This window comes from Spinacia oleracea, chromosome 5, assembly GCF_020520425.1.
Source record: "Spinacia oleracea cultivar Varoflay chromosome 5, BTI_SOV_V1, whole genome shotgun sequence".
In the NCBI taxonomy this organism is placed as follows: domain Eukaryota; kingdom Viridiplantae; phylum Streptophyta; class Magnoliopsida; order Caryophyllales; family Amaranthaceae; genus Spinacia; species Spinacia oleracea.
In genome coordinates, this window is record NC_079491.1 from 6,992,307 (window position 1) to 7,113,921 (window position 121,615).

Sequence of the window (121,615 nt, forward strand, 5' to 3'; positions counted from 1 at the left end):
CATTCCGTATAAAAATTAAGATGATAAATTTTGAGTTCGTAATTCAACATATATCATGCAGAGCGACTATGATGTTAAAAATCATAAAACCAACAACTAAAAATTGACAATGATACCGAACGGGACATAAAGTGTTTCAGTGATACATATACATACGTATTACTCCGTATAATTTTGTTTGGGATATACTCCCTCCGTCCCGGAATACTTGACCTGTTTTCCTTATCGGGCCGTCCCTTAATACTTGACCTGTTTCTAAAAATGAAAATATTCTAACAATATTATATTATTTCTCACTCCACCCCTATTAACCCACCTATCACCTACTCCATACAAAAAATAATTAAAAATTCAACCCCTACTCTCCCCCAACCCCACCTCTTAACCCACCTACCACTAACTACATTAAAATAATACCCCACTATCAACTACTACCTATTAAATTAAATAAGTGAATTCAAGTTCCTTAAACTCTGTGCCGGTCAAACCGGGTCGAGTATTCTGGGACGGAGGGAGTATATATAGTTGCACTGCTTGTGGTGGTTTAATTGTCAAACATATTAATACTTGCACCGTTTTGATTGGACACGATTGTCAATGCACAACTTTGATCACCAATATCTTTAACTACATATTATAAAAACTTATAAAAATATTAATATTTTGAAAATACATATTAAGATGAAGCCAGCAATATAATATACACTAACATTTATTTGCATATACTATAAATAAAATAGGTTCAAAATAAATTATGTAAATAGTGCAAAAAGTCAAGACGGTGTGAATATTAAGGGACAGAGAGAGTACAGTTTAAGCGGCATTTTGCGTATCGCTCAACCAATAATTAGGGAGTTACTCGTATAATCAGATTCACCTAAATAGTCGTATATACATACATAGTACGGAGTATATCCTAGCTTAAACACTTAAAGCGGCATTTTGCATATGATAAAGCGATCTTCTTTGCATGTATATATAGTTGCATTCCTTAGTTATTAATTATTTAATTAATTAACATAATATACCCCTAATTTTGTTTTTCTCTCTTTTTGTTACCCATCTTTTCAAGTTTGTAATTTGTTAAAAAGTGCGTCAAATTTTATGTAGATCATTAACAAAAGAAAAGATAAAAGTGAAATTGTAAAAGAGGTCCCGAATTGTAAAATTTTGAAAATAATTCTGTCTTATACTTCGTATATTATGCAAATGTAATTTACCAAAGATATTTTAAGTTAGTAAAAGACATCTATCGTCATGAGATCAAAAGAAGGAAAAGGACATTTGATGTAAAGAAAGTTAGATTATGATTTATGAGTAGCTTCTTAATGACATTACATATATCCGTTTATAATCAGACTTATTTTCAATAAAAATTAACTTTTTACAGAGGTCTCTGCATTTTAGTCGGTAAAATATGCTCCTAGATTGCTTGTTGGGAAAGTAATATTCTTTCAAGCACAAATATACATGCAGTCAATATATGTCCTTATGATATCTAAACTATTGAGCCTGTTTTTTTCAACTTATTTTAGATAATTTAATAAAAGTTTGATAAATTTAACAAAATAAGTTTTACAATTTTACACACTAAAATAAAATCATATAAATTCAAGTAAATTCGATTAAGTTCATAGTTAATTTTAGTCAACTCGATCAGTTGAACCAAACAAATGCTCACATCATAGTACTTACATGCATGTACGTTGGTGATGATAATGGATTTATTTAATTGATCAGGCATTAGAAGATATTGTATCATAACACATTATGTCAGTATGCAAACAAATGAGTGATCTCTACCGTCTTACGCATAAATCTATACAAATGTATAATTAGAGACATTTAAATAATACCGATGAGGTTTGAGGTTAGCGAGGCGGCTACCGGTTATGTATAGCAAAAATATAACACTCACTAAATGACAAAATAAAAAAGGGTGGTAGGAGGAAAAGACAAAAAAGATAAAAGTACATTTCAATACCATTTCAGTACCATTTTGTTAAAAAAAGTAACATTTTAATACCATTTTTCAGTACCATTTTGTTTAAAAAAGTATCATTTCGTTTAAAAAAATATCATTTCGTTAAAAAGAGTATCATTTCTTCAAAACAAAGAGTACAATTTCATTATATCATTTCTTTTTAAAAAATACTATTTCTTTTTTAAAAAAAATACCATTGTTCCATTACTTGTCGTTTACCTCTTTTGTCGGCTAGCTCACTTATGTATTTGCTCATACGTCACCGTTAGCCGCACATACTTCCCCAATGAGGTCTTGACCTATTGAAAAAGAGTGAGGACATGTGTTGATACGTTTTAACTTTGAATCTTCCTCCCTCATTGTAATTTATATTACCCTTGGCCTTGTAGCTCATTTGCATAAACAAAAAAAAGACCCACTAAACCAACACCTAATACTAGTCACCTGTCCATCTATTCAAATCTATGTTTGACAGTTTGAGCCACTTCCATTGGTGAACTGCAATTTCTTGTATGAATTAATACTCTGTAATTAGCTAAAACAAATTCAATGAGAACGAAAAGCAAATGACTGAAGTGAGCAACAATAATGTAATAATCTCTATGCAGTGCGTCTTTTGTGTGACCAACCACACCATCAATTTGATGATGTGACGCGCATGCGCAACTCTCTCGCGCGGACGCATCTACTACGGAGAAGGTTATTGAATGGTGCAGTGTTACATGACTTTTTATGTTGATGTTACTTATACATTGTATTCAATCGTTGTTACTTTTCTTGTTTTACTACGGTTTATTCAATTTCATGTTATAGATTCCTTGTATAGACTGGTGTTACTCGACTTTCTATAATGGTGTTACTTATACATTGTATCCGTGTTACTTTTCTTGTTTTATTGCAGTTTTATGTTAGCTAGATGTTCCTTGTATAGACTAGTGTTACTTTATTTTGTATGCTGGTGCATGTTACTTTTAGATTTCTTTAACCAACGCGCTAGATTTAAAACGCGTTAGGCTTATTTATAAATATGAATACGCTACACCATCAAGTTAATGATGTGGCTGGCCGGTCACATATAAGAGTTAGAGGTTCTTCATGATGACGTAATAATGCAAACTACAATAATATGGAGTAGTCAGTGTTAGGATCAATTAATCCTCAAAGAAATGTTGAGTAGCTACCAATTTGGTCGTATATGCAATATGGATACCACGTGTACACCAAGAAAATTCCATAAATACTGCTGGCATGCTGCTGCTAGTATAAAAGGAGTTGCTTTGCATTTGGATTTTGGATTTCACACACTACAGTAGTACAGTGTACAGTACTATACTACAGTTGAAGAATGAACTCGCGCTCTTTATGCACCATTCTTTTGTTGTCTTTATAAACGGGACCCTTTTGGTGGGCCCAGGGCCCAACACTCTCTTACAACGGAGGCCCACTTGCTAGTGCAAATGTGCAATACTAGTGGCTTAGATAACTTGGACTGTATGTATCGTCCTCGGTTTGTAGGACAGGTGTGATTAACAAGCTACCCATGCATCAAAGAATGTGCGTCTACACACAATTATTTGCGTGAATTCAAGATACCTTTCTTCTACTTTAAGAACCATTCCATTAATCCTACTATGGTTAAATTTTTAATTTTTTTTTTGATTCTTAGATAAGTTATTAGGAGCACGCAATTTTGAGAGAAGGCTATTCTAATTGGTGTGCCTTTTCTTTTCAAGAAAGAAGAACCATTTAATGAATTCCGATGACCGATTGTTTCAAGTATTACTTGTACATGACATCAAACTGTTAATCAATAGGATTCAACATGAAAAAAGTACGACAATATATGATATACGAGGTATATAGGCGTGCAAGCGTGTAACAAGACACGCAAAATTAAGTCGTTTTCACACAAAGTATTGCAACTTATTTGAAAAATAGATAAGATATGTATCTTTTTCATTATCTAGCAAATTAAGCTAGGGCACTAGTAACAATGGAATTGTAAGGCCGAATCTTAAATGTGGCCTACAATGTAAGTGTTAAAGTTTTTCTTGTTATAGTAAAAAAACTCAAAATTACTTAATTTCAATTTCTTACAGCCCCTTATGCATGTCTTTTTTTAAAACATCGCAACAAAATTGGCCGACTGTCAAAAACACGACAAATTGACACGTGAGCTCAAACCATAATTTTTTTCGTTTGAAATGTCACGTTAGTGACTAGTATTTTGGAAGTGGGTCCAACCTAAACAGATACAAATATGGGTGCTCGACATGAGGCACAATCCAAAGCTATCTTTGGATGAAAGTATGTAATGTTATAATATACAGATATATTTCTTTCGCTTCTTTCTAATCAACACATTTTTACTTACGCTATAGTTTATATAGTCTATTGTGACTATATGTGATGATTTTATTGGAGTAATAAACATAGCCATAATTATCTGAAACTTTATTAGTTACTCCTAACTAATTAACTTCATGTAAAAAAATAGTACTTCCTCTGTGTTTTTATATTATTGCACCATTTGAAGTTTTACGCTTGTCAATGCAAAACTTGGCCTTTAATTTCTCTTTGCATGCATTAGCTAAAATTATACTTAAGTTGATATGTTGAAAATGTATATCAAGACAAATCTAACAAGACCACACATGACTATATAATTCTTTATGTATAAAACACTAAAAGTTGATAAAGAGAGAGAATGTGAATAGCTTAAAATTGCAAACAGTGCAATAATTACAAAAACGGAGAAAGTGTATTTTTATATCGTTCTAGTTTAATTTTACACTTCATTTTAGACAGGGACGATCCTAGTAGTATATCAACTACTCACAAGGATCACCTCCAAGACAATCAACCAAAAATATATCTCCAATACACCACAAATAATCCACCAAACAAATAACCTAGCAATCAACTAATAAAGGACAACAACAAATAATCAAATGCGGAAGAACAAAATGCAATCAACACATACGTGGAAAAACCCTTCGATGTGAAAAGTAAAAACCACAGGATTTGTGAGGAGTTCACCCTTATCAACTTCTCTTATTATGATATGAGGGAAAAATAACCCAAATCAGTCATACAAAGGATCAGAATCCACCAACACATCCATACATAAGAGATCTACAATTAAGAGACAAGAGATGAGGAATATCACCCAAAAACGCAGGTTCTGTCCAGCAGCTATCAAGGACAAACCAGAGTTCAAACGACGATCCAACCGTTCAAAATGAGGCCCTATGTATCCTCAACAAGCTGACAAAAAATCAGCACGATCCGACCGTTGAAACTCCGACAAACAATATTTTTCTGATGACTGTCCTGAAGGCTACTAACACCTCTTTTCTCTTTATCTCCTCTCCTCTCCCTTTTGTGTGTGTGTTTTCTGATTTTCTCACACTCCTTTGCTGTCACTCAAGTCAGCCAAAGGTTACCCTAAAGAAGGTTCAATATAACCCAACATTGGGCCACAACAATAAGTGGAATATTGCGCTTCCACTTAAAACACACGCACAAGTATTAACATAACTTATGCACAAAAGTGGACTAGACCCACAACATATATGCAACTACTCCATTTCAACATTAGACATACCGAGGGCGGTGTGCCCCATTTCAGATATGGATTTATACTTCCTCCCAAAGTACTAGTACAAATGTATATTTTTGTAAGGTAAGGAGAATTCTCTTAAAAGAAGGATCCTTCTTGTAAGGAGTGAGAATCGAACCCCTATCACAGGGGTGGAAGGAGGCTTTACAACCACTGCACCAACCTTGATCCTCTTGGATTGTGTTGAACCTTCTTTGGGAAGGTTAAGGTAACATTTGGCTGACTTGAGAGGCAACAAAGGAGTGAGAATCGAACCCCTGTTACAGGGGTGGAAGGAGGCCTTACAACCACTAGACCTTGATCCTTTTTAATTGTGTTGAATTTTTTTTGGAAAGTTTAGGATAACCTTTAGCTAAATCGAGAGGCAACAAAAGAGTGTGAGAAAATCAAGTAGTACAAATGTATATATCCCAGCTTGAATCAAAGAATTTTAACTCTTCTTGTCAAAATAAAAATAAAAATAAAAATAAAACCTTGTGTTTTAACAAAAACGTTCCATACTTCCGCGCATACGTGAATAAAATCCATTTCTTCGGCATAAAAAAAAAAAAAAAACATTTCTAAAGAAAACCACTGTGGAAAACGAGCAACACTTTCACATTTTGTGTTAGATTTTCAGCAACACTAGAAGTCTAGAACCCTCTCTAAACCCTTTCAATGAGTTTCCCGCCATTACTCTCTCCTCCAGTTCTTCCTTAGCAAAGTGCTTTCGTACTCTTCTTCCCTCAATCGCCACTGGTGCGATGAAGACAACAGTTAGTTCAAGGGATATACAGGAGATCGTCACCAAGCTATCTTCCGATAAAGTGAAAATTCGAGAAGTATGGAAAAACTAACTATTATCTGAATTTCATTATTTTATTGTTTGATTAAGCTTTCAATCAACTATTATTTGCTTTCAATTTGACTATATATGTATTTATTTTTGATTATCGGATGATTTTAGGATGGAATGAAATTGTTGAATACATGGTTAGGAGGTGAAAGGTCGATAAATCTCTGTCAATTTCTCAATCGTAAGACTGCAATGCTTAAACCAGATGAAATTCCTGGATGTAAGATTCAATTTTTGTTAATTTAGTTTGTGTTTTATCGGATTTTTGAAATTTAAGGGGGTTTTAAGCGGTTATGGATATCGTTGTTGTATACGCAGCTGAAACTTGGCCGTTTCTTGTCTCTTTGCTGATTGATTGCACAAATAAGGAGATATCGGCAAGTAAGAGGCGGTTGCCGAAGTTGATGTTTGCTAAAACTCTTCGGATTGTGGTGCAAAGGGCCCAGGATAGCAAGGGTTATGGTAAGATTATGGATACAAGTTCAATTGTTGTCATGCATTAAGTCAGAAAAGTGATGAGTTTACGATCATGTTTATTTTACTCATTGCGGTTTTAGGAATAAAAGATGGATGGCTTTTGGAATTGCATTTGGTCACCCTTTACTTAGTAGCGTAGTAGCGTACTTATTATGTTTTGTTTCCGAATGCTAGAGCAACAATGGGCCTTGACATGGTACACAGAAGAGAGGCAATCTCTTCGGTTATTTGGTTGTGTTTATTTGTGGATTCCGTGCAGGTATCTAAAAGTTAATGCACCAACAAATGAAGTGTTGCTCACATTAGCAGTCTTTTAGAAATTTGGCAGAGTAAACATATAGCTGTACTGTGACTGTCACACTCGTGAGTCGTGAGGGTTTACATAATTTGACTCTTTTCTCTCTCTCCCTCGCTACTTTGTCCTCTGTAAGTAATACTGTAATTATGCATCCATCGTGGGAAATTGCCTCAAGATTTTGAGGATTTCTTGGTCTGATTGTAGCTAAGTGTTATAATACTTTTACTCTCATATGAATGAGGTACCTGTTGCAAGTTAAGAATAATGCCATAATAGGAGTGTCGGAGCAAATGTCATCATGCCATCGGGCTGCAGCCCCCATGTATCAATATATCCGCAAAGTCAAGTAAAGACGAGTACCATTCTAACTCTAGACTTTGCTCCAACCATTCAGTCCCATAGAGGAGACATTTGAGGAACCATTCTCATGCTATTTTTCTGCTTTATGATTTCCTTTTCTTTTTCCCCTCTCTAGCTTGTTACCATTAATTTTTGTGGGCATTAGTTGATTCCTCTTTTATCAAATTAATTGATACAAGTCTCTCGATTTTTTGTACTATGAATATATGGGTTCATAGAAGAAAAAAATCAGTGATTATTTCCCAATAAGGTTTCCTAGTAGCGAATAATTGTTCCAGAAGGACCCAGTCCTCGGGCTTGCACCTAAGTTATTCTATGTTAGTTGGCAAAATTGTCTCCATTATGTTGTGTTTTGTGGTGGAAGTAAAGTTGTGGACTTGTTCAACACCTTAAAGATCTTAAAGATTTTAGTTAGTTGTTCTTCGGGAGGGACACTAATTGAGTTTTCAGTGCGTAACTTAAGTAGCAGGCATTGAATGTTGAAGACTTTTAAAGAAGTTTGTTCATGGTGAGTGGTGATTATGTGGGTGGGTGGATGAAGAGGAATACTTTCTCCGTTCTTTGTTACTTGCACCATTTGGAGTTTCAAACTTACCAACACATAACTTGTTCCGTCAATGTCTTCAATTAGCTCTTAGTAAAAATTATAAAAAGTTAATATCTTGAAAGTATAAATCGAGACAAATCTAACAAGATTCCATATGACTATATTTTTCCTTATGTATAAATCACAAAATTCAGTCAAAAGAGAGCATGTGAATAGTATACAAATCTAAATGGTGCAAGTAAAAAAGAACGGAGGAAGTATTATTAATACAGTTTTAAAATGTGTCTCTTTTCTGATTCTGCTTGTAGTGTCTAGTATCCGTGTTTTTACTTTTACTTGGGCTTTGTTGAGTAATTGGTTTCACTGGTATACCTTTGCAGTTTGATTTTCACTCTATTGCATGATTGGTTCACTATATTTCCATTGTATTTCCCCTTGTAACGAAATTCCGTATCTTGTTTTATTAGTAAAGGTTGCAGTGCCTATGATGAATATTGATAACTCTAGGATGTAATACATTTTTCTTCTCTAACCCGTATGTCTTCTGTAAACATGTGGGTTTCCACCTGAAAGAAAGAAAAGAGAAAAAAAGAGGTTGTAGTCTAATTTAATGTTCTTTTTCCCTTATCATAAAGACACGTGATTAAATTTTTTTGCCGCTTCTTGTCTAACCCTGCTAGGGAACAATCTTCCGCTTATTGCGGTTGTGAAGGCTCTCTTTAATCACATTTGGGATGTTTTAAAAGATGTTCCAAGCTTTCACTCTGAATACTCTATTATCCTGCGGCATATTCTGGGAGTCCAAGATTATTGTTTTCACATGAGAAATCGCGTCTATTCTGGTGAGTTGCTTTGTATCTTATTTGACATCTATTCCTACTTTAAAAAAGATGTGGCCTATTTGCTCTTGTGTATCTATCTTTTGTTTTTTGATGTCTTTTTGGAAGGACTTGTGCGTCTGTACATGGAAAAAGTTGAACCAAGTGTAATGGAGGAGGATTCTTGTCACTCTAATCATCCGAAAGAAGAGGTCTTCCGCTGTGTTTTGACACTACATTCTCTAATTGAAAATCCTCCAGGGGATTTTCCTGATCATCTAAGAGAAACAGTAGTTGTGTTCTTTATTGAGATCTTTAAATCTATGAGGTGCACCCGTTAACCCTTCAATACTGCTTCATATATGATTTTATTTGTTGCTGCTTTATCTTAATTGGTCAATGTTTCTCAGAATCTGTAGTTCTTTATCCTCATCGAAATTTGCAGGGAGGTTGGGAGGATTTCGCGCAAGCTAACTGAGTGTCTAAATTCGTACTTGTTAAAAGATGGTCCAAATCTGGGACGTCAGTCCTTGGATGTTTATAAATCTGTGAAGCGGTTTGTATTTGATAATTGGCATATTGCTGATCGTGAGCTCAAGGTCTCAAACTAAATAACTAATGCCCAATGCAACATTTACTTGCTCTTTCCTTACAACTGTCGTTTCAACTAATAGAGTTTGTACTTTTTTAGGAGGGTTTCATTTTGTATATGAAGTTACAGCTAAATTTAATGAGAGTGAATGAAGATGAAGAGGAAGACAAAGATAAAGACGGTATCCCTTTAGTGGAACAACTTCTGGAGGTACTTAGTAAGGAGCTAGATCAATACAGTATGCCCAGCATTGCTGCATCACGGTGAGATTTATGTCATTTCTGTCTCCTATTTCTAGTTGCTTTAGTAATTTTAGGTAAATGCAAGTGGTTGTTAGAGAGTTAGTGGAAGATTTTCTTGGCTCTAAGAGGTGACTGGATTTCTGAGTTGAGCATAATATCTAAATTTGCTAGACACAAAAAGCTCCAAGAAATATCCTGGCTAGATACGCCCTGGATGTCACTAACAAAGTACAAATTTATACTTACAATATAAAATAAGGTTTTGACGTCACTTGATGGTTTCTCCATGTTTCCTTGTCGCCGAAGGAATGAAGTTTTTTCACCACCTTGGAAGTGACACCTACTCAAGAACTTATGCTTTATTACTAAAAATGATATTGGAATAGAGGAAAAGATGTTTGCTTCGATTGTTTTGTTATTTAAAATGGAAGTAATGAACTGATCTTCTGTCAGCTAACCACAAAAGGATTACTGAATTAGGAATAAAATAATATGAACCCTTTGTCCCTCTCAGGCCTGACACATCAAAAGAGGAAAAGTTCGGTATGTTGGCATGTACTCATCGCAGTCTACTGGAGCTAGCAGCACTTGTTTTCTATCGGGTTAGTTTTCCTGCAGCTCCTCTTTACGTAATACTACCTCCGTACTATGGTTGTCACTTTTCTTGTTCAAATAAATACCATTGAGGTAACATTTTTTTTCTTCCAGATGAGGTAGTATGTATGATGAACTCCACTTGTTATGTGTGAGGATGCGTTATTGCTTTCTTTCTCTTCCCCTTTGCGGAGTGAGATAGTTTGATATTTGCCCTTCCTCATTCATAATTGTGTTACTCTGCTGTTCCTCTCGCTCTCTCTCTCTCGATCTCTTTCTCTTTCTCTTTCTCTCGGTGGAGGAGAGGTGTGATGATTATGGCTCTTTGTTCAATTTCTTTCTGTAGGTAGTAAACATGAAATAGTTTTATGATAAAAGCAAGAATTAGGTGGAGGGGTGCGTGATAAACAACATAAACCAAAGTGCTGCCAGCTCCATTCCATTTTGCTTAGTCTAGTCGATGAGCATTAGTGAGACCTGTGAGAGATGAACCTTTGAAATTATTAATAGTTACACTAATATAGAAATTGTATTAGGGTGAACGATACCGTAGAGGACAAGTTGTTCTCTTAAGTGAATTTAGTTTAAAAATAACCAACTACGCAAGACATCAACTGAAAAAATCCCTCACCAAGGGTAAGTACGTTAAACTACTTTATCCTGCAAAATTCACACCTTGTTCATACGGAAAGTCAATCTTATTTTGCTGAAGTCACAAATTCAAAGCGTAGCTGAACATGCTGGTCTCCAAAGAAACTCACTTGTACTTCCTTTCATAAACCTAGGTAGGCAACCAGCAAATGAACCAAATTAGAAGGTAAATAAACCCATCAAACCCCCATGTTTCTAAACAGCTTGTTCTATACAAGCAGCCTCTCACAATTTAGGTAAAAATGGATGGTTGCCTTCATGACACGATAAGTATAACACAAACACATTAAGGAAAATACACTTATTTGGCTGTGGAATTTGCAGATTGTCATTGTTGTTGATCCTAGCTAGACATGTACTCCTCCTATAAGCTTGTAACCTCTTCAGCACCTGGAAATCCACATAGAGGTGGATAATTAAAATATAGAGAACTACGAGAATAGAAATATTTTTCATTAAAAAACACCAGATGATTCCCCAGTTTCCCACCCACTGTTGTATACAGAGAATTTGAGGCAGGGAAGTTTGTGATGCTCTCAGTAAAACAGTAACTTGCCTAATACATTTTCATTCTAATCACTTTTTAGGTTGTTGCTTTGTGGTCTATCCATGGTTTTATCTATTCACTCTAATGCCTCAAGATCCTCTTGTAAAAGGCCTTGGTGGAATAATGGAGATGTCTTTACCATGTCATTTTTGGTTGTTGCCCAACAGGACAATGCCAATGCCTCTAGATCAGTAATGATACTTTTCCTTCTCATCTCATGAATTAAATAAAGTACTTAATCAAAGTCCTTTTTAGCCTGTATCACGTTTTTCGTTTGAGATCATGGTTTAGGCTGTTTTTGTTGTATCCCTCCCATGCAGCCAAAAACAAGAGGAAAACGAAAGAACAACACATCAAAAAACCAGTATGGAATCGGATCTTCAGGCGAACACATTTGTCCAACTCTGTAGCTCCTATCTTAACTTGTCTTGAGAGTAAAAATTCTGCCTAAAAGAGATTTAAAAGAAAAGTAATCCAAAGAAAAGTAGTGAAGTAAAACGTAATCAAACAATTTAAAAGTAGAAACAATAGAGGTGAGGGACTAGTAGAAATTTTCATCCTTCTGTTTACCATCAAATATTTACTTCGAGAGAGGTTTGTTTTCATGCCGATTTTCTCATACTGTTTGCTCAAAGAAAGTTTTTTTCCCCTTTAGCTTCTAACATGATAGTATGATGCTCCTTGCAGGCATGTACTGGTGTGATTAAAAGACCAGTAGCTGAAAAACGAGCTAGGAGGGAAAATGCTGCTGCCTACTTGCAAGAACAGTTGACAAGAGGAAAATGGTTGTGGTAAGCTAGAATGCTATTTATCTTATGCCTTCCTGTGCTACAGTTTTATACTTCTATTATGCAAATTGATGGTGCCATTTGGGGATATATGTACATTATCTTTTTTGCGGGGTTATGATGTTGGCTATTTGACATGTAAGTTGGTAGCTTAAAGCATTGCGATATAGAGGAATTGACTGCTGTTTCCTCCTTCAGAACAACACCCCCTGTTCTGGAAATGGTATTTAAGTAATTAATGTCAGTAGACTGAAGTCATCACTTATCTGAATACTCAGATGTTTGTTTCTTGGTTATGCTTTTGCAGTCTCTTGAGGATTTTAAGAGTGTGTTAAGCACTTGAGCTTCTTAAAAGTTTCTTTCCACAGTCCAGGAAAATTAAGTAATCTACCTCAGCTTGCATTTATTTATTAAACTTGTGCACAAACAGTGTGACTATGATAGTTATGACTCTTATGTGCCTACAGCCACTCAAGTGACACAACGTGTTTGTCACTGTATTTAAAGTGATGACTGTCATGTTGTCAGTCTTCTACAACTTAACTTGCACATAATTTTTTCATTTATTTTTCCCCCTATGTTGTGATTTGTTGATACAGGTTTAGTTCAAGCAATACCTTTAGCATAGGACCATCTATTTCATGATTTTCTTGACGACCTAAGTGATTTTGTTGCAATATGATTTCTAAGATTTATTTGCTTTGTCTGTCTCGAATTCTCGATTGGATTTAGTCACATGTTTTGCAGTTGTGATTAAAAGTAATCAATACTTTCCTGTTAGTCATATAGAACTTTACTATGATTTATTATTTTTGTGGTTAAATTTATGTACTAGTATATATTTTTGAATTGACTTTTAGTAACTAAAATTTGGCCTCTTACATTTAATAGGAAGACTCGTTTATGAATCAAGAAAAAATGCCTCAAGGTTTATATAACTTAAAGGGTGATTTTAATATGGGAGTTTATGACTCCCAAGGTCAGGGTTTAACACATTTCAGCTCATAACCTGATTCAACTGGACCCATGCCAATAACATGGATCCAAAGATGACTAAATCTGAATCTAACATGACCAACCCGATTGATAGGTCCAGCTGTGGTTATTATTAGTCAAGGGGGGTGGAAATTTAATGAATGAATCTAATCAATTTCAAGGATTTAAAGGAATAGGATGATTTTGTAACTTATCTTTGTTGTGATGAGGTAATTTCTAATGTATGCGTATGATGTTTGGTCTTATGAGGAACATGTTGACATTCTTGTATTCTGAGTTAACAGTCTGGATTGTATAAAGTTCATATATCTAATGGGGATGTACAACAGGCACGCTGTCTTTTGTCATCTATGTCATAGCTATCAAACTCGCTTACCTGAGGATCTTTTTGCATACTGGTTTGATGGCATATGCTCCAGTTTGGAGAGGTATATTTTTCTCAAATCTCTCTCTTGCTCTTTATTTATACCTTCCTCACCCCCCATAACCTTCAATTCAAAGGTTATGAAATGTAACCCTCTCTCCCCTCTAGAAATGTTCGAATATTTTTAAAAAACGGAAGATTGTCCGCGTATGCATTCTACCCTCAAACCCGTTTTTCTTCCTGCCAACCCGACCGCAACCATGACTCTGATGTGGAACTTTGGCTACTGTCAGCCACTGTAATTGTTCCTGTTAGCTGGCAAACCCCCTGCTGATTTCACTAGGTGATACGTCATGACTCCTCCTTTCACTTGCGTAAGCCACTTTCAGACTCTAAATCAAAAGCTCAACTTTGATAATTTTATTGGTAGAGATACCGAGGCTGTGTGCTTCATTTATGTGAGGAGGTAACATAACTCATCTTGTTCTTAGGTATCATGTAATAACTTTGGTCATAAAATCAAGAGAAGAAAAGTGTAATTTAGAGTTAAAGTGCTCTATCTGTAATAATTGTGTATAGATCGTCTCCTACTATTATAACTTTAGTGATTAAATTTCGTACAAGCTTGGTCTGTGATATTTAGTGTTTTGAAACATACGGCTCTAAGTAGTTCATGACTTACTGAATTTAGGGGGTTGTGTTTCAACATCTTTAGGTGTCACAGCTATATTTGCGAAAGTAACTTTCCCTTCTCAAGTAAAATGTTGAAGGATAGTAAAATAGTCCTATGATAATGTTACTTGGTTCATGGGCTGGACCCCAGACCTTGTTACGGATTGCTGCAGTGATTCTAGTGAATCACAGGTCCAACGTGAACCTAACTTGCTGAAGGCCACGGCTCAGTTCATTAACTCAGATGATCCACACTGTCTCTTCCTTGGTGACTTACAATCCATTCAATTGAATCTTTCTCATGACTCAACGGCGGAAATCTAGAAAGACAGTCGAGGAGGGAATTTGTGGTCCTAGCCTGTGATTCAAGTTTAGTTTTTTTTATTCTTTTATTCTTGATTCTATTACAGGTGCATGATTTGTTGCAATGCAGTAATGTGATTCCTTTTTGTAGTTTCTGATGGTTTAGAGTGAAGTGGTTCCATTTGACTTGATTTGCTTAAGTGACCTTCTTATGGTGCTCTCAAGGACAACGACATTGACTTGATTTTAGGTCAATAGTGGGTTTCCAGCTGCTGTGTTGATAGAAGTGTTAAACTAAATCTCAAAGTGCGCCAAAAAGAATGTTTTTTAACCTTAAGTATAAACATACAATTTTCTGACATCTTAAAGTTTGATGTGTCGCGGTAAGCTGACTGCCTTGATCCTGACTCCTGAGCACCATTTTTGTCAGGGACTTCAGCAAGTTCAATGTTCTTTTTTAAATATTTTTTTATCTCTTGAGCTTTTTTGTCTATGAGGGTTAGCCCAGTTAGCTGTGTACAGGTGTACTTCTCCCGACTCTTGTTTGTTCAATCTTCTGAATTGCCTGAGTGTACCTTTTTTCTTTCGGAACAATTTATCTCCCCCCCCACCCCCTATCAGAGTTTTATGGTACAGGGGTGTAAGTCAGTAACTCGGTATAAGCTTTTCTCATGTCATTATTACGTAGCATCATTATAATATATTTTACTGCACTTTTAGTTTCATTTTTGGGTTTGTTGGTTAGAGGTAAAACTGTATTTACTTGACCTGCACAGATCCTGCCAATGGAATAAATGTATACATGCTTGAGTTGTTGCTGTTTTTTTTTATTTTAAAGACGAGGAAACAAAAAGCAGGCCTTCCTATCTCTGGAATAAACTAGAGCTGTTGCTGTTGTCAATGGCTTCTTAAACTTCTTTTTTTGTTTAGCAATTTCAATTTTGCCGATTCTTTGTTTTTATGGTCACTGTTACATCTGTTATTCTGTAGAATCCTGTTTGATGCCAATGTGGATCATTCTTATGACGGTCTGCTGTGGACACTACGGTATGCAGTACATATAAGTATCTCTTAATTCTTGAATCTTCTAAAACTTCTGCTTAGATTTATTTCTGCAACATATCTTCTTAATTTGTTTGGTTCCGACTTCTATTTTTTTCTCCCTGCATGAAGGAGCTTACATCAACTCTCGATGTTGCTTGTGCCCCTAGTGACTGTAGAGAAGGGCTCGCTGAAGTCACCTTCAATCTCAAACAAGGTATACTATTAGAAAGAAAACAATTCCTCTTCCAGGTATAGTCAACTGGTTCAGCATCATATAATTTTCTAAATTTTTTCCTCTTTTTTGAAAGAGATTTTCTTTCATGAAGGTTTCACTACTGTGTCAAAATGCTCAACAATGATCCGTGTTATAACTTGCAAGTTTTCTTTAGCAATAAAACTGGAATAGGAATCAAACCGCTGATAATGAGCTTACGGTCAGGGTTCCTCTTATGAGAGGTGAATTAGACCGCTGATTATGAGCTTATGGTTGGGGTTCCTCTAATGAGAGGTTTTCTTAATAGGTATTCATATACATACTTTTTATTAGGTGCCTGATGTGAGGAATTCTTGTCTTTTGGTTGTATATCTTCTTCTTTGCTATACAACATCAATTGTTTTCCAAAAGGAGAAAAGGCGCAAGTCAAGATGTATGCAGCCTTATAGCCCTTACCTACGAGTCAAAACTAGCAGAAAGAGTGTTTCTGTTATCTGTTTCTGTGACGTGATAAAAATATTTGAGTTTTGAATTCTTTAAGACACAACGATTTTGGAATTTTCTGAACAAAACTTTAGTTTGGTCCCTAATCTTATTTCACTTTAATTTTCTGTCAATCGTTGGTGACAATGGATGCATTCAATTTGCAGATTGTCCGGAGTTGGCAAACAGTGTGGAGCTGCCTTGTACATGGTTTCCCGAAGTTCAGCAACATCTCTTCTGTTGTAAGTATTATTAGGAAATGTAACAGACTACTTTACTAGTTAACTCTAATTCTATGGTTAGAATTAATTATAAAACAAATTATTAGGAAGGATACATGCCTTACTGTCAATATAAGATAATGTGGAAGGAGGTGAGTTTGTAAGGCATCTGGTAATAGGATGAGTCAATGCGCATATTCACTAGTGCAGTTCTCTGAACTGAATATTCTGGTATCTAATTATTGATGCTAAAAGAACAGTTACCAAATGCATGATGAGGAAACAAATTTCTTTTTCTTTTTGTTTTTAGTTTTAATTTTTTTTTCCTTTGTATACTTGAGTAGTTTTAAATGTTCACTACAAAAGATAAAGTGCAGCTGTCAAAACTCAGAAGTCCAGGGGAGGTTACTAAACTAACTGTATTATAAAACTAGTGTTTGGCCCGGCGATGTCTCGGGCTACTACTTTGAATATCATATTTTGGTGTGTACTACTCCCTATGTGATAAGTTAGTATTGAATATGCACTTATGTTCCAAGTTATATATATTTATATGGAATAAAGAGCATATCAAATGGTTGACTAAGATGGTAAGACATCAGGTTTACATGTCAGAGTCTCATTTTCGAAGTTTATTGTGAGGTGTTGAGTTTCTCTTAAACGTTGATGCAAACATTGGATTTTTATTAGTATCGTTCACTGTTACCCAAAAAAGTTGCCCTTTTTTCTAACACAATCTGGACTGACTTTGATGATGTGCAGGCAGATGCTGCTTTCAGATTGCTTGGATATTTGGTCTCACATGTGTGTTTGAATTCGTATTACCTTTAAATTACTTTTGAGACTCAGCAATAGACCTGGTTATCGGGCGGGGCGGGTCAGGGTCGGTGCGGGTCAAAATAGGGTCGGGTATTGAAAGGGTCATTTTTAGCGGGTCGATAATGGGCGGGTCAAAAGCGGGTCGCGGGTCAATAGCGGGTCATTAGTGGGCGGGTCAATAAACGAGCAATGAAAAATGAAAAACAAAAGAGCCATGTGCAAGTACAAGTAAATACGAAGCTATACACGTAATTTTTTGTATCATTACTATTTTAATTTTCAAAATAATTGTAGTATAAGTTTGACCCTATAATGACCCTGTCCAATAAAGGCCCTGTCCAATAAGAGCCCTGTCCAATAAAAGCCCTATTAACTTGACCCTAACCCTATGTCCATTGGACTACCCTGTCCAATAACCAGGTCTACTCAGCAATGTGTTATTGGTTGTTAATAGAGATTTGATAATCTCAGCTATTAAAGTAAGCAGATAATTTTCTTTTTCCCAGGACATACTGAATATGACAGAAGTACCTCAGGATGTTTGGGACCTTCAATGTTTCAGACGTATCTCATCTCCGTAAGCTTTCGTACTTTTTTTGAATACTGCTATCCTCAACATTTTGATTCCTCAATATTTGTTTGTTTATTTATAAATTTATTTATTATTTCTCTGCTGTGAATGTGATGTTGCCTGTATCACTATATTTTTCTACAGCTTGTTGTCCTCTGTTGACGTGTATATCTTTCTAACTATTGCTGCTGTTCTATTTTATTCCGTAAGATAAATTAATGAAGGCTAGCTTGTAAATTTTTTCATATTGGTAGGAAGTAAAATATGAATATATTAATGCTTTACAATGGGAAGAAGGTTCAAATGGGAGACGGAGGAGTTTTTGGAACAATGAAGTTGGCCTTCACAAAAAAGGAACCATACGTCCATACAGTCCTTTGTAAATGACTAAACTGGTAGCTAAGTGGTAAACCTTGTTCAGAATGACTGATTTTGAAAGTGCTGGATTTTTTAATATCATTTCCACCCTTGTGAAGTACACCTAAAGCTAGTCTGAGGAGTTTTGTGGTGGAGTTGTTAGGGGTAGTTGTTCTTAATGCTTTAAAAGTAAAGAAAGAGAATTTTCTTTGGTTTGAACTTTAGTCATTGAGCATCGACCCATAAAGTGAGAAACTCAAGTTTATCATCTTGCTGCCCCCCCCCCCCCCCCGCCTCTCATCTACACAACCTTAACTGCTGCGTCCCTCTCATTTTTGAATTTTTATTTTATTTTCCCTACAGGTCTGCTCTGTACTTCATTTCATGTTATTTCTCCAGAAAAGGTTCCCAAGTAAGCTTGTTGTCCAACAACCTCCATGCGTTAACTTTTTTAACTGTTTCATGTGTTACTTTCTGTGCATCATTGCTATGCATTTCTCAGTAACTGGTGTATTGTGCTCTTTTTCCTGCCCCTGCTCTTTCCCCCCTGGGGTTGGGAGGTGGGTGCGACTGGGAGTAGAAGACAATTGTTGCTTGATGGGCACATGTTCTGCTATTTTTCTTTTCCCTTTTCTATCTGTCAGCAGACTTCAATATTGTCATTGCTTAACAGGGGCCTGAATTCTATTGCAAACCCAGAAATATATACAGTGTCGGCCAATGGTTACAGCATTTATAACATTGTAGTTATATGATATTTATTTCATTTTCTGGGATATGTTATACCCTGGATAGTTCTGTGTAAAATGAGGCGACATGCTCTTCTTTTAGTTGTTAAACAAGTGAAATGCTTGCATATCCTGGGTGTTATTACCTATTTAGATATGGATTTTCATTGGTTACTAGTTATTATATGTGCTTAAATGAGCTTCACAAGAACTGTAAATTGCTTTGGTGGTAACTAGGCTCTTCTTGAGCATGTTTAAATGCATCCATCTTGTTCTGCAGGGTGATTTACGCGACAACTTGTATCTTAGACAAAATATACTGAGAGGAGTTATGAGTATTGTCAACACAAGGGTAAGTCACATCCTGGGTTCCCTTACTTAAATGAATCTGAAAATTTCGAATCATTTGTATTAAGCATTCTGATTAGTTTCTTGAGAACATAGTGTTGAGTTAAACACTTATCCATATAAACTTATTGGGTACTTCTGCTAAGAAGTATTAATTTATCTTGAGCTGCAGGAGACTCTCATGTTGGATGAGCATGTGGTTGTACTGTTCCCAGCAGCCATTTACGCAATATGTGTGGGACTTTCTATTATTAAAGATCATTTTGGAGGGTTTTCATCTTATTGCAACGTAGATGCTGCTGGAAAGGAAGCCGACTGGCTTAGAGTAATCTATGTAAGTGTATATCCACAAACAGATATTGACTGTATTTTTTATACAGTCAATATCTATATTTCTATATTTATCTTCTCAAAATACTAAATGCAACACGCAAACTCATTTTTTAAGAAGTTGCTCTTGGTTGGGTATGTTATAAAATTTTGAGGCTTAGAGCTACGAGATAGCACATTCGATTTTCTTTCCTGGTGGCTTTCATTTGTAACTGGAATGAAACATTATTCAAAGTTTCTTCGTTTAGGGCAATTAATTCCTCTTAAATGCTATGATGGACCCCATATCTACTTGAGGTCAAGTACTTAATCTGAACTATTGGATTGATTCCTTTGGTGCTGGTCATTCGTGTAGGGAGATCAGCAGAAGCAAGAGGAATCTGATGAACATTTTGATTGTTTTGTCCATGTCCTTGCAGAAATCAATTTCGATAACCAGAACAAGGTACCTGAATATTTCTGTAACTACTATTAGAGTTCTCTCTTTGTAAATGATTATGCTGTTATGTACGCATTGTTCTCTAGGATGTTGTCACTATTTGTTACAGATAGGGGATTTCCCACAAAATGCAACTAAGTATCATTTGGTTTGACTGAACACCAACAGTGGGAACTGTACAATACAGGTCCCATTTATGAGCTGAAAGACTAATTTGGAAATTAAGAAACTTCCTAGAATAATCCATGTAATACCACGAAACAATTTTTTTTATGCAATGTTAACACCTCTTATTTCGCCTATTATAATTACTACCTCCGTCTCATAAAGATCTTTACAGTTACTGTTTGCATAAATGTTAAGACAAAAGTAGAAAAGTTGGTTGAATATAATAAAATATGGATACAGTAAGAGAATTGTTTAAAAGGATGGGTGGGTGTAAGAAAAAAATGAATAAAGTAAGAGAAAGTTAGTGAGAAAATGTAAATATTGTGGGGTAAGAAGGGTAAGGTAGTAAATTTACATGTCCAAAAATAGAATAAAGCAAAGTGTAAAGAACATTAAACGGACTAAAACGGTAAGTGTAAAGATCATTTTGAAACGGAGGTAATACTACAGAAGATAAAGTGAAGGGAGGTCCTGGGTCCACTGTTTTGTTACTAGAAGATTTTGAATTTCAAATTCCACGGCAGATAAACTCTATTATCTAGTTTCAGGAAATTGTGCTCCTCTCGTGTGATGTTCCAAGTGTCATTACAGACAAGTATTCTGAATGGAGACTCTTCTATTTATTGGATCAAATTGAAGAAGTAGAGAACTTTATAAAGCTGTTAGAATAAGGATTCCTAAAAGAGGCCAGAATTTCACAAACGGCCAACTAGGGCTGTTTGAAGGGATGGGCCAAGAAGGGTTGGTACAATAGGGAATCTTGAAAAATTGCTAACATGATTTTCTTTATTAGACCTACAGGGCTTTATCTCATATCATTACCAAATGAACTAAACATACAGGGGGCTGCTGGTAGAATCATTGATAAGGGGGTAGTATCTGTATTACCCTTTTGGAGATTTATAATCTGTTCTAAAGGCTATTGTTCTTTAATTTCACTTTGCTTCATTTTTAGGTGCCATTATCTGGTAACGCTCGAGGTGTGCGTCTCCCACGCCAGCTAAGGGATTCATTGCTGAATGAGATGGAGAACTGCATTCTTCATGATTTGCTGGACAGAAAGACAGAAAAGAACCTGTCCGACATCTTTCTTCGTTGTGCACTTTTGTCTAATTTCCTTTATGGCTCTGTTTTAACAAGGTCAGTCTATTTCGTACAAGTTACTCTTTGCACCCCTTTTTCTACGACTGCCATTTCTGTATAGGAGACTAGGAGCTATTTTAAGAGCTCGAGTGCTTGACTACCACTCTGCAGGTTAGTGAAATACATGTAGTCAAGATGTTGAAGAACAGCTTGTTTGCTTTATCTTGACTAAAATATTTTTGGTTGATACTTATTGTGGTTCCAGCTATTTTAGTTCAGCTACTTTATGCAAATTCAGTTTCTCAGTTGGCGGGTATGCATTGTTTCAATTATATTGGTGAATAATGAAGAGCGGATGCTGGGACCACTAACTTTTGGGTTTCCACTTTCCACCCTTAGTCACGTACTTGTACGTATGAAATTAGAAAGAACGAAAGCCTTTCATTGACATTTTTATGAACCTATTCAAGAAAATAACCATGATTGTACAGATGGTCAAGTTAGTCGGTCCCTGCACCTGTCTGTGTACTGGTAGAAAATTTGTTAGCTAATCTTTAAGTGTAACTTCAGGTTGGATGTTTCTGGGCGTTCCTGATGATTAATATAAATAGACCAAGATATAACTGTGACTGCAGCTTTATTGAGATGCAAAACCAAAAGCCTATTAGGTTGCTTCTGTAACTAGATAAAATAAAACTATATTTACTCAGGAAACATACAACGCCATGACTTTTACCTTCATTTTTCGTTATTTATCATTGACTCCAAAGTAATTCATGAAAAACACCCATGCTTTGGCACCTTGTGCTTCAATTTCAGATGCAATGTGTACTAGTTTTTTTGGGGGTGGGTGGTGTGGTGTTCATTTAGTAGTAGTGGATGGAAAAGTAGCATTTTAACCCATGCCATTATTGACCACATACTAATTGGTCCACCACTATATGCAATTACGCACTGTTGAGAGCTTTTAGTGACCTTGTTAAGTTTCTAGTTAGGTGTGTTCTCTTCGCGGGATGAAACTTGAACTTATCTGAACTTATTGGTACTGAATAAACCTGATTGACAAGTAGAACCTTATCAAACCTGATTGTAAGAGAATAAACCGGAGAGAGTAAACTTATAGAATCTGATTGGAACTTATTAGTTATTTTTTGAAGGTGAATAGAACGCACCCTTAGAGGGGACCTGGCCCACTTGCAACAAGTTTTCAGGTGTCGTTCATGTTAATTTTGTAGTTAGAGGGCTGCTTTAACTTTTTCGTTGCACTTTAAAAAAAATGAAAGTTCCAATGTCAAGAATATGTAAGTTATCCTATAATTTCATGAAGGATTTCTAGACAAGAAGGTTTAAGGCATAGCACATGAATTATTTTGGACCATACAAGGCGGCTTAGGACTCTAGGAGTTTGAAATATAAGTATGGGTGGATTTCATTGAAAAGAAAGATTATTTTACATATCTTTGGTTGATAATTCAAGCTACCAAGGTAAGTGAAGATGTTGTACATCGTAATCTAGTGGAATGTTTTCGGAGTCTTGAATGATTAGAAAGTAGCTGTGAAGCTCAAAGGGAAGGTTGTTAAGTGACTATTATGTCTGGCCCATCACCATGGAAAATAAGATGAGTTAATTTTATAGGCACGGGGTGGATCAGAAGGATCATCGTGTATGTTTGGATTTAGTGTTTCATCTGAAGTCAGAGGGGTGGGTCGATTGGGGACTTGGGGTTTCGAAGGGTGATTTCAATACTTTTTTTTTTGTTTCCGTGGGTAAGTGGTGGTGGAGTTTTCCTCTTGAACACTGTTCTCTGCTTAATATCTTCCAGATTGTCAAACTGGATAAGATGATGAAGAATTTAGGATACTCTTCGGGAGACTCACACTTGACCTGGATTTTTTTTTTCTGCTGGTTTCATCTCTAGTTAATTCATTGGTGAGGTTCAAGATATAGAATGGTAAGCATTATTTTCTTTCTCGATGATGTTTGGAAAGGCGACACTCTGTAGTTTATACCCGTTAGTCCTGCTTACTAGTCTTCATTATGCTCCAGTGTAGGGGTTCAATTGTTGCAACGCAAGGGGCTTACATTTGAGGAGGCCACCCCCATGACAAATACTTAGAGGAGCTCACTTATATAGTTATATGTGTGAGCTTTTGGATGTTCAGTTAATGGATTTGGAGGATTCAAGAGGATTCTTCATAGAACCCCTACGCGTTTCTTTAAGCATACACTTCATCATATAGAACTATATGTTCATAATCTTTGTATTATACATCATCTCTTCTTTAAAGCTTGCAACAACTTGACTCTTGCACCATACAAACTTTCACATTATTTTTTACTAAGATATGAAAAACATATGTTGTTTTTGTAAAATATATTTGGATTTGTCTCAATGTATATTTTATATTATCAAAATTTCATAATGTTTTAGTAAATTAAAAATATCGGATTTTTCATGAAATGACTCCGAGGGCCCGAGGTTTGCGTTAATGCACCAAATACCCCTAATGTTTCCCGAATGCACCAAATACTCCCGACGTTTTAAAAAATAATATAAAATGCCCTTAATGAGCATTTTCCGTCCATTCCGTTAACTCTTTAACTCTAATTTTTTTTTCTTTTTCTTTTATCTTTTCCATGGCAGTCACTTCTTCTTCTTCTTCTTCTCCTTCTATGGCTTCTCTACCCCACTCTGCCCTCACCCTCCTACCTCCACGACCACCCCAAGCCCCCTTCTCTCCCCGCCGCACCTCTCTCTTGGCACATTTCCCTCTCTTCCTCACTGCTCCACCGGTAGTTCCACCACCATCCAAACCCGCAGCCGCCGCAACCAGCCAATACCGCCGCCCAATCCTACTACCGTCCAACTCCGTTCCTCGCTGAAGGACCTGCTAACACCAATCCAATTCCATTCCTTAATTTAATAACGAATCAGATCCAAAAAAGACCAAGCAAGTCCTTCAGAGGAGAGGAGCTAACACCATTTATCTCCCCACCCAATTAAATCCCAACCTCCCCTCCTCCAATCTGAACCCGAATCACGAAAATAAAAAATTTACTCGACCTGGCATTAAATGGAGACCACGGGAAGGTGATGGTGGAAGAAAATGGTGGAGACTACGCCGCCCAATCGTCACCGGAATTTTCTCCTCTCTTTCAAATCGAGACCACCATTGTTGCAGCTTTAGGAGAGAGAAAATGGTAGGTTTTTTTTGGGAGGGATGAAGGAATTGAAGGACATAAGGTTTTAATTAGGGATGATAATGGTGGAAGAAGAAGAAGATTGATGCGTGAAGGGAGAAGAAGAAGAAAATGAAAATGATGATGAAAATTAATTAGGGTTTTAATTAGGGGCTATTTTTTAAATATTAGTAGTTAATTAAATTTTTTTGGGGTTTAATTAGTATAATTAAGTGTTAATATTAAGATAAGTAGAGAAAATGGTTGAGTAAGGGCAATAAAGTAAATTCACACTAACGGAAGACTTAACGGAATGGACGGAAAATGCTCATTAAGGGCATTTTGTGTTATTTTTTAAAACGTCAGGGGTATTTGGTGCATTCGGGAAACATTAGGGGTATTTGGTGCATTAACGCAAACCTCGGGGTCATTTCATGAAAAATCCCTAAAAAAATTGATGGTAAAAGCTATCCTTGTAGAAGTATAAAAGTATAATGTTGCAAGCTTGAAAGAATGGATCATTTTTGTTCTGACCCCTTGCATATCTTTCAGTTATGCCTACTTGTCCTTTCATCATACCTACAGAATGTACATTCAAATTCTTTGAACTATATGTTTTGTATTTATACTGCTCATATTCTGAACCTTTGCATAATTTTTCAGTGTGACTACACTTTTATTTATTTATAATACCTCTATGTTCATAATCTTTGAACTATATGTTTATGCGTGACCGGGATTATGTATTTCAATTGAATTTTGTCGTTCCATACTTCCACATTCTCAGTATTCTTTGACAACCCAAACATTTTTAGTAAAATTTACCCTTTATGTAAAAAAAAAAGAAAAATCCATGTATTTCTAGGAATCAGTTATTTATTTCTCTCTGGTGTTATTGTAAGAAGGCATAGTTCTCGGGTTTCATATTCTTCTTTCTTCTCAATTTCTTTCAAGATATTCGTTTTCTACCGATTCTGTTGTTGAATTTTGTCATTCTTTGTTGCTGGCTACTATTTCCCTGAATGTATCCGAAATGTTTTCTTCCATGGTAAATTTGGTATTTATTACTGCAGGTTGAAAGACGAGATATCGCCTTTCCGTGCAAAACTTGGCAACTGCTTGTCAGATTTAGTTGATTCCACTGTTTCAACAGTTCAAGGATCAGTAAGAGACGTCAAAGCTCATACATTCTGGGGTTCAAACCCCATCTTTGACGGAACTTACTCTGTTGTTGTCTGCTTCAAGAGCTTTCTCAGTTGTCCGATTTTCATCGATGATGGAAAAGAAGATACTATCGACCCTGGGCTACGTAGATCAATTGTTCTTTGTATTGAGAGGCTACTAAAGGCGTTTTCTAGTTTGTACCTAGAATTTTCTAATTGTGACCGAAACCTACAAAGTGAGACTGTCAACTCGGAGGTTTCAGGTTATAGCTCTTCAGATGATAAGCCCTTCTCATTGGGGGGAAGCAAAAGCAAGTTAATAGACATGGATTTAGATGTGGCTGCTGATTCTAGTGATGTTATTGATGGGACAACCGGGGCTGGAAATTTTCTTTCTGGCTCAAGGTTAAAAGTGGACACATTATCACTAATTGCAGGCTGTTTCTCAGTTTTGCCTATTGCCACATGGGATATTTTGTTTGATATTCTAAGTACTGAAAATGATTACAAGGTATCTTGTTTTCTACAAATTATTCAATTCAAATCCTGTGGAATCTCCTCAACACTTAACAATTATGTCAAATTTATTCTCCTGCTATTCTGTATGTTATGGGCAGGTATGTGAAAATATTTTGCACAGACTTTGCCAGAATCCTCACTGGTCTTCTCCAATGAAGCTGACTAATTTGGTAATCTATCCTCCTTACTATTATTATTTATTAATGTAACAATACATTGTAAAAGAGAGATTGTATATATCTTTATTGCTTAGTCCTCTGAATAAAAAATATCACTCGTAAATGGTATATTATTTCCTGGAAAATATTAGTGCAGTACTCGTAGATAACAGCAAAAGTGTTTATGAATGTGGAGTCAAATTTTGGATAATGACTGGAAGAAGTGCAACCTGTATCTCGAGAGAGAGGGATCACTAACTGTTCTTTGCAAATTTCATTGGGTCAGGTTGTTTTGGTGGATGAAATTCTTGAGCTTAAAGTGAGCCTAAGGCTTCCTTGCGTTGATGTCCTAACTACAGTATGTTGCTTATTAGCAACGTTGCGTTGCAACGGGAAAGATGAAGACGGGTTTCTGTCTTTGAAGGAAAGATCTGATGAGAAGGTACTCATAATTTTTTATCTTTTGCCAGTAAACAAATTTTGGATACATCATTATTAGAATTCTCTCTGGCTTGATTACATGATTGTCTTTGTCCCGAGCCCTTCTTTTTGGTACAATTACTTGCTTGCGTAATGCTTTCTTTAGCCCCACCCCCTTCCCCATGCGGAATATAATCTCCCCCCCCCCCCCCATCTCCGTCTCTGTACTCCCTCTTTCCCCCATTAAACTCCCCATTTTTCACAAAATATTTGTCCCCCAAAACTTCCCGTCTCACAAAATATTTTTCCCTATTGAAGTTCTCATTTCTTACAATGTATTTGTTTACAAAATAAAATATTAACTTCACCCGCTACCTTTTTTTGTTCGTCTTTTATGAACAAAAACCCACTACAATTCCTCATCTAATGCCCAAGAGAAATGGGAAGTTTAACTAGGGATAGAGGGAGTAGTTCTTATCACTTATAAAAAGTTCTTTTGTTATAGGATATTAATGCGTTGCTTGCTCTCTTGATTGAATGGCATTGTACTCCTCAGGGACTTTGTTAGAGCGTTTTGATGACTGGAGTTGTCTAAACTGCCGTTCTGTGTCTTCTTGCTTTCATCAGTTTTAATGTTTTCAAAGGTGTTTTGTCCTCCATGTATTTTCTAAATCTCTTTTTGAGATTCCTGGTTAATGATTGTAGTATAGTCTTTATAACGATTGTTTTTTAGATATAACATTCTTGGACTATGATTGCAGAGCTTGATGCCCCTTGGAGATTTGATGAACAAAGTGGCCGAGTGTAACTTACTTGATTGGCTTGGACGTCGAAAGCTGGTTGATTGTATTTGTGATATAATTTGTTTAAATCCTCTGATTGGCCAGGTAATTAACATTATCATGAAATTCATCCATATAATTGATTCAAGGAAGATTTTTTTTTTGAGGGAAGATTGAGTATTTATATTGTGTAGAATTCAGTGCCATGTATGATTTATTTATACGTGTTTTCTTTTAAAAGTGATGGTCAGTTGACTTTGGAAGGGAAAGCTAAGTGTTTATACTAGGGAACATATATGTGTCTGGGTCCTTTACTGCACTTGGCTGACTCTAGCGTACATCTTGTGTTTTTGTTTCAACAGACAATGATCCAACGGTTATTTACATTGTTGAAGGATCCTGATTATCGAGTGAGGTTTATTTTAGCTAGAAGAATTGGTATACTTTTTCTCACATGGGATGGACATGATGTGCTTTTTCAGGATATCTGGTGGGTTGATTTCTTGTTTCTGGGTTGACTACTATTTTAAACATCTTGCTTTAAAAAAAAAAAATGTTTTTGTCTAGTTTCTTTAGTTGCGAGGTTGCCCGATTATGTGCATTTGATGTAGCAGTGTAGTAAAGAAATTTAGGCACTGAGTCTTTCTTACAATGGAGTTTAGTAAGTTTATGTTAGTAAAGCAAACTATATCTACGATAGTGGTGATAGAAAGTGTATTCAACTATTAGCTATTGCTTGCGTCATAGAAAAAATGCACGGTTTTACTTTTCACAAACTGTAAGAAACTTCACTGTCGTATACCGGAATATATTTTTTTATGCGTCCTATCAAAAGTATTTGCGTTTTATTTAGAATTGTATGCTTTTGATTTAATCATGTGTCAAATTAATCTTTTGAGGTAAAATCATGGTCAATTGGCCAATACAGGAAATTGAATAAATAACAACATTCATTTTTGAACTTCTTTTCAGTTATTGTAAGTTGGTGTAGTTACTACTTCCTAGTATAAGATCATCCCAAACTGAAAATGTAGATATTTTGGCTGGGGATTATACTTATACCGTGATAGTTATGAATTTACTGATAATGATTAATGAATCAGCTTTTTTGTTTGAGGTAACTGTCACCTTAGTACCTTACTAACTTTGCTATCACTTGACTTTGTGGTCTTCTGTTCTGTTATCTTGGCAAGTATATTCTCCTCTAGGAAGAGTGTATATAAGTAGTAAGTTGGTTAAGTTATGCCATGTCCGCATACTCATCTAATCCCTTCTGAAGTCTGCCATATAGTCAACCTGGCTTGTAACAATCACTTACCTTTCAGAATATCTACTTCTGGATACTGAAAATATATATAGCAGTTTCCAGTAGGGAAAGCCTAAACACAAATGGGTCAATCACACTTGTTAGCTGTCCTTGTTGTTACAGTTTTAATTTTATTTCTTCTACCTTTGGTAAATGCTTCAGCCACATGCTTTTTTGATGGGCTTGCTATGTCATCTTCTTTCTTGGTTTCCTTACAGCTCCAACTTTGGTCCAAAATTGATAATGTTTTCAAAAGAGAAAGTTGTTACTGAAAAGGAGATCCGGCGTGATGATTATTCTTCTCATCCAATTATGGAAACCATCGTCATCACTCTCATGCATGCTGCCTTTCATAGTGAGAAAGTGGAATCAGAGGTACTTGCTGTTCTAAAGTTATGTACTTATGTATGATTCTTTAGAATATCTTTCTTCTTTTTATATTATGCGAAAAGTGTAACAATGGTAAATGCAGGCTGTTTTCATGATATGTGTGATTTCTGCAATCGGTTGTTGTCAAAGGTAGTTACTGCTACCTTCTTAGGTTCACATGCAAGTTTAATTGGTCAGCTTTATGACTTTAATTTTTGTTCAGGCAATTGGTAAAAACAGTGCTAGATAATCTTGCAAGCAGACTCCATTATACATGTCGGTCGAAGGTAATGAATCTGTTTGCCATATTAGTCATTTCTGCAAGCGAATTTGTTTTTCTTGTGTTGGTATGAATGCATTCTTGTAATTATGAATTAATTTTCCCTTATCAATGTTTTGTTAGTAATATGCTTGGAAAACTTATTATGAATAGGCTGCAATTGAGCTCGGTTCTTCCTTTTTTCTATTGCATTTCATAGAACAATTTCCGCTTTCTTGCAGTACCTGGAAGAATTAATGGGTCATATCCTGTTTGGTTGGGTTGCCTGTGGCATGAGCTTATTTGCATTTGTACAGGTAAATGTTAAACTTTTATCTTACTCAGCCAACTCAGTATGCCAATGGTTATATGTCAGATGTAGCACTTTCCTGAGTATCTATATAGGTCATCTCAAACTCATCCACACAAAGAAAATAAGGAAAATCGATGATAGTAAAAAGAAAACTGGTAACCACAAAGGGTTTTTCTATTTTACCACAGTCATCTGCTTCAAGTGGGTTGTGCGCAGTTACCTAACCTTGTCATTATTTTATCTTCGCAGATAATGGATCTTTTTGGTTTAGATGTTGAGCAAAATCATTTTCTGCTCTATTGTTGTCCATGGCTTCTACCTGCCCTTGTCCTGCATGGCGATAGCGCCAACCTTCAACGCTTAGCCGAGGTAACTAATCTTTCCATAACCCTTTTCCTGTGCTGCACAGTCCTCGTCAGTTCATCTAGAGTGTGTATATGCTGAATTCATTTTGAAGGGGGGAAGGGATGGAGAGAGGGTTCTGGCGTGGGGGTATGTCAAGGGGTTCCTCCTCCTCTTCCAAAAGCTTTAGGACAATCATGATGAGACTTGCCTTTGAGCATCTGACGCTTTCCTTCTATTCCCCTAGTTTTGTAGTCTGTGAAGATGATTTATCTTTATTATGATTCTTGCGGATGTCTTTTTCCGATTAGATCATAATTTGTTAACATAAATTTCTTCATGCAAGCAGCTTACCAGGCAATCTGTACCTGTCCTGGTTAGAAGTCACTTTGTCCCAGTCTTTTCCATCTGTATGGTGTTGTATTGTAGCAAAACAGCTGGCTGGGAAAAGGGATCAGCTGCACTTCAGAGCAAAATTCTGCACTTTGCTGAGATCTCTGAGGATGAAAGGGATAAGCTTATAAAGAAACACATGGTTTGAATTTTTCTTTTGCAAGTTTGCTTATCTTGGCTTTTTAGTATTTGAATATTTCATACTTGTAGTTTTTATCAATGAATTAGAAGTTGCTCCTAGGTTTTCGGAGATTTTCTGGGCATTACCAACTTATATTTCTGTTATGAAATGCGTGAACCAGTCACGCTGAACATCATATAAATAAATCCCATGAAAGCTTAAGAATCAGAAAAGGTCATCTAGCCTATAAAGAAGTCCTTTTCTTAATAAAACCTTGATCGGTAACTTTTATCTTGGGACAAGCATCCATTTCTCTCAAGCCATAAAACCTGATAAGTGATAACTAGCCATAATTTAGGAAATTTTGTGGAGAACTACCTATTATATGCCGACTTTTGGAAAACTACCTAATAAACAACTTTTCGTTGAGTAGCACTCTGTCAATGGAAGCCGTCTCATTTTTCTGTCAGTCGGGCCCATATTTTCATTTTCCTCCCTGAATTGCCGTACAAAATGTCTTTTTCACCCCTAATTTCCCTGACCTCCAAGTCTCCATCCGATAAACTAGTACTTATACCCTAACCCCCCAAATTGAAAACAATAATTCAAGAATGGAACCCTGAATCCCCAAATTCAACACCCAATTTGAGATTTAAACAACTATCCAAGATAATTATAAACCCTAAATCCCTAATTACACATTATGACATCAATGATTATACACGCATGTTATTAGCATAAGGAATTGGCAATTTAGAACTTTAGAAGTCTAGAAGTTTGCAACTCTAATCATCTAATGTTTAATAGGTGGGAATTTTGAGCAAATCATGTTTATGAACTCAAAGTTAAAGTGGGGCCTATTAATGGATAATAGCAGCAGTGTCCCTTAATTGGTAGTACTAAAACAAAAGTTGTTTATAGGGTGCTTTTTTTTTTCTAAGGAAATTTGGTATTTTCTCCAACAGTCAACATATAACAGTTAGTTCCTTTCAGAATTCCCCAGAAGTTATGATTATTTAAAGTAACTCTGTTTTTCACTATTGGATATGATTATATCCTCTGTTCTAGGCTTAACATCTGATAAAATTATGGGTGCCCAATATACCACGGAGTAGTACTTATCTTGGGTATCCATTATTTTAAGGCTGCATTACTAATAAAATCTTCGGTTCCCCATTGTGATATTTATTCCTGAGCAGACTGGGGTATCCTCATTTAAGGCTTAATTGCTGATATGATCTTGGGTTTCCCATTCTAATACTTACGCCAGAGAAAACTGTGATATCCTCTATACAATAATTATGTATTAAAGCACACATGTCTTGAGATTCAATGGAATGGGATTTCTTTGAAATATTTTTGTTATTGATTTGAGGATATCTCCTCCTGCTTTCAACACTTATTCTTCTAAATCTTATTTTAAATATATTTTCCTGTACTTTGTTTTTCCGGTAAAGTCGGTAATGTGATATGAGTAATAGTAATGGAAATAGATGAACCTGTTGATATATTTTTGTGCTCCTGAACTTATCTCTACAGGTTACTATAGTCTGTCAAATCCTCAGTCTTGCTTCCTCTGCATCAGACACTATGGTTCCTTTGTTTTCGAGAAAGATTGTTGACCTTGCAGTACGGACAGTAGTTGATGGTTTTATGGAGCTGTAAGCGCCCTATCTGAGTTGGTTATGTGCATTCATTGTTTTTGTTTACTTCTTTACTAAGTGATATTTTATCTGGGTCATTGCAGTGACACTCATCCTTCAGGCGAGGGTGTTGTTGACAAGATAAATATTTTTCGTCCCGATAGAGTATTCATGGTAATCCGTCTTTCCTTTTCTATTTTGAAAATTTTGATTGTATGAGATGCATACATTGGTTAATATTTACTAATACACTTCAGACAATCACAAAATATCCAAGTAACATGGCTTTTCTGTTTGACTGCTATTGCGAAACTTGCAGCTTTTGGTAGAGTTGCATTACAAAATAACTGCGGCAGTTCATGAAAGACATAGGTCACACCGCTTAGCTGGAATTGAGGTGCTCATTAGTATCCTTGGCCATAGAGTAGCAGTTCCGAGCACTTCTTGGCAAGTTCTTATGGAATATTTCATTTTTTTTATAATCAATTACATTCAGAAATCAGAATCCTGATGTTGCGTCTTGGGGTTAATGTTTGATTTTTTTTGTTATTGGTCTTAATTTTTCAGTTACCTGTTCAATTTGGTTGGTCAATTAATCAGTTCTCAGGCTTTGCAAGACCAATGTTGTCGTATGATTTCCATTTTGCTCAAAATGTTCAAGACTAATCCTTCCAGAGAGACAACTCACATTCTTGGTGAACAGTTGCAGGTTCCCATCATTCTTCATATAATTGCGTTTGGCTTGTTTCCGGGATCTAGTAGCTTTTCACTATATTACACGGACTCGGGTAGCCATGTTGGACACCTTTTAAATAAAAAAAAAATCATCCTTAGAACAATTGAATTTTAACATATTCATGTTGGTAAGATATTTGATCTTAAAACTGAAATGAACTTCCTCACTAGTCTCTTTGTCAAACATTGTGCTTTCAAAGTTTGTAAAGCTCGAGTTATTTTGATGTAAAAAATCATTTTATTTTGGATGTCTGCTTTGCAGAAGCTTGTTAGAGTTGATGTCGTCAGTTCCAGGGGTATTGTGGTGTCCATGTGTTTTAGGTTGTGCTGGGGTGGTGCCTTAACTTGTCTGTGCATGTTTTGTCCATGGATTAAAATGGTCGGAGAATCTTGTTTCTTCCATATTGAAGTGCAACAGATTTAGGAGGCTACTTTGACAGCTACCACTTATGCATTATGGGCTGGTTAGCTGAAATTAATGTTGGAATATTTGAAATTGAAGGGAGGAGTAGCCGTGTAGGGCCTTTAGAGAGTATCTCCAAGGAAAAGAAATATGTATTCTGGAAATTGTAAGAAAGTACATCTGTACGTCACATGAGGACAAGGAATCCTGTGGTAACTAATGGAAAAAACTGTGTGCCAATCACACTATCTATCCAATAAAGGCAATTCCAGAACTTCCGTTGACTAAATGAAGGTGAAAAGAATTCCAAGTTAGAAGGCTTGAAGAGTGGCAAAAAGTGATGGAATTGTAAGGGGTAGAGGAAGGCCTAAGTAGACTTGGAAGAGGGTGATTGAGTTTGATATGACTTTATTGGGGATTGAGGAAGGTATGACTCTGGATAGGGCGGAGCGGAGGGAGAGAATTCATGCAAATGAAACGATATGACTTTTATGTTTTTGCAAACTTCTCACCCCTTTAGTTTGTTTTATTATACCCACTTTCTTAAAATTTTGTCAAACTTTTACATTGGGTTCTTCACTTTTTTCTTCGCCTTTTATTTTTATTTTTTAAAATGATTTCAAATTGTGTTTTTATATCCTTATGTTTCTTCTTTGAACCAACACTGATTTCGTGTCCCTTGTTTTTTTTCCTTTCTCTATTTTCTTTCTTGTGTTTACTTTCTTACAATAACCTTTACTTTTCGTGATTCACGTTTTGGATGATTCCCTATGACGGTTCATGTTAGCCGGCCCCAAATTATTTTTGGACTTAGGCATTGTTGTTGTTGCATTATCTTCTATGCATTTAATCTCATTTCTTAGTAAAAAGTCTATTGGTATCTGAAGATAATATAGCTTGATGCATCTCTTGCTTCTATGCATTTTATCTGATTTCTTAGTAAAAAGTCTATTGGTATCTGAAGATGATATAGCTTGATGCATCTCTTGCTTGCCTGCAGTTTCTGGTGTCAAAACTGGTTGCGTGTTGCATACCCTTGGGATCTAATTCAGATAATTCATGCAGTCCTTCATCCCAAGTTTTGTCATTGCTTCACCTCCTGACTGTGGATTCTGATCCATCTCTCCATGATTACATCAGAGTAAGCGTTTTTTTCAACAATGTAGCTTCATTTAGTGTTTTCTTTCTTTATCTTTTGGTTTTTTTTTTATGTGTGTTTTTTTTGTATGCGTGTGTGGGTGGGGAGGGTACTTTGATAGTCTGGTGTCTAATGGGGGCGCCAATCAATAGATGATATTTTTGACCTTTTGCGGTTTGCTAGACTGTTTTGATTTTGGGAAGAGAATAAAACTTGAAGAATGTTTTGGCAGATTCATGTCTTTGTACGAAGGAGTAAGGGATGCACAATATGTGTCTCTTGTAGGCTTCTTTTTCATTGCATGTTTTCGCTCTCAGCTTCTTTATGTTTCAATAGAGGACACATGCCTGCCAGAAGGCAGGGAGGGAGGAAACGCATCGTTTCTTTATCTTTCAATAGAAGACACATGCCTGCCAGAAGGCAGGGAGAGGAAAAGCACATGTCTGCACCATGTATGACTATGTGCCACCGTTTTATATCTACTGCTAGATTTTCCTACCAACTCCTTGCTTCCATATTTTGTATTATGGAGTATGATTTATGAGGACTTCATAGCGTTGCCAAGTACTGATAAAAATATTTTGTATTTAGAATTTCATGTTCTACATAATTTCTCTATTTCTATTTTTTCATAATTAAACATAAACTCAGACTGAACCCTGTTTTTTTTTTTGGTTCCCCACTCCCCTCCCTTTATGGTCTTTCTAGGAATTTGAACCATTCCCCGAGCTAGAGATCTTTGACAGGATAAGGATTTTTCATCTTGAGTTATGCAAAGATTACTCAGCAAGAGATCACTTTCTGAAGGTACAGTCAATCTGCCTTTGATTCTTTAACTGTGTCGGCTACGTTGATTTTTTTCATAGTTCTTAAGCATTCAACTTCTTTCTTTATTTGCTGATGTGACAAATTTTATTGCAGTTTGTAAAGAGATCTTGCCATCTCCCGCCAAGATTACTTCTATGGAGGTATACTTTAACTTATACAGAATGTCTTTTCTTCGGTTAGTAGGCAAGGATAAATTATTATTTTTTTGGTCTTTTTTCTTTTTACAGTGGAGGGTGTAATGTTAAGAGTGTGTGAAATGTAGAAGTATTTGATAAGACACCAAGTAGATAGAACCTTTCTGTAAAAGGAGGGAAGAATGGGAAGTAATACACCCCCACTATATCACGTACAGTTGACCTAAAGCCAAGTACCTTCCAGAACTTAACACTTAATACGACTATATACATTCCGTACCTTGCTAAAAAACCGATCCTTATTTACGTCAAGTAGAACCGGGTTGCGCTGCCTGATGCTCCGATCCCCGTCGCACCCGTCTTCAGGACGATCTAGTCACAGGGATCAATTCATCTCTCCAGATTCTTTGCCTGACGCCTGCCCAGTGCCGGAAGGTCAAGGAAGCGCTGAAAGCTTCTATAGTAGAACTCATTCGAGAAGGCAAGCTCTAGTAGCTGCTCTACCCTAAAAATTCCACTCTTTTTTTTTTGTTGTTTCTCGCTTGCACCAACGGAACCATCTACTAACCTTCAGTGTTCCAGCCTTTCTTCATCCTCCTTTTCCATTCCATTATAGCATCTTAGCTGAATGAGGTTGATCCTAAATTATCCCAAACTTAGCTGTAAGGATAAGTGCCAAAATGACCTCTCCAATTGAAATAATAAGCAGAAAATGTGGAAGAGATACAACTCAAGGACTCAAAATTAAGAGAAGATAAACATTGTCTTTCTTTTGACAAATGCTGAAACAGCGTACAGCAATAAATTTCCTGTTCAGTATATCTTTTGTTGGAAGTCGAGACCTTCTGTGTGACAGCTGTCTATTCCATAAAAAATATTCTTTAACACAGTAAAATTGAGAAGGGGAAAAATGAAAATCAGTTAAGACAGAGGAGGAACTGAGGAAGGGAATACAAGGAGAGGGTACGTGTCCAAGGTCCAACTCGGAGTTGAAAATTTTCCAAGAATATGGCCCAAGTGAGTTGTCAAGTGTTTATAATCTTGTATGAGTGTCTAGGATCCGACGCTGGTACTTGAGATGAAATGAAAAGTCCGAGTAACATGGTAGATTATCCAATAATTTTTTTATACCCCTACAATTTTTAGAAATAAGAAAAACAATCCTCAAGAAGATTCTTTAAAAAAATAAATTTCTTTATTTAAAAAATTGGATTTGCAGAAACTCGTAAAAAAAATTGCTTGCATGTAAGAATCGAGTGTAAAGGAGAACCCATGAGTAAACCCTCTCAAATAGAACTTTAAGTTTGCTTTTTCTCTTCTTTTTCTGAGAGAAGCCATTTCGCACGGTTCGGGGGACACTTGAGTTAGCCGCCAGAGCCCTACCGTGTCTTAACCTCTATCCAATTTTGAGACATAGGTACTAGGCAAGCTCTAAAAAAGAGTCCTTGTCAACAATGCTCCTTTAATTCAAATACATTCATTTGTGAGAAGGAAAAGAGTGAAAAAGCCAGTCAATGATTCCGAAGGAAGCACCCAAAGGTTGCATGTCCCCAGCATAATGAAGAGATGTCTCTTACTCTCTTAGGGCATCACGTTACATTGAACTTGTCCATGTCGTGCATTTTAAACTTCGGGGGTAGCCTAACATTGGGGAACACACCCGAAAGAGGATGTGCCCACAATGTTCTTCCTTATTATGTTAAGGAAAATTCCCGAGGAGTAACATCTTAAACTTTTACACTACATATGACGATATGTGATGGTATGGAACAACTTTAAAAAGCATACTCGTATGAAAATTCTTCAGATGCTGGAAATTTATTTTAAAGCACTGCAGCTATTTTTAGAGTAAGATAGTTTTAAGCACTTCGAGTATTTTGTTTGAATACTGAGGTTGGTGATATGAAGTGCAAATTCATGAGGCTCTGTTATATATGCATATGGAAAACTTTGTATTTATTTTCCACTAAAGTTCCAGAAAAAAACATGCACATGATGCAGTATTTTGTTCTAAATTTCTAATACTCCTGATATTTTTTCATAGTGTTACTAAATATCATGAAAAGAATCAAGTCCAGAGAATAAATCGTAAAATTGTGTTTGAAATAATCAGTCTAGAGTACAACCAAGTATGAAACCCTTGTGGATGATTATAAATATTTAGTATATGCTGCTTTACTAAGATCAATGGTGGACTGGGAGGTAAGGGAACTATCAACAAAGTTACTTTATGTGCGCTAACTCCAAAATGCTTTGAATGCTTGTAGTCTCCAAGCATTTCACAGGAAGCTACTTGGTGGGGAGAGTTTCTGTGTTGAGGAGAATGCTGCTGGAAGCAATTCTACGGATAATAGCTGGCAATCTGACCTGGAGATAGTACAAGCTGTCTGGTCACTTGTTCGAATATGCGGCTCCCAGGATGCAGACGCTCGGGCATTGGTGTCCGATCTCATTTCTAAGGTATTGTTGTTGATGTAGCTTCGTGCTGTTTTATAGGATTCTCTGACTTAATATATCTGTTTCCTTGATGGTAGGTTGGAATTGGGGATCCACGTTCAGTGGTTTTCCATCTACCTGGTAATTCAGGCCACATGCATGTTTGCGGAGCATCAGATGGAAACTATGCGTCTGAAAATAAATTTGACTTGGATGCTGTCACATCTGAAGAACTGTTGATTTCGCTAATAAGGAATTTGAAGAAATATTTGATGGATGATTCTGTGAAAATAGTTGATTTATCATCGAGAACTCTTCGTGTAAGTTTATCACTTTATCAGTTATCTCTTGGTTGACTTTATTCTTACTTGTATATAGTTTTTTGTCTTCATCTTTTTCACTTACCCTCCACGATTTTATCTGGAGAGTCAACAGTTTACAAAATACAAAGTATATTGTTTGTCCATTTAAATTTCTAACTTTATTTATGTGCTTTTAAATCTTTTCTTATTATCTCTATTTTTTATTTTTTTATCAGGGTTTACTGTCGACTGAAAGAGGCAGTACAATTTTAGGATCTTTTGATTCGTACGAAAAGTCTCTTATTGAGGTTGGTGCAGTGCTAAAAGTTGTTGGATCTGATGCCTGTTAACATTTGTTCTAGTTTGTATTTGGCCTCTGTCATAAGCTGAATTTCTGATTGGAGTCTCTTATCTTTCATCGATTTCTCTTGTCAAATAATCATATCACAAAGCTTACACTTCGTTTACTATTATTATTTCGGGTTGTAGGTTCATTCAAAGGGAGTCAATATGCAGCTGGTTGATAATATTTTATTGGATCTGCAAAAGAAGTTCAGTGGTAGTCTTTTGATCTATTTCTGCCTCTGAAACATATACTGTATATCATCAAATTGTACGTTCTAAATGAATGCATATATTAGATAGTGCTAAAAAATTTGGTTGATTTCTGATACATTTAAATATTACCCAAGCAAAACCGTCATTATTTTTTCTGTTTGCGTGGTTGCATGTCCTTTAGTCTACTGTCTCATACTGTTCATTGTTATATCTGTGGATCGTATAATATTTTTTTATTATTTTCTTTTTGGGATGAGAAAATAGAATATACTATCAGCTGAAAAAAGGAAAGAAAAATCAGAAAACTAGCAATCGAGTAACTGTTGAAATCAGAAAACTTAATAACAGATTTCCTAGTTTCTTTTAACCTAGCAATCAAGTAACTATTGAAATCCCAAGCCTCCTAGCCCATATCGAAGCTAGGTAAGTTACCTTGTCTAACATCAAATCAGAAGTTAAGGAAGCTCCGGAAAAGACATGGGTGTTGATTCTAATCACACACAGTACATGATTGCCATAAAAACATTTCTCGGCAATTTTTTCTTTTCCTTATCCTTATCCTTATCAAAGCCCACAAAATGAATATGTAGCCAATCCACAACTTATATGGAAAGCTCAAGATTCCTCATGCAAATTATTTACCTTGTCCTCTCCCTTTTTTTTTCTTCACGCCTCTTAAAACTAAGAGTGCATCAAGAGAGTCATTGCTTAGAGCTTCTTTTCGAGCTTCCTTCAACAATGGCATTTAGATTTCCAAAAAGGGATGTCTGAAGGCTGTGTTAGGCGTGTGATCTACACCGAGTGTGTGTCTCACTGCTATGTTATTTGGACTCTTCATTTCACCTTATAAAGTCGACTCTCCGACATGGTTATGATCCCTGTGGACACTTTGAGTTCTTCATTTTTGGCTAAAATCGTGATTTTTTTTCATAAAATAGCCGAGTCAACAGTTGGACACGCACCCATATGTTGGTGTCTACACAGTAACCGACATGAGTACCCGAGGCCAAGTAACATAGGATGAAATGGGATTTTTCCTTGAACAAAGCAGGAACATTTCGTAGACACATAGGCTAAGCTATGCATGAATGCCTATGCCTCTATGTTCTGAAAAAGAAGCACTAACTTGTTGCCGCTGAGAGGTTCCATTTGCTATTTATTTGCTGATGTGGTGTTGCAGATTTTTAGAATTTGGAAGATGACAGTGAGGCACCATAATTTATTTATTTTTCCATTTTTTTCTTAATTATAACGAAATTGTGTTTATCGATCTGATTAAGAATTTCTCCTGCATGTTTATCCTGCGTAATCTGATAAGACTGATGCGAAAAATCATGCTTTCATGTAGTCAACCATCAAACTTTAAAGTTTGTTTGTTACTTATGTGAAATTACCAGCTGAAGGAAAATCGTTAGAAGAGGCATCTCTGTGGAATACATGTGACAAAACGTTTGAGTCCTGGATATGTCCGCTTGTTTACTCGCTGGTTGGGCACTGCAGTGATATCACCCTTAGGTAATTGTCTGCTTTTTTTTAATTAACCCACAGCATTGATGTACACGGCTGTATATTTGGCTTTAAATTATTTAATTTGAGTTCATTGTTTTCAGGTTATGTCAAGATATTGTATTACTGAAGGCTGAAATTGCTGAACTTTTACTGCCAAGTATTATGATTAATCTGGCTGGAAGAAAGGATTTGGCAACTGATTTTGGCCATCTAATCTCTGTCAAGGTTTCCTATTCATTTACTAAAACACTGCTAGTTCTTGATGTTCAGATACTCTGTTGTTTGTGATTGGTCATAATATAAATGATTAGATCATCTTAACGTGTGTTTGTGCACTCTACAAGGCCACTTCTATGCCAGCAGGGCTTGGCCTCTCTGATTTCCGTAGTTTGTTCAAACTATAATAAGTCTCCCATTGAACATGCAGGTAGAGCAGCATATACTTGTAGAGACGAATAAGCTGACGAAGTCTATTCAGGTGATGTTGGATGTGCTAAATGAACTGCGACTGTGCAATGTAATGGAGAGAGCCGGTTCGGGTCCACTGTCTAATAAAAAGGAAATTGTGAAGGTGAACTTTGACTTCTTCAATTGTTTGTTTATTTAACTTAATTTTCTTTCTCCCTCTTTCTTGTGGACAAAAGATAGCCAATTAGAAAAAGGTAACCAAAGGTATACTATTGTTAGTTATTCACAAAGGAGCACATGGGTGAATGTATAAGATTGACATCTTCATATGGCAAGTATTTGATGAATGAAGCGTTAAAAGATTTTGGTTGATCTTGCAGGCTTCTCGGTCTTCTTCCGGGCAAGGTGCAAAATCTCGGGCATCTTTGAAGGCCCGAGGATCAGCCACTGCACATAGTACCTTGTTAATCTCCACTCTGTTGTGGGATAAGGTATGGCATACATGTATCTGAAATACATGCTCTTAAGAAATTTGTGTTGCCCATATTGTTTGTTTTAAGTTTTAAGTTTTAACCTTAACTTTTTTTTGTTTTTGCTTATGTTATTTTAAATTTTCAATGTATGGGAAGATGCACAAGTCCTTTGGTTTATGGACCTTGACTTTGTGAGTCATTAGATTTTGCTTTATCCAAGAGTTTGGTAGGAAATACCAGCAAAAAATTAAAGTGAAGTTCTCTTTTCTGCTGCATTGAAATGATTGAATGATCAAAAGGAAACTTATAATCCTTTGTGTAGAAAGGAGAGGTCGAGGGAAGGAGCTTCGTTAGAAGATTGAATTTGTTTGGCCGCCCTTTGGATCCCATTGGTTTTGATAGAAGTGTCTGAATTTCTGCAATAGAAACATGAATCAAGAAAGTCTTATGGGTTATCCATTACATACCTTTGGTGCCATTCTTTGAGGGCGTTTCAACCACTACCACGTAAAATGGATCCTTCTTATGACAGGGTTTGGGAAGGGTCTGATGTACCCAGCATCACCCCTGAATGAACCACTAGTGAAATTTGAACTAGCAGTCTAGCACTTTTGCAGACTTTCTTTTTAGTACAAAATCTTTTAAACTGCGGTAAGGGCCATAATTTCAGTAGCAGATTCCCAATTGGAAATATGTACTTTATTTTTGTATCTCATGAAGAGGTTACAGTTGACCACCTGACATGTATGTTTTTTTCATCAGTATTGTGGTTTATATGAGCTTGTATCAGCTTCTTATGGCTCCTATTGACTCTCTGTTAACTGATACATAATGGCCTTTTAGTACTTGGACAAAATGAAATTGGTAATTTGAAGAACTCATATATATCTGCCTGCCTACACTGTGTACTTATGTAATTTTCCTGATTAGTAGTTCAGATAATAGTACTGTAGTCCGCGGTTATTTGCGTGATTTTGTCTTTATTCTGATAGCCTTTGATTCCATGGTGTTTATCTTCATTTTGGTAGGTTTACTGGCTCAATATTGATTACCTTACTGTGGCAAAGTCGGCAATTGTGAGTACAGATACATCAATATGCCTTCGTCTTTGACTTTCTTTCTTATAGCTTTCACTGCTAGCTAATATTGCTGTTAAAAACAGTTCTGTGGGTCATATTTTACTGCTATGCTGTATGTTGAGTACTGGTGTGAAGACCATTTCAATAACCTTACACTTGGAAAGCCTGATTTTTCTCATGTTGAAACGGTTAGTGAAGGTTCATTCGTTTTGAGATACTGCTTTCAGCTTTGTTGTGAAATGTCGTTCGACAAACAAACAGATCCAACCCTTTTCCCTTTTCAGAAAGTAGAAAAAGTATGAAGGAGGAACTCGAAATAGATCTAATGCTCACCCTTTGGTATTTTGACTTGCAGTTGCCAAAACATATTGAGTTACTGCTCTCAGCTCTCACACGGATAAATGAGCCTGATGGTTTATATGGGATTATTCAATCCCACAAGGTCTGTCAACTAACATTGATTGGTTGCTTAAACCTCATTGTCTTTAAAGTTCTTCTTGATTTGATGGCAGCGCAACATGCTGTAGTCGTTAATACTTCTTTTTGGAAACTGTTATACCTTTCTTATCAGATTTGAGTTGCAAATAATCTAGTCTTTTGTCTAGGGGATTGTTAGTTAGTTAAATAGCCTGACCTGCATGGGGAGCATCAGTATCATGCTTGTTCATGTACAAATCCTTAGAGGCAATCAGGCAACTGAATTTTCCAGAAGTGTAATTTTATGATATATGTCTAGTGCCTCATATCCTTATTGTATTGGTATATATTATTGCTCATACATACATAAAGGCATGCTATAGGCTATTCCTTCTGTTCAGATATAAGCCCATGTTCTCTTCTCCTGATTTTTGGTGTGAAATAAATTTTACTGATTATTGCCTGATAAAACCGACTTCTGCTGATTAAATATTTATACCTGATTTTCCCTTATTACTCATATACAGTTTACTGGTTTTTACTGAATTAAAACCGACTTTTTCTGATCAAAAATATTTATTTCTAATCATAATACCAAATTGATTTTGGCAATTTTGCGGTGTGCGTGATTGGAGCGGAATGGTTGTATTTTTAATGGTATTGATGTCCCACGTGATCTATTGTGGGATGAAGTAACTTTATTAGCTTCTTTAGGGGCAAAGTTGGTGGAGGATTTCCCACATTACTCCATTAGAGATATTTGAAGGATTTGGGCTAACTTGTAGTCTGATTTTCGGTTTCTTCATGAGGACACCTTGTCCTCATGGTATATTTATTATTTCGATTATTTTCAATAATAATTTCCTTCTTATCAAAAAATATCAAATTGATTTTAACTGATTAAAATTAACTTTACTAATTGAAAATAATATTTACTGCAATTATAGTTTTAAGTTGAAGAGAACAAAGATAAGTATTGTTTTAGTCTTTTTCTATTAATAGAAGGAAAATGAAATATAAGAAGCAAAAAATTGGCATTAATTCCTAAACTAATTCCAATTTGAGAAATACATTTAATGCTTATTTACAACCCTAACTCACCCCACTTTTTTTTTTTTTTTTTTAACGATATTTGCATGACTTTTTTAATCTCAAACACAATCAGATTTTTATTTCCCCCAACAAAACTTGTTTGATTAAGGGAATTTTTTTTCCATATATTTCTTAATTAGGTCAATAATGCTAAAACTGCACTTATATAGTTATATTCAAACGGGAGGGAATATATTCTTGTGCAATCTGCATTTTGTTCTAGATTTCTGAAGAAGATTAAAAAGAGACTAGAAGAGTGCCGTTCCCTTAGAAGACTTCCCTGTCTCAAAACTTCTCCTTCCCTTCTACCCAAGAAATATAACAGTAGAAGTAGAAGGAATTGTATCGTGAAATGCTTTTGTTATCTGAAAAATTATTCAGCATATGAAAATGAATTCTACTTGAATGTCTGCTTTTAAAGGTAATTATGAACTGAGTGCAATTCGCTTATTTTTAGAACTGATTTGTTTCATCTTGCCTGTCTTGCGCTCCTTGTGAAGTTGACCTCTCAAATTTTGACCTTTGAACATGAGGGCAACTGGAGCAAGGCTCTCAAATATTATGATTTACAAGTGAGGTTAGAGACATTGGAGAATTATCAAAAGTACTCAACTGATGAAAGCTCCCGAGCAGCTTCTTGTGCGTCCTTATCGGAAACAGACCTAGCGGTGAAACTAAGAAATCCTTACAAAGGGGTCATTAGATCTCTGCAACAAATCGGTTGTTCCCATATCCTTGATCTGTATTGTCAAGGATTGGCTTCTTGTAGAGGGGAGTTCCAACATGATTTAGAGTTTGTAGAACTGCAGGTACGGCTGATTAGATGAATGAACTTGTTGAGCTTTGAGAATAAACACAGTTTGCTCGTCGTTCTTATTAATGCTAATCCTTCTGTTTACCTTGCTGCTTTAAACTGTATGTAGTATGAGGCCGCTTGGCGTTCTGGCAATTGGGACTTCTCTATGTTTAACATAGGAGACACTTCTATAGCTGCAAACCAGTTTACAAGAAGTGACCGTTTCAATCAAAACCTGCATAGGTAACTCTTTGCCAAACCTTAAAAAGGAATTCAAAGATACTTGAATACTTCTATTTTGCATGGTAGCTCTCTAGTTTTACTTATAATTGGTAACCGAAAAGAAAATACTTTGTGGTTCCCTTGAGAATTGGGCTTCACTATTTCAGTACTCCTGCTGTTATTAAATCGGTTAGCTACGTGGCAACTATGTGAAGTAGATTTTTTAGAATTTAGAGGGACTTTTATGTCATTTTAGAGTAATGAACTCATCTCACATACTTGCAAGTTGCAACTAATTAACGGAAAATTGACAGTGGGCTTACTGACATTGTGAAGCTCAGTTTGGAGGGGTACCATGTGAAAAATGCATTCCTATATGGTTGGAAATTGAATTGTCAAAATCCGTATATGATAAATTTAATTTTGGGTTCATGGAGTCCTCTAGGCTGCCCTCTCTCAGAGCACAACCTAGTGGCCCCTGTATAAGCATGTATTTTGTCATTGATAGAGTTTTTATGTATAAATATTTTATCTAAAGACTTTTTACTTTATATCTTCCTGCCTAAAAAAAATTAATAAAAATTCTAAAATGGTCCTTTTTGCTACATGATTCATGTTTTTTCAATCTTTTTGCTCACAAAATCATGCCAGTTGGTTTCCTCTCATTGATAAATCCAGGTGTTTCATCCACCCACACATGCACCAGCACCAACACATGCTCATCATGCAGGCACACACCCATCACTAATTCACTACTACAAACAAGGCGAATGTTATTTTCAACATGCCTAGGCACTTAAGCAGCAAAATTGTTATTTCTATATACATTTTGTGTGTTTGCTTCCTACTGTAGCAGAAATCCTACCCAATGGACTCTCTAGTGTCTAGAGTGTAAGATTTTAACAGCCGTATCCTATATGTACTGATGCGGTTCCCTGACTTGCATATATAGAGTACTGTTTGGCGCCCACATCTTTGAATTTAAGGGTAAAGAGTACTGTTTTATTTTGGTTGATTGTCTTCACTTTATATTATCAGTTGTTTGAGGGCATTGCAAGAAGGAGATTCCCGTGAGTATTATAAAGAATTGAAGGATTCCAAGCAGGTGACATTTATGGCAGATTTTCTGTAATAGCAGGTAGCGTATTATGTGATATAAGGCCATTGCCCATAGGCTTACTTACTATTCATTTGTTTAGGATCTTGCATTGTCTCTTTATCATGCAAGTGAGGAGAGCACAGAGTGCATCTACTCAACCATAGTTAAACTACAGGTATGTATATTCTGGTATAAGAACAGCAGTTAGTATACATACCTTAGTTATTGGATGCTCAATATTGTGATTTCTTCCCAACACAATTCCTTCCCTCGCCCAATATTGTGCTTGACGATTTAACCTGATAATCTTTGTGAACCTTCAACGATTTTGTACGTGCCACAGAGTTAAAATAACACATCTTTTGGATCAGTAAAGTAGTTGACGTGTATAACTGAATTGACCCTAACATGCAGATCCTTGATCATCTTGGTATGACATGGGATTTGAGATGGAGACCATTGAGCAGAAGTACAAGTTCGTTGCGAGAAAAGCGTAGTGTGCTTTCTGAACCCGCTATTCCAGCCTTGGAAGAGGTAACTTGAGGCTATCTTATTCTTCTTTTTTGGATTTATTTCTTATTCACTAAAGTCTAATGTGTGTGTGTCCCAAAACACCATCACCGCTTGTAGTACTCCCTCGTCCAATCATCCCTATTTAAATGTTCCGTTTCTCTAATATGCGTGTATTTAGGAGAGCAATTATTGTAGGGTTTGGTTAATTGTAGGTGAATAAAGAAAAATAGTGGATGTATTTTAATGTTTTTAGTAGAGGTAAGAGCAAGTGGAGACCCATCCAAAGGAATGAAATGAAGAATAAATAAATGAAATCAAAACAAAACAATTGCAAAGAATATTTAATTGCGTGGTCGCCACTCTAAGGAGAAATGAGAACTTTAAATAGGGACAAGATTTGGGAGAAACGAGACCTTTAAATAGGGGCAGAGGGAGTAGGATGTTCCAGATAAAATTGGCGAGCTTTTGGCTTAAATATGATTTACTTTTCTTTCAAATAGTACTATTAAATACTTTAGAATTATGAATTAAAGAATTCATATGGGTGTCAGTGTATCATGTTCTCTCATTCTCGCATAACATATTATCCAAGAATTATAAATGATGTTTTTCCCAAGTCTATCGACTAGTTTCTTTGTCTTCTATACCCAATCAGACTGCCAAGGAACCATCCATCACACTTCTGAGACAGTCTGAGCAACAAACACCAATCCTTGACGCTACCCAGATAATTACATGGTAAGTGCCAAGGAGAGAACCCAAGATTTACGAGGACAAGGTGATCCACAGATTCTTCCTCCTCGTGACATTAGCTACAATGACATGCAAGTCCAAAATGGCTTGTTTTCTGGGAATCCTCTGTGACAAACGAGCATGTTTTTGGAGGAGCCTTTTAACTTCCAAATAGCCTTTGCAAGAAAGTGGATTTTTTTTCTACTGGACTGTAGTTCATTTACAAATGGTTTTAAACTGGTAAAGGTGGTAATCCCATTATTCTTTCCTGTGATGCAGTTGTCGAGCTTGAATACACAATGGAATTACATCGTGAAGCAGACACAACTACACATGAACTTGTTAGAGCCGTTTGTGGCGTTCCGGAAAGTCTTGCTTCACATTTTGGGTTGTAAGGACTGTACAGTCCAGCATCTTCTGCGATCTTCATCTGTTCTTCGCAAGGTTTTACTACTTTTACTCTTAATCCTCAAGACTATATGTGCTTGCAGAATTTATTAACAGTGTCTTTATTAATGATTTATTTGTTGACAGGGTACCATGTTCTCTCAAGCTGCTGCATCTTTACATGAATTCAAATTTATGTGCATCGAGTTGGGTGGCCAAAATACAAGTTTGTACTGGCATGGCAGGGTAAATGTTTTTTTACTCTTTGTTAAACTGGAAAGTGTGATTGAAGGGAAGAATAGAAGAAACATCATCTTAGTGCTGGAAATGGAATAACAAAAAGGGACGGGGGGAGGGGGGGGGGGGGGGGGGGGGGGGGAGAGAGCATGTTGATCGTTGATTAGTGGTAATAACATTCACTCCTTCAACAGTATTTATGTAGGCTGGGTTTCTTGTAGTTAGGATTTGCTTGCCTAATCTAGAGCTCAATATATCCGCTTGAATTTTGAAATATAGGTACATTGATTACCAGGCAACAACAAAAGGCCTTGTTCTTATCAATTGAAATATATTTTGTTGCGATATAGACCTCTGCCTCACCTCTCTCACTGGCCCATCATCTCTGATGAGCAGCATGCATCCTTCAGTCTACCACGTGAATGTGATTGTCCTAATAATGCAGTGCTCATCAGCCTATAGAGATATAGTATGGTAAAATGGTAATCCTATGATTGATGTTATAACTTATAACTGAATAAACATTGTAACTCTGTGTGTTATTAACACTGCCCCCTGTGAGAATTTACCAGAGATGGCCTTAAAGTGAGGGACAAAGGGTCGTGGGGAATCAACGGATATGGAACAGGTTAAGAAAGTACCCCCCCTCCCCTTATCCTAATGTCCTCCTGCTCGTTCCTGTCCACCTAGGTTCTCCTCTCTGTTATTTCTCTATATCTCTCCCTCGCTGTAACAGAGATGTGCAAATGTAAAAGCATGAATGATGAAGACAGCTGTCTAACATGCTATAAGAATATAGTAAATAATGGGCCAAAGTAAGCATTAGTTTCTTTTGTAACAATTCGTAGTGTGATTTACGTCTAACTTGGATTATCGTAGCATTATGTTACAGAGTTCAACTCGTAAAAAATGTGGAGTCTAATACAGAAATTCAAAGTGTCTTTGAAACCTAAAAGATTGTTAGCTTCAATCGTGTTTTTGAATTATATTTGCAGCTTGAAGAGGCCAAACTTCTGAGAGCACAAGGTCGGCAAGAGATGGCCATCAACCTTGCAAAATATATTGCTGAAGAGAACCAATCAAATGAAGATGCATCAGATGTACATCGTTTGGTTGGCAAGTGGCTTGCAGAAACTCGTTCTAGCAAGTCAGTCATCAAATCCATACATGTATTTCTTGCATATGACCATGTTTGATCCTATAGGTGTCTTATATTTAACTGGATGCAGCTCGAGGACAATATTGGAGAAATACTTGAAGCGTGCTGTGACCTTTGCCGAGGAACTCAAAGCTGTCAACAGGAAATCTGTGGACAAGAAGTGCCAGACACATTTCCATCTTGCACATTATGCGGATGCTCTATTTAGAAGTCATGAAGAAAGGCTAAATTCCAGCGAATGGCAAGCTGCTTTGCGTTTGAGGAAACACAAGGTACTAATTAATCTTGTTAGGAAGCAATATGCCAAACAAAATAGATTTTTTCATGAAAGTTCTTCAATGCAGAAACTGGAAATGGAAGCTCTCGTAAAGAGATTCAGGAGTTCAACAAAGGCAAGTTGGCACTCTTTTGAGGGTCTATTGGCTTTTACCTTCTTTCCTCATCCTCTGCCCCAACAGTCCAACACTTTCTTTTCCTGCTATATAGGGGGAGAAAACAGATTATTCACTAAAAATACAGGAGCTGCAAAGGCAACTTACTTTAGACACTGAGGTGGCTGAAAAATTACAGGTATCTTTTTGTAACTGGAAACTTTCAGTTTCTCGTTTCTTCTTTTATTAATCGTCACTAACTACTTTATGCAGTCATATCTTGTGCATGCTCACATTATGATTGAGATGCATTGTAGTATTTTCTGCATCGTTATTAATAGTCAAAGCAAGGATATATTAAGTGAGTATTGAGTGACAACTCACTTGAACTTATAAAATGCTCCGTAAAGTTCGATTATTGTGATTTTAAGTAGGCAGGGAAAGTGGATGTATTGACAATAGCAATGAGATAAAAGGAATTCCATAAACAGGACTTGAAGTATTCGACCATTTTTCTTACAATTGTAGAAAGTTTGTTTTACTGGTGTACGTTATCAGGCATATAACAGGTGGCTTTAACTATGTATTCGACCATTTTTCTTTCTACAATAGATTTGTTTCTCCCTTTTCAAATATAAACTTCTTCATATCAAGTATGATTCTAACATAATCTCTGTCGTCTAAGGCATTTCATTTTATGTTTCAGGATGATAGAGACAATTTTCTTAACCTGGCACTGGATGGGTATAAACATTGCCTCGTCTTAGGGGAGAAGTATGATGTCAGAGTGGTCAGTTCTCCATTTATCTTGTTCTGATGCTTACCTTTCTATTTTTTGTCTTCTTTTTGTAGTAAACATATAACATACCCCTGTTAACCTCTCAGGCATTTTCCTATGCTGGAGGTTCCAGCTTACTGTCAGATGCATCTTTTCTGTTAGTTTTAGTTGGAAAGAGAGAGCAGGAAAGGGGGTGGAACCGCGGATGGAAAAAAAATGAATATTTGTGATGCTTTTTTGAGATTTTGTTGATGAGAGAGCTGTGAAAAGATAAAATTTTTCTTATATATTCGTGAAAAGATATGGTCTAAGTTTATGAACGTTGACTGTGAAAGAGTCTATGTAGCAATTTCTTTTTTGACAAGGAGAATATTACTTATTACTCCATATAATCATATGATTTTTCTTGGTTTAAATAAAAACAAATTTTCTTAAATGTTTTCTAGGTCATTTTAAGAATCAAATGTAAGTCAATTACATTTTGTGGTGTTTTTATTTTTATACTATTTGAATGTTTGATCAGGTTACTTTTATTTAAATTTGTAAATTAAAGTATATCACAAATGAATCTGGTTTCAAAATACCTTCCAAATGAATCTAACGGTATATGTCACAAAAGTAATGTTTGATTACATCACTTACACGAATTTAAAGAAAAGTAATTTTATTGTGACCCTAACTCTAGTTATATCTTACCTCTTCTTATTGAATTTTATTTGAATAGTTGCTTACATGATTTGAAAAGTCGTTCACTTTAATGTTTCCATGTATGTTTGGTTGACTCCTATTTCAGCGTTGTTTTTATTAAGTTCTATCATTGTTTCAGGTATTCCGACTTGTTTCAATCTGGTTTGGCCTCTCTTCTAGGCAAAATGTTATCAAGGCAATGGCTAACACTGTTAATGAGGTATGTAAATATTTTGCACAGAAATTTTTGTGTGTTTAGTCGTATGTCAAAAATCAGAAGCTCAATCTCATACAAGAAAATGCTTTAGTGACTGCTTAGAAATAAGTCTAGATCCCTTATGATTGCCCTATATGCAGGCAGAAGTAATGATTAGATGTCAAACAGTAAAACATGATTAGTCATTTGTAAATTTAATCTATCGCAATTTTATGAGGTGATAGCTTTTGTTTTTTCTTGAAATAAATGTTTGTAGGTGCAGTCGTACAAGTTTATACCGCTTGTCTACCAGATTGCATCTAGGATGGGCAGCACAAAAGAGGTTCAAGGCCCTCATAGCTTTCAGGTATACCAGAATGCATAGGTGTTTTTTTTTCTTTTGCAGAGAATTTTATTTGGATGATGCAAAAACGTCCAGGCGACACCTGTGATGCTTTGGATATTTGACACTAGATTTTTGTTTAGAGATTGGACACTTCAATTTTAGACCAAAGAGGAAATGGATAGGAAGCCTAGATACTTCTTGAGTTCTTAATTGACGACAAAGGCATGAGGAATAGCGGTGAAGTGCTCTTATAAATACAGGGAATTGTGGTGAAGTGCTCTTATATATATAGGAATAGCGGTTATTTGCTTATTTGGTGTTCAATTCCCAACACATTGGACCCTTTGTTTTTATTTCAATAAATAATGGATAAGAGTGATAGTTTTTTCAATTAGAAGAAGAGAGAAAACAGAGGCGAGTACAGAGAGAGAGAGAGAGGAGGCGATGGTGGAGGTGTTTTAATACACACTGCCGTTATGCTTTCATTTCCATAAAGTAGGTTTATAGTAGATTTTCTCTACACTTACGTACGCTTTCCGCATAGTGCTATCCAAAATTAGAACAGTCTTCTTGTTCAAGTAAGTCTAAGTTTATGCTTATATTCGACACCCAAATACGATTCAGGTGAATAAATCCCAAATATAATGGAACTTGTAATTGACTCACTACCTAATAAACCATGCAGTTCGCTTTGGCTTCTCTTGTGAAGAAAATGGCCATTGAGCACCCGTATCACACCATACTGCAGGTATATTGACAGCTATATTTCTCTGAATATTATATATGTATATATGTACCACCTCTGCATTTTGGTCTACTAATACACACTTTCTGTTTTGGGTTGGTTTTTTTGTCTACTCTCTTTTACTTAATTGATTTTATTCCTTTTTTGGAAAACCCTCTTTACTATTACCCCACATTATTTACACCTTTCCACTCATTTTCTCTTACTTGATCACTTTTTTCTAACACCTATCCACCTTTTTACCCCTCTCTCTTAATTAATCGACAGTTTTCTTACACCCACTCACCTATTATAATTCTTAAATTATGTATCTATGGTAACGGAGTCGAACAAAAAAAAAACTTCCCTGAAGTAGTATGTATAAAGTTACGGTAAGGGAGTGGGGTTTTGTATTTTCCACTTGAGATCCCTTGTATTTTTTTTCTTGACTTTATTACTTTTTCTCTTTGAACCAGCTCCTGGCTCTTGCCAATGGTGACCGAATAAAGGACAAACAACGCAGTAGAAATTCATATGTGGTTGATATAGATAAAAAGGTTGCTGCTGAAAATCTTTTGAAAGAATTACAAGCACATCATGGGAACATTATTAGACAGGTAACACATGTACTATTGGTAGAATTTAACTAGTGTAAGCGACCAATTTTGGTGTGTTGCTTGTCATGTAGATCCCATTCAACTTGCCATTTTGGCATGAGTTCCAAGGTTTGATTAAAGTGCAAATATGTTGATGGTCCTTAGACGAAGGGGTTCCCTAATATTCACATGTTAAATGATTTACGGGTTATTCATGTGTCACCTAGATGAAACAACTGGTGGAGATCTATATTAGACTTGCAGAGTTAGAGACAAAGAGAGAGGTTAGTGCGTGCATTTTTCTTCATTGATTTTCTGGATTTTACACTTCCGTCTTTGAACCGCTTGGATTTTTTGAGTTCTCTAACAATCTGAAAATGATTTATTGGTGATGTTTAGCTTTCTGAAAGATTGCTAAAGCTTTTCTTTTTTTACAGGATACCAACAAGAAGGTTAGCCTTCCAAGAGATATTCGAAGTGTTCGGGAACTCGAACTTGTAAGTTTCACACCATAATCCTTGACTGTGTACATTAAATCACATAGTGTGTTAGCACTGTATGTGACTACATAAGGTTGCTTAAGAATAAAATTGCTTCGCTGAATTTCAGGTACCGGTATTGACGTCCAATATCTCTGTCGACCGTAGTTGTCAATACAGTGAAGGGACGTTTCCTCACTTCAAAGGATTGGGTGATTCTGTTGTGTATGTTCAATAAACTTGAAATGTCAAATTCGTTAGGCCTTCTACTTCTGATCAGCATTTGAGCAATGTGTCTAATCATTGAGTTAATGAACTTGCCTTGTGTAGAGTGATGAATGGTATTAATGCTCCAAAAGTGGTTGAGTGCTACGGTTCTGATGGTAAAACATATAGGCAATTGGCAAAATCTGGAAATGATGATCTAAGACAAGATGCGGTATTCTGTTGAACCGAGAGTTTCAGTTATCTATTTCCTTTTTTTCATTCATCTGTCACTCATTATTTTCTGTTATCAGTGTCATCTGCATCTTCTCATATCTATATAATTTTATGTTTCGCAACTATTTGGATATGTGATGATGCCATGTTCATCTAATCTGACATCTAATTATCATTTGACTCTGTTGTTGAGACCAATCACCAATGCTTCTTTCTCTTTACTGTCATTATTGCTTTTTTCATATCATTTAGGCTTCTTTCTCAAAAAATATTTTGGCATAGATTTGTTCAGATGAAGATACAGTTGGATAAAAGAATCTTTAGTTTTCAGTTTTCTTGAGAAAATCATACTCCCTCCGTTTTCTTTTAATCTACACACTTTGCCTTTTACCACTATTCACATACTCCACTTCTATCAATGTTGGTAATTTTTACATAAGAAAAAGCATAGTCGTATGGGATGTTGTTAGAGTTCTCTCAATTTATAACTTCCTAATATCAAATTTTTATAATTTTAAGTATCGGTAATAAGAGATATTTGTAGTCAAAGTTTCGTGTCGGCAAGCGTAAAAGTCAGTTGTGTAGCTTAAAATCTTAAATAAAATCGAGGTAGTTGTTTGGTAATTTTCTGACTTCACAAAATGGTTATGACAAGGAGGATATAAATAACTTCCTATGAAAACAAAGTATTTAAATAAATTTTCATCATTTAATCTCTCCTCTTCAATGTTACAAGTTGAATAAAAACAAACTTGTTTCACACTACTGAAGCATAGTTTAATCAGGGGCATTTTGTCAATAAAAGTGTGTCAGTCACCAGAAACATATTTATTGGCAAACCTTAGCTGAATCAAATCATTGACACTTATCATGCAACAAAACATAATCGAAAGTTACCTCTGCGGACATCATATTTATTCCAATTCTTATTCCTGTATTTATTATAGTAATTTTTTTGATTTTATTGTTAGACATCTCTTCCTCTGTGGCTAACAGGTTATGGAGCAATTTTTTGGCTTGGTTAACACATTTTTACACAATAATCAAGACACATGGAAAAGAAAATTAGGAGTACGCACATATAAGGTATGTACCTTTCGTTTTGAGGTATTCTGAGGTTATTTCTTTTTCTGAAATCAATTATACTGGAGTTTGTCTTTCCATGAAGGAGAGTTAAATTCATGAAATGAATAAAAGTGGACTGTGGGTTGCAAAGCATTTGTCTTACGCACTGGTCAGTGCAAATGTTTAAGATGGGAATCTCTTGAACTAATTCAAAAATTGTGCTGTAGGTTGTCCCTTTTACTCCTAGTGCTGGTATTCTTGAGTGGGTAGATGGTACTCTTCCCCTGGGTGAATATCTTATAGGAAGGTCAGTTTGATTTGCAATAGATTATCTTACTCCATACTATGTTTTGAGTAATAATAGATCTCGAACGTTTTCTTGCCTGTCAGCTCGCGCAATGGAGGATTACATGGGCGCTATGGTGCAGGAGATTGGTCATTTTCTAAATGCCGGGAGCATATGATGAATGTATGTCTTCTTTGCATCCTATTTTCTTTTCTTTTTTGAGATAATGTCTTTTCCTCCCTTTTTAGTAAAACATCCAGTTTTCCAGTGTCAAGTTAACCTCTTGATACATTGATATGATTCTTATAGGTGAAAGACAAACGCAAGGCATTTCAGGATGTCTCTGAAAACTTCAGGTACCAGCTACATTCAGATATGAGTTTGCACTTAGAAATTGACCTCTATCTGGCTGACAGCCTGACATGATGAACCTTGCAGGCCTGTCATGCATTTCTTCTTCCTTGAAAGATTTTTGCAGCCAGCTGATTGGTTTGAGAAAAGGTTGGCTTACACTCGAAGTGTCGCAGCCAGCTCAATGGTGAGGATTCTTAGCTCTCCTTTTGACATTGCTTAATTGAACCGAAGTTAAGCCATCTTACCTACTTCTTCACCGTTAACTGAAATGACCTAGAGATTAGCATCAAGATAATCACGTAATTACCTACTTATCTAGTTATGAATTTTTTATTTTTTTGAAATTTTAATTCACCATAATAAGTTTATGTTTAACAACATACTTTCAAGGAAAAATGTCCACCAGACCAATTCGAAGATTGGGAAGATTTTTCCTTTTCAAGTTTCAAGTGCTCCAGTACACCTTACATTTTCTCTTCATTTATCTATCAATTACTGGAATGTCTTGCTACGCATCTAGCATGCTAATGTCGTCAGCTTTTAACTTTTATGTTTTATCTTCTAGAGGGGTCCTAGTAGTTACAAAATTCTCCCTTTAACAGGTAGGCTACATTGTTGGACTGGGAGATCGACATTCTATGAACATCTTAATTGATCAGGTTACTGCAGAAGTTGTTCATATTGATCTTGGTGTAGCTTTTGAACAAGGCTTGATGCTTAAAACACCAGAGCGGGTTTGTCTATAGACTTGTTACTTTTGCATTATTATGGTGTAGTCATGTCGTTTTGTTTGATTATATGAGTTCAACCACTTTTTCCAGGTACCATTCAGACTTACCCGAGACATAATAGATGGGATGGGCGTGACCGGAGTTGAAGGTGTTTTCAGAAGATGTTGTGAGGAAACACTTGCCGTGATGCGGACAAATAAAGAAGCTCTCCTGACTATTATTGAAGTATTGCCAACTCACTAAGTCCTCACCTATCTTAATAAACAATTTTACTATTTGGTAATTTACCTTCGTATTGCCATGCAGGTATTCATCCACGACCCTCTTTATAAATGGGCTCTATCTCCACTTAAGGCATTACAGAGGCAAAAGGTAAACTTAGTTCATATGCCTTCAGCAATCTATAACTAAAACAGCGTTCATTACCTGAGATTGTGTCTTGGGTGTTCTTGTTGGGATTTATCCCAGATACCGAGTGGACATGAGGCAAACTGGCTGCTAGTGCTAGTCTAGCTGGTGCTCGCACAGATACCACTTGTAACATCAGAAGTTCTTATCTTTTGTGATCCTTGTTCTTAACCTATTGTGTAGCAGAAATCATTTGTACTTCGTATAATATAGGCTCTATTCTAGTCAATTTACTTTCACGTATTTAAAAAAAATAAGTTCGCATAAGTTAAGCTTTAGGGAAATTTTTACATAAATTCAGTTCAGGAACAATAAGGTTCAGGGATAAAAATTGAGTTGTCCGAGTTCAATTCACAATAGTTCAGATAAATTAATATTGGGAAAAGGTCAGGTATATTTAGTTGAAATTTAGGAAAACAAGTTCAGATAAGTTGATCAGGTGAATAGAACAGACTCATAATCTTAAATTCACTACTCTCTTCTGCGCGTGTATGCATTCATTACTAACTCTTATGTATATATTTTCCCACAGTGCATAACTGCATACACATGCTGAAGGGTTGGTAATGCATTTGACATTCAGTGTATACAATGTTGTAAATGCTGCTCATCCATATTTTCCTTTGACAGGAAACAGAGGATGATTTAGAGACTAGCTGGGAAGACTCGCAAGATGAATGTGAGGGGAATAAGGATGCTGCACGTGCACTGATGCGTGTTAAACAGAAACTAGATGGATATGAGGATGGTGAAATGAGAAGTGTTCATGGACAGGTAAATTTACTTGGTATCAATTGGCACAGTTGATCAAGTTGATTTTTTTTAATCCATAAACTTTCCAGTTTGACCTTTACTGTCTGCTCTTTGTCCATTTGCTTCAGTTTTCCTTTTTGTGAAGAGACATTAATCAAAATATGAGAACACTGTCAAATTTCTTTATTATCTTATTGTTCAGTGTCAAGTTTGTATTTTACTTCCTGCTGAACCACCAGCATCAAATTATATGCAAATACAAGAACGGCCATCTCTATTAAGGATTCTGCAGAGCCGGGTTTTTGTTTTTGAATTTTTTTTCCAAGTATAAAACCATCTTCAGTTTTTAAATGTAAACATTTGTGAGCCAAGAAATAGAGCTTCACAAGTTCATTGAACAAAATATGCTAAATTGGTAAGAGTTCGTTAGAACCCCAAGTTAGATTGCATCATGCTTTATGCTCATGCCTTGGTAAATCTAAAATTATTCGATCAACAAATAGATGTGGTACATGCTCAAGCAAAATCCTATATCTATGAGTTATCACATTTTACTGATCGAATATGTTCAGAAACCGGCATGCTTAACAGAAATCGAAAGATAATCTAATGTTAGGAGTTGGTTACATTGGTGGTTATACCTCGGTTAGGAATCTTAACAACCTATCTTTGTTGTAGGTTCAACAGCTGATCCAAGATGCAATTGACCCAGAGAGGCTATGCCACATGTTCCCCGGGTGGGGTGCATGGATGTGAATACACAAGTAATTAGCCCTCAAATTTCTTTGTATAGTTCTGTATATCTTTTTAGTGAGTAAATCAGTAAATGTGACCATATTGATTATTGAGGCTGTATATGTATTCAAAGGTGCTGATCTAACGAGTTAGAGAAACGTACAGTGAGGTTCATTCTTTTTTGGGTACGAACCTTGTATTTATGATGTAAACGAATCTCATTGTAATCAAAGTAAACGTTGTCCTCGGCCTCTTGCCTTGAGATACCCTCGGTTCTAGTCAATCCTGCAATGTTTTTCATTAAGCAATGAGTCACTAAAATTAAGAAACTTAAACTTTGTTGCACATTCAGATTTAGTACTATTAAAAAGACCAAGAAAAGAGTGTAGTACTTAATCTTAAAATTTGCCAGAAACTTGTTCACCAAAAAGAAAATGTGCCACAAACCTCAATTATGTTGGGGTAAAGTGATAAGTGGTAACCAAGGTCTTCGATTTAAGTGGGCCAAAGGACCTTGGTATCCACCTTAGTTGGCTATTGTCCAATTTCATGGAAAAACACATTTGGTAACATCAGTTGATAAATGTATCAATCTCATTTTTTGTTTTGGCAAAGGACTCTTGTAAACTTTGAGTAGTTGGCAAATTCAGTGGTTATTTTTAGTTTTTCATGGTAACTAATTCAATGGTATTATAATGGTCAATCATTAAGCAATCTTATTTTGTCAGTTATTCCATAAAAAATCATATTTTTATCCCTTTAATTTTACCAATATACTATAAAACTAAAGGAAGACTTTTCAATGGCTACCATAAAATGGTAGCCACCATAATATATTGAATCTCAACCTTTTATTATTGTTGACTCATATAAACCATTGATTATGATGACTTTTTATTAATAAAAATAACAAAAAAAATAAAAATAACAAAAAAATAGAAAAATAGAAAATCACCAAATTATCTTCCCACGTTCACTTTTATTTTACTTTTTTGGTATTTTCTTATTCTTGGAGATCATGAAATTCCTGATAAACGCCCATTGTCTCATCCTTTACCAAAAACATCAACGAATACTCCATACATCTATTTCCAGTTTTTTTCATCTAACTCAAAACCATATACTTAGCAAATTAAAATCTGAATATTCGTTGGAAATTTAAAATTTCAAGTAAATTGAAATATGAATCTCTTTGGGAATTCGAAATTAAAATAAGTCCTTAAATCAGAGGTAAGATAAGAGGTGAGAATTCAGTTATTTAAATTAGAGGAGAAAGAATTAGGGTTGATCGAATAAAATGGTAATTGTGACGTCGTTTAGATACTTAAAGCACTGATTGGCAAATATTAGCAACTGTGAAGAGCATAAAAAGGGCACAAATTCTTATTTACAATGGGTGTACAATAAATATTGTACACCGAAGTAAAAGTTGACTCAAAATGCTTAAAAGTTACATTTATATATGTAAAAGTTATCTATTTTTTAATGATTAATTTTTTCATTTGAATAAATATTATTTCTTCAAAATCACTAATAATGTATAAATTAATCATTTAACCCTTTAAAATGTTTATCTATCAACCTTTTTATTTTATAATATAAAAGTTACAGAAAAATAGGTTAAAGTTACGAAAAACTGCATAAAAGTTATCTTGGTGTACAATAAATTTATTGTACACCTTGTACGCGCAAGACCTTTTGTAAAAAGGGATGACAATGGGGAAAAAAAGTAGCGGACAAGTAGGGATTTTATTTTTAGATAGAAACTGCTCTAAGATCGTGGGTGAAAGAAAGTAGGGTATATTTAATGTATTTATTTTATTGAAAAATAATTTAAATTAATTATAATAGTTTATAATAAATTAAAAGTCAGCCTAATTAATGGTTTAGATGGGTCAACTTTTTTCAATGGTTCAGATTAAATACATTATGATGGCTACCATTTTAATGTAGCTATTGTAAAATCTTCTAAAACTAAATACATAGTATCTATAATGAAACTTTTTTTGTTTTGTTTGTACCAATTATATTACTTTATATTTTGTCAGTTATTCTTTTAAAAAATACTTCGTACTACGTTTAACTTAATCGCTTTACATTTTTGTGTGTATATTAGTTTTCTATATTTTCAGTGCCCCATGCATTAGCACGGACACACACTTATTGAGAAAAATGAAAGTTTGGAGTTGTAACCTATAAAGTGTTAAATCTATTTGGTTATATTTGACAAAATTTCCTATTAATTATGAAGTTTGTACTCCGTATAAATTAAAAAGATCATGATAATTTTAGTTTTTCTCCATATGTTCGAGACATGTTTTTAATTAATCGATCAACCCTTCTCGTGAGCGTTATTAATTTTCAGAAAAAAAAAAAAAAAAAAGTTGGTGTTAACATGCTGATGTGTAACGTTTTTTTAAGGGGGCATGCGATATATATGTAACTACGTAGTATTACTTATCACTATTGCTACAAAATTGAACTGACTCATGTTCTAATGTTATTTATCAAATTTTTTATGCAATTATGTTCATTTATTATAATATTATGCGCAATTTAGAAGGTGGACCATGGTGCACCTTAAGAATATTATGTCTTTTTACATGTGAAATTATGTTCCTTTGTGCCCAGTGATCGAAAATCATACACATATGTCTATAATCTAATTTGTGAAATAAGTGTTCACTCGCTAATTTCCTAGTTTTCGTATTCGATGATATACATTTTCCGTTTTTCACCCTAATACCCCTAACACAATAATACAACCATTTTATTACAAGTACTACCATTGACATTAATTAAATTACCTATTCATTTATTTGCTGACTGATATTCGTGAACCGTGAGTTTGACGTACGAAATAACATCTAAAAAAATGTGAATGTTCCGTAGATAAAAAGGAAGATTCTAGATGGTTGGAGCTGCAACATTCTTGGAGAATAAGATACTTGAATAATAATAATAATGGAGTGATGATTATACATATAGTTTTGCAAAAGAAATGCAAAAAGGAGGTTTTGGAATAATTTTGGATGAAAACTGATGGAAGTAAGAAACACCTTAATGGTGAAGTATCCATGTCACTATATACCATTGAATATAGTATATTAGACCAATAAATAATAAAAATTATTATGTTATAAAGAAAAAGTCTATGAGCATAAATTAATGTCTAAAGAAACAAATACACACAAACATTAAAAAAATTAAAAGGGATGAAGATTTAGTGTTCCTTTATTATTCCTTTCTCCGTAAATTCGACTTTTGGTAAAGTCTATTTTGGAACTCTTCCAATCCTAAGAATCCAACAATGACCACATTTGGTAATAGGTTTGCCTATAATTAATGTTCGCGTATAATTTACAAGCTTTTGAAATTTGTTACTTCCTCCGTCCCTAAATAGTTGCACTATTTTTACTTTTAACACTATTCACATATTTTTCTTTGACCTCAATTTTCTACTAATAAATAAAATTAAAAATTATTATACAAAGTATTAATAGGTTTGTCTTAATATACATTTTAAATATATCAACTTTTTATAATTTTTACCAATACATAATTATAAGTATTGATGGTCAAAGTTATGCGTTGACAAACATGAAAATCAAAACGATGCAACTATTTAGGAACGGAGGAATTATTAATTTGTATATCTTTCTAGTAATTTGGCGGTCTACAGATTGATATAGGTGGTGATAAATTACGGAAATTAAGGATGATGAGTTTATGTGTAATTTTAAAAGAAATGATATCATAAAAATTTGTCTTTCAATAGTTGACTATGTATATCATATGTTATAGATTTCGAACCTTAGACCTCTCATTTGAGAGATGAATATTTTAACCACTATGTCACAATTCATTTTGTAGTTACTTATACGTTCAAAATTATATTAAGTCAATATATAAATTCAATATAATTAGAAACATAATCTGATCCATTTCTTAATAGCCTCACATCACTAATTAGTCATTACTTTTACGAGTAAGGTTGTGTTCTATTCACCTGATTTTCACTTATTTTTCCTGAACTTATCTTATCTGAACTTATCTGAACTTAACTGAACTTATCTGAACTTATCTGAACTTATCTGAACTTATTAGAACTTATCAAAACTTATTTTAGTTATAAATTGTACTTGGTCAACCCTTATTTTTCCTGAACTTATCTTATCTGAACTTATCTGAACTTATCTGAACTTATCTGAACTTATTTTTCCTAAAATAGGTGGAAATAAGGTGAACAGAACAGGGCCATATAAAATTTATTAAAGCATATATACTCAAAGCCATATATATAGTAATGTAATAAATTAAATTAGCAAGATAATAATCTAATTGATCCATTTTCTACTATTCAGAGCATTGCCCGAATGCCCGGAACACTAACTAGTTATATTAAAAATATCAAGTTTTTCGATTGTAATGAAAATTCACGAAGAACAAATTGATATACTAAGAGAAAGAATCATCATTATTGAATCGAGATGGAGTATGTAGCTTTAAGTAAGCTTGACTTAGAATCTGTGAGTCAATTTGACATTATATCCTTCTTCTACATTCTCTTACTAATATTGTTTAGTTACCTTATGTCAAAAAAAAAAAAAAAAAAAACTTGCTAAGTGGTTAGAAAGTAACATTCATCCAATCAGATTAAAAGATAGAAAAAGTAACATTTATCATTGCATGTTAGACCTTTTAAGACCACTCAACAATTGTTTTAGTTGCGATGCGAAATCAACCCATCTAAATCAAGAGAAAATATTAAAGATTTACACATATCATTGCATTTTGGACCTAAACTTCACTAATTAGTAATTACCAATGTAACTGAAGAAAGATTCAAAGAGTTTTGCTGCTAAAATGTAGTGGTTTCTTCACCAGAAATTCTGGTGTTTTGTGTTTTGTATTTCTATATTTTGTGAGGTCTCAAAACGGCACAAAAGGCCTGCCTTCACCTTATATACAAAGGTCTATGCACAACCCTAAATTACATGTGTACAAGAGGCCAAAACAAAGCTGGCAAGATCCACCTAGGATCACTACAAAACAGACTACCTAGGAAGAGTAAAAGAACAAACCAGAAAACATATGCATGTGACTATCCTAGGTGTAGAATTTACTATAAATAGCATGATGTTCTCAATACACCCCCCTCAAGTTGGAGCTGAGGGAGTGATGCCCAACTTGAAAGAGAGATGATTATGCTGTTGCTCACTGAGAGACTTAGTCATTAAGTCAGCTAACTAGAGAAAGGATCGAACATGAAGAACGTTTAGCAGCCCATCCAGGATGTGATCTCTCACATAATGACAATCCACATTCAAGTGTTTTGTTCTTTCATGGAAAACAGGGTTATGTGCAAGATGAATTGCTGACTTGTTGTCACAGAATAAATCAATAGGCTTAGGTACAGTGAACCCCAGGTCTTCTAGTACCCCATTCAACCAAACAATCTCACTTGTTGTTTGTGACATACATCTATATTCTGCTTCTGTTGATGACTTTGACACAGTCTTTTGCTTCTTTGTTTTCCAAGACACTAGTGATTTTCCTAAGAAAACACAGTATCCAGTGAGAGATCTTGAACTAAAGGCACAGTTTCCCCAATCTGAATCACAGAATGAGCTTAGCTTTACTTCAGAATCAGCAGGGTAGTATAAACCCCAATCAATTGTACCAGCCAAGTACTTTACCACATGGATAGCAGCCTGCAAGTGTGGTTTTCTTGGCTCACACATAAACTGACTCAACTGCTGCACACTATAGGAAATATCAGGTCTTGTCAGATTCAATTACAACAACCTTCCAATGATTCTTCTATATATTTCAGGATCTTCTAGTAGTTCACCTTGATCAACTGATAATTTGATCCCTTTGGGAAAGGGGAACTTTGCAGGTTTACAGTCCTCAGTCCCTGTTGATTTCAGTATGTCAAGAATGAACTTTCTTTGATTTAACATGGTTCCTTTTGGACTTCTTGAAACTTCTATCCCAAGAAAATATCTCATCTCTCCAAGATCCTTCATAGTGAAGGCATTGTCAAGTTCTGTTTTGAGCTTTTTCATCTCATTTGTGTCATCTCCAGTGACAAGAAGATCATCAACATAAACTAGCACAATTGTCTGCTTTCCATTTTCAATTTTAGAGAACATTGAATAATCTCTTTTGGATTGTGTATAGCCATGCTCAATGAAGAACTTGGTCAGTTCTAGATTCCATTGCCTAGAAGCTTGCTTCAGACCATATAAGCTTCTTTTCAGCCTACATACTTGCCCCTCCTTTCCTCCAGTGTAACCTTTTGGTGGTTTCATGTACACTTCTTCATCCAGGAACCCATGCAAGAAGGCATTGTTGATATCAAGTTGTTCCAACTTCCAATTCATGGCTGTTGCCAAGGCTATCCGAGTTCTCACAGTAGTAAACTTAGCTACTGGTGAGAAAGTATGTTTGTAATCTTTACCTTTGATCTGTTTATCACCTCTTGCCACTAATCTAGCTTTGAGTTTCTCTATGTTCCCATCTCTGTCAAACTTGATTCTATATACCCATTTAGAATCTATTGCCTTCTTTCCTTCTGGTAAATCTGTCATTTCCCATGTTTCATTCTTATCAAGAGCATTCAGCTCTTCCTTCATTGCTTCCATCCACCCTTGATCTTCTGATGCTTCTCCATAGTGAATTGGCTCTCTTTCTCTCAAAACATTGTTCAGAGATGCTAAGTATTCCTCTGAATAGTATTCTGAATCCATGAGCCTTGCTATGATCAAGTTAGCTGTATGTGTTGCAGCTCTTTTTCCTGGGATATCAAAGACAAAATCTTTGAACTTTGCTGGTATTGTTCTGTCCCTCTCTGATCTTCTCACAGTTTCTTGAGTGTTTGTTTCCACATTGGTGACATCAAGGTCAGTCTGACCTTGTTCTACCACCATAGTGTCTTCTTGAATCATTTCTTCTTGCATCTCCTCCAATTCTGGTTCTATTTGATCAATATCCTGCTCAAACTCTTCAGTGAAGATATTAGAGAAATCAATATCATTTTCAGTTTCTGTACTTGACAAATTGTTCCTCAAACAAGTTGCAAAATCATTGTTTCCTTGTTTAAGAAGAAAAGGAAATATCCTTTCTTTGAACACCACATCTCTGCTCACAAAAAAATTTCTAGTTTCCAGATCCATAAGCTTATACCCTTTCTGACAATAAGGGTATCCAATCATGATACACCTTATTCCTCTTGCTGCAAATTTATCAGTAGGCTTCTTGTGAGGACTTGCATAGCACAGGCTTCCTATGACCCTCAAATGATCATAGTCAGGTTCTTTCTTCATCATTCTCTTATATGGAGTTTCCCAACCAATCACTGCACTAGGCAATAAATTGATTAAGTGAGTTGCAGCCAAAATACACTCACCCCATAAATATGCAGGCAGTCCTGCATGGATCTTCAGGGCTCTTGCTGTCTCAAGCAGGAACCTGTGCTTCCTCTCAACTCTTGCATTCTGTTGAGGTACACCTGGCACACTTCTTTGGTGTGTAATGCCCTTTTGAGCAAAGATTTGTGCACATTCATTCTGAAAAATTTCTGTTCCATTGTCACTTCTCAGGGTTTTAACAGTGGTGTTAAAATGATTTTCTATATGAGCAAGGAAACCAACCAGGATTCCCTTAACCTCTTCCTTGTTTGACAACAAATGTGTCCAAGTCACTCTACTATAGTCATCAACTATAGTTAGGAAATAACTTGCACCTGTAATACTCTTAGTCCTGTAAGGACCCCATAAATCAACATGAATCAATTCAAAAACATTTCCAGCAATAGATTTACTTGGAGAGAAAGGTAACTTGTGATGTTTAGCAACAGAACAAGTGTCACAGAAATAGCTCTTTAATTCTTTACATTTGCAAAAATCCAAATGTTCCATCTTAGAAATAGAAACATGCCCTAGTCTAGCATGAATTAAATCTAGTTTCTCTACTTTATTACAGCTCTTTGATTCTTTTCCTTCTTCCTTCACCAAGCAAACCTCCTCCCTTCCTTTTCTCCTTCTTGTCAGCTTACTTTCAAAGTTGATCAGCTTGTACAGATCACTTTCATTCTCTCCAAACACTACATTATCTTCAGTGGAAAGGCCCTGAAGAGAACACCCATGTTTATCAAATAAAAGCTTCAGGTCATCTTTGTGAACCAATTTGCTCACTGACAGCAAGTTGTGTTTGAAATCACTTACATATAACACATCAAAAAGAGTCACATTATCATTCAATTTCACATCTCCTATTTCTTTAACTGTTTTGACATTTCCATCAGGTAATCCTACCCTTATCTGCTTGTCTAATGTTCTCATGTTAGTAAGAACACTTTTGTTTCCTGTCATGTGATCACTAGCTCCTGAATCTATGAGCCATGTATTACAGTAAGAGTCATCATAATGATTCACTGCATTAGAAAGAATTTCTTTACCTGCAAAGTTGTTGTGACTGCTAGCTGTTGCATTCTGCTTCTCACCAATTGCTTTCATCACTTCCTGTACAACAGAAGAAATGAACTTGTCATCATGTTTCATTGCATTACCTCCTGCATTTCCAAACTCCAGGGGATTGTCTCCAGAATATTCTTCTTCACTCCTAGTTGCATTTGCAGCTTGTCTTGTGTTTCCTTTTCCCTTTGGATTGTTCTTAAACCAGTCAGGATATCCAACTAGCTTAAAACACTCTTCCCTTAAATGTCCCTTCATTCCACAATGCTGACATTTCTTTGCATCTCTTTCAATCTTCTCAAGTCTCATTTTTTTGTATTCTCTCTTATTAAAGTTCATCAGAGGACCAAGACTCTCTCCTTGCCTGTTTGCTGCTAGAGCACTTGTTTGACTCCCAATACTGATTTCTCCTGTGATCTGCTTTTGTTTCTCAACCTGCATGACTAGATTGTACACCTTGTTCACAGGCATCAGTGGATCCATCCCAAGGAAATTTGTCTTCATCTGCTCATAATAAGAGTTCAGACCCATGAGAAACTTCATGAGCTTGGTGGATGATTCCCTCTCAATCATTTTTTTGACAATGCTGCAGCTGCACTTTGCCAGAGCTCCACAAGAACACTCTGGTATGTCTTCAATTTCTGAGATTTGATCCCAAAAATCCTTCAATTTGCAGTAGTATTCACTTACACTGAGATACCCTTGCTACAGTTCCCACATGTCTTTTTTCAGTTGAAAGAGAAGAGGAGCACTTGTTTGCCCATGCCTTTCAACAATTTCTTCCCACAACCTCTTAGTTGATTGCATAGTCACAAGGCTGCTTGCAATTTCAGGCTTCATGGTGGCCAACAACCATGACCTCACCATATAATCACATCTAGTCCATTTCTGGATTTCATCAGGACCTTCAGAAGGTTTAGGATGCTTCCCTTCTAAGAATCCCAGTTTGTTCTTGGCACCAAGAGCAATCCTGATGCTTCTGCTCCAATTCAGGAAATTCTTTCCATCAAACAAGATACTTCCAAGTGGTGTTGCAGCACTCTCATTTACTGCAATAAAGAGAGGATCTTTGTAGGGATTCAGATTGTTTGTTGAGGAGGAATTTGTTTCACCCATTTTTGTTTCTGTTTCGAAAGCTTTGATTTTTCTTGCTGGTTTGTTATTTCAGAACAGCAAACTCTCAAAATCTTTAAGATTTAAGAACGTTTAAACCTGCTCTGATACCATGAAGAAAGATTCAAAGAGTTTTGCTGCTAAAATGCAGTGGTTTCTTCACCAGAAATTCTGGTGTTTTGTGTTTTGTATTTCTATATTTTGTGAGGTCTCAAAACGGCACAAAAGGCCTGCCTTCACCTTATATACAAAGGTCTATGCACAACCCTAAATTACATGTGTACAAGAGGCCAAAACAAAGCTGGCAAGATCCACCTAGGATCACTACAAAACAGACTACCTAGGAAGAGTAAAAGAACAAACCAGAAAACATATGCATGTGACTATCCTAGGTGTAGAATTTACTATAAATAGCATGATGTTCTCAATAGTAACCAATCTCTTTTATTGTGAATTTAAATAGGGGAGCATCATTGGTTATTTAATATAAGGAACTTAAGCATAGAAACCAAAACATACTATTTTCCAAGTAATAAAATTGAAAGACGTATAAGTTTGTTATCAATTTCTCATTAATTTAATGTATCATTTTTAAGACGGTGGGGTTACATTATATAACTAAGTTGATTTTATTTGATAATGCGGAGTATCAACTTGCGGTCATCATATCGTAATGCAAATTATTGAATTGCCTCATGCACTCATGTTATGATGTAGCACCTAGATAACGTAAAATCGATTATGTTTTTGTTTTTAATATAACGATCAAAAGGAGATCAAGAGTAAGAAAAAAAGGTATCCAATTGCTATTTTGGCTTAAATTTCACTATAATATTTATAGGATTTATAACAATATTTTTATTTTATTATTTTTATTTCAAAAGGTTGTTAGAGGTTGTTAGGCTGTTAGGCTTAGTTGTTAGAAGCCTTGCCTACTTTCTGCTCTTCTCTTTGCTTGTATATAAGCTGCATTCTTCTCATCATTTCAGTTTGTAACAATAATGAGAATACAACTCTAATCTCCCAATTCTGATTCTCTCTAATTCTATATGGTATCAGAGCCATATCTCGTGCTTGAGATTTAGGTTTCCTCTCAGTTTTGATTTCCAGAAATTGAGAGTGTGTGCGAGTAATTACTGAGAGTTTTTTGTTGCAAAATTTCTTGCTGGTGCGAAATTTCTTGCGCAAATCCTATGATTCCTCGATTGAAATTGCTTCCAAAACTTGTTTGAAATGGCGTTTGGTGATTCAGAAAGTAATCAGCAGAATTCTCAGCAGAATGAAGGAGATAGAGGTAATCTTGATCCTTATTTTGTAGCAAATTCGGATAATCCTACATCTTCTTTGGTAGCTATGGTGTTCAATGGTGTGAATTTCACTCGCTGGAGTAGAAATGTTAAACGTGCACTAATTGCTAAGAACAAAGAAGGATTTATTAATGGAGATATTCTGAAACCTGTTGAAAATCACAAAGATTTTTCTAAGTGGAAACGTGCGGATTTTATGGTAGTTAGCTGGATATTGAGTTCAATGAATAATGATTTAGCTGATGATTTTGGATACATTTATAATGCTGTTGATCTTTGGAAAGAGTTGAATGAAAGGTTTGGACAATCTAATGGTCCACTGATATATCAATTAAAGAAGGAGATTGATAATTTAAATCAAGAAAATATGACCATAGTCACATATTATGGGAAACTAAAGAAATTGTGGGATGAAATGCAGAGCTTAAGAGCTTTTCCTGCTTGTGTATGTGGTGCTTTGAGTAGATGCAATTGATTGTTTCTAAAGAAGGTAGCAGAATTTGAAGAAGAGGATAAGATGATGAAATTTCTGCTTGGTTTGAATGGAGGATTTGAAGGAACTGTTACTAATGTTCTGTCTATGGATCCGTTGCCTAGTATAAACAAGGTGTTTTCTATTACTCAACAAATAGAAAAACAGAAGGAGGTTAGCAGTGCTCTTGCTGAAAGCAATGCTATGAATAGTAGTGCAATGGCTGCTCAGATTCATAATAGTGGTCAGTTTCAGATATCCACTAATGGTCAAGGGAGAAAGGATTGGAAAGACTTAAAGAAGGAGAAAATGTACAAAGTTTGCACTCACTGCAAAAACAAAGGTCATACTATTGATCAATGTTTTAAGCTGATAGGTTATCCAGATTGGTACAATTCAATCAAGGCATCAAAGGGGCTTCAATCAACTGGAGACAGGCTTGCAGCTCATGTGCATTCTGCAGATGTTGGTGATAATCCACTGGATGATACAATTGCTGATTGTGGCACTGTGAATAATGAGATGTTGAATGCTATATGCTTAGAAGTCATGAAAACAATGAAAGGGAAGCATGCACAGAATGGTGAAACCAGTGGTGGAAATTCTTGCTCATTTGCCAACTATGCATGTATAATGTCACATTCTTTTAATTGCACTGTGAGTAGTTTGCATGATAAGTGCTTGTGGATTGTGGATTCTGGTGCATGTGATCACATGACATATGATGAAACTTTGCTGATAAATAAAAGGAAACTGCAAAGCTTGATTAAAGTTGGATTACCTGATGGAACTCAAATGACTGTGGACACTATAGGTGACATAATTTTGAGTGATAAGCTGATATTGAATGATGTTTTGTTGGTACATGGTTTCAAACACAATTTGCTATCTGTTGGAAGATTGATAGAACATAATGGAGTTCATGTTGTATTCACTGGTACTGGGTATTCTTTCCAGGACCCTGTTAGTTTCAAGGTGATTGGTGCTGGACAAAGGTTACAAGGTCTATATTACTTTGTCCAAGATACAGACTGCAACAGCTCTATTGGAAGAAATAATATTGGCATAGTCAGAAGGGAATTGCATTGTAATACAGTAGCAAATGTGATTTCTCATGATGTGAGCAATGTACCTAGATTGAGATTGCCTAATAAGACTGCAACTAGTATAGGACAGTCAAAAATAGATACTCAAGGTCAATTAGATCTTCTTCATGCTAGATTGGGGCATCCATCTCTGACAAAGATGAAGCATATGAGTGCTGAACATTGTAAAGGGATTGCAGAATATAATTGTGATGTTTGTTATCATTCTAAGCAACACAAATTTCCATTTCCTGTAAGTGATAGTAAGGCATCTGAATGTTTTGATTTAATACATGTAATCCCCCGTAATTTTATATATTTTGTTTATATATTTTAACGTATATTAATACATTTAAATATAATTTACGGATTTCAGAAATGAATGTGTAATTAAAATATAATTATTTTATTTCATTTTGAATAATTTTAATGATTTATGAAATCAAAATGTATTTTTGAATTTTACGTTAAAACGAATTCGAATTTCGAAATCACGTTCGATTGAAATTAGCAAGCAACCCTAACCATTTCGGATTCAATAACCTAAACCCTACTCCTAGCCCAATTGGGTAAAAGCCCAAACCAATAAAAATACTCCCTCCCCTTTTCTAATGCACGTGAACCCAAAGAAACACAAAAAAAAAACCTCCTCTTGCTCCTTCACTGTTCACGTAACAAGCACCAAACCCTCAACACCCTCCTCCTTGCTGCCGCTGCTCACGCCGCCGGACCCACCAGCACGTCACCGGCATCCCGTCGCCACTGGTAACGCTCACCTTCTCTCTTGTCGTTCTCTTTCTCTTGTTCGTTTTCTTGATCTCCTCCTCAACCGGTTCTTGTTCTCGCACAGCACCACCACCACGCTGAGCGCTCGTGGTTCGGCAATAACCGCCGTCCTCGTCGTCCACCCTTGCACGGTAGATTCCTCCTCCTTATTTCCGTTCTCCCGTCGTGTTTTCCTTTCTTTCGTTTCCTTTTCATGGCTCTCAAACCATGCCTTGATTGTTTTGCCAGCAACACCACCTCGCCGCACCGCCGCGTGCCGCCCAGCCTTCCTCGCCGCACCGCCGCGTGCCGCCCAGCCTTCCTCGTCGCCGGCAGTTCTCCCCCTTCCCTTATTCGGTTAAACCCTTAAACCCTAGACTAATTGAATGTCTTAATTATATATATTTTTAGCTTAAATTATGATTCTTGAATTTAGATTATAAGTCTCATGGTTTAATTTGCAAATTTCAGATTTTTACACGTGCGTAATTGAATTATTAATTTTCAGATTCGTATATTATAATTTAAACAATATTATTTTATTTTCAGATTATATAAATGCATTGAAATATTAGTTTTTTTGATTGATTAAAGTATGAAATTCAAGGTTTTTATGATTGTAAATCATGGTAGGTCGAGTATGGATTATTAAATTTGTTGTTTCAATGTACTAGGGACGTAGATTGACCATGGTGAAGCTTTTAAATGAATCTATAGTGCGGAAAATTTAAAGTACGATGTTTGCAAAAGTTTTCAACGAATTTCAATAACTAATTCAACAATTATGATTCTAGGAAATCAAATGTTTAAGTTTTGATATTGGGGAAAGTTCTAAATATGCTTAGGATGCAATTAGAATGCTTTATTATGGTTGTCAATGATCAGAAATTGATTGAGATTATTTATTGGTTGTTTTAGGCGGAGAATTCTCTTTAGGCGACTTTTGAAAGTGTTAAAGTGGCCTATCAGTTTGTTTACACAAGGTACGTACATACCTGTGTGCTTGGAATGTGTGCTAATTGTTGAAACCATGTGTATTATTGATGAACCTGGTTATGTTAATGTTGTTGATGAACTTAGTCGGGTTGAAACTGCATGTTTGATACTGTTGGATGAACATATTAAACCTTTATTGCATTTTGAGGATTATAACATGTTAGTATGGAAGATTGATGCAAACATGTTTGATTGGGAACACTAGATTGTTTAGTATATAATTCAGATCAGTTAATTGTTGTTCCCTTTTTAGCTTTTCACTACTTTATGAGGGCGGAGGACCTCATTTAGTAAGTTGAAACCTTATACCCATATTCAGGGGTTAATTAGTATTAAAGAAAAGATTGGAGTTAATTGGAATGAGTCTTGTTAGATGCCTTTGTGATCACTTACTCAATTCCAAGATAAAAACAGTTATAAATAAATGTGAGTTGCATGCCTTATGTGATTGTTGAGTCATAACAGGGTGTCAATTTGTAAATCATGTAAAGTGAAACTGAGTAGCAATAGCTTTAGACTGTGCACGTCTAAAGTGACGGACAAACAGGAGTTGGGGTTCATGGTGGTAGCCCATGGCCTTTCATTCGGACCGGATTGATCACCGCGTCCTATTTTCAGTCAAACGTTCCTCGATATCGCAGGTCACTGAGGTTACGGAGTCGCGCCCGTACCTCGCCTAGCTAGAAAACTCGGTCCATTGCCTATTTAAATTAAAATAATGTTATTGTTATAAAAAGTCTAGTCCAGTCTAGCTTAGTCTAGTTAGGTATGGTCGTTAGATTATCATGCTTTGTTTGCCCTTAATTATGTTTAATAGTATCATGTTAGGATTTTTATTGCTTTAGTATGTAGTACTCAGCTTTGCTGATTACGTGCTTGTTTGTGTGTGTTGATCATGGCTATGCCTTATTGATCCTGTGATGACCCATTTCTGGTGAGCAGTCTCTAAGGATCAATAAGCATTGCCCATCTACAGGTTTGAAGATGATGCATCATTGGGATCGGGATTAGAGAGCTTGTAGTTCTATTTGTTTAATTAAGTGATTCAATTTGTTAACTTGAATTTGAAACTTGTCGTACTATTCGTATTTCCTTATTTCAGTTAATTGTTTTGGACCTAATATGTAATAGATTAATTATGAACCCAAAAGTTAGTTTTATGTTTTCCGCTGCAAAATTCTGAATAAGCCGTACGTTTTTACACGGGCGATAATACTTTGATAATTCCCTACAGTTATATTTAAAAAGAGGTTATTTTAGAAAATGGGAATTGTCGGGGTGTTACAAAGTGGTATCAGAGCTAAAGGTTTTACTGACATTTCGTGTCTACCTTTTATATCTTAGGCGCCTAACCAACTAATTAGTTATGTAAAAGTAATTTCACACTAGTGAATAAATTTAAAGTTATTAGCTAGAAATGTTTGAATTTATTTTAATATTGACTCTTGAATCGTGCTTTGAAATACGTTTTTATGCGAATAAATGTATTTCGATTCTTTTGAAATTTAAATTAATATTTCAAAAAAAAAAAAAAAAAAAAAAAAAAAAAAAAAAAAAAAAAAAAATTTTACTGCTGCTGCTGCTACAGTACCGTAAAAAAAAAAAAAAAAAAAAAAAAAAAAAAAAAAAAAAAAAATTATTTAATTATTTATCGTTTAATAATTATTCTTTTAATCAATCTAATTCTTATAAATCATTCTTGTTTATCCTTTTATGCTTCAATGTTTCATATACTATGATTATTTTGAGAGTTGGGTAGTATAGGAAAAGGCATATAGAATAGAAGCATTGTGCATGCATTATGTCAACATGATTGTAATTTCTCTACCTGCTAACTGTCGTGTCTTCCCTATGCATTGCGATTGATATATATATTCTTACTTATTGTGTATTGTGGGATCATACGGTAAGTGAGAGTACTAATTACTAACATAGAAACTATGTTTAATTGTTATAGATCACTAATCATGTCTGGCATACAAGGAAATAGAATAGGGAGCAATTCTAACCCTATTGTTCTAAGCGATGATGAAAATGAAATGGATTACGAGTCTGACATTAACAGTTACACCAGCCATGAACTTGTTTTGCGTCGAGTTTTAAGAGCAGGAGAACCTGATAGTGATGATGAAGCCCTTCGTGAATTTGATCGTGCTAGAGGGCAAACTAGAGTCGATATTTATCAAGCTGTTTTGAGACCTGAAAGCGATTCGGAGCCTGAGTTTGAGCATGAATTTGGGTTTGAGTTCGAACAAGAATTTGAGTTTGAATTCGAACATGAATTGGAGGTTGAACCTGAGTTTGAGTTTGAGCCCGAACATGAACCTGAACCTGAGCCTGAGCCTGAGGAAGCTAATCATCAACTTCAAGGTCTACGAAGATCCTCTAGGCCAAGAAAAGAAGCTTATTATTTTGATATGGATGACGATGATGAACTTAAATATGAGTTATTCACCCTAGAAGGTTATAGCGAATCAAAGGACAAGTCTGATGACGTTTCCCTTTAGCTTTGCTTACATATTTAGTTGTGTGTGAGAAAAATGTTGGACAATCCGCCCAACCATAGTTTATGTTATATCGTAGAACCTTTTTACGTCATTTTGAGAACAGGTGTGTGTTAATATTTAGGATTGTTATTGACATTCTTCTGAGGAATAAAAGCTAGATTATTGACTATCTAAAAGATCAGAGTTTTACGGGCACGCAAATGGAATGTTTTCTTCTTTTATTCTAACTTATTATTCGTGATGATTGAAGTTATTCCTTGTCTCTCAGTTGAATGTTTTGCATGATTGTTCATTTCGTGTGCATTTTGAATGTTAATGTGATATTGCATTGCTAGAGGATAATGTAAGTAAAGTTTCGAACTTGAACTAGAGCATATTAATTTCAGGTCGCGCTCTAGGATGGCCAATAATAGTGACCTAGCTGCTGCTATTCGCCTCTTGGCGGAAAAACTAACCCAGGAAAGAACTGAGCGTCCCGATTCTGCAGGGGACATGTTTGAAAGGCTTGCGAAAGTTAAGCCACCATACTTTAAGGGGCAGGCAGACCCCACCTTCCTTGAAAACTGGATCAGGGAATTTGAGAAACTATTTGGGGCGGTAAACTGTCCTGAGCATATGAAAGTAGGCCAAGCTGTCCTCTACCTGAAAGATGAGGCCGACCTTTGGTGGAGGGAAAATGGCACTAGACTAAGCGCTGCTGAGGGATTCAATTGGGATTCTTTTATTGTTGCCTTGAGGGGGAAGTTCTATCCTCCTTTTATGAGGAAGCAGAAAGCCCAGGAATTTATCAACCTTAGGATGGGGAATATGACCATCGCTGAATACTACAGTAAGTTTATAGCTTTGTCGAGGTTTGCACCTGAGGTGGTAGCTACTGAGGAACTAAAGGCTCAGAGGTTTGAACAGGGGTTAACCGATGAAATCCAACTGGGATTAGGCGGGGAAACCTTTACGTCCTTAGACATTGTGTATGGGAGAGCTGCCCATATTTATGGCCTGCAGACCAGGAGGGACAAAAAGAACATTGTTGTTGGGGATAAAAGGAAAGAGTTTAATGCTGGGGGAAGTCAGGGGAACTTCAAAAGGAATAGAAATGGAAATGGGGATGGTAATGGTAATGGCAACTTTCAGGGAAGGAATAACCAGGGGAATAACTACACCAACAAAAACCAGCCTAACAGAGTGCATCACTGTAAGATGTGCAACAACAATCACCCTGGGAAGGACTGTAAGGGGGAATTGGTGACTTGCAACTACTGTCGTAAGAAGGGGCATAGAGAGTATGAGTGCTTTACAAAGCAGAAGAGAGAGCAGAATGGTAGTGGGAGTAGTAACCAAGGGAAACCAGGGTTTAACCATTCGGGGAACCAAGGTTCGAAGCCTGCTGGGGCACCAAACAACCAGGGAAACCAAAACAAACCTGCCAATGGAAACAACAATAACATCAAGGCTCCCGGAAAGCTGTTCGTAATGAGTAGAAATGAAGCTGAACGTTCTGCAGACGTAGTTTCGGGTACTTTCTCTATCAACTCCTTACCTGTTAAAACATTGTTTGATTCAGGGGCAACATATTCTTTTATTTCGACCTCTATTGTTAAAAATTTGAAGTTAGTAGATTTTGAGGCAATTGATTCACCTGTTAGTATGCCTAATGGTGCAACAATAAGGTGTACGAAATTATTTAAGAACTTGCCTTTGAAAATAAAAGATTGCACTTTTCCATCTAATTTGATAGAATTTAGTTTGGGGGACCTAGATGTGATTCTGGGGATGGATTGGCTAAGCTTATACAAGGCCAGGATAGACTGCGAGATTCAGAAAGTAAGCCTAAAGAACCCTACTGGGAAATCAATATCATATAGACGTTTTGGGAAGTCTGGGAACTTTGGGGTGATCTCCGCATTACAAGTGAGGAAACTGGTCAATAAAGGGTGTGAACTATTTTTCTGTAGTGTCCAAGATGTGAGTAAGAAAGTTGGGGTAGAGATAGGGGATGTCCCAATCGTAAGAGAATTTGTAGATGTATTTCCGGATGAGATTCCGGGTATGCCACCGGCTAGAACCCTTGAATTTACCATAGAGTTAAATCCCGGAACTGCACCTATATCCAAAGCACCTTATAGGATGGCACCCCCAGAAATGAGTGAGTTAAAAATACAATTGCAGGACTTGTTCGACAAGGGGTACATTAGGCCTAGTGCATCACCGTGGGGAGCTCCAGTATTGTTTGTCAAAAAGAAAGATGGGAGTATGCGGCTATGTATTGATTATAGGGAGTTGAACAACGTAACAATCAAAAACAAATATCCTTTGCCTAGGATAGATGACCTGTTTGACCAGTTGAACGGGGCAAGTGTATTCTCAAAGATTGATTTGCGTTCGGGATATCACCAATTGAGGGTAGCTGAAAAAGACATCCCTAAGACTGCATTTAGGACTCGTTATGGCCATTATGAGTTTACAGTAATGCCTTTTGGGTTAACCAATGCACCCGCCATCTTTATGGACCTGATGAATAGGATTTTCCATGAGTTCCTAGATAAGTTTGTGGTGGTATTCATTGATGATATTCTGATCTATTCGAGGAATGAAAAGGAACATGACGAACATTTGAGGGTTATCTTGGAGACGCTTAGGAAGAACCAGTTGTATGCAAAGTTCTCTAAGTGCGAGTTCCGTCTGGAAAAGGTAGCATTTTTGGGGCATTATGTGTCAAAGGAAGGAGTCTCTGTGGATCCTGCCAAGATTCAAGCTGTGAGTGAGTGGCCTACCCCGAAGAATGTGTCTGATATTCGGAGTTTCTTAGGTCTAGCTGGGTATTATAGGAGATTTGTGAGAGATTTCTCAAAGATAGCAAGACCCATAACCAACTTGATGAAGAAAGAATCAAAATTTGAGTGGAGCGAAAAATGTGAGGAAGCCTTCCAAATTCTCAAAGAGCGTTTAACCTCAGCACCTGTTTTAACCTTGCCTGATGGGAATGAAGGGTTTGAGGTGTATAGTGATGCGTCGAAGAATGGGTTGGGGTGTGTATTACAGCAAAATGGGAAGGTGATTGCGTATGCGTCGCGTCAATTAAAACCATATGAGGCTAATTACCCTACCCACGATCTAGAGCTAGCTGCGATTGTTTTCGCTTTGAAAATTTGGAGACATTACCTCTATGGGGCAACATGTAAGATCTTCACAGACCACAAAAGCCTAAAATACATTTTCACCCAGAAAGATCTCAACATGAGACAAAGAAGATGGTTAGAGTTGATCAAAGACTATGATTTGAACATCCAGTACCATGAGGGGAAAGCAAACGTAGTTGCCGATGCATTGAGTAGAAAATCTAGCCATAGTATGAATGTCTTGGTAGTGCCTGAAGAGTTGTGTCGAGACATGCAGAGACTTAGCCTGGAAATAGTAAACCCTGGGGAAACCAAAGCAAAACTGAGCGCATTATCATTGGGGTTGTCTATATTCGAGGAGATTAGAGAAAGTCAAGCCGGGGATGAGTGCCTAGAGAGAATCAAAGAAAAGATGGGTCAAGGGAAAGAAGTAGATTTCAAGATTCATGAGGATGGTAGTTTGAGGTTCAAAGGGAGATGGTGTGTACCACAGAAGTGTGAAGAACTCAAGAGACGTCTTATGGATGAGGGGCATAATACTCCATATTCTGTGCACCCTGGGGGTGACAAATTGTACAAAGACCTGAAACAAATCTATTGGTGGCCTAATATGAAACGGGAAGTTGCTGAGTTTGTGTCTAGATGCCTAACCTGTCAGAAAGTCAAAATAGACCACAAAAGACCCATGGGGAAAGTTCAACCTTTAGAAGTGCCTGGATGGAAGTGGGATTCCATTTCTATGGATTTTGTTACTGCCTTGCCTAGATCAAAGAACGGAAATGATACCATTTGGGTGATTGTGGATCGTCTAACAAAATCAGCCGTGTTTATTCCGATTAAAGAGACTTGGAAAAAGAAACAGCTTGCAAGGACATACATTAAGCATGTAGTGAGGTTGCATGGGGTCCCAACCGATATTATCTCAGACCGTGATTCAAGATTCCTCTCGAAATTTTGGCAAAAGGTCCAGTTGAACCTTGGGACAACTTTGAAAATGAGCACTGCTTTCCACCCTGCAACCGATGGTCAGACTGAGAGAACAAACCAGACTATGGAAGATATGTTGAGGGCTTGTGCGATTGACTTTAAGGGTAGTTGGGAAGACCATCTAGACTTGATCGAATTCTCATACAACAATAGCTACCATGCAAGCATTAAGATGGCACCTTTTGAGGCACTATATGGGAGAAAATGTAGAAGTCCCACCTGCTGGAATGATTTCAGTGAAAATATAATCTTGGGAACGGAATTCATTGAGGAGACTGTCAAGAATGTAAAAATGATTCAGGCTAGAATTCAAGCTGCCCAGGATAGGCAAAAGAGTTATGCTGATCTGAAAAGAAGAGATGATGAATTTGCAGTAGGTGATAAAGTGTTCTTGAAAGTATCACCAACCAAGGGTGTGATGAGATTCGGGAAAAAGGGGAAGCTAAGTGCCAAGTATGTAGGCCCATATGAGATTCTGCAACGAATAGGGAAAGTAGCTTACAAGTTAGCCTTGCCAATGGAGTTCGAAAAGATGCACGACGTGTTTCACATTTCCCAACTAAAGCGCTATATCCCTGATGAGCGTCATATCTTAGAGCCTGAGAGAATCCAGATCGATAGTAGCCTCACATACGAAGAAAGGCCTGTGAAAATCCTTGATAGAAAAGTGCGTAGTACACGCAATAAGGACGTCAGCATAGTGAAAGTGCTTTGGTCAAACCACGAGTACGAAGAGGCAACGTGGGAAGCCGAAGCTGAAATGAAGATCAAGTATCCAGAGTTATTTCCTGAGGTGAGTTACGAGGGCGTAACTCGTTTTCTTTAAGGGGGGTAGAATGCGATAGAAATTCGCGCTTTTTACCTATTTTTATGGTATTTTTATGCATTTTATGCTTATTTTTAGCCACTTCTACATGTTGATGCAAGTAAATAGATTCTCCGCATAAGAAAATGTGTTCTTGAATATTGCAAGTAACTCTTTGTTGGCAAAAGAGTGAACAAGAGTGGCACAAAGTGCTTCTACAATAAGAATAAGTTGAAAAGTTTGGAAAGATATGTGAATTTTCGTGTCAAGTTTCGGGACGAAACTTCTTTTAAGAGGGGTAGATTGTAATCCCCCGTAATTTTATATATTTTGTTTATATATTTTAACGTATATTAATACATTTAAATATAATTTACGGATTTCAGAAATGAATGTGTAATTAAAATATAATTATTTTATTTCATTTTGAATAATTTTAATGATTTATGAAATCAAAATGTATTTTTGAATTTTACGTTAAAACGAATTCGAATTTCGAAATCACGTTCGATTGAAATTAGCAAGCAACCCTAACCATTTCGGATTCAATAACCTAAACCCTACTCCTAGCCCAATTGGGTAAAAGCCCAAACCAATAAAAATACTCCCTCCCCTTTTCTAATGCACGTGAACCCAAAGAAACACAAAAAAAAAACCTCCTCTTGCTCCTTCACTGTTCACGTAACAAGCACCAAACCCTCAACACCCTCCTCCTTGCTGCCGCTGCTCACGCCGCCGGACCCACCAGCACGTCACCGGCATCCCGTCGCCACTGGTAACGCTCACCTTCTCTCTTGTCGTTCTCTTTCTCTTGTTCGTTTTCTTGATCTCCTCCTCAACCGGTTCTTGTTCTCGCACAGCACCACCACCACGCTGAGCGCTCGTGGTTCGGCAATAACCGCCGTCCTCGTCGTCCACCCTTGCACGGTAGATTCCTCCTCCTTATTTCCGTTCTCCCGTCGTGTTTTCCTTTCTTTCGTTTCCTTTTCATGGCTCTCAAACCATGCCTTGATTGTTTTGCCAGCAACACCACCTCGCCGCACCGCCGCGTGCCGCCCAGCCTTCCTCGCCGCACCGCCGCGTGCCGCCCAGCCTTCCTCGTCGCCGGCAGTTCTCCCCCTTCCCTTATTCGGTTAAACCCTTAAACCCTAGACTAATTGAATGTCTTAATTATATATATTTTTAGCTTAAATTATGATTCTTGAATTTAGATTATAAGTCTCATGGTTTAATTTGCAAATTTCAGATTTTTACACGTGCGTAATTGAATTATTAATTTTCAGATTCGTATATTATAATTTAAACAATATTATTTTATTTTCAGATTATATAAATGCATTGAAATATTAGTTTTTTTGATTGATTAAAGTATGAAATTCAAGGTTTTTATGATTGTAAATCATGGTAGGTCGAGTATGGATTATTAAATTTGTTGTTTCAATGTACTAGGGACGTAGATTGACCATGGTGAAGCTTTTAAATGAATCTATAGTGCGGAAAATTTAAAGTACGATGTTTGCAAAAGTTTTCAACGAATTTCAATAACTAATTCAACAATTATGATTCTAGGAAATCAAATGTTTAAGTTTTGATATTGGGGAAAGTTCTAAATATGCTTAGGATGCAATTAGAATGCTTTATTATGGTTGTCAATGATCAGAAATTGATTGAGATTATTTATTGGTTGTTTTAGGCGGAGAATTCTCTTTAGGCGACTTTTGAAAGTGTTAAAGTGGCCTATCAGTTTGTTTACACAAGGTACGTACATACCTGTGTGCTTGGAATGTGTGCTAATTGTTGAAACCATGTGTATTATTGATGAACCTGGTTATGTTAATGTTGTTGATGAACTTAGTCGGGTTGAAACTGCATGTTTGATACTGTTGGATGAACATATTAAACCTTTATTGCATTTTGAGGATTATAACATGTTAGTATGGAAGATTGATGCAAACATGTTTGATTGGGAACACTAGATTGTTTAGTATATAATTCAGATCAGTTAATTGTTGTTCCCTTTTTAGCTTTTCACTACTTTATGAGGGCGGAGGACCTCATTTAGTAAGTTGAAACCTTATACCCATATTCAGGGGTTAATTAGTATTAAAGAAAAGATTGGAGTTAATTGGAATGAGTCTTGTTAGATGCCTTTGTGATCACTTACTCAATTCCAAGATAAAAACAGTTATAAATAAATGTGAGTTGCATGCCTTATGTGATTGTTGAGTCATAACAGGGTGTCAATTTGTAAATCATGTAAAGTGAAACTGAGTAGCAATAGCTTTAGACTGTGCACGTCTAAAGTGACGGACAAACAGGAGTTGGGGTTCATGGTGGTAGCCCATGGCCTTTCATTCGGACCGGATTGATCACCGCGTCCTATTTTCAGTCAAACGTTCCTCGATATCGCAGGTCACTGAGGTTACGGAGTCGCGCCCGTACCTCGCCTAGCTAGAAAACTCGGTCCATTGCCTATTTAAATTAAAATAATGTTATTGTTATAAAAAGTCTAGTCCAGTCTAGCTTAGTCTAGTTAGGTATGGTCGTTAGATTATCATGCTTTGTTTGCCCTTAATTATGTTTAATAGTATCATGTTAGGATTTTTATTGCTTTAGTATGTAGTACTCAGCTTTGCTGATTACGTGCTTGTTTGTGTGTGTTGATCATGGCTATGCCTTATTGATCCTGTGATGACCCATTTCTGGTGAGCAGTCTCTAAGGATCAATAAGCATTGCCCATCTACAGGTTTGAAGATGATGCATCATTGGGATCGGGATTAGAGAGCTTGTAGTTCTATTTGTTTAATTAAGTGATTCAATTTGTTAACTTGAATTTGAAACTTGTCGTACTATTCGTATTTCCTTATTTCAGTTAATTGTTTTGGACCTAATATGTAATAGATTAATTATGAACCCAAAAGTTAGTTTTATGTTTTCCGCTGCAAAATTCTGAATAAGCCGTACGTTTTTACACGGGCGATAATACTTTGATAATTCCCTACAGTTATATTTAAAAAGAGGTTATTTTAGAAAATGGGAATTGTCGGGGTGTTACAATACATGTGGATTTATGGGGTTCTTATAGAGTAAAAAGCTTAGATGGGGCATCATATTTTCTGACTATATTGGATGATCATAGTAGGATTACCTGGACATATTTGCCTCACAATAAACAACAAGTGTATAGAGTGATTTCTGAGTTCTTGTCCATGGTTGAAACTCAGTTTAACAAGAAAGTTAAGAGACTTAGATCTGACAATGGAATAGAAATTGTGAAAGAAAGTTGCAGGACATTGTTTGCCACAAAAGGTATAATACATGAGAAAAGTGTTCCCTATGTTCCTCAACAGAATGGCAGAGTTGAGAGGAAGCACAGGAGTTTACTTGAGATTGCTAGAGCATTAAGATTTCAATCTGGTTTGCCCAAGAAGTTTTGGGGTGAGTGTGTTCTGACAGCTACTCATCTAATCAACAAACTTCCTTCAAAATTGTTGAACTGGAAGTCTCCTTTTGAAGTGATGTTCAACAATGCACCTGTTTATGACAGATTAAGGGTGTTTGGTTCACTTTGTTTTGCACATAACAACAAGATTCAAAGGGACAAATTTGATCCCAGAACAAGAAGGTGTGTGTTTATTGGCTATCCTGCCAATTACAAAGCTTTCAAGTGTTATGATCTTGATACACATGACATATTTTATCCAGAGATATCATTTTCTTTGAAAATATTTTCCCATACAAGATTTCAAATTCTGACAAATCCTTATCTTCATTCCCTCAAATGATAAATTTTGGTACTGAATCCTCTAACATAAACACAGATTCTACATATCTATCTCTTTCTTCTAACTCTCAACCAATTCTTCATTCTCCATCTAATTCTTCTGTTCCACAGACTTTACACAATTCTCCATCTTTATCTACTTCACATGATACATCTTCTTCTCCTGAATCTTTTCACAGTTCTGATCTTGGACAAGATATTTCTGTCACTCATGTTCCTGATTTGAGAACTGTTCCTACTGAACCTGTTATTAGACATTCTGCAAGGTTGGTTAGACCTTCTACAATTCTGAAAGATTTTGTTGGCAGTTATGTACCTCATAGGGATGTGCCTTCACCCACTACTACTGAGTCTCTCTCTTTTTGTGTCAAATCACCTGCTGATGATGTTGAAAATGATGACAGCTGGTTGATTGCCATGGCACTTGATAACTATGACACTTGGGAATCTTTGGCTTTTTCTGTATTACCTACACACACTGATCCTAAGCATTATAATCAGGCAAAACATGACAGCAACTGGGTGTTGGCCATGAACAAAGAACTTCATGCTTTAGAAAGCAATGATACTTGGGAGCTCACAGTGTTACCAAAGGACAAGAAGGCAATTGGTTCTAAGTGGGTGTAAAGAACCAAGTTAAACCCTGATCACACTATAGAAAGACATAAAGCAAGGCTTGTTGCCATTGGATATCAGCAAGTTGAGGGTAAAGACTTTACCCAAACTTTTTCTCCTGTTGCTAAGTTGGCTACAGTAAGAATAGTGATTTCTCTTGCTGCTATGAGGGGATGGAAATTATTTCAGCTAGATGTGAACAATGCATTCCTGCATGGTTATATTGATGAGGAGGTTTACATGAAACCCCCTCCTGGTTACACTAAAGCTAATCCTGATGAAGTATGTAAACTCAAAAGATCCATTTATGGCTTGAGACAAGCCTCTAGACAGTGGAACAAAGAGTTGAGTAAATTTCTGAAAACTCTAGACTTCCAACAATCAAAACAGGACTATTCTCTTTTCACTAGAAGCAATAATGGAGAATTTCTCATTGTCTTGGTATATGTAGATGATATCTTGGTAACTGGTACCTCTGTGCATCAAATTGAAGAAGTCAAAGCTTTACTAGATCAAGCATTCACCATTAAAGATCTTGGCAAGCTCTCATACTTTCTTGGCATTGAAGTACACATAAATGAACATGGTATTTTCTTATCCCAAAGAAAATACATCAAAGATATACTCACTGATGCAGGAATGGAAGATTGTATAGCTGCTCCTGCACCTTTATCTTGTGGTTTGAAACTGTCTCTAGACTCAGGTGAGTTGCTTGATGAACCTGATGTTTACAGAAGGTTAGTTGGAAGACTACTATATCTGGGAATCACTAGACCAGATTTGTCCTACAGTGTGCAGCATCTTAGTCAATTTGTTCATAATCCTCGAGTTCCACATCTAAGAGCTGCACTACATGTACTAAAGTATCTGAAAGGTACTCTTGATGATGGAATCTGGTATTCTGCTAAATCAGAAGCTCAATTATCTCCTTACAGTGATGCAGACTGGAGCTCTTGTCAATTCAGCAGCAGATCCCTGAATGCATATGCTATATTTTTAGGGAACAATCTGATCTCATGGAAAACTAAGAAACAAAGAAGTGTAAGCAAATCTTCTGCTGAAGCAGAATACAGAAGCATGTCAGTTACTGCAAGTGAGCTAGTCTGGATTCAGGGTTTGTTGGAAGATCTTCAGGTCACACTTCCCCTACCTGTTCATCTCTTTTGTGACAATAAATCTGCTGAACACCTTGCTCAAAATCCTATGTTTCATGACAAGACAAAGCATCTCAAACGTGACATGCACTATGTTCGTGAACAAGTTGAAGATGGGTTCATACAAACAGTTCATGTTTCTAGTTCTAATCAGCTTGCAGACTTGCTCACTAAGCCTTTAGCTTCCTCTCAACACAAAATTCTGTGTTCCAAGCTTGGACTTATATCAAAGGTCCAGCTTGAAGGGGGAGTATATAGGATTTATAACAATATTTATATTTTATTATTTTTATTTCAAAAGGTTGTTAGAGGTTGTTAGGCTGTTAGGCTTAGTTGTTAGAAGCCTTGCCTACTTTATGCTCTTCTCTTTGCTTGTATATAAGCTGTATTCTTCTCATCATTTCAGTTTGTAACAATAATGAGAATACAACTCTAATCTCCCAATTCTGATTCTCTCTAATTCTATAATATTACATTAGGGAACGATATTCCTAGAAATTGATTTAATCAAGATTAGTGGAACTTAAAATTGTAAGCTTATTTAAACAAACTAAATATAATTCAATAAAAATACGACGTATATATATAGATCGATAAATAAAACTAATGATATTTGAACATTTTTGTTGTTAGGTCAACTTACCCGAACACTAACCATGTTCAATCAACAAATCTTTTACCAACCGTTTTTCGCGTTTTACCAACCAATTTTAGCGGTTGGTAATTAATCAATTTCTTGTAGTGCTAGCTATTACGTGGGCCATATTAAGCACTCATTTTCCTTCTTGAATTGGAATTATCATCCATGCATCAAGGTGAACTTATTCATTAAAGTTTCAATTCAACAAAGACTTCAAATTGCAACACCTAGTTTAAGCTAGCTCCATCATTTTAGAGGTTGACATAACTTATTGATAAATATTTGATCGGAAATTGATCCGCTTGTAAACACATTAGATGAGAGTCTGACTACATATAAAGCCATCAAAATTCAACCCTAAAATCATTTGGTAATAAATAGAGTAATCCATTGAAGTATATGTTACGTACTCATCAATTATCATCCATCTATTTCTTCAATGTGGTACAAATCACATACCATACAAGTTCTTCTTATATACTATATTATAATCGTTAATTAAGCCTAATGCATGTTTAGTAACACTTTGGGGTGTTAACTTTTATGATTTTACACTACAATTAGTTTCTCGCAATATATTCTAAAGCTAGCTATATTCAACACCTAACAACTTTTTGGGTGAAATTTCATATCATACATCTGATGAGTGATGATAGTATAGCCATGTTTTTAGGTGGAGAAAAATAGCTAGCCTTTACGTTGTTTTGTTATAAGGTTGTTTGTAAGATGTGCACTACATCATCTTTTTCTTTTACCAAAAACGCAGTCATCTCATCAGAAATTAGAAAGCTTTAATCTTAAGTTATTGCTAAATCAAAACTACAATATGGTTACTTATATTTTATTTAAACAACGTAAAATTGCTTCTCGAATATAAAAGCGACAATTATTCAGAAACGTGGATATTATCATTAATTTTTGAATTGGGTGTTATTGATAACTTTCTTGTAAAAAGTCATAATAGATTGACGTTTTTGCTCCAATCCAAGTGACACACAATTAAATTTATATTAATTAATTAAAGGTCAAAATAGTTGTCAATCCTATTCGAAATTGGAAAAGGTAGAGCTTCGTGAATTTCATCATAACAAGACAAGAAAATAGCAATCCGATCCGATGTAAGCTACGCAAACCCACCGTATTGTGCATTCCAACCCCACGTTTCGTAGCTCCCCTAAAAGTTCGTTCATATTCAGCTTATTGGATATACTTACTTCTTGTGCAAGGCATAATCTGTATTTAATTAATTCTATTCGAATTTATTAATTATTGAATTGACATACCCTGTATAAAAAAGATATATCGTGCCATATAATATACGGTAAGAAAAATGGATCCTACTATATAAATCAGCACCTATTAAATGTTAGCTAGCCTAATACGCAGGTTTTCGCTTGAGCTGATGAGTAGAGTTTAGTATCCAAAAATATATTGTACAATTCATAACTGGATATATGAGTTTTAATAAGTTCAGATAATAGTGACTAGAGCATCACACTGAAACAAATCATAAATATATCAATTTATGTATCTAGTTATGTTGAAACAAAGTTTCATTTTATTCAATTTATTATATATTACCTCCGTTCTAAAATTATCTTTATAGTTACTATTTGCACAAATATTAAGACAACAAAAAAATAATGTGTAAAAAGGTGGGTGAATATAATCAATATGGATAAAATAAGTGAAATGTGAAAAAAATTGGGTGAGTGTAAGAAAAAAATGGGTAAAGTGAGTGAACAGTTGTAAATGTAGTGGGGCAATAGGGGTAAGTTAGTAAATTTTTATGTCCAAAAATAGTACAAAACACAATATAAAGAATATCATGAAATAAACTAAAACGAAAAGTGTAAAGACCATTTTAAAACAGATGTAGTAATTATAATACTCGGTATGTAGATCCCTGTATTTATACACGGGGTAAAGATTTATTATAAGAAATTCTAGTATGGATTCGATTGTCATTCATAGTGAAAATTTAGATGATGATCGACTTGATATTGTAATTATATAACTTACTGAATTTGAAGCAAAAAAAAGATTGAGAATTCTACATATTCACTTGATACAACTTTTATGAACTTATTAAAACTTATTATTGCATGGTAGATTATGAAGTAGTTAAGTTGTAGAACTCTTGTTTGAATCAATCTCATAATGTAATTTTGTAAGGAATAATCAACACTAGTCTTTTTATTTTTAGTCTTTTATTTTTTGAAGGTAGAAAATCAATTGATTAATAAAGAGTAATACGAGATTCACAAGAGAAATACACATATAAAAAAATAACAAGTTGAATCAAACAATCAACACTAGTCTATCATAATAGAATCAACGCGTCTCCTGTGTGACCAGCCACACCATCAATTAACTTGATGGTGTGACAAGCGAGCACAACGTACTCCCTCTTGGGCAACGACTATGGAGAAGGTTATTGACTGATGTTACTTGACTTTCTATGCTGGTGTTACTTATACTTGTATTCTATATATGTTACTTATCTTGTTTTATTGTAGTTTCTTGAATTTCATGTTAGAGGTTTCTTGTATAGTCTGATGTTACTTTACTTTCTATGTTGATGTTACTTATACATTGTATTCGTTGTTATTTTTCTTGTTTTATTACAGTTTCATGTCCGAGGTTCCTCGTATAGATTGGTGTTACATGACTTTCTATGTTGTTGTTACTTATACATTGTTTTCGTGGTTAGTTCTTGTTTTATTGCAGTTTCTTCAATTTCATATTAAAAGTTACTTGTATAGACTAATGTTACTTGACTTTCTATGATGGTGTTACTTTTAGTTATTGCAGTTTCTTCAATTTCATTTAGAAGTTCCTTGTATAAGCTGGTGTTACTTTATTTTTTTTATACTGGTGTTACTTTATTTTTTAGTTTGGTGTTACTTATACATTGTATTCACTTTTATTTTTCTTGTTTTATTGCAGTTTCTTCAATTTCATGTTAGAGGTTCCTTGTATAGACTAAAATTACTTTATTTTATATTTTGGTGTTACTTTTAAGTTCCGCTAACCAACATGTTGGGCTTTAAACGACTCGTTGGAGTTATTTATAAGTGTAAAAACGCCACACCGTATAAGACTTGAGGTAATAGAATATGATAAATCTTGTAATATTATAATTAATCTTATGTGTAACGCAAATTAAAGGAATCATATCCATTAATAAATTCAATTTGTGTAATCTTAACTGCTAATAAATCGTTATTCCTTTCGTATTCTAATTACAATCGCCCACAATCCTAACACGAAAAATAAAAAAAAATCGTTTTCAAAATATTCACACATCGATTTATATATGGATAGACGTCTACATCGCCAATACTTTTACATCACCATACGTCCAAGTATGTGAAAGAATCAACCCATAGTTTCTTATGAACAAAGACTCCACAATTTCTCCTAACTAAGCATTAGATATGAAAAAAGAGATTTCTATTATTAAAAAGTCGCCTTTTAAAAAACCATAAATTAACAACAAAAATAATTTTAGCCTAAAATACACAAACAACAAAAGGTCATTAAAGTCAATTAACCATAAATCTTTACACACCTTTAGCCCACGTATCCTACGTGGCCTCAATTAACGTCCAACTATCAACTTATTTTTACTTCTCATGCAAGGCTACAAATTTTCCGCTAATTAAACGGTCAATTTTTCCAAAAGGACAAAATCGTCAATTCAAATTAAAACCATAAAAGTGGGCCCCACTCAATACCGCCTTACCTCCCAAGTTTCGAAATCCATAATTATTTTATTTTATAAAAAAAACTTTCTATTTTTAGTAAACCGACGGCAATTAGGAGTAGTAGTTTCCCTTTTCGCTACATAAATACTGCTGGCAATCTAACCCTAACCCGACATCCGAGTTTAGCCCGACTATATTTACTGAGATAAATCTGAGCTTTGAACGAATGATCCGAATTCAATCTGATTTGATTTATTTATCATATCCCCTCATTTTCAGAATACTCGCATCGTTTTTCTTATAAAATCGTCCCGGATTACTTATAATGTTTGTATAAATGATAAATTTGTATTAATATTATATTTACCCATGGACATACCTATGTATTGCTACTCCCTAAAAAAAACATTACAAAATGAGTAATTTTGCAGTACCTCTTCAAAAGTTGACACGTTTCTCACTATTTATATTAAAAAATATTCATTATCAACTACCCTCTAATTAAATAATAAGTCAATTACATTGCATTAAACTACGTGTCGGTCAAACCGGTTCGAGTATTCCGAGGCGGAGGGAGTATTTCATTGTTAATGCCGTGAAAAACGGATTTGATCTTACTGACATCCGATAAAAACCGAATTAACCCAATAAACATTGACCATTCAATTCGTATTAGACAATGTTACCGCACAATACGTTGTCCAATTAGAACTAAACTGATTGGACTGGACCAATAATCGATCGACTAGCCCAATTTCAATCCTATTAATTATTTTTGGTGTGAATGAGCCACAATGGCGGGGATGAGAATTGATCCCAAGATCAACTGGAACCGGAATGGAAGCTCTAACCAACTAAGCTATCCATCACTCTCTAACAATCCTATTCATAGTTATATTAAGTTTTATACAAGTACTATTAGGTATACTACGAAATCGACCTGAATTGAACTTGATCCAAACCCAACCGCTGATCGGAATTACCACCCTTGTTGTGATAAATCGACCTGAGCTAAACCTGATCCGAACCCAACGGCTGACCCGAATTACCACCCTTGTTGCGATAAATATCCCACAGCTTGCGATATAAACCGCCAACTTCAAAATCTTGAAACCGCCTTTTGGAAAAAGAAAACCGGAAACCGGATTCCTAACAAGTCGGTTCATCTGTTACGTAAATTCTTTCTCTTACGACTTTCTCTCTCCTCCACCACCTTATATATAAGCATTCCGCCCTTTTATTATTCCGACAATCCAAATTTCGTGAACCCGAATATCTGAAATATAATCCTTCCTTGGAGATTAAGAAATCGATTTTCCAGCTTCAATTTTAAATGAACTTTTGATTTTTTTTAATCTTTCTCAAAATTCATTGATTTTTGATTTCTTCGTTTGAATTTTTCCAATAATAATAATGGAAGTTTGCAATGATGTTCAACACCACCTTGAATTCTCCAAGAGTTTCTTCAATGGCGGTTTTGATAATGATTCCGCCGCCTCTGATTGCGAAAGCGGTGTCACGGGTGGCAGCGGTGGCGGCGGTGACTCTTCATCTTCCTCTGGTTATCGCCGGCGAGGAGTATTTGATGAGGCGCTTGCGGTTGAGCTGACTGAAGATGAGAGAAGCTCCGAGGTGATTCGACGGAGGTTTCTCTCTGCTATGGTGGATAATACGGAGGTGGTTTCGCTTCATCGGAGGAATTGGGCGTTGGATTTCTCAGCTCAAGCTCGAGTTCAATCGTTTCAGTTTCACTCCAAAGCTTTGGCTGCTAAGCTTCGCGTTGGTTGCGGCGGTGGTGGTGATGTTGGAGGTGGTTCCTCCGTCGTCAAATTCGCCTGGTTCGGCGGTTCGAAAGAGAGGATTCAGCAGGTTTTGTCCCGTGGTTTTAGCTTCCACGACCTCCAACACAACAACAATGCCGCCATTTTTCTTTCCCCTGATCACTCCCCTGCTCAAAGGTACTTTTTAATTAATTCATCCTTTCACTCATTCTTCCTCCATTAATATTCTGATTTCTAATTTTGATTGATTTTTCTTGCAGTGTGGAGAAATCGATTCCAGACAGAAATGGAGTCAGGCATGTATTACTCTGCCGTGTTCTACTCGGGAAATCCGAGTTGATTCCCGCGAACTCAACCCAAACAGAGCCGAGTTCCGACGAATTCGACTCAGGGGTGGACGATTTTGACAATCCAAACAAATACATAATCTGGAGTAATAACATGAACTCCCACATTTTGCCTGAATATGTTGTTAGTTTCACAATTCCACCGCCTTCGTCTAGAATAACCAAAGGTAATTTCAATCAATATTCAATTACAGTACTATTACCTCCGTCCTCGAATAATCTATTTATCGATCAATATGATTAATTTTCGGTGTTCTAATTGAAATTACCAGGGTTTTCAAAGATGCAAAATGCGATTAAAATGCCAACATCGCCATGGATTTCATTTCCAGCACTAATTTCCGTTTTGGGGAGATTCTTGCCTGCTGATGCAATTTCCTTGATCAGCAAGTATCATAAGGAGTATAAAGTAAGTCTTCAATTATAAATTTATTCATTTAATTCAATCATAAATTAATAAAGTATTTTTATTCAACTAATTTTTATTTAATTAAATTATTTTGTTGCAGGAAAGAAGGCTTTCGCGACCAGAGCTTATCAAAATAGTGAGACAAATAGCAGGGGATAAGCTGTTAATTGCTGTTATTAAATCTTGTAAAGGCGCTAAGGTAAACACCCTTTTATTTTTTGTTTTTTATGAACTACTGTTATTTTCTCGGAATACCTGATTTTCACGCGTTCAGTTATGTTATTCGTACATGTACTGTATAGCAAAATATCAATTTGTCAATCACCTTCTTCCATTTGAATCCAATTGTTTAAAATAAGTAATTTGCAGATATTCTTGATTAAAAAACAAAGTCGGTTTAGGGGTGTTTAATTATAATATTATGTCGGCTATCTAGTATCTAATACGTGTTGAAATTAATTAGTCTAACCATCATATTGAAGGATGAATTTGGGGTGCTTATTCAACACACTTTAAAGATCAAGTAGAATCATATTCAGATCGTATTTTACAATTAATTTGGATATAAATAGTACGAGTACTCTGTATTTGACAACTTGTGCAAATTGGGAAATGCATTATTGTTGTGATCTTGATACACCTTATCGATTACGTTTGGTGGTTGCTGCTTGATGAGTTGATGCATGTGCGGTGTGCCCATGCGTTCCGTGTTCTATTCTGATTTTCCCCCAACATCTGTACTGTCCTGTTTAATTTTTTTTCCCAACAAAATTATTCTAAATTTGAAATTTACAACTAGCTTAGTGGGTTAAGTATTGAAGAGGTAGGCTGGCAGCCAAGACGTCTAATCAAAATGTTACCAATCCACAAATGTATGTTACATTAGAAAAATGAACAAATTAGTATATCTAATGTGATCTTGTTAATAGAGGGCAGTCTATTGTGATTTTGTACATCGTTTTTAAATAAGATTGTGAATTTTGAAATTCACGACTAGCTTACTTGGTTAAGTGTTAAAGTGGTAGTCAAGACTTCTAATCAAAACATTACCAATCCACTAATATATGTTAGTTTGGAAAAATGAAAAAATTAGATGTATCTAATGTGATCTTGTTAATAAAGGGCAGTCTATTATGATTTTATGCATCGTGTTTAAGTAAGACTTTGTACATCTACACACTATGTCTTGGCTAGTTTTTTTGCTAAGTTGTTGAGTTATATCTTGTTCCGACTAAATAAACACAAAGTACAACGTACACAAGTTCTATTGTTATAGAAACAGGCTACAATTTGTTTAGTCTTTTGTTCAATTGAGATTGATAGTAAATTTGTTTTGTTAATGAAATTATTAGACGCTAAATGAATTTGTTTCTCTATTTTTGTAGGAATTGAAGATCCCATTTGGTTTCTTGCGTAGTAGGAATACTAACAAGGATTAGGAAGCTAAGCTAGTTACATACGAGTGCCAATTTTCGGTGTTATAGACCGGGTTTGATTGTTGTGGTTGAATTGGATACGAATGTAAATTTGTTTTTTTTGGGAAGGGGGGTGGGGGTGCGAAGATGATAGAAAGAATTAACAAAAGCATACACTAGTTTGTAATGATCCTAAATGCTCAAAGAGCATACATATATGATGGGGTTGTATCTTACTAGATAGATCAAAGTAATGTACATGTATTCAAAATCTTGTATTACAAAGATCTATATTGGAATGAGAATGATCACATTTGTTGAACTTTCCTCTAAATTTAGCATTTTCTGTTTTTGTCACATACAAATTTAGCCTCACTATCACAGTTGCCTTTGTGATTACGTTGTTGTTATCAAGAATCAAATGAAAAGGAATTCATAACTAAACCAATTGTATAAATGAAGTTTTGCTCATTGAACTTACTTTTATTAATAATCTTACAATATCATATTATATGACTTCTTTAACAATTATAATTTTTTAAAATCGAAGTGATTCTAACTATTGTTTCTATCATAACATTGAAAGAATTGGTGCATATGACAAACCTGATCATATGTCTAGATCAAATGATCTTATTGTGTATTTTTTATTATTTTGAAAATCTAAACGGATAATCAATAAGATGTTTGTATTTTCACATCAATTGATCCACCTTATTCATCACAGACGAAACAAGTCACCTCGAAAAACGAGTCCCATCAACCTTATATGTCTAGATCAAATGATCGTGTATATTTTTTTTATTTTGAAAATTTAAACGGGTAATCACTAGGATGTTTGTATTTTCACATCAACTGATCCACATTATTCATCACAGACGAAACGAGTCACCTCAAAAAATGAGTCACGTGACATGATGACACTTTGACAAAACCATATGGGAGGTTTTTAATTACAAATATAGCAAATTCAATTGCAAAGAGGTAGACAGTTTTAACACTTGTTTTGGAGTGATAAAAAAATGGCAAGATTATAAAAAGAAGTAATATGAAAGTGGCTATTGAACTAACTTGGTAGACAACCTTATTCTACGGGCACGTGAAGAGAGAGAGAAGGGCAGGGCGGGCAGGTGGGCAGCAACAGAGCACTTCGCATTAGCGGCCCTGAGAAAGCGCCCAAAATATCTGAGGCATGAATAGCAAAGCCCACAGCAGCTGACCAAAACCGTGGGTGGTGGGACTTTGTAACTTGGTAACTTGTGCTTTGGTGTTAAAACCGTGTGTTCGTTGGTATAGTAGTGGCTACTAGTGGTTAGTGTAGTGGTTAAATTAGTTTATATTAGACATACAACTGTATCAGTAATTGAGTATGGTCACTTTGTGATGTGATTGTGGTCCAAAATGAGTTTAATTGTAGTATATCATTTTCGTTTTGAGAGCTAGCTCTACCAACATCAATCATTCAATCATGTTATATGTACTCAACTTGACTTGATTATGCACAATTGGATTTTTTTTATTTATTTGAGGGGAGAATTGGATTGTGAGTTGTGGTTATAGATGGCCAATGAGGCAGGTTGGGTGGGTCATGGGTGGATTTGGTGGATATAGACGAGTTTTAGAAGCTGATATATGGTATGATCAATCTAGATGATTACCTGAATTTTTAAGTTACAAAATTTATGTGAATAATACGGTGTAATACGTTATCGACGTACTCACATAAATGTAGTTAATGTATATTTAAACAATAAAATTAAAAATTATTAGCATTTCAAACATAAAAGTAGTTTAAATTAGGATGTCTGGTCAGGTGGGTCACATGGTTAAGTGGTTGGATTGGTCAGGTGTGTTGTGGTGGGTTGTGTCGGGTCACTTGGGGGTGGGTTGATATGGATTGTGTTGGAAAAACTCGACTCGTGACACATCAAAAAAAATCCGGATTGGGCAGTTTTGTTATACTTAGGTCATAAATGGATCCGACACATATGATCCACTACGAGTTGTGTCAGGATGGGTTGGGTACTGGCCATCTGTAGTTGTGGTACATATAGTTGTGTTGATTATTCAATTATTCATGTAAATATATTGTTCTTCTCTTTCTGAATAGATTCATAACTTTGACTTTTATACGGAATACTATTAAAAGGTTAGGTTTGACTTGATTTTTAATAATATATTAAAAATCCTATGCTATTGAATTAGTTTACTAATAGAAAATTAGAGATATTAATGATTAAAGTTGTGCATTATAACAGACTTACGAACGATTTTTTTCCCCCTTGTAAGAAGAGTAGAGGGTGTGGTAGGGAAATTCCCATTCTCAAGCATAAAACAATTGATGATGATAAAACCTGTAAGTTTAACCTCCAAATCACAAGGTGAGTTCTCCTCTAACTCCACCAAGTTCACGAAACTAATTGCGACGAGAAACAAGGTTGTCATACGTGAATATTGTTACGTTAGAACTTAGAAGTGGTTATAGATATGTACGAAGCAAGAGAAATAGGCAGTCAATTTAGGCCCAATGAAATTTAAGGGAGACTGTAAAAAGCCTCCTAAACTCCTGGTTCGATCGATTAGGCCACAAGACCCACAACACATACTTTTTTTTGGTTGCAAATGAGCCACAAGGGTGGGGATGAGAATCGATCCCAGGATCACCTGGAACCGGGTTGGAAGCTCTAACCAACTGAGCTATCCATCACTCTCACTAGACCTGCTCAACGGGCCGGGTTAGGGCCGGGCCAAAATTAAACGGGCCGGGACAGGCCAGGCTCACAATATTGTCGGGCCGGGACGGGCCGGATATTAAACGGGTTTTAATGGACTGAGCTTAATTTGAGTTTGTATGTATTTCAATGAATAAAATTAAACGGGCCGGGCTGGGCCCGACCCTTTTATAAAAGTAAAGGGCTCAGCCCTTTTAAAAATGGGCTGGATCCGGGCTGCTAATGGGCCCCCAGCCCACTGAACAGGTCTAGCTCTCACCCACAACACATACTGATTGGATAAAAAAAATGTCTTTAACCCCTTCATAAGACAGACTGGTGCATGGAACAAAGTCTCCAACATCAAATCAATGAAGCCTTGCAATATTGGATGTACACTGCCCAAAACCTCGTCACAGGGACTTGCGACGAAACAAAACAAGAAAGAGGGAAATTGAAAATCATATGAACTTGCTAACTGGCGGCAAAACAGAACAAAAAACGGGGAAATTACTTTGAAAGCTAATTCGACAGACGTATGAACTCGCTAACCAACGACAAAACAGAACAAGAAATTGGGAAATTACTTCGAAAGCTAATTCGACAAATGTATGAACCTGCTTAACTGGGATTAATATGGTTGGATTATACAAATTCCAACACTGCAATATTCTTCCTATTCTATAGAAATTTCTATGTTACAAGTTCAACTGTTTGTCAAGGAGAAAATAAATTAAGTATTGATATAATGAAATACCTGGTTCAGAGCATTGAGTACCTAAACAATCATGGTTTTTTTGCCTCACTTTCCGTGTTCTTTCTCCCTCCAAATTGCATGTACTTCATCAGTTCGAAATCTCTGAGTAAATGTTGATTCCTCGAGTGGGGTAGATAATCCATGGGCATAAGCAAGAAGACCCGTGTATGCAATCATGGCACCGTTGTCAATGCAATACCTGTCGTCAGTGGCAAATAACCGTCCACCTCTCTCAGAACACATTATCCTCATCATTTCTTGCAATCTCTCATTGCAACCGACACCCCCAACGATAAGAACGTCTTTTGCATCACAATGAGCCATCGCTCTTTCTGTTATTTCAACAAGCATGGCAAAGAGAGTTTCCTACAACACCAACAATTAAATAGAAAGAAACTAATTCACAGATTTCAATAGTTGTAGATATAACAAGTTTTTTCTTCTTTTTTTGTGTTTTTATCAGAGCAGACATAAAATAAGTACGTACTTGCAGGGAGTAACACAAGTCGGCGGGTGTGCACTCATTGCTTTTAAGCTTCTCCTCGGCTGTGGTTTCAATGAAGCTCAATATGCCACTGAATGAAACATCCATTCCCTTTACGGCATATGGAAGATCTATGAATTTCTCACCTTTCTTAGCAAGCTGGTCATCAACAGAACAAGCAAAATTAACAGGACATCATATCCACAAATTACAATTATACAGCAGAGAGAAATGTCCGCTGCTATCCAGTATATTAGTATGTATCCCTCTGTTTATCATATTCAGAGATGTGTACTAGTATGCAACCTCGCCCTCAACCCAAGACAAAAAGGAAAGAAATAGACAGTGCAGAAAACTAACAGAGGGTGTTCATTTAGTTATGAAATAAAAAGGTACAATAAAAAGATGAGAAAGGCAGGCATAACGGATAGACTATACAATCGTGCCGTTCTAAATTTCTAACCAAACACACCACAAGTTGCGGAAATCACACGTCCACAGAATATGCAAGTACAGTTTTCTTTACTTACCGCCTAAACTCTTCTATGGCGTATTTTATTGTGGTATGATGTATGAAAGTAGCTAGGAAATGTTCTTTGCATCAAACAAAGTAAACACCTAAAGTTGAGCAACGCAATAACAAAATGGGAATGCAAAACTCAAAGTCTACACCAATACTGAAAACTCAAAGTTCTAAACAACTGGTTACCCATCTACCAAAAGAAATCCGTCCTCCTCCTAGATGACCTTACAATGTCCATGAATAGTGTAATGCTGTAATACGATTTTTATCTACTGAGAAACTCACCTACGAAATGACAAGATTAATATTTTGATCACTGATAAAGCGGCTAAAATACTTCTAAATAACTCTGAGAAAAACAAAGAAAAGGAAACAACAATATCAAGAGAAAATAATTGATAAAAGGGGCTTGTTCTACCTGTTCAATATTATATCCAGGACTTGGATCATTCGAAAGTGTCAAAACTCGAGCAAACCGATCCAAGCAATTCCCAACAGCAATATCAATGGTCTCCCCAAAAATCCGATAGCGCCCCTCACTGTACGCAATCACTTGGGTATTACCCCCACTAACATACAGCACAACAGGATCAACCGCCCCGGTAACAATCCTCCCCATCTCAATATGAGCAACACAGTGATTAACACCAACAATAGGCTTCTTCCACAGCTGCGAAAGAACCCTCACAACAACCGCAGAGACTTGCAATGGAGCTCCCATCCCGGGGCCTTTGGTGTAACAAAGGCAGTCAATTTCATCTGGGGTTATTCCAGCAATCTTTAGAGCAGATTTCACAAGGGGCAGGACATGTTCAAGGTGATGGTGGGCGGTTTCTCGAGGAAGAAACCCGTGTCCTGGTGGGGTAATGTAGGTGTGTCGTGGGTTCGATAAGATGGTTCCATCTAGGGTTACAACACCCACACCAATCTTATTAGCTGATCCTTCAAAACCAAGGGCTATCATTCTCTTCTTGCTCATTTTTACCCAGAAATCGATAGCACTATAATAAACCCTAAAATTGCAAATTCACACAATTAACTTCTTTCTACTCGCGTACACTCTTATAAGAGTTATAACGTTATAACTACTTCACTGCCAAAGTGCCAATATATTTAAGGTGTAAAATCATCAAAATCTCAGAAATTCATCAATAATTTACTGGGTTTTTTCCCCCAATTAGGTCCATAATTAAATGCGAGAAATCCAAACAATGTTATAAGAAAATTAAAGCTTTCTACATAATCAATGTAAGATAACTGTTCAAGCTTCAATTCATGGGCAGGACAGCATGTAAAGCAATTAAATTTAAGGGGAAATGAAGAGAGTGAATTAGAGGAGATAGATATAGAATTAGTAATGAAGAGAAATATGAACATTTACCAGATAAGTTGCACAGTACAAGAGTACAGAAATCGAGCACGATTGCGCCGCCGGCGGACTGAACTGCGACGAGTGGGAGAATGCTAATATTATCACAGGCCGATTTTTTTAACAGTTCCACTTTTATATTGGTAGCGGTTTCGGAAATGAGAACGGTGTATTTTTTTTTTCTTGTTTTTTTTTATATTAAAGAGAACATCAGATCTTACTTAAATTAAGATTAATCAAATACTCCTTAGGAAACTATCAAAGCATGAAACTAAAATATCAACAAAACGAAAAAAAATTACTAACAAAAAAAGATAAATATTATAAAATTTAGTTAATTCAATATTAATATTTTTTTTGATGCGAATGGGCCACATGGACAACATAAATTACAAATGATGGTGGGGGATTCAATCTGAGACCTATTATACACAGGTCCTCAATCTTAACCAATAGACCAACACCTCATTAGTAACTATCAATATAAATAAAGAAGAAAACTTAAATTAATGCTCTTTTTTAATAGTTTTCTAATTTTATAGAAATCTCGTGCAAGTTTTGTTTGTTCATTTAATCTCCTCAATTCCTCGTGTTCTTGCTTGCTGCAATTCCAGATCAACATTGTGAAATAGAGCACATCATTCGTTCATTTCTGATAGTTGGTTTTTTTTTTTTTTTTTTCTTCTTCTTCTTGATTATGCCATTTGTAGGGGAAGGGTTGTTGGGATATCATTGTTGACTCATTTTTAAATATTTTAAATATTTATTCATGATTATGCATAATTTAATCATGTTTCACGATTATGTTGTATTTTTCTGTTTAGAAATACTCGCAACGTTTGGACTTTGTACACTATTCACATATTCTACTTTGACTATTATTAGTGATTTATATGTAAGATAAAATATATATAGTCATGTGAGATCTTGTAGATTCATCTCAATATGTATTTTCAAATTATCAATTTTTTATAACTTTTTCTTAAAGAGAATTAAATATATTAATGATCAAAGTTGTGCATTGGGCATGCGTGAAATTAATAAACGCTGCGAGTAAAAATAAACGGAGAAAGTATAATTTAATCATTCTAACAAAAAAAATCCAATGTGTCTTGATCACGATTCATTATAATTCTAGATTATAATTTGTTTTGTATATATGTACCAATATTGTAGAACTTCAAGGGAAGTGTCAAGTGTGGACGCATTCACGGCCCGTTTGGTAGCCGGTCATAAATGGTGGCAATGGGAATGAATTTATATGAAATTGTAAGGAAAATCGATATCCATTCCCATGGTAATGCTAATCGAATCAAAATTATCTCTTTTTCTTTATAAATTTCCATTACCATTCATTACCATCTGGGGAGTGATATTAGGTGAGAATGCAAATTTATGAAGAAAAACACCAAGTTTGAGACAAAATTCCATTACCATGGATATCATGATGTTAATTTCTTGCCAAATAACACTAGTATTTATTCACATTCCTACCGTTTATTACCGACTACCAAACGGACAGTCAAGGTAAACGCAGTTAATTGATACAACTGGTGCTGGTGACTCCTTTGTCTAGGCAAGATGGTGGATGATCACTCTTCTTATTGAGGTAATTCTTATTCAGTTATTCTCCTTTCCATGTTAAAATCTAAAGTCTAGCTATGTGTGTTTGAGCACATTTATTTTTGTTTTATTCGTTTTATTAACATTAATTTTTAGGACGAATCAAGATTGAGATAGGCATTATATTGACATTTGCTAATGAATGCGGAGCTATTACAACGTTCCACGAACAAGCGATAAAAAGTCAAAAAAAAAAAATATACTCCCTCCGTATTTATTTAAGAAATACACTTGATCGGATATGGTATTAAGAAAAAGAATTGAATGATATAAAGTAATAAAATTAGTGGGATTGAGTAGATATTTTAATAAGTAAAACGAGTGGGGATCATGTCATTTTAGGGGATGGGGAGTTGGGATGGGGTGTAGATAGATTATTTAATGAGATGGTGGGGTTGATAAGTTACTAAAAATGGCAATTGTATCTCTTAAATAAATACGATCAGAAAAGGCAATTGTATCCCTTAAATAAATACAGAGGGAGTAACAGAGATAAGAATAATTCGTAAAATAAAATAAAAAAGAATAAAGGAAAATCAGTCGATCAAATTTATTCACAAGCGATAAAAACAAAAAAAAACAAAAAAAAAAAAACAAAACAAAATCACAATCACAATCAAAACTTAATCACAACCAAATATACTCCTTATATAAATTTTTTGTTTTTTCAAGCACTTTATTATGCCACATTTTGATATTGTAGACAAATAAATCATATCTTAGTTAAAAATTTAAACAAATACAATCAAATAAAACATACTCCGTAATAAAAATGCATCCCTCAATTATTTTAATATCTACTTTCTCTTTAGAGAAACATTGTTAACATATTTTTTCTACGGAACATAAATTTGCTTTTCCTATATGTACACATAAACACACATCGCGTGCATGTACGACTAGTATCTTCGTAAATTAGGTTATGGTGTGTTTGAAAACTTTAAATTCACTTACAATTCTAGAATTTAGGCCCTGTTCTTTTCGACTTATTTTGACTTATTTCAGACAAAATAATTTCAGATAAGTTCAGTTAAGTTCAGTTAAGTTCAGATAAGTTCAGTTAAGTTCAAATAAGTTCAGTTAAATTCAGATAAGTTCAGTTAAATTCAGATAAGTTCAGATAATATAAGTTCAGCAAAAATAAGTTTTTCCAAGACATTTTCACACACAAATAAGTTTATTTCAGACAAAATAAGTTTTTTTCAGATAAAATAAGTTCAGATAAGTTCAGTTAAGTTTAGATAAGTTCAGATAAGTTCAGATAATATAAGTTTAGTCAAAATAAGTCTAATAGAACAGAGCCTAAGGCGTGAAGTGTCTGGATGCTGAAGGAACTCCCATCTGAAAGTGGATGAACTTCAAACACAAAACGGAGTACAAAATATCCTTATATTATAAGGATCTGTTCTGTTCAACTTATTTTGACTTACTTCAAACAAAATAAATTCAGATAAATTCAGTTAAGTTTAGATAAGTTCAGTTAAGTTCATATAAGTTTAGATAATATAAGTTCTGCAAAATTAAGTTTTTTCAGACATTTCCATACACACATAAGTTTATTTTCAGACAAAATAAGTTTATTTTCAGACAAAATAAGTTTTTTTCAAATAAAATAAGTTTAGATAAGTTCCGTTAAGTTCAGATACTATAAGTTCAGTCATAATAAGTCCAATAGAACATAACATAACTCTTATAATATCATTAATTTTTTTTATAGTAAGTAACTTTTATATAATATGATTTGTAACCTTAATACAGTGATACTCCGTATATAATTTTATTTTTTAACTCTTAATAATAATAATACTTCCTCCGTTAATTAAATGTTTAGATGTTACATTAAATTCCAACCAGTAACCTTAAATAAGAAATTCAAATTTTCATATTCAGGCCCAATATATAGTGCACGCATTAATTTCATTTTCAGGCCCAACTAAGTTGTGAGTGTAAGTGCGTGCGTCACACGCAAGCCCCTATACAAACAAAAATGAAAAGAAAACATTATCCGACCAAAAAGCACCAATCACGTTAGGTTACGTGGCCTCCCCGTATTCTTTTGAATTAATGGCAACTTTCCTAATACTAGTCAAGGTATACTTACCCTCCAAGTTTCCTAAATTAATACGAACTCTCTCCAATATATAAACCTTTACATATGTCTTTAATTCTATTTTCTATTACACTAATTGTGTACTTACAATTTCAACTAATTAATTATAGTTTCAATCTTTATTCGTCACAATACATATTTTCATCCATGGAGTTTGCTAACAGCAATGGTGCCCCGTACCCGGAAGATAACGATGAAGAACAACAAGTTTACGATTCTTCGGATTGCGAAAGTTGCATTAGTAGTGATGATTCTAGTGAAGGAGATCAAGAAGGGTTATTATATAGTGATGATGGAGTATTGATCAAGTTAAAGGAAAATACAACTATTTTTGATATTATAGGGTGTAAATTGTTGTTGAATATGGTGAAAAGTTGTACAACCCACATTAAGGCCATTCATAAGATGAATTGGTCATGTTCTCGAACAATGTTAGCAAGAGCTCGATGTTTTAATATTTTTCGTGGCGCGCTATTGGAGAATAATAGTAATAATAATAATAATAATAATAATAATAATAATAATAATAATAATAATAATAATAATAATAATAGCAATAACAATAATAATTGTTGGGATGATAATTATGGTGGTGTTGATGGTTGTGTGAAGTATGCTTGGTATTGTGATTCTAAGGAAGAGATTCAAAGGGTTGTTTACCATGGTTTTGGTCATCACCAACTTGGAAATCGAGATCGAATTAGTCTTGCTCCCCTTAATTCTCTTGCTCGAAGGTAATTAATGCATAATTAATTAAACTCTTATTTGTTTTAGTTCCATCTTTGTTTATGCATACGCTATTTGTTATACTTCATACGTATTTATTTAAAGGATATACTTGGTCGGATACGGTATTAAGAAAGAATTGAATGAAATAAAGGAATAAACAAGTGGGGTTGTAAACTTGTGATAGATATTTTAATAAATAAAACGAGTAGGGACCATGTCATTTTAGAGGGGTGGGGGTGGGGTGTAGTTATGAAATTATTTGTTTAATAGGGTGGTGGGACATAAAATATATTAGATAGACTATTTAATTAGAGAGTGGGGTTGATAAGCTACTAAAAATCGCAAGTGTATCACCTATTGTCGGAAAAGACAAGTGTATTCTTAAATAAATACGGAGGGAGTAGTGATTTGTAATTAGTATGGATCAATCGGGTTGGGGCGGTGCTGATGTGGATGATTCGATGATGGTAGCTTCATACTCGTATCCGCCTAAAAATCTCTTCCCCATTCCCGCTCCACCACCAATGACTGCTACGATATCTACGTATATCTCCGCTCCAACTGATACAAACTAAAATCCATATCCGCTCAACCACCAATATGGGTATTTATATATTTCTCATGCCCACGCCAATATCCGTTAATACTAATACCAATTTATGACATAATAAATTCCCAAATGACCACCTAGTTTTTATAGAAAAAACAACGAAAGTTGAGAGTTAATATCTTGAAATTTGTTATTAAAGATACAAACTTTTGTTGTACTCCCAAACAAAAGTTTGTATCTTTAATAACAAATTCTTTTATGCAGTACTAGTACCTTTGTTCTCGGAAGTTTTGATAATTTGAAATATGTATGTGTCCAAAATATAAAACTACCGTAAATTTTCACTATTATATACGTCAAAATATTATCCGTGAGGTCTTGTTATGTTTGTTTTGATATATATTTTTAAAATATTATATTTTTATAAATTTTTCATATACATAATTGAATATATTAGTGTTAAATATTGATTTGGAGTCCGTCTAAATAATAAGTATAAATAATTTTTTTTAAGAACAAGGATAGTATATGTTTAGTGATTGTATACAATGTTTTTTTAGCTAGCATGATTCTGGCACTATTTTTCGTGGTTTTAAATCGTGGTTGAACTAGGAATTGTTTTTCATGCATTTAATTCCTAATTTGTTTAGGATTTGCTTGTTCCCTCTATCTCTATTTTTTTCTTCCTTGTTTGACTATTTTGTGTTTCATAACAAAATCTCAAACAAGAAGAACAAAAAGAGACAGAGGGACCGGAGCAAATGCTAAACAAAATTATATTTTGTGTTATGCAGTGTGCGAAACTGTGTTGTTGATGAAGAAGGGCTTAGATATGTTTTACTTTGCCGAGTTATTGTAGAGAATGGAGAGATCTTCAAGGATATTCTTAGTTCCAATGGCGATGACGATGATGATGTTATTTCTCCAAATGAGTATGTTGTTTGGAGTACGAAGATGAATACACATATTTTGCCAGAATATGTTGTTACTTTCAAAACTATTCCATCCTTGGAGGCCAAGGGTAAGTAATTCACCAACTCTTTTCTTCTTTTATTATTGTTATTGTTTTAGTCCGTTTCTTAAAGATTGTCTGATTTTATCATATAGTAGTAATAGTTCCTTACCATTTACCCACTTGCATACACTTATAAAGTTAAAAAAAAAAAAAAACAAAACAATGTTACCCTCATATTTTTGCAAAATTTTGGGTCAAGCCTTAATAAATCACATTTTTTCTATGGTCCAAACAAATAGGGTCGGAGGGAGAATATACTATGTAGAATATCTATTACTTTCTACCAAAACAGACACCATGAATTACACATGTCATTTCTTGGTGGAAAATTTCCCTCCAAAACTTTTTCTTATTTGTTTATTTATTTTAATATTTTTTATGGAAAAGATTCAGTATATGTGACTAAAATTTGATGATTCCATATTTATTTGATCTTTTAATATAAATTTTCAGCTGTAATTTTATTTCTCAAAAATAATATTTGTAAAATAATAAAATAAATCCTAACTTTATTAATCTTTTGAAAATTTGTCAAGATCTTTTGTACTCCAACTACTTTATTTTTGAATTACAATTCTTTTATTACTCAAATATTTTTATAAAAATGGTCAAATAAAATTTTAGCATATCCGTGAGTTCACGAGATCTAGTCTAGTTTTACTTGTTGAATTAAAGAATTTGCATCTGAAATCTATGACAAAATCACGGGTTTCTCAATGTTCATTAAATGCTCATTAGAGTGCTTTCTATTCACCTGATTTTACTTATTTTTCCATACATTATCTTATATGAACTTATTAGATTTATCGAAACTTACTTTATTTATAACTTGTACTTGAATTTCCTTATTTTTCTGAACTTATTTTATCTTATCTGAATTTTTTCTGAAATATGTAGATATAAGGTAAACAAAACTGGCCTTAGTATTCTAATTTTAATTTCTTATATATATAAGTTCTCCCTGCGTAGCTTTTTGTTCTTTACGTATTCCTTTTGGTGTTCCATTTTAATATTTATGTTTGAAACATTTTCTTTTATATTTTAACATAAATGCCCCTAATATTATGTCAAAAAGTGTGTCAAGTGATTATTATAATCAATTAAATTCATTGAAACATTTAATTAACCTCTCACACGAGTCACACTTTCCCATTGCGACATTAAATCTCTTTACTTTCCAAAGTTAAAACATTACTCTGTATAAATAAATGTACTTTCCATTGTTTATATATAAAATAAAAAGGAATCCATATTAATTAATCGTTAGATCGTGTACATGATACCAAACGTAAAGATTAAAAAGGGGCAGAGGAAGTAGTTGTTACTCATAATTATGTACTCCCTCTGTCCAAAAATATTCTTTACGTTTGTTATTTTACACCCGATTTAACGACTAATTAAAGTGCATTGAGATTCCTCTATTTTTTTTATTTAAACTAGGCAAATTACGTTTATTTATAATGTTTTCACTTTTATAAAAAATCTGACATTGGAAAAATGAAAAAGATTCTATGCCCCAATGGAAAAGCGTGAGAGATTAAATATCCAAAAGAATTTAATTGATTAAAATAATCCTTGACTCATTTTGATATAATATTAAAGCATTTATGTGATATTATCAAATGAAATGTAAAAAACATTTTGAGACACCCGAAATGAAATACGTAAAGAATATTTTGGGACGAATGGAGTATTTGGATACCATACAAAATATAGAGGATATTTAGGGTTTTCTCGAAATTGTACATTGTACTTATATTATATACTTCGTCGGCAAATCTTGATTTTAGGGTTTTCGGATAAGAAAACCTAAATTAAACCTAGGGCTATGATTCCATGTTTTTTTTTGTTGGTTTTAGCACCTGGTTCACCCTTAGGGCTAATTCGGATTCCGGGAGAGTTCTGACTGGATAGGTTCCAGTCACCTTCTAATTGTTGTTGCGGGGGCTCTGATTTCATGTGAATGTAATGATTCTACTTATTTAGACGGGTGTCTGGCGTCACATACATAAAACTCCTTTTGTTCTTGATTACTCGCAATGCCTCTTTATGTCATTTTTAAATACTCCACTAATTCATATGGTGAATATATGTTTTAGGAACTCCGAAGGTTGGACACACATTGAAGAAACCTACAACCAATTATTTGCTGCGTATTACAACTTTAATTTCAGTATTGTCCCACTTTTTATCTCCAGATAAAATGAATTTGATCAAGGAACATTACATGATTTTTAAGGTGAATATTGTCTTCAATTCCTTGCTCAATAACTATGTGGTCATGTGATTGAAGTGTTTATTCTAATTACATGTTACTAAAAATTTGCAGGAAAAGAAAATATCACGTCGAGAATTTATGGAGAAACTCAAACAAAACGCCGGAGTTCATTTATTGGCCAAAATCATTAAACATTTTGAAGATAAGGTAGTTTAATTTCCTCCTCTTTAGAACATACAAGTTACGTAAATAGACATCACAAATTCTTATTTACATGGGGTGTACGATAAATATGGTATACCGAATTTAAAGTTAAGGTAAAATAATTAAAAGTTACTCTTATATACGTAAAAGTTATCCATTTTTTACTGATAACTTTTTTTTTAAATAAAAAAATTTCTTCAAAATTACTAATAATGTATAAAATTTATCATTTAGCCCTTTACAATGTATACCTATCAACTATTTTTTAATAATATAAAAGTTAGAAAAAATTGGGTAAAGTTTATAGAAAATTGGATAAAAGTTATGTGGTGTACATTAAATTTATTGTACACCTTGTGCATGCAAGACCTTCTGAATATACATTAAATTTGTAGTGTCATGTGTCCCTCCTCAAAAACAAACTTCCCATCTATTTTATGTCTCTTCCTTCTCCAATTTCATGACTTTTCACGACAAAAAAATAATTCATGCCCCTTCAGCTTCAATAAATTTCATTTTCCTTTAGCTTTTAATTTCAAGTAATATATCAACTCATATTACAGTTTTCTTAGTGAAACACGAAATAAAATAAATTTACTCTAAATATTAAGCTTCATAAAGAGTTAAAGCTGATAAACATGTTGATTTTGTTTTGCAGCATGGAATGAAAAAGTCAATTGGTTTCTGTTCACGAAATGATATGTGATGGATTCTAAGATCGGCGACAAGAGGAATGATAGAAATTTGAGGACGCAAGCGGAAATTTTGATGGACCCGAATAATATAACAAAATTGTATTTTTGTCATTGATCACATCAATAAGAATTTTACAACAATATTTACGAGAGCTCATGTCTCTCACTTATCGCTCTCTTGATTGGCTCACCCTCTCAACTTATGCATACAACATATTTATACGGGTGTATCCTCCTTTCTAGAATTTTCTACACTAGTCTTTTAGCTAAAGCACGAGCAACTTTGATCCCATCTCGCTTTAGATCAACCATTAATAAACTATATATTTAAACAAGACACCTAAACTGCACAACATCATCGATCAACTGAAAAATACAATTGCGTTTTCAAGAGTCACTATCCTAATTACTTACTTCGTATATTTTTAACAATGAACATTGAAACCCATAATCAACTTTGTTCCCATCTCACTTAAGCGCATTCAAAAATGAAAATCATTCTTTTCTCGAAATAAATAAATTACTCATAGACTCGTAGTCAATAAATTGAAAAATTACATTTTTTTTTGGTGGTTATCCATCCCAAGAAAGATTTTAATACAAACATAGTACCTAAAATGCCAAACCAAATTGATTAATGAAAATCTTTAACTAGTGAACGCAAAGTGATCTTGTATTGGGCCTTGGGGTAATTTTTTTTTGGGCTTTGACCCCATGTATTAAGGAAAAGGACTTTGATCCATTTTGTTCCTTTATTACGATGAAGAGAGTTTTTGTTCATATCTTTTTTTTATTACGGGGTAATTGTATTTTCATTGAGTATTAGGTACTATATCCATTTCAAAATCATTTTTACACTTTTACTTTTAGTCCGTTTCATAATATTATTTACATTGTGTGCTTTATTTTATTTCTGGACATGATAATTTACTATACTACTTTTCACTCACTTTCTTTTACTTTATTCATTTTTTTTTATACTCACCCACTTTTTTACACATATACCTTACTTTATCCATATTTTATTGTATCCACCTATTTTTAACACACTTTTCCTAGTTTATCTTAATATTTGTGCAAACGGTAACGTAAAGATTATTTTGAAACAGAGCTAGTATATGATAGTATAATAAAAAGTAGAGCTGGCAAAACCTGATACTGTACGGAAACACGACACGAGCTGACGAACACAAAAAAAAAAAAATGGTTTGTGTTAAGCGTTTACAAAGCGTTTAATTAAATGGGTCGGTACGATATGATACATTTGATAAAATGGGGGCAGTGTGTTGAGATTCCCAACCGGAAACTGATACGACTTGACCACCTTAAGAAAACAACCAATAATTTAATGGATTTGGTGTTAAACTTTATAACGGAACCAATTTTGCTGAACAAACACGATATGAACCGGATACGAAAGAAAAAAGGGTTAAGTATCAAGTATTTTCGACACGATTATGTAACACGTCAACACGAACAATACACTTAGTTAAACGTGTCGTCGAGCCGGTTAGTGTTGAAATGTTTCAACTCGCTTACATTCGACATGAACAGACACATTTGCAAGGTAGCTGTGAATCTGTGATAAACAAAGTCCTTAAAGAGTGTTGTGAGTTGTGACGTATAGTTAGAAAAGACTAAAGGGCTAGTAGGTGGTCGCTTAATTCCTTAACATTTCTTTTTCGTTCATTTGCTTGCGGATTCAATCTTCACACTTGACACATAAATTGAACTTCTAGAAAGGTCAAAGCCTAATTTAAAGCCGTCAAATAAAACAATGTATTTTTTAGGTAAACTATAAGTTTTTTAATTAAGTTATGATTTTCAATTATTCTATATTGTTTGGCCAAATTCATGCTACAAAACTATGATGACTATGTGAGAATGACATGAAATGTTGTAGTACATCAAACTTTTTGGGCAAGTAATAGATGAATTTCTTGGGGACAAAGATTTCAGCGTAATAATCCATTGACTTTGACATTTTCATAATCTCTTCCTTCTTGTGTTTAATTAGGAAGTTTAGATCTAGGTAGTGTTGTCTTCACCTGAATTTCACTTATCTTATCTTATTTTAAACAAATTATTTATATTCATTACTTAATATATTAAGCTAGTCTTGGATCCTTTCAGTCTCTCAGACTTTATCATATTTACTTAACCGTCAAATCATACTCCACATGTTATTATATTTATTATATTTGAAATGACGTACGTATTAAACAATTTAATTTATATTTAATCTCAAGTCTCGAACTTGATACTTTTTATTGCTCTATCATTCCGAACAACTTCTTAATTTATCATCTGATCAATCAAGACGTGTACATTGTGGTTTAATTATTTTGTATCCATCATTGAGCATTATAATTACTCCCTATTTATTCGATTTCTTGCAGGATAAGATAAAGAGATGCAAATTAAAACAAGTAGTACGTGTTTGGCCAATTGGCTTCACACGTGCACAACAATTGCAGGTAAGATTAATAGTAGTAGCCATCATAAATTTAGTTGAGTAAACAGATAGCAACACTGGCCCGGCCCTATAATGCCACTTTACCGGTCCATCCGATGCATAAATTATCAGCATTCATGAATATAATACGGAGTCATGTAGCATACGCATATACTTCAGTATTCAGTAACCTAAAATATTTACAATGGAAAATTCATGTAATATATAGTGTTTCGGGTTGAATGATTTTAGCCTCTTATTATTAGTTTAGGTAGTATACTAGTATGAATGTATGATCTGAAAATAATTGAAGAGAAATATAAAAAACAGAAAAATTAATTGTCATGCACTATTGAAGAAATACTCAACCCACGTGTATTTCTCCATTATATACTTCTCACATGAGTTCTTTCAACTACTTGCTTTAAAATAGTCATGGCAAATTGGCAATTATATACCCGGCAACCAACATAAGTTGGTGGATAACTCACCTTGTAACTTGGAAGTCACATGGGTCGAGCCCCGTCAACTACTAAATGCTTGGTAATGGCTCAAGCGAAGACCTGCAGAGCTAGACTGGTTAATATGTGATACGTGATAGTTCAGTAGGATCATTCATCTTACCTAGTAAAAAAAGTTTTAAAAAAATTATATACTCGCTGAATTAACCAAGCTTGCTTGGTGGAGATAGCGAAAAGCTCATCTTATGACTTGAAAATCGCAAATTCGGGTATGTAATTAATCTGCGTAATTATGTTGGTTGACATGATATATAGGTTAGTTGATTGGTTCAATTAATACGGTCCTTGTTTTTATCAATAAAAATAAAAAATAGATGATGATACTCGATGGATTTTGATTTAGAGGTAGCTATACGGGTGAAATTGTTTAATTTCTGGAACATGGCTCGCTAGCTCTCATTACACCGGCCTAACCACCCACATAATTGCACACCTAAGTTGCATCATTGGCTTTATGGCTTTTGTTGGGCTCTATTGGAATTGCCTTGGCTATCCTACTATTTCAACTATAATGAGGCTAATCCAATCTATTCCAAAAATTGTAAAACGTTAGCTTAATAGATAGGGATTGATTAATTGTTACGAGTAGTTGTTACACCACATGTCACTCACTCACTCCCAAGAACCTCGTCCGTCTCATGGCTACCTAAAGATGGTTGTGGGACGGGATGGGCTTTGTGCCGAGTTTATGTGCATTCGGCCTAACAGATCCTGCCCTTGTGAAAGCCACTTGTTTTGTATCGGGCTGGATTGAAAGTTTTAAAATGCGGCCCGTGCAAGATCAAAGCCTACATGTCCTCGTGTCGGGCTGGACAATGCTAAGCATAATTTTACTCAAGTTAACATGATTTTTCATGGCGTGTTTTGTCGTGCGATTTCCAAAAAATAAGGTTGTCTTCGTGCTCTTGTCGGATCGTGAGTGCCTTAGACCGGGCCAGCCCAGTGCAACTTTATGGTTACCTTATATCCAATTGTTCCACTACTAGACAGAGTTTTACAATTAAACAAAAATAAGACGGCTTGATATGAGATTAGCTTGACTAATAAGAAATATTTATATATAACCAAAGCTTCATGGTTGATGCATGAATTAGTAATAAATAAAAGTTGTAGGAAAGATAAAAAGAACGTGAAAGAACAAGTGGCACAAAAATAGAAATAGACAGATGATATAAACACAACACAAAACACCCACTAATCTAAAACTTCTAGATGGATCACCAAAACAATGAAAAAACTCTGTTCACACATACAAGTAATGTGAAATTGTGAATAGGTTGGCCTCTTAAACCTTATTACCTTACACTTAACTACACCTTGCACTTTCTACTTCTAACCTAATCATCTACCCTTCCCCTCCTCCCACCCAAATTGATTCTCGTATCTATATCCCACGTGTCATCGTGTAAATGAAGCAATATTTTTAAAGTTTTTATTGTTGATTATGACGTGTACCACTCTAAAGTAACCCTACAACTTGCCTTACTACTCAAATTTCAAGTATGGAATCACAAAGATTTTGGACCATTTGTGAAAATTGTTATGTTGTTGTTCTTTAAACTTTAGCTTTGGATCCAAAATAAGAAAACTATCCTTAATAAACCGTCATACGTCATTTATTAATTACTTTTATTTCAGTTAGTTTTAAGCAAATGACAACGCACTACAAAATAGTGACAAATATATCAATACACACATTTTTCATTCCGAGAACTTAGTAACAATAATGCATTATAAATACCTTTGTAAAGCTTTGGAGTAAAATTTTAGAAATTAAACTATTTGTGATCTTGTAAGCTTGTTATGTTACACAAAATGTTAATTATGATAAAAAGAAACGAGTATTTAGAATATGAAAATTGAGATTCTAATTAATATAATATGTGAGTTAAACCACCAAACATAATTAGTTAATTACACACAACTACATAGTACACAAATATTATCCGCCAAATTTTATTAAAAATATCATCTAATTCTATTGAATGAATACAAATCTTTACATGTGATATGTTATCTAATAATCTTAAACAGACTCGAAACGAGTTCAATTTCAATTTATATCATGTTCGAGTAATGAATCGTACAATTCGATTTCAAATTGGCCATTTCACAACCTCGTTTCAAGCTAGTCGGAGTAATTGATACACTACTAAAAATAGCTTATTAATTTCTCTAAATTAAGTAACATTCCACCTCCAAGAACCGCGTACATATTATTTTCTCGTTTTATTTTTATTTTTTGTTTTCTTTTAAATTTCCACCCTTCTTTAAAGTGGGAGTCTCGCGTCATTGATGCCGTCCTCCTTTTTTTTCCTCTCAACAAACAACCCTCTATAAAACCCCACATTTCAACCACCCCAACCTTTCAAAATCCTTCTCCCTCTTTTTTCTCTCTCCTAAAAACTCTCTCCCAAAAAATATCAAAAAATGACTCAAACTGGCGGCGCGTCATTCTCACTCGCCTCTGAATCACCTAGTTTCACTTCCTACTCCTCCGAAAACATCGCTGATATTGCCGCTCGAGTCCTCAAGGAGCTCAACTTATCCCACGACGATCCTTTTGATGACGATTTCTACTCTTCCGACGCCTTTAACGCCGCCGTTGATGACACTCCTCAGCCGCCTCTCGTAAACGACACCGCCAGACCTCAAAACGACAATCAAACCAACGACAGCGACGATGACGATAAAGATATTGAAGAACATTCTGATGACGAGAGTGAATTTGAGTTCGCGATTTTAACCGGAGAGGATAATTCATCCCCGATTTCAGCAGATGAGATGTTCGACAACGGTCAAATTAAGCCGATGTTTCCCGTATTCAACACAGACTTAATCTACGGATACACCAGTGATCTTCCTCAAACAACCGTTCGATTACCTCTGCGAAAGTTGTTGGAGGAGAGAGAAAGTGGAAGCGGAAATGGTGCCGCTTCGTGTTCTTCATCCGAAGCGGATGATCTGGAAGGGGTCCCACCGGGAACGTACTGCGTGTGGACGCCAAAGAAGAAGGAGGAGGAGTTGATGATGAAGAAGAAAAGTAAATCCACGGGGTCTTCTAGACGGTGGAGATTTAGGGATTTGTTACACAGGAGTAACAGTGATGGTAAGGATACTTTCGTCTTTTTGGCACCCTCTATTCACCACAAAACCATGGGAATTGGTGGTAGTGGCGGTGTCGGTGGTAGTAGTGGTGGCGGGGATGGGAAGAGGAGAGAGAAAGTGGTGACGGTGGGAGGGAAGAAAAAAGGTGGTGCGGTTGCTAGTAAAAATAAAACGTATTTACCGTATCGTCAAGATCTTGTTGGGTTTTTCGCTAATGTGAATGGGATTAGTCGGACGGTTCGACCTTTCTAAATGTACGAGTAATTTTTATTAATTATAACTTCCGTCCGAGATTAATAGTCATGTTAAATACGGGACGAGTAATTATGGAGCAATTTAGTTGTTAATCTCGAGAAGGTGACACCTGATATCGAATCTCGTCTACAATCTTTGTCGCATTGCCTCCTCTGTAACTCTCTACACACAAAAATGTTAAACACGGGACGATCGGTGATGTAAATATTCAGGGGCTTTGTTTTTTTTTTCTTTTGGGGGTTGGTTTAACTCTTGAGGTAGGCAAATTTTTGGGACGTTTAAGTATTATTTGAATGTAAATATTCAAGATCTTGTTTTCTACGGAGTAAAATGGAAAAAAAAAGAAAAAGAAGTTAATAGTTGCATGGAAATGCAAAATTGTTATGTACTCCTAGTAGGCTACTATACACATGGGTTTGATTTGTTTATTAATTTCCAATTAATTGCAAATTACAAGAAGTAAGTACATCTTTTCTTGTTTATTAAGTTTGAGTTCAACAGCTAGATATTGAACTTTGAACTATTGAAGTTGAGTAAACAATACAATTCCAAGGATTTACCACTTGCAATTAATTTTCACCGTTTCTACAAATATGTAGGGACTAGGGAGTAATACGGAGTATGTAGTTCCTTTTACAGTTTTACTGCGGTTACAAGTAGGTGGAGTACTAAGTACTAACGAGGGAACTTGTAATTTTGGTCAACTCGAATTTGTTTCGGATTTGTCAATCTAATTTTGAGTCAATTTGGGCATATGTAGTATGGAGCCAAACTATCCCAGTTAATTGGTCAATGTTTCTACATTCAAGTTTTAATAATTAATTGATTATCACGGCCTTCTTCTTCTTCTATTTGAAATTTGGGATAATATATTGTACTATTTCCGTTTCATAAATATATTTACAGTTACTATTTGCACAATTAAAACAAAAATGAAAAATTCGTTTGAATATAATAAAATATGGATAAAGTGGTTATAAGAAAAAATGTTAAAGTAAGAAAAAGTAAAAAACTATAAATATTATAATATAAGAAGGGTAAACTAGTAAATTATCATGTCCAAAAATAAAATAAAGTAAAATGTAAATAACATTATGAAACGAAATAAAACAGAAAGTGTAAATATCATTTTGAAAGGGAGGTAGTACGTGTTTGGCTTTCACATACACCAATACACTGTATAAATTAAAATGAGATCTATACTTTGTATACCTTCCTTCATTGTCGAGTTATTTACTCCGTATTATACAAGATCCGTATTCCATATCTACGGAATACGGCGTACTTCGTAATAGTAGTATTGTTATACGGAGTAATAATATTTATAACTTCGGGAGTTTGACCTATTCCCATTGAAAGCCTACATCTAAAAAATTGGAAGAATAATATATCCAACTTCTTCGAAATTAAATGGTAAGAGAACGCACCCTTAAAGTGTTAGACTATTAGCTATAACGTGTAATCCGTGGACTATGGACCGTGGTGTACATAGAGCATGATGCACCAAAAGAACATATGTGCATAAGCAATAGAACATGACACCACAGCAAAAGAACATGCGATATAATATTTATATTTCACTTTTTTGTTATAAAAATAATATATTATTTTTCTATTTATTAAAAACCTAATTAAAAAAAAATACTCATGTTCTTTTCTCGTAACCAAATGTTACGTTCTTTCAATTATATAATAGTGTTTTTAAGGTGCACCATGCTCTATGTGCACCATGGTCCACCTTTTAAATTGCGTATAACGTGCTTAGTAAACAAAAATCAGGTATTTGAACCAAGCTAATCGCTATAGTGGAGAATTCAAAATCATGTTTTATTAAAGTTTGAAACGAAAGTAAAAGAATAATAAACTTTAAGAATGTTCTCATCCACAAAGGTGGGTGAAATAAAAAATTAAAATTAAAAAAGGCAGCAAAAATCACTCACAGCATCACATCTAAGAAATATTTAGCTGTCTTGATTTGGACCTCCCCTTTTATTCATAACCTACTGTAATAGGAAGTATTTTATTCACTTAATTTTTTACTTATTTGTATTTATTTGATCTTATTTAAACCTACTCCATAATACAAATTGCGGAGTATGTGAAAATTACTATTGCTAATCTTATTTTAATTATTTACAATATATAATAAACCAGTCTTGCTGATTGATTAATAGGTTGTTACTTGTTAGTAGTCCCTTAACTTTAAGAAAGATTGTTAATTGGAACAAACTTACACTCTAGTAAAGAGGTGAATGAGTTTTAAATCACTTAAAACGATTAACCGAAATTAATTCGACAAATTGACTTTAAGAAGATTAGGAGAATAATCCAACTCAATTATATATGATAAGGAGCTTTTAGCAAAGAGCTCCTACTTCTAGCAAGTGTGACAAAATGCACCAAGAAAAGCAAAGTGTAGGAGCATAATTAAATTATTTAATTTCTTTTTATAAATTATTAGGGACTTTTTTTTAAAGTCGATCTCTAATTAACCTTGAATTGACGCATAGATAATGCGGGTTGATTGGTACTAGGCATGCCTTTTCAAGTTCTTTGTGCTCATAATGTGGTGAAAGAAATTTTCAAAGTTATAACCCATTATCTTAAAGATGACTTGTAAGTTGCAACTGTACGTATTCAAGTTTTTGAATTAAATATCAAAACTAAAACGGATTAAAAGACTCACTCGTAAAAAAACAGTAACAAAACAACGATATAAAATGAGATATTACCCAGTATCAGATCCTATCTATAACAATTATAATTTTGTCGAATTAGAACTTTATCTAATCCGAATGATTTTATACGGAGTATCATTTCGTTACGGAGTAGCTTTGATTTCTATTATACATACATGTAGTAGTACGATTAGTTGATTTATGAATTAATTTTTGTATTATAAAATACTCCGTAACAAATTATATACTTCCTCCGTTTCTAAATAGTTGCACCATTTTGACTTTTGATACTATTCACTTGTCTTGCTTTGACCTCAATTTTCTACTAATAATTAAAATTAAAAATTATTATACAAAGTATTATTAGGTTTTTCTTAATATATATTTTAAATATATCAACTTTTTATAATTTTTACTAATACATAATTATAAGTATTGATGGTCAAAGTTATGCGTTAGCAAACGTGAAAATCAAAACGGTGCAACTATTTAGGAACGGAGGAAATATATTATTGCTTTTTAAGGTGGTGTCATGGTGTATCTACAAAGTCAACGTCAAGCAAATAAAAGCGGGTCTTTTCAGATAATAGAGGAAGTTTAGAAGTTGGATTTATCTAGAAATATAACATCATTATCTGAATTAGGTGGGATGGAACTTGGAAATCACAAGTCATACTATCTAGAGTTTGACAGTGATGTACACCCAGGATATTATATATACTTTTCCTTCGTTTACAAATAGTTGTATTATTTTGATTTTTACGTTTGCCAATACATATCTTTGATCGTTAATTTCTCTAATTATATACTACGTATCTATTAGTAAAAACAATTTTTATTTTGATAATTTGAAAAATAGACATTAAAACTAATCCAACCATATTTTTATATGATAACATTTATTTTTTATATACACTACAAGAAATTGTACTATTAACGACGGGAAATCTCATCGCTAAAGGCCAATAATTGTTGATTAACGACGGGATTTTCCGTCGCGAACCCGTCATAAAAGGGGGCCGTCGTTAATGGAAAATCCTGTCATTAATCCCGTCTTTGTTGGGTTGTTATCCCCGTCGCAAAAGCCCTTTTGCGACGGGATTTTCACCCGTCGTTATTAGGTTGTCATAAAAGATACAAATTTTTGTAGTGATATGTGTAAAAAGAGAGTCAAAGTTAATACTCCGTATATGAATAGTGCATAAAGTAAAAGTAGTGCAACTATTTATATGCGGAGAAAGTAGAGGAAGTATTTTCGGATATCAGTTATGTGCTTGCAAATACATATCATAGCAAAAGACAAAATAGGAAAACGGACAAAAAAAAATTAAATGGTACTTTTTGAAATAAAAATGGTACTTTTTTTAACAGAATGGTACTTTTTTTTACAGAATGATACTTCCTATTTTGTCTTTTAACTATTTATCTTTTAGCTGATATGTGTGTTTCCACACATATCTGATATGCGAAAAAACAACCTCGAGAAAGTATACAATACAACGTCCGTTCTTGAATGTTATTCTTGTTTTTAGTTGAGCTATTTTTTTTTTATATCAGTCATACTTGATGTCTTTTCTTTTTTGGCCAATATGTATCCTCGTTATACTCTTATATCAACATTGTAATTTCAGTTCCGTCCCAAATATATCCCCATTTTTTTAATCGTCTTAAGATTTCTATGAGATTGTTTCTTTGACAAGTGGCTTTAAAATGAATTACGGAGTACCTAATAACGAGCATCAAATTTCAAACAAGACTAACATATGAAAAAAGGAGAGCAATACTTGCACATTTTACATTTTTACTACGTACATTGGTACAAAGATTAGGTCTCGAGTCAATATTGAAATTAATTTATGATAACAATAGTTCCCAGCCAATGTTAAGGAACTCTCTCTTTAAGTTAAACTAATTTAGGATTCGTGTAACGCACGGCTACTACTAAAATAATTTATTATTTTAATAGTAACTAAAAGACTTGTGATATTAGGAAAACATGAAAGTAAAAAAGGATATATGAAAAAGAATAAATTCAAAGTTGGGTAAAAAAAATATTCAAATGAACTAAATTTGCATATTACTATACAAAGTTAAAAATTATAGTCGTTTACTTGTATGTAGAACGATGTAACAACGTTATCCAAACCTGAATGACTCAAGACTAATTTTCGAAAAGACCCGAGCATAACCGAGTTAGTCAAATACAACATATTTTGAATTGAGTAAAATCTTAATAAATAAACTTATACTCCGTATGTTAGTCTACTTACCATGTATTATTATTTTAATTAACATTCTTATTTACCAGTTACCATGTATTATATTATTAATAGTAGACTAACATTAGAAGTTCATTTATCAATATTTTTTATATTTCTTTTCAGATTAAAAAGTTATAACAATAAATAAATAAAATTATATCATAAAGGAAAAAATAATATTGATTTAGCTTTCCTCCAATAATATATTATGCATTACACATCTATGGTAATTAAATATATTTTTATCTTAATTTCCTAAAAAAAAAAAATATTTTAAAGTAAAAAATAAGAAAAACATTTTGGCGGGAAAAAATTGCACCAGGAACACGTGTCATTCCTGGTGGTCTCTTTTAATATATAGTAACGGATTTTAAATTTCATAATTCATTTTTCAATATACTGATAATTGTGGAGTATTTTCCTCTATGTACGTTTTTTTGTGTGTGTTTTCTTTTAAGATATCAATATACGTAGTATTATGTTTATTATGCTTCGTGTAAAGATGCCAAGGAAAAGTAATATCCATTATCTATTTTTTTACTTCTTCTTTTTGTTAACTGTGTGGGACAAAGAGAGCATAATTTGTAAGGAGGAAAAATCCTTACGATAAAAGGGGAAAAAGTAGGAAAAAAAGAAGATAAAAGAAGGGTATAAGAATGAAGGGTATATAAAACAATAATGTTATCCATACTAAAGTTAATTAAGTTGATCTCAAATGTGTAGATATCTATTCTTTATAGTGAAAAACTTTGATCGATCACCTTACGTAATTAAAGGATTATAATCTACTTAAGTACATAACTAAGCGCGCTTAATTATATAACGGATCTCATCCTAAACCACATACGATTAGTAAAAAATAATATTAATCTCTATAGAATAATTCATCTTTGTATTTTGATAGATGTACCATATCAATAACACAATACATAACTAACACAAGTTGGCGGAGTTGGTAGGGAACTCACCATGTGACTTGGAGGTCACAAGATCCAGTTCTATCAACTGCAAAATGTTTGATAGTAGATCAAGCGTAGGTAGGATGATTAACATGAGATAAGTGATGGTTCAGTAACATCATTCTTCTTACCTACTCCGTACACTACAAGAATTTGTATCTTTAATGTACAACAACCTACGACGGGTCAAAATTCCCGTCACAAAAGACTTTTGCGACGGGGCTAACAACCAAACAAAGACGGGAACAACCGTCACAAATGTTTTTTTACGACGGGTTAACAACGAGATTTTCCATTAAGGACGACCCCTTTTTATTACGGGTTCGCGACAGAAAATCTCGTCATTAATCAACGATTATTGGCCTTTAGCAACGGAATTTCCCTGTCGTTAATGGTACACTTTTTTCCAGTGCGAATAAATAAAAATATCAACTAACATAGTAATTCAATTTAGGGTGATGATAAAGGTCGCAACTTGCGACAACATTTAGTTGTCGCAATCTTACGTGTCGGAGTTTAATTAGTACATATAGGCGCCACGTAGGATGTGCGTCATCATAATATTTTTATTATCAATGCAAAATTTTTACTATGAAAATATGTAAATAAGGTAATCGATATAAAAAAAGAAATAAATTAGAATATTAAAATTTTCCTACCTTTATTTTAAACATGTATAATACGATATATAAGTTAAATATTTTAGATTCCAATTTAAATCAAGTCACATAAGTATGTCATGTCATCATTGTGACACGACTTAAAGGTCGCATGTTGCGACCTTTATCATTTTCGTTCAATTTATAATTGAAATAGAGAGTTGAGGAATC

The 121,615-nt window shown here is 35.0% G+C and overlaps 6 protein-coding genes and 2 long non-coding RNA genes across 10 annotated transcripts; 7 read left to right on the forward strand and 1 right to left on the reverse strand.

The window, feature by feature from the left end:
* Window positions 1-6,173: 6,173 nt before the first annotated feature.
* Window positions 6,174-58,339, forward strand: LOC110789457 (serine/threonine-protein kinase ATM). Of its 3 annotated transcripts, XM_021994122.2 has the most exons (79): window positions 6,181-6,427; window positions 6,553-6,661; window positions 6,760-6,903; window positions 8,804-8,965; window positions 9,071-9,269; window positions 9,387-9,540; window positions 9,633-9,796; window positions 10,290-10,377; window positions 12,255-12,358; window positions 13,681-13,779; window positions 15,681-15,737; window positions 15,864-15,948; window positions 16,599-16,673; window positions 17,415-17,456; window positions 17,978-18,048; window positions 18,763-18,811; window positions 19,408-19,479; window positions 19,648-19,809; window positions 20,161-20,250; window positions 21,368-21,552; window positions 25,750-26,350; window positions 26,457-26,528; window positions 26,803-26,958; window positions 27,698-27,823; window positions 28,081-28,208; window positions 29,243-29,399; window positions 29,497-29,543; window positions 29,617-29,680; window positions 29,895-29,969; window positions 30,215-30,334; window positions 30,657-30,842; window positions 32,361-32,482; window positions 32,569-32,638; window positions 32,784-32,911; window positions 33,032-33,173; window positions 34,603-34,743; window positions 35,449-35,547; window positions 35,662-35,708; window positions 37,970-38,162; window positions 38,237-38,458; window positions 38,677-38,748; window positions 38,930-38,999; window positions 40,396-40,513; window positions 40,609-40,732; window positions 40,935-41,078; window positions 41,296-41,406; window positions 42,417-42,464; window positions 42,551-42,655; window positions 42,823-42,909; window positions 44,477-44,785; window positions 44,900-45,015; window positions 46,033-46,099; window positions 46,194-46,268; window positions 46,508-46,627; window positions 47,618-47,782; window positions 47,873-47,971; window positions 48,958-49,109; window positions 49,192-49,393; window positions 49,466-49,513; window positions 49,608-49,691; window positions 50,199-50,282; window positions 51,097-51,177; window positions 51,431-51,520; window positions 52,185-52,247; window positions 52,700-52,840; window positions 53,047-53,103; window positions 53,257-53,316; window positions 53,429-53,523; window positions 53,629-53,737; window positions 54,736-54,825; window positions 55,032-55,111; window positions 55,195-55,273; window positions 55,400-55,446; window positions 55,529-55,628; window positions 56,047-56,178; window positions 56,266-56,400; window positions 56,482-56,547; window positions 57,214-57,357; window positions 58,015-58,339. In XM_021994122.2, the coding sequence occupies exons 1-79, from the start codon at window positions 6,350-6,352 to the stop codon at window positions 58,090-58,092; spliced, it is 9,132 nt and encodes a 3,043-aa protein (XP_021849814.2). In that variant the 5' UTR covers window positions 6,181-6,349; the 3' UTR covers window positions 58,093-58,339. The 3 variants fall into 3 exon arrangements, with proteins under 3 accessions (XP_056686259.1, XP_021849814.2, XP_056686258.1); XM_056830280.1 differs by lacking the exon at window positions 33,032-33,173 and having other exon boundaries at window positions 32,784-32,861; XM_056830281.1 differs by lacking the exons at window positions 53,257-53,316; window positions 53,429-53,523; window positions 53,629-53,737; ... (8 more) ...; window positions 57,214-57,357; window positions 58,015-58,339 and having other exon boundaries at window positions 6,174-6,427; window positions 52,912-53,101.
* Window positions 58,340-68,897: 10,558 nt separating this feature from the next.
* Window positions 68,898-70,789, forward strand: LOC130461294 (uncharacterized). Its single transcript, XM_056829317.1, has 3 exons — window positions 68,898-69,416; window positions 69,462-70,713; window positions 70,761-70,789. Exons 1-3 carry the CDS (start codon window positions 68,898-68,900, stop codon window positions 70,787-70,789), a joined length of 1,800 nt encoding a protein of 599 aa, XP_056685295.1.
* Window positions 70,790-71,165: 376 nt separating this feature from the next.
* Window positions 71,166-73,568, forward strand: LOC130460931 (uncharacterized). The gene is made up of 5 exons (XR_008921157.1): window positions 71,166-71,293; window positions 71,379-71,445; window positions 71,543-71,650; window positions 72,212-72,276; window positions 73,232-73,568. It is a non-coding gene; the product is annotated as an uncharacterized lncRNA (long non-coding RNA).
* A 6,783-nt stretch (window positions 73,569-80,351) lies between these two features.
* LOC130462108 (uncharacterized) lies at window positions 80,352-82,754 on the forward strand. The gene is made up of 5 exons (XR_008922248.1): window positions 80,352-80,479; window positions 80,565-80,631; window positions 80,729-80,836; window positions 81,398-81,462; window positions 82,418-82,754. It is a non-coding gene; the product is annotated as an uncharacterized lncRNA (long non-coding RNA).
* Window positions 82,755-90,786: 8,032 nt separating this feature from the next.
* Window positions 90,787-93,882, forward strand: LOC110789456 (probable inactive poly [ADP-ribose] polymerase SRO5). Its single transcript, XM_021994121.2, has 5 exons — window positions 90,787-91,566; window positions 91,650-91,903; window positions 92,009-92,145; window positions 92,246-92,344; window positions 93,531-93,882. Exons 1-5 carry the CDS (start codon window positions 91,022-91,024, stop codon window positions 93,582-93,584), a joined length of 1,089 nt encoding a protein of 362 aa, XP_021849813.1. The 5' UTR covers window positions 90,787-91,021; the 3' UTR covers window positions 93,585-93,882.
* Window positions 93,883-96,879: 2,997 nt separating this feature from the next.
* LOC110789455 (uncharacterized) lies at window positions 96,880-99,581 on the reverse strand. The gene is made up of 4 exons (XM_021994120.2): window positions 99,417-99,581; window positions 98,454-99,048; window positions 97,516-97,671; window positions 96,880-97,394 (listed from the first exon to the last, which is right to left on the reverse strand). Exons 2-4 carry the CDS (start codon window positions 99,012-99,014, stop codon window positions 97,074-97,076), a joined length of 1,038 nt encoding a protein of 345 aa, XP_021849812.1. The 5' UTR covers window positions 99,015-99,048; window positions 99,417-99,581; the 3' UTR covers window positions 96,880-97,073.
* A 3,621-nt stretch (window positions 99,582-103,202) lies between these two features.
* On the forward strand, window positions 103,203-108,743 carry LOC110789433 (probable inactive poly [ADP-ribose] polymerase SRO2). Its single transcript, XM_056828969.1, has 5 exons — window positions 103,203-103,871; window positions 105,211-105,437; window positions 107,531-107,670; window positions 107,761-107,856; window positions 108,512-108,743. Exons 1-5 carry the CDS (start codon window positions 103,285-103,287, stop codon window positions 108,557-108,559), a joined length of 1,098 nt encoding a protein of 365 aa, XP_056684947.1. The 5' UTR covers window positions 103,203-103,284; the 3' UTR covers window positions 108,560-108,743.
* A 5,073-nt stretch (window positions 108,744-113,816) lies between these two features.
* Window positions 113,817-115,355, forward strand: LOC110789454 (uncharacterized). Its single transcript, XM_021994119.2, has one exon. It carries the CDS (start codon window positions 113,955-113,957, stop codon window positions 114,882-114,884), a length of 930 nt encoding a protein of 309 aa, XP_021849811.1. The 5' UTR covers window positions 113,817-113,954; the 3' UTR covers window positions 114,885-115,355.
* The last annotated feature ends 6,260 nt before the right edge of the window (window positions 115,356-121,615 follow it).

Excerpts from the sequence above, each read along its gene's own strand:
- LOC110789457 (XM_021994122.2), top strand. The coding sequence starts at position 6,350 with ATGAAGACAACAGTTAGTTCAAGGGATATACAGGAGATCGTCACCAAG. Across the intron at positions 42,465-42,550 it reads CTGTGGCAAAGTCGGCAATT|TTCTGTGGGTCATATTTTAC; the intron begins GTGAGTACAGAT and ends TGTTAAAAACAG. Across the intron at positions 54,826-55,031 it reads TAGGAGTACGCACATATAAG|GTTGTCCCTTTTACTCCTAG; the intron begins GTATGTACCTTT and ends ATTGTGCTGTAG.
- LOC130461294 (XM_056829317.1), top strand. The coding sequence starts at position 68,898 with ATGGCGTTTGGTGATTCAGAAAGTAATCAGCAGAATTCTCAGCAGAAT. Across the intron at positions 69,417-69,461 it reads TAAGAGCTTTTCCTGCTTGT|GTAGCAGAATTTGAAGAAGA; the intron begins GTATGTGGTGCT and ends TTTCTAAAGAAG. Across the intron at positions 70,714-70,760 it reads GCATATGAGTGCTGAACATT|CAACACAAATTTCCATTTCC; the intron begins GTAAAGGGATTG and ends TATCATTCTAAG.
- LOC110789456 (XM_021994121.2), top strand. The coding sequence starts at position 91,022 with ATGGAAGTTTGCAATGATGTTCAACACCACCTTGAATTCTCCAAGAGT. Across the intron at positions 92,146-92,245 it reads AGTATCATAAGGAGTATAAA|GAAAGAAGGCTTTCGCGACC; the intron begins GTAAGTCTTCAA and ends ATTTTGTTGCAG. Across the intron at positions 92,345-93,530 it reads AATCTTGTAAAGGCGCTAAG|GAATTGAAGATCCCATTTGG; the intron begins GTAAACACCCTT and ends CTATTTTTGTAG.
- LOC110789455 (XM_021994120.2), bottom strand. The coding sequence starts at position 99,014 with ATGAGCAAGAAGAGAATGATAGCCCTTGGTTTTGAAGGATCAGCTAAT. Across the intron at positions 97,672-98,453 it reads CTGGATATAATATTGAACAG|CTTGCTAAGAAAGGTGAGAA; the intron begins GTAGAACAAGCC and ends GTTGATGACCAG. Across the intron at positions 97,395-97,515 it reads ACTTGTGTTACTCCCTGCAA|GAAACTCTCTTTGCCATGCT; the intron begins GTACGTACTTAT and ends TTGGTGTTGTAG.
- LOC110789433 (XM_056828969.1), top strand. The coding sequence starts at position 103,285 with ATGGAGTTTGCTAACAGCAATGGTGCCCCGTACCCGGAAGATAACGAT. Across the intron at positions 103,872-105,210 it reads CTTAATTCTCTTGCTCGAAG|TGTGCGAAACTGTGTTGTTG; the intron begins GTAATTAATGCA and ends TGTGTTATGCAG. Across the intron at positions 107,857-108,511 it reads TTAAACATTTTGAAGATAAG|CATGGAATGAAAAAGTCAAT; the intron begins GTAGTTTAATTT and ends TTTGTTTTGCAG.
- LOC110789454 (XM_021994119.2), top strand. The coding sequence starts at position 113,955 with ATGACTCAAACTGGCGGCGCGTCATTCTCACTCGCCTCTGAATCACCT.